Source organism: Cylas formicarius, unplaced genomic scaffold (genome assembly GCF_029955315.1).
Source record: "Cylas formicarius isolate icCylForm1 unplaced genomic scaffold, icCylForm1.1 PGA_scaffold_4__25_contigs__length_36172078, whole genome shotgun sequence".
NCBI classification, from domain to species: domain Eukaryota; kingdom Metazoa; phylum Arthropoda; class Insecta; order Coleoptera; family Brentidae; genus Cylas; species Cylas formicarius.
In genome coordinates this window covers 31638300-31752500 of record NW_026844334.1, presented here as the reverse complement: position 1 = coordinate 31752500, position 114201 = coordinate 31638300, and the positions used below count along the sequence as shown (strand labels likewise).

Sequence of the window (114201 nt, the reverse complement as noted above, 5' to 3'; positions counted from 1 at the left end):
AGTGTGGCGAACAAAGGACTTGCATAAGTATACTTTTTCTACTACCATTAGTTTTTGGGTACATTTTTGTAAAGCAAAACGAATACATTCATTGACATGACTGTCAGAATTGACAAACGTCAAAATTCAAACCGTGCGGTAATATATCCGAACACATCCGATTACACCCAAACCCGTGCGGCAATTGGCAAATTCGTTGGAAACGAAACTCCCGTAGTAAAGTGACGCTTCGTCAAATGACTATTTTCGCAGCTATATCCGTGTATGTTTTAGAGAAGAGAGTAGAAAAATATGCTTTATCGGTCGAAACAGGTTCTCTTTTCAAATATTGAAATGTAAAACTTTTTACATATCTTTACCAAAAAATTCAACTTCGAAGTAATCTACACAAACACCTGCACTTTTGAATTAATTTTGGCCATTGAAGGAAATTTTCAAGGTGGTATTTTGGCCATTAAAACAATACATACACATTGTCAAATACCCATTTAATCATTTAGTTTTTGAAACAGTTGAAAAAATCCAGAAGGCCATGCGTGGCATGGGGCTAAACTCAACGTTACCTGTCAAAGAATGCAATTGTTTTTTGAGTGACAATGTAGTGTCATTTTAATTAAACGGAGTGATTAAATAGTTTTTAAAGTGAAGCCTTTTTGTTATGGATAACAATACTCAGGGTAAATTACAAAAAATACACTTAGTTCAAAATAATTAGGTATCTACACATTTAAAGTTAAAAATGCTAAACAGAGTTTAAAGTTGTTTAAAATATTCGATACTTCTTTTCAGTTAGAGCTACAAAAAACTGATTGCAATTCATTGATATTTAAGTAACATTTTAATGTGTATTAGAGCATTACCCTAAATAGCATGTAGTATATTTTTTCATAAACTTGCATAAACACGTTTTAGGCGTATTTTTACTACCGATGCCGAGTGGACCATAAAAAAAATATATAACTTTTTTATTTTTTGACTGATTTTTATAAATCAAACACTGCAGGATAGCAAAAGACTAAGCCCCTCCATTTGGTCAAAATAACCATTATGAATTTCAAGATGGCGTCGGTTTTGGGAATGAAATGATTTTTAGCTAACCTAATGTATATGCTTTTAAGAAAAATGTCAGGTTATTTGTAAATTTTAATAAACCACGGTTAGTTGTTAAAAAGATATTTCAATTTATTCAAATACTGTTTTGCCATCCAGTTCCACGAATTTGCCGATCCAAATTAAATTCTTTTAAATTTTATAACCAAAAATAAATCAAGGCCGGTGAATAATATTGAAACAAGTTTAAAAAGTAGCCGCGATTTAAGACCGACTTTGAAATCCTGACTTTTAGCAAGTCCTATATTTCTGACATGTGGTATTGGTCCAGTATAACGTGGTATAAACCATGAACCGTTTATTTACTAAGCTTCATAGGTCAGCTAATTTAAGTCATTTTTAAAAGGACAAACCTTGTTAAAAATCAATATTTCAAAATCTGCCTCGACCTTGCGAATACAAAGTGGTTTGTTTTATGCGAGTGTCGACTGAAAAATTAAGAACTTTTCAAAGTATGGTTCTCTGAAAAAAATATTAAACCTACTAAAATTATGAATTTTATTTTAAGTAAATTTGACATTCCTGATGTGTCAAAGTCGTACTTGAGAAAAAAGTATGAGTATTTTGTGCAAATGTACTATTTATCTTTTGAAAAAAAATCTAAGCGTTCTCAAAGAAGAGATGCTCTAAACTTAGCAAAATCGAACAAACACGTCTCCAAGCCAATTGTTCATGCAGTTGCTATTGCTACAAACCTCTCAGTCCCCAAGAAGCCTTATCTTTTTTACGGGAAAACAAGTTCACAAAACAACAATATTTGGCTATACGTCATTGCACTGAAATTAGGAGCCATGATACTTAGCCACAATAAGAGTACGTTAATCAAGCAAAATTTGAATGCAGAGCACCAGATATAATTGTAAGTGAAAGAATAGCTAGGGTGCCCCTAGAAAATCTTCTTAATCCTACGACTAAGAGAATACTTTTTGGTTCAAGAAGATGTTCTTAGAAACTATTTGGAAATGGACAATTATGATAATAACTTTACGTTAATTGCTAGTTACGGGTTTGATGGGAGTTCAGGGTTCAGTCAATATAAATAAAAATTTCTTGATGAAAATCTGACAGATCCAAATATGTTTGCAACTACCCTGATACCCCTACGGGTTGTAAGTTCTAAAGGATTAATTATTTGGAATAATCCTATTCCGCATTCAGTTAGTTTTGCAGACCAATAAAATTGCAATACGTCAAGGAGACAAAAGGACACGTGCTCACCGAATAGAAAAACCTCGATAAAGAAATTAAAAACTTGACATCTTTTAAAACAACTGTAGATAACACTCATATATTAGTAAGTTTTCAACTTTGCCTAACTAATCGACGGAAAACTACTGCTTGTTGTAACAGCAACTTCATCTAGTTTTTAACAGTTACCAATTTTAAATCAGATGTGTTTAAACCAAACCCGAATACAGTAAAATATGGTACGGTTGGATACGATTTTTCAAATGCATCTTACATATTTTTTACAGCGTCCATCTAAAAGTTTGGCAAGTTAGAGGCATTGAAAATAAAAATCTTTTCCCTATGCTAGCAAGTGTCCATAAGGTACTTATAGTACTTACTAGGTGAGGAAGCAGCAGAGTCATGCAATAAAATTTACAAATTAAACCTGGAAATCCATGCACGAAAAAACAGCAGGACGAGCCATGGATACATCTGACCCATTAATTTCAAGTAGTCCGTAGGATCGTGAAAATTGAAATTAAAACTAAAAGAATTACCTGCTGAAGTGAAAAATCTTTTAGACTCACACAATTATGATCATCATATAGAGAAAACCGATGATGGCGATAGTTTAGAAACTTTTTTTGACGATTTAGGCTTAGATAACATTAAACTAGATACAGAAATGTAAAATATTTAATAGTTAGTTAATGTTTAGATTTCCTTTTAAAGTTATTGTTATATATTATATGCATTGTTCGATTTGCCTGTTTCTTGGGTAAAAAATAATAAAAAGTTTGTAAACTTACATGGGGTTTATTGAAAAAATTAGAAAATTGACATTTGTCTTTCTACAAGCATCTATAAATACTGTTTATTTTTATTCCTTGAAAAATTATCTGGATTCTACATATATTATTTTAGTTTTAATAGAAATGTAAGAAAATTAATACCGCATTGTTTTTAAAGCATAACACATAAAGTGGTTTAAAAAAACTGCGCTAGATACATCCTCGGTTTTGTTCTCTGTTCATGGCCAAAATAACTCAATTCTATCCCATAGTACGGTGGTCTGACAGTATCACAACACGTATAAAAGATCCTTTTCTCATAATTGTAATATTGCTTATTTGTAATTGTTGTAATAATAATCAAACTTCGATAGCATAATTTAAAATAATATGCAATTAAAGCTCCTTGCAATATTTGCTCTCATTACAATTTGAGTGTGTCTATTCAAGTTAACGCGGATCACCAGATGTCTGCATTTTTATAAAGCCTATTGTTAGTGATATGGTTTTCATTTGTATTTTACATACATTTTTTAAGTGCAAACTTGTATCAGTAAAGAATAAAATTCTATTATAAGCTTTTTAGGAAACGTTTTAGATACAATATTATGGAACTTGAAGTACTTTGGTATTTATTAGACGTCTTACAAAACTTGTAACCACCAGCAGTAAATTATAAAACGGTAAAAACTATTATAAAAATTAGGGTTCCTTATAACACCCTTATTAAAATCAGTAACCTGTTAATAAAACCTTGAGCTGTGAAATCTTTTAGGTGGAGTCTTTATTACTCTGTACCTTTCTGAAATAGACTATAACTGCCCTCCATACAATATTGTGGAACGAAGTCAAGCGAAAACATAACAAAGGTTGCATCCTGTTTCTCCTCACTGGCTATGAAAGTTGTATCTTATAAAGTCTGTTCATAGATATAAGAAAGTGACTAACTGATATGAATTAAGGAAAGTCCCGGGCAAGCTATAAGAACGAAATATGGACGATCAGGTTAGAATTTAATTATTTGGGGTTTTTGTTAGGAAAAATACTAAACAATATTTATTTATTTATGCATGTATTTATTTTTAAATCTAAAATAGAATTACAAATTATTTTTATTACCTACTTAAATTACTTAAAATTATTCACATAATATATCAGTATCACTATCGCTATCATCGCGTGTTCTAATTATTATTTGTTCTATATTATTTGCAATACGGATATACCATTGTTCTGCTCTTTCTATATGTTTAACAGAATTTGCCCAACTTTGTGAAGGGATGTTAAAAACTTCGGTTTCTATAAGTTTGAGGACACTGGAGTTAACACGGGGAAAAACATTGTTACGATGAATGGCAAATCTCAGTTGGGTCATGTTCAATGGGATTAAATATACAGTGGTAAGGTGGAAGCCTTAAAACTGTATGGCCTAGACTTTTTGCATAATTATCACACACGTATTCCTTTTGTAGGTTCAAGCTTTGTAGAACCTCAATTAATTGCTTTTTGGTATAATCTTCGTGAAAATAAATGTCGTTATTTTACATGTAGTTTTGAATTGTTGCTTCTGTGTCACATCCAATCATCCCACCATCTTTAGAATCCAACCATCTTTAGAGCCAGCATGCGCGTTTGTTTTACACTTATCAGTTGAGTTGGTATCATGAGGGGTATCATAAGTGACGAACCAGGCTTCATCCAAGTAAATAATTGGCTTTTGTTGTTCTCTGCAAATCCTTATTTTTTCTAGATATTCCAGTCGCCATTTCCGAATTCTAAAAGATTGCATTAAAACTTGCCTTTTTGTCAATGTTTTTAAATCTAAAACCCATGTGTTGAACCGGTTTCATCTTTTTCAAGCTTCCTAAAGATATCTAATGTAGGCACGCTTTGTTCCTCGTATAACTGGTAAATTTTACGCCGTATTATATCTTGGTCACTTTCATCTACACTCGAGAAAATGTCAGTTGATGTTGGAATTTTCGTCAATGTGGTCGTTTCTTCTAAAGATGCTTGCTTGCTGGCACCACGTTCAATGAGAGTCAAATAAACATTGTTTATAACTTCCTTAGTCTCAATAAAATAGTGTTTTCTACATTTGGGCGGGAGCATTTCCTGAGTTACACTAGACTCGCACATATTTTTCATAATTCGCACACGATTCAACACACGCTGAATGATTACTAATAAACTTAAACTAAGTAGTATACAAAACCAAAGAATATTAAACACAGGTAGGTATAAAATTATTTTCTATTACGGACCACAATTTTACCTGAATTTAAATTAAGAAACTTTAGGTAATAATCTTGTTGCATTGTATGTTAATGACCACCCTTGGATAATTCCATTCAAAGTAATTGGTCACTTTCTTATATCTATGAACAGATGATAACTCGCAAATAGCGTAATATAATTTTTGTAATCTTTATTAAAGCGCACATAAAAACGAGGTCCCGAAACGCTTAGTTTAGGAAATATATAATACAAACTTCGCCTAAGAAATGGTCGCTCGTTAAGTTTTTCTTTTCAGTTACGAGCCCAGGGAGCGTCAACTTCTATTAGCTCAGAACGTTTTTCAGCACGTTATCGTTATCTTTACCATGTCATTGCATCTTTTCTGTCATTGGCTGTGTCCCTCGTTCGACACGATCGCGATAGCCGACTTTCAGGTATCGAAGTTGTCTTCTCTGCTTGCACCGGGGGGATCAAAACATTTTTAATGTCCATTACCTTATAGTCCCAATCGATATCTCGTTTAGGGAGAGCGATGCAGGCGAATTACTTTCTAAATTATATTTTACGCCGACGAACGTTAATTATAAAGTTCACGGACCGTTTTTTTTTTGTGTATTTACAACTAAAAATTTTGATTTTAATAATATGGGTTTTAAAGCAAAACTTCAAATTTGTAAACTGTGTGGGTGTACACCGATAAAAGAGATACTTTGCCGCAAATGCGTACGATATTCAATCACATATGATATATGGCAAATGAAAGGACGCTTTGCTGAAACGCCACAGTTTCTTTGTCATCACTCTTTACACATTATTTTACACTAAGCCCATAATTTTTTGATTTTATGACGAGAGCATGCGCCAATTGTCAAAATTCGCATTATGTCAAAGGGAATATCACACATAGGACAGAATTTATAAAAAACGGTTAAATTAACGTGTTTGAGCAACATCAAGGAAAATTACTCCCAACAACAATAAAACAAAAACAGTACACCGATTTATTTATATAGGTTGTCAAATTTTTTTATTCTTGTTTTAGTCATTGCAATATTTATTCAAAACAGAAATGTTTTAAAAATATTTTTTTAAGTTAATAAAATAGAAAAATAATGAAAACGAACATTTTCAAAACTTTTGTAATTATTTAAACACAAATAAGTCAACAAGTTTTTATATTTAATTGAGCATCAGCGATGTAATAAATATTGTAACAATTTCTATTTTTTAGACTTTGGTATGAATAAACTAATTCTTTAAATGTAGTTTGGAATTAGCAAAAATATAATCCTACGTACTATTGCCACATTGAAAGAAGTAGTTTATTTATACTAAAGTCTAAAAAATAGAAATTGTTACAATATTTACTACATCGTTGATGGTAAGACTGTAATTTGCTCAACTAAATAGAAAAATTGCTGACTTATTTGTATTTAAATAATTACAAGAAGTTTTGAGAATGTTTGTTCTATTTTTTTATTTGTTAGTAATGAAAGGTATTTTTCATTATTTTATTATATATACACGTCTGCAGGATTCCAGTCGGAGTGCAACAAGCGAACGGATGATATCCCGGAATATAGTGTCATCACATTTTTCCATCCGTGAATCAATACGTGAAAAAAAAAAAATATATATATATATATATATATATATATATATATATATATATATATATATATATATATATATATATATATATATATATATATATATATATATATATATATATATATATATATATATATATATATATATGCTTAAAGTCGTCGTGTAAAACAATTTTTTGAGGAGTTCTGTATATATTTACTACCCACAATTAATTGATCTTAGTTAGTTGTTAGAACCCGCACTACTGTACTTCTATTGAAAGTAGCTTAAGTATTATTTGGGTCTCTGTAGTTCCTTGGCACTCCTAATGATGTTTTATTACTCTACACCTTTCTGAAACATACTATAACGGTAGGTTAACCGTTACTGTTCATCTAATTGTACTTGTCCACATTATAGCACTCAGCAACTTATTTATCAATTATTTTAATTAATTTGCTTTACATTTTTAAACCCATTGTGAATGGAACTATGAAAAAAAATCTTTTTTATATTTTCAATTCCCAGATTAAATATCGCGCATTTTAATAGCCAGCGCTAAGCATTTTTTAATTGGACTACTCTCGTTCACCTGTCGATATTATCCGTATAACGCGCCTCCGCCGCCAACGAAGCCGTCATTTGTAGTCCGCGGAGATGTTTATTGGTGGCGGCGTAGAAATGCGAGGAATTCGACGTTAGGCGCCATCGAATTCAATAAAAGCTCATCATAGTCTGCATACCCTTCGGAGCGACCTCCTTCTTCGTCGGCAATAAGTACGCCGAAGTATTTCACCCCGTAATAAAGTAATTTCATTTTGAAGCTCCACTCTAGGCGGGCAAAAATTATATCTCTCTAATATTGGTGCACCCGTTTTTTTTTTCGCTTGGGATATCGTCCACTTTGTGGATTTCGTTCTAATCCGGTCGAAACGGACATTCAATTTACGATAAATGCTAAAGCTACAGTATATTTCATAAAGGTATGGAGTGATAAAAGTTCAGGCTGACCATACTTCGACCAGAAATATAGTGCTTTTACAACCGACCCCGTGATTAACTTTGCATACTGTTTATTACTCCAATCCGCAGCCCCTTATAGAATACCTTGTCGAGCAGACCCTTACCAGTAACCATTCCAGAACCGTCCTAGGAATTTATCTACCTACCCTAATAAGCGGGATATAAGTATGTTTTCAATCTTTATCGCCGAGCAATTCTCGAAACATGTACATAAAAAATTAGTACAAAGTAACTCTATCTATTACTCGTATTACTATTTTATTACTCGTTTTTCACAGTTAAACCAGCTGTGTACTTATATTTTAGCCACCTTTCTTCTTAACTGAGACCAAATCATCTCAATCGGGTTAAATATACAATAATACGGGAGTAATGTCAAGATTTCATGTCCGTTTTGTTGTGCTATAGAATCGATTTTGTAGTCCTTATTATCCAGAAGTTCTTATGAAATTGTAAACATTCAAAATAATTTGTTTGGCATCCGAAGACAAGTGGATCCGTTTTTTTATTTGCTAAGGTAGTTCGTCTTTTAAATTGTAATTAGGTTCGACTACCACTTCGTCCTCAAATTCTGCGTTGTTTTCGATGTCTTCTTCAGGAGAACATCTGCCTCATTCTACGGTCACCACATTTTAAAGTGTCAAAAATAGGATCCTTCGAAAAATGTTTAATTATAAGATTCTAATAAATATTTATCTATGTTCTTATGACATACCTTTATCTACCGCGAATATAATCTATAATCTTAGAAAAGACTATTGTTGTTTACAATTCGAAGAACTATGTAGAAGAATAAAATACAGGAAGAAGAATGTTGTTAAACGACAGGCACACAAGACACAAATTACCTGCAAGATAAACAGAGTACAGGTACTTACCCTTACCTTCTGAACTATCCAGTGAAAACAGCCTCCCAGGCTCAAAGCTAGAGGATCTCTCTCTCTCTTTCTCTCCCTCTCTCCTGTATCAGCTTCTCCTTTAGAGGTTGCTGATTATAATTTAACTGACGATAGACCAAACTATTCTCGAAGATTGGGCAACCAAGAGATTCTTTGACGCCCTACACTTCGTCAACCTACAATTTTGAACTCCATAATAAGTAAATAAATATTTACTTATCGGAAAGATCACAGTCAAATACCACCGTAATATTTACGCAATTTAGATTAAACTCTTAAGAACGATACCTAGCACCAGATGTTCAAATAAACGCTTCTACTCATTCGATAATACCCCGCAGAATTAATGCTTAATGAAATTTAAAACGGTCCATTCACGTTTTAAATAAAAATGTTAAGTTTCTACAAATATTCATTATGGTCCATCTCAACCAAGACCTACTTAATGCAGAATAAAAAAATAAAAATAAATAATGGGTTTTACCACGGTCCTGCGAAGGTCTGCGGTTAAAGTACTGTGAAATACTTAAAACGTCAAAGCAATAAATACACTATATTTTTGGTCTTATTATACATACCGAACCAACGGATCCTTAAGACCCTTTCATTATTTGGCCTTGATTTCATTCTTTCTTTTCATCAAGTACCGGTGTATAGTCCAACACACGATAAATTATCATGAGTTGTCTGGTCTTGAAAATCAAAAGTTGGTATTCTTGACCATTGGTTTTAGTAAACAAATACATAAAGTTAGTTTATCAAAATTAGAAGTTAGTATTTTGTGAATTATTTAAAATTAAAATAATCGAAGAAAGCTGATCAAGAAGAGAAGTGTATTAAAAATGGATGATTTTCAATATTTCGCAAATCCTGTTGGCTTCTTGAGAGCTTAACTGAAACTGGCTCGCATTCTACTGACCTGAGTGTCCGTTAAGATTGTTTGCTTACATGTTTCTAGATTCTCGAATTTTTCCTTAGTAGAAGAATTGATTACATGCAAAAATTTTAGTTTTATCGAATAGGATTTTGTGTTCGGTTTCGTGATTGTTGTTCGGCAACTGCTAATGAGTTCATTTGTTTAAGTCTTAAGGCTCTTTTTGCTGTTCATTGGGTCTAGTTAATGTTTTTCGTCCTGTCTCTCCAATCTATTCTTTGCCACATATGCTGTAAGCGACTACGTAAGATTTTCCACACTGGCATTATTAAACTTCTTATAAGAAACATAAGGAATGGGCACATTAGTTGGTTTTGACTGGACTCTGATTTATGTGCCGCTTGTTATTGACACTTAGTAATGACGTCTTCAATCTGTCTTTTCGAAGATAATCCCCGTATTTACTAATTATTTTGTGAATTCTCGGTTGGTTCCTAAACCATATTTACCATCTCTAAATCCTTTGTCCATTTTGTCACCGTAATCAGTGGTATTTAAAAAATTAAAATTACGGTAGAATTAACTGTATCAGCCGGATGTACGTTAATAGTTTTGTCTTGTTACTATAATCGATTTACTAGCAGGCGTCAAACTTTGCCTAGTTTTGCACAAAATCGGATTTAGCAGGATCTTGATTTTGAAAATACTTCAAAAACTTTTTTCGTAGACGAGGTCATATAAAAATAGGGTACTATAACCCTTAGATAGCGTCCTGCGAGACAACGGGATCGAGCTTGTCGGTCCCTCTGGGTCAGTACTGCACTGTGTTTCAGGCGCAAATTTTCGCTTTATTGATGGCGGCCAGAGAGGTGCTTCGGCGCAACCACGGAAGCAGGAGAGTCTTCTTCTGCTCGGATAGTAGGGCTGCAATCATGGCGCTGAAGCCAGTGAACACGCGCTCCTTGTTGATAAAGGAGTGCAAAGGGGTACTGAGGAGGGTGGCTGAGGAGAGGAAGGTCACGTTGGTCTGGGTCCCGGGTAACACCGGTATCCGGGGCAATGAGGCAGCGGACGCCTTAGCCAGAGAAAGGCTCCTCGCATAGGCATATAGGGCCAGAGCCCCGCTTGGGGATCGCCCCGTGTTTGACGCGGGGAGCTCTCGAAGCCTGGGCGAGAGACTGGGCAGCGGGGGGCTGGAGAGTTGCTCCGGGAATGAGGCAGGCGAGGCTTATGATGGATGGGCCCGCCTTTCCTCGGACCAGGCAGCTGCTTAGACTGACCAGAAGGGAGTGTAGAACACTAACAGGGGCCTACACAGGACATTGCAGGCTTAGGAGGCATCTTTGCTTGCTAGGCATTGGAGACGACCCGGAGTGTAGGTGGTGCATGGAAGGGGAGGAGACCCCGTATCATCTGCTCACCGAGTGCCCTACCTTGACAGGGGCAAGATTGGGAGTCTTCGGAACGGCCCTGATCGATCCGGACTCAGTGCACGGTATTGGGCTAAAGGAGTTGCTGACCTTCTATAGGAGGGGCGGCATTCTGGACGCCCTCTAGAGCGGCCTGGGGGCACAACGGGCCCATCTGGTGGCCTAAGTGCTTGGACGCCCGCGAGGGCGCCCCCCTTTAATACCAATACCAATACCAATAACCCTTAGATTACCACCTTATCACTGTGATTCGAATCCTGTCGGACCAATTAAAGAACCAAACTAAACGCAATAACATAAATCCACTTACCAACAGATAATAGTATATTATGCAATGAGTGCGGTAAACGGCATTTAAGTCACGAGTTTATTTGACACGAGCGGAGCGCAGCAGAGCGCAGAGGAGCGAGTGTTTAATAAACAATCGTTAGTTTTTTGGAACATTTTCGCAAAACAACAAGAATACATTCACTGACATGACCGTCAGAATTGACAAACGTCAAAATTCAAGTCGTGGGAAATATCTCCGAAATCATCAATCAATCGGACTCCCTAACCCGTGTGGTAAAATCACGGAATTGTCCGAAGTGACTCGGATCCGTGGGAAACAAAACTAACGCTGGCATCTTACAGAGGGAGTAGAAAAAAACATTAACAGCACTATTACAATAACGATCATTTATCGTGTGTCGGACTATATTAGAGAATATGTTCAAAGCCGCTTGTTAAGGGTTGAATAACATTTTTCGGTAACTTCATAATTTTTTTGTTTTGGGTTAACTTTTTATTTTCGCGCTGTGTATACAACACCCCCACCATACCCAACCTTGGTTAAGCCGCTCGAAAAGACAGACTTGCGTGAGCGTCCGTAGTGTGAACCACGAAAAAACAAGCTCTCTTTTGTGACCGGTTCGCGAGAACCCCGCACTGTGTTGTGGTAAATACCACCCCCAACCCTCCAGAAAATACCCCTAAGAAGACCCGGCCGGGCAGACGACGACGCGGGAAACCATCAAGGTGGGTGACTAACCGTTTCGGGCGTTGTATGTCCTACCGTTTTCTTGCCGCTCTTTTTCGTTTAAATTTTGAGGGTGATTTACAACCACCTTCCCCCAACCCTTTACATATTGGTCCTTCTCCCCAAATCAGAATCAGTCTTTTGGATTTTTATAGTCATTCACAAACTTTATTAATTTTAAATACATGTTCGATATCGTGAACAGGTTAGCAAAAAACGTGTAAAGTTCGGAGCGCAAAAAAGCGGTTTCATAAAAAGTGTTTACCGTCGTTTCGAATTGCGGCCGTCTTTTTATTTGATTCGTTCTAAGCATATTTTCTGCGTGCTCAAATTCTTCTTCCTTTTAATTTACGTGGGTACTTTGTTTCGAGACTTAGGTGTGCATTTGTTTACAAAACGATTTACAATGTCGGAAATAGATAAATTTATTGCTAAGCGGGATTTAACACTTAGACGCTTTAACGATATATTGTCAGCGGGTCAGAAAGCTCGCGTTGAACCCGATGATGATGAAATTTTATGCAAATTCCAGTGCATGGTGGAGGATTTGCCGAGTTTAGTTAGCACTTTTGAGTCCTTGCAATTGGAAGTAATCTCCTTAGCGAATGATTCGGAAAGAGATCGACAGTTTGCGGTTCAAGATCACTTTGATCAGTTGCATTATTCAATTCGATCTATTGCCAAGCGATTATTTGAGAAAGTGGAACCTAAGGCAGGCTCTCCGGTACCATCTGTAGTTGGTCGAGAGTCGCAAAGAAATAGTAATCTCCGACTCCCCCGTATTATCATTCCGAAATTTGATGGCGATTTGAAAAATTGGCCTACATTTTTTGATATGTTTAACACGTTGATCCATAATAATTCTTCCCTTTCAAACATTGAAAAATTTCAATTTTTAGTGTCTTATTTGGAAAAGGATGCTCTCAGTGTCGTGAAGAATTTGCCAATTAAGGATGCCAATTATAGTATAGCTTACAATGCCCTCGTGAAGCGTTATCAAAACGATCGATTGTTGTTAACCGATTATTGGCTGTCGATCTTTCGGGCTCCGACTATGAAGAGTGACTCGGTTGTTGAACTGAGGAGATTGCTTTCAACATTTTCAGAGAATCTTGCAGCTATCGATAAATTCGATATCGACTTGTGGGATTTTACAAAATTCAATTTGCTTTTAGAGAAACTCGACTCGACTCTCAAGACGAGGTTCGAACTCAAATTTTGTGATAAAGATATCCCAACTTTTCAAGATTTATGTGATTTTTTGGAACAGAATTGTAAAGCTTTAGAAAACTCTTTAGTTACCTCAAAAGGTATTACCCCTACCAAGGAGGCTTGAGGTTTCGAAGCGAGTTTCAACCGATACACGTAGACCCACATCTATGATAGCGACGTCTACCCCTCCGAGTGCTGATGTGAGTTGCACGAGTAAGTGTTTATACTGCCCTATGGACTACCATCCTCTGACAAAGTGTGATTCCTTCCTATCTCTTGAGTCCCCTCAAAGGCATGTGTTCATCAAGCAACATCGTTTGTGCTTTAATTGCTTCGCGCGATCCCATGGTGTTGGAAGATGCCCCTCCAAGATTAATTGTCGTGTATGTGGCAAGCGCCACCATACTTTAGTGCATTTTAGAAATGCTACTACCCCCTCCCCGTCGAATGAAGCTACCCCCTGCTTCCCGCAACCAGGAAGGTACTATCCCTAGTCCGGTGACCATGATGACCAATCTCTCCTCTCAAAAGTTCGTGCTCTTTGCCACTTGCTTGGTGTCCGTTTCGGATAAATCTGGCAGACTTGTTACTTGTCGTGCACTGTTGGATTCAGCTAGTCAAGCCAGTTTTGTGACAGATTCCTTTGCGAAGAAATTGGAGCTTCCAAGGTCTCTCTCTCCGACACCAATTCAAGCCCTCAACCAAATGTCGACGTCTGCGTTAGGGAAGGTTGTCCTGAACGTGAACCCCTCCCAAAGAAAATCCCCTGCTCTCCATATAGAGGCTTTAGTTATTCCATCTATTTGTGATAAGGTACCCTACCAGGTGATTGATAAGTAGAATCTAAAACATCTCAGATCCCTACCCTTGGCTGATCCCCACTTCTGTGAACCCAACGAAATAGACGTGCTTTTAGGGGCAGAGGTTTACGGAGATATTTGTTTGCCTGGATTTAGAAAAGGACAGAACGGTGGCCCATGCGCTTTTCGGACCATCTTCGGATGGGTTGTCCTAGGAAAAGTGAATTCTTTAGAACCATCTTCTCCCTTTAGTTTTTATACCACTGTGAGTACTGCTGTGGATGTTTCTTTGAAGAGATTTTGGGAACTCGAGTCCGTCCCTTCAAAGACCTTTATGTCTCCTGAAGACAAATTGTGTGAGGAGATCTTTCTCTCTACCCATTCCCGTGCCCCTTCAGGTAGATACGTCGTATCCTTACCCTTTAAGGATAAACACTCTTCACTTGGTGAATCTTACCCTCAAGCCCTTAGGCGATTCCAGTTGTTAGAGGCGCATTTGGCCAAGAACCCAACTTTGCGATTAGCCTACAACGAGTTCTTGAGAGACTATTGGGAACAAGGTCACATGGCACTCGTTAGCGACCTGCCCCCCTCACCCCAAGGTTACTACATTCCTCATCACGCCGTCTGGAAGCCACATAGCGAACCCCTTAAATTGCGTGTTGTGTTTGATGCTTCAGCTAAAACTTCCAACGGACGGTCTCTGAACGATCTTCTATTTACGGGTCCCAAGCTCCAACCCGACATTGGAGCCATTTTGCTCATCTTTCGACTGTACGGTGTGGTTTTCACCACCGATATTCGTCAGATGTATCGTCAAATCCTAGTAAGTGACGCCGACCACCTCTTCCAGCTGATTCTGTGGCGTTTCGATCCCCGCGAAGCAGTGCGAGAGTACGTCTTGTCAACGGTGGTCTATGGACTAAGTTGTAGCCCATACCTGGCTATTCGCGTGTTGCGTCAGCTTGCTCGGGACGAAGGAGCGCGTTACCCGTTAGCAGTCCGTCTCCTAGATTGCCAAACCTACATCGACGACATTATCGGAGGAACAGACTCGTTGGAGGAAGCCCGTGAGTTGAGGGATCAATTAGTATCGCTGCTAAAATTGGGTGGTTTCGAGTTGCGCAAATGGGCGAGCAACTCCCCCGAGTTATTGAGTTCACTCCCCGCTTCACATCATCAACCCGTTTCCCTATGCGGAGACGACAATCCCAGTTTAAAGGTGTTGGGATTACAGTGGTGTCCCTTACGGGATGTGTTCTCCTACCGCATCCAAGTAGCGGATAGGACGTGCACAAAAAAGAATATTTTGTCGCAAGTAGCCCAAATATACGATCCCCTAGGTTTTTTATCCCCGGTCGTGTTGACTGCCAAAATTCTCCTACAGAGGCTTTGGTCCCAGGGCGTCGATTGGGATGCACCTCCCCCCCGCGACATATTCGAAGATTGGAGTTCGTTTTCGTCTCAGCTGGGTAGTCTTTCTGGGCTGACAATCCCTCGTCGGGTACTGCCTAGCAATGGCGTCCAGGTGGAGACGCACGGATTTTGTGACGCTTCGGAATGCGGATACGGTGCAGCCGTGTATCTGCGAAGCGTCAGAGAGGACCATATCTCTGTCACCCTTCTGTGTGCAAAGAATCGGGTAGCGCCTTTGAAGCGAGTGTCGATCCCCCGTCTGGAGTTGTGCTCAGCGTTGCTGCTCGCCCAACTCGTAGATTTCGTCCGATCCGCTATAGCCTCTGAGTTGACTATCACGAGAGTATTCGCCTGGAGTGACTCCAAAATTGCGTTGTCTTGGATAAAGTCCTCCCCCCACAGATGGAAAACTTTTGTGGCCAATCGCGTGTCCCTCATTCAGGACATCATTTCCCCCAGTTCCTGGCATCACGTGGCCGGTTCATCCAGCCCTGCTGACTGCGCATCCCGAGGGCTCTTCCCCGAGCAAATATTAATTCACCCCTCTTGGTTCTGTGGTCCCCCCTGGTTGCGTCTTCCGGTGGAAGAGTGGCCCACCTCCGACTTCACCCCCGGAGACGATCTGGAACTGGAACGTAAACCAGTGTTGACTTGTGTGTCCCTTTAGTTGACTCGCTCGGAGAACTGTTAACCCGTTTCTCGTCGTTACGAAAAATTGAGAGGATCCTGGCTTATTGTTGTAGGTTTCTAAATAATTGTCGTACCCCCATTCCCAAGCGAGTGCTTGATAATTTGTCTTTTGCGGACACGTACCACGCCCGCACGTTGCTGACAGGATACGTCCAACGTGAGGTGTTCGCCGGTTTGCTGAAGTGTCTTCGAAACGGTAAACTGTGCCCCAAACCTTTACGCTCCCTAGCGCCCTTTATCGACGAGCACGGTCTCATTCGAGTCGGTGGCAGACTCCGAGGTTCTGCGTTGGCTTTCGACGCAAAACATCCTCTTCTACTACCTCGAGACCATCGCTTTACCGAACTCGTGATCGAAAAGTTCCATAAGGAAAATTGCCACCCGGGCCCCCAATCGTTGTTGTACCAGATTTCACAACAATTCTGGATTTTGTCCGCCCGCAGAGCAATTCGTCACACCCTATCGCAGTGTTACCGATGCTTCCGTGTCCAACCTTCTTGTGTACAGCCATTCATGGCTGATTTACCTCCCGTTCGTGTATCGCAAGTCAAGCCATTCGCGCATACCGGTGTCGATTTCGCCTGTCCAATTTCCATTACCCTTGCGCGAAGGCGCGGCGCTAAGACTCAGAGGGCTTACATTTGCCTATTCGTTTGCATGGCTACCAAAGCCATCCATTTGGAATTGGCTTCTGAACTCAGCTCCGACGCATTCTTGGCCGCTTTTCGGCGCTTTGTCACTCGCCGCGGGCGTTGCACTGACATGTATAGTGATCAGGGTAGAAATTTTGTCGGTGCTAACCGGTTGTTGGTACAGTATTGCCAGCAGTCCGTCGACCAGTGTGAGGTGCGCTGGCACTTCAACCCACCCTCCAGTCCTCACTTTGGAGGTCTTTGGGAGGCCGGCGTCAAGTCGGTAAAGAAACATTTGTTTCGTGTGATAGGCTCTCAAATCCTGACTTTCGAGGAAATGTCGACAGTGTTAACTCAGGTGGAATCCATAATGAATTCCCCCCCATTATGTAGTTTGAGTTCCAAACCAAACGATTTGCATAGCCTTACTCCTGGGCATTCTCTGACCCTGGAGCCCCTATCTGCCCCTCCCGACGACCCTTTAGCTAATCTGAACACTAACAGACTCACTCGTTGGCAGCTCATGCAGCAGTTGCATCAGCACTTCTGGGACAGATGGCATCGGGAATACCTCCCCCAGCTACAGCAACGGCACAAGTGGAACACCACGACTAACCCCCCAAAAGTTGGTCAGTGGGTTTTAATTAAAGACGAGAACCTCCTCCCGTTAAAGTGGCTTCTGGGCCGCATCACGCGCTTGTACCCCAGTTCCGACAAGGAAATTCGCGTTGTGCAAGTGCACACGGCCAAAGGCACTTTCGATCGACCTTTGGTCAAATTATCTTTTGTCCCTAACTGTTAACCTGTTCAAGGGGCAACCGTGTATATAGTATAGGATAAGTTTATGGGAAAAATTGGGTATTTTTGGGAGGCCGGAATGTTAAGGGTTGAATAACATTTTTCGGTAACTTCATAATTTTTTATGTTTTGGGTTAACTTTTTATTTTCGCGCTGTGTATACAACACCCCCACCATACCCAACCTTGGTTAAGCCGCGCGAAAAGACAGACGTGCGTGAGCGTCCGTAGTGTGAACCACGAAAAAACAAGCTCTCTTTTGTGACCGGTTCGCGAGAACCCCGCACTGTGTTGTGGTAAATACCACCCCCAACCCTCCAGAAAATACCCCTAAGAAGACCCGGCCGGGCAGACGACGACGCGGGAAACCATCAAGGTGGGTGATTAACCGTTTCGGGTGTTGTATGTCCTACCGTTTTCTTGGCGCTCTTTTTCGTTTAAATTTTGAGGGTGATTTACAACCACCTTCCCCCAACCCTTTACACCGCTTTATCTCAATTCATTTCAAATACACAAATTACGTCTCAGAACTATGCGTTGTCGCTGTTTAAATGGTACCCTTTACCCAAAAATTCTATAGATTCTCTTATTAGGGGATGTATTTTACTTATCTAGTAATAGGACACTTAAATCAGCAAATGGCCTTTCCAATCCGTACATTGAATCCTATTCACCAACTCAAAAATATACCCGATTCGCTGAACTAACGTTCCAAAAGGAAGATTGTCTCTGCATTGGAGATAGCCAATGCATTTTCGGAATGCAAAAATAAATTTCAATGAGTATTAACGCACGATGAACTGAGCAAAATGATTCTGGGATAAATTTTATAATAATGTTGCCAACAATGCTTACTGAATATATGATATTGATTATAAGATGTAACCAATGTCACGACTGGAGATTTCAACTTGCAATTAGTTCTAGGAGTACTTTTTAAAGTGCTGTAGCCATTTCAAGGTATTTTAATTAAGACATTTAAATATAACGAAATTAATGTTGCATTGTCAAAGGTTATATTATTAATTTTAAAAAAACGCAATAAACTCATCATTGATATTTTATAACATTCTTACAAACTTAACTAATCTCTTTTGAATCTTTTCTATAATCTGTGTATAACTTAGTATAGAAAGGAGAATAAATTATGCTACCGCATCAAGCTTCGACTGCATTTGAATTGAACCCAATATTTCTTTATCCTAGAATAACTATTTGAAAAAATGTTCTTCGAACGTTAATTTCGTATCAACCTTAGTTCAATTGATGTTCAAGGAGAAGTGGTCTTTCTTCATATGCAAATGACATAGAATTAAGCTTTTTGGTGTTAAAATCTAACAGATTATCTTTAAAAAGTATTGGAAGTATTTTTTGACTCAAACGTTTTAAGCATAGTCGGTATATCGTACAGAAGTTTTAGTTTTGTCTTAGAACACAACAGATCTGCAGTGAAAATACAAAATACATTTAAATGCGAGGAAAAATTAAAAATTTGACCACCTCATCAATATCATACTAAAAAGAAACATTTGGACCCTTTACAACAGAAGAATTAGCCTACTTTCCCTATACCTATGGCCAAGAAATAATTGTAAGAACTTGGTGTGAAAAAACTTCTGACTAAATCGACCAAGACAAACTGCTGAAAATTATTTATAAGTTGCTAAAATGTCCGCCAAAGGGCAAATCGCATTCTTGAATGCGAAATCTCGATTTCGGAAAAATAATTGTAGATGGCAGAAAAGTAAAACGAACACCATTCTAAGTTTGGGATAAATTAGGTTAGTTTTATTTTTTGTAAAACAGTTTTTGCTCAATCACTTAATCGAAGGGGGGAGGGAGGAAGAAGAAGATTTTGTTTATTAACCACATATTGTACAATAATAATACAATTAGAATCTGTCAATATAAGGTAAAATACAAAAACAAAATGTAAAAAGTATAAAGGTTTAAAAAAAAAAGTATTTTATAAATAACACAGTAGTGAACAATAGCAAATGTAAGGGTCAACAACAGTAACACGAAGTATAAAAATCGTACAGAAAGTGCAAGATAGTATGCTATGGTCTTCACACATTTCAGTAAGCCAAGGATTTTAATTTAGATTTTTTATTTTGATGGAATACTCGTGCACACTATAGAAACAGTTTTCAATAAACAACACTTTAATATTTGTTTTGAACACCTCAAAAGCCATATGTCTATACACATCTGGCAGCATCTTGTACAAGTTAATGCTTAAAGAATTTTCGTCTGATGTAACAAGTCTGTGCTTTGGAACTCATAAGATTTTTTGCACGTGTTGGATAACTATGAGACACACCTTCAAATATATTAGTATGTTTGTGAATTTCTAAAAGATATGGACAATATAGATACAGGGCAGTGTCATTATCTTAGGTTTTTAAAATATGGAGCACAGTGTTCATTGTGCTTTTTAAAATATGGAGCACAGTGTTCATTGTGCTTAGCCCCAGCAAGAATTCTTATAGCCCTTTTCTGTATCCTGAATATTTGACAATTGACTTCATTGGTCCAAGACATTTGAGATAAATAAAATTTTGAAAATTATCTTCTATCAAAATAAGTTTCACAAGCCTATATGATAAGGGTATAGATAGTGGGTCTTTTAAAATACGGTGTACCGATGTTTTAGTAATATCCAAGTTCAGACTTATTCTTCTTAAACTTTAATGGGGATATTGTGGACATACCTAGGCTAAATCATGATGACGTTCTCTTAGTTCCCAAAGCGTCACAAAATGTAAGCCACTGGATTAGGATGAACATTTACTTCTATGACCAACTAACATTTTTGCTGCTGCATACGAGGTGTGTTCAAAAAGTAAGTTTTTTTTTGGTTGGTACACATGTCCCTAATATGCTCGGCGATGCAACAATAAATATGCATTAAAAAATTATGTAAAAAATGGAGCACAGTGTTGAAAAACACTTGAAATGTTGACAACAGCATATGGTAAATCTACTTTGAGCAAAAAAAGGTTTCTAAGTGGTACAAGCTGTTCCAAAATGGCGGAGAAGACGTCGATGACGAACCTCGCACTGAAGGCCCTATCACTTCAATAACTGATGAAAGCGTTGAAGAAGTGAAACAAATGGTGTTGAAAAATCGTTGAATCACTATTAAAGAATTGACTGAAGACGTCGGTATTTTCATTGGCTGCTTAACGAAAGGACCGTTGAAAGAGCATCGCCCAATAGCTATTAAACGACGTCAATAATGATTCTGATGTTCTTAAAAAGGTCATAACTGATGACGAATCATGGCTATATGGTTATGACGTCAAAACCAAAGCCCAGTCGTCCCCAACGGAAGAACCCAGAATCGCCAAGGTCGAAAAAAGTGCGTCAAGTTCGATCAAATGTCAAGGCTTCCCTTACTATTTTCTTTAATTATCGTGGCATAGAACAATCATCAAGTACCACAAGTTCGTATGGTCAATAGAGTTGAAGTTATGCGCCGTTTGCGAGAAGCAATACGAAGAAAATGTCCAGAATTGTGTGAAAACAATTCATGGATTTTGCATCACGATAACGCACCTGCTCACTCATCGTTTGGCCAAAAATAAAACCACAATCATGATTCAGTCATTATATTCACCGGAGATGGCTCCATGCGACTTTTTCCTATTCTCAAAACTCAAGAAACCCATGAAAGTAAGGAGTTTTGGAACGATTGAGGAGATACAGAAAAAATCGCTGGAGGAACTCAAGTTTATATCAGAAAGTGCTTACCAGAAGTGCTTCGATTATTGGAAAAAACGTTGACACAAGTGGATTATATCTGGAGGGAACTACATTAATTTTGATGAATAAATAAATATTTTTTGATAAAACTTAAAAGTCACATTACTTTTTGAACACACCTCGTATACTCGCTCAGTCACGCATGCATTTTGATGACAGTCGACTAACCGAAAATTAGAGGTTTTTAAAAAGGTACATAATTAAGAGATTTTGACAAACATCAAATGACGCCATAAAAGATGCGTATAGCGTTTTGACAAATAGACGTATTTTTTCGATTTGTCAAATTTGATAGCCTGCGATAAAACCAAACTATTATAATAATATCTCGATACTTAAAAATAATAATAATAATAATTTCTGTCAAAGGAGATGCTTTATTTCTTTTATGGTTTTCTTTTTGCTGTTCAAAGCGTCAGTAGTTAATAAACTTAGTGTTGAACTTACTAAAGCTAAATTTTTATTAAAAAACAAAGTAACAATACCCAATATTTGAAAACAGATAACAATATTGTAAGAAAACTAATATTAACTAAGATAAACCATGAACTTTTAATTCCATAACGCCCCGTGAAGTGGAGATGCTTATCAAAATTCAACTTCTTGTGAGATTAAAATTCTTTGGTTCTTTCAAAATTCAAAATGGCAATTGCGTCCTCTGATGGCCATTTCAAAATATCAAAAATAATTAACAGCATTCTAATGTGTAAGCAAGTTTTATTTTTCATTCGCACCTTTCAACTTCTCCTTTCTCCATCGACCTGCTCGTGGCGGTTAATTTAAGCGATCAATTAAAATCGCACAGAAGGCTTGTTTTCCACCGACGGACTTGTTGTCTTGAACGTTGCGATTTTAGTGGTTTTTCGTGTAACGGTCGGTTCTCGTGACACCGGATATCATCCAGGTTTCCACCACTCGGTCATGTACCGACGGACTTATACGAAGTCTCTCGCGGCCATTGTGCTTCCTTCGATCCAATTGCTTCAATTGTTTTTAAAACAAAGAAATTATATTTACGAATTCTAAAGGCTGTATCACAATTTCTTGTGAGTATTGACCAAAGTGTTCTTATATGCTCTCGTGTTAAATAAATAAAATCCCCTCTATTTTAAACCTTTACCATAAATGGAACGCCCGTTTTTTACCTAAATTACCCAAAAAGAATCAAACTGGTGTTCTAAAAATAAGCAATGAACCTATGCAATTGTGGAACATTTGAGGCATGTAATTTCATATATTTTTTTTATTTTAGTAGTTTTACTTATCATATGTGGAACTGCATGCATGCATTCATAATTATCTCTTAGATGCTACACTGAGATTCCATCGGATAAAAATCGGATAAAAAGGTGGTATTTACCAATATTTTTTCCTCTTTTTTTCCACTGGTTGGTTGCTGTGGAGGCGCAGCCAAAAGAAATTTGAGCCTCCAATGAAAATTTTCAAAATAGCGGTGGCAATGCAAATAAGCCTTTTTAAAAAAAAAAAGTAGACCATCCTACAATCAGTTACATACTTTGTATGATATAAAGAGAAAGAGATTCCCCAGCAAGAAATTCGACTTTATGGCATTGATCATTGGCCGAAATAGCGTGATGATTTAAGACCAAGATGCAAAATATATAAGATTCTTTTGTTGCTGGTTTGTTGCAACAAAGACAGAAATTGCTTTTTAAGATTCTATTCTAGATAATATTTTGTATAATTTTTACTTTTTCAAATATCGTTTCATAATGTTCCATATATTTCATAATGTTAAAATGGTTAATGTTTAAAAAATTATAATTATTACTTAATTATCCGAGCATGTAACAGGACATTTGACTCAATTTGGTCGACATTTGAAGAAGCGAATGATATTTCCAATTTTTAATAGTGAAGCATACCAGGATTAAAAGGATTAAATTTAAAGGACCCAATAAAATATTTTAATTTAAAGCATCAGGCATCAACGCATTTCCAAAAACTTTGCAAATGGCAACAAAAATTTGACGCTTGATTGAAATTTAAGGCCCCAAATATTGTCACCTTGACACTTAGTTGTCAATTAATGTTATACCTTTATTAATAAGTGACTACAAACTAAACTTGCGTACTCGTATATACACTCGGTCATAAAAGTCTCCCTACACACAGCATTTTTTCAATTTTCTTTTAGTTTCTTCTTTCATTTGGGTTTAATGAGAAATATATTTCCTGTAAATATCGGCAATCTCATTACGAGTAATTAAAATAAAATAAAAATCATTTGAAACCCTTACACGATAAAAAATAAGGCAGTTTTAGAAGCAAGAAACTATGTGAAATAAGTCTCCGTACACTAATATTTTGTACAATTGCCATTTGCTTTAATAATGGCATTAAGTCTTTCTGGAGGACTTAAAATAAACTTTTCTGTAACTATTTTCCCACTATTATCCTATTTTTGAGGTCTTCTTTACTCGTAACTTGATGTTTTTTCACTCGTCGCTTTAATTCTTCCCACAGGTGCTCTATGGGGGTTAACATCCGGAGATTGAGGTGATATATGAAGTTGTTGGCGGACATTATGTCTCATCCAGTAACGTATAAGCGTAGCAGTGTGTTTAGCATCGTTATCCTGTTGGAATAAATAACGCAACTCAAGGTTAAATTTTTCAACACTTTGGTTTAAAGTATTCTTTATTATGTTCAAATAGTTGACCCATGATGCAGTCAATAAAAGCTAATAACAATAATAATAACAATATAAAAAAGCTAATAAAAGCTTATAACAATAATATATTACTTTTTCAAAGAAACTTGCACAGGCTACTGTAATGCTTTTTACAAAACTTCTGGATTCCTCCTGCGTCGGTTTTTGCTTAGTCAAAGCAACTAATCAAAAACCGACGCAGGAGGAATCCAAAAGTTTTGTAAAACCACCATGATTCACCATAGGACTTACATTTTCGATTTTCAGAGCTGTATTTTTTCCTCCAAACTTTATCCCGACCATGTGAGGCAGAAAGGTTAATTTTTGTTTCTCCTTGGTTTTGTTAATGTGTTCTCGGGCAAATTCCAAACATTTTTTTCGATTTTTTTCCGAAATTAATGTTTTCCTTCCAGCAACGCGGCCGTTATAACCTGTTCAATGCAAGCAGTTTCTAATCGTTTGAGGGCTAACATTTTTTGAGAACTCTTCCCTGATTTCCGCTGCAAGTTTTGGAGCGCTTGTTTTAGAATTAATTCCATTTTTTTTCACAGCAGAAGACTCTTCTCGTGCAGTTAACTTCCTTTGACGACCATAGCGTGGCCACACTTTATAAGATGCGGTGGATTTGTATTGATTTATTACATACTGTACCACTGAATGTGATTTTTAATTATTTTACCAATATCGAAGGATTTTTTCTCTTTCCATAAATCTACTATAATTTTTGGAAGCGCAATTGGAATTTTGCGTTTCTTAGCGCTTATTTTGCCTTTATTTTAAAACCACTGAATTAAAAGTGGCGTCAAATATAAACAAGTATAACTCATTTGTTTAAGCGAAATTTGATACAAGCCGACTTGACAAAATATTGATAATTAACCTGAAGCTCTGTGTAGTAATTTATTAAAGTAAATGGAGAATAATTTGATATAGTTTCTTGCTTCTACAACTGTCTTATTTTTTATGGTTCAAATCAAGTATCTCAAATGATTTTTATTTTATTTTTATTATTCTTAATGAGATTTCCGATATCTACTTGAAATGTATTTCTCATTAAATGTAAATAAAACAAGAAAATAAAAGAAAACTGTGTTCGAAGACTTTTTTTACCGACTGTAAATTCATTAAACTAAATTATTATAATATTACAATCACCAGACCTTCTATTATCGCCACTCGATATCAATATTAGGATCCACAGAAAAACTAACAAATTCTTCTGAAAGAACATCAATTAAGAGCATTGACGACAAGTAAATTTTCTTTTTGTCATCTTTATTAATATTAGGAACTACAAATTAAAGTTAAGAAATTTGTATGAAAATACCAATAACAGTGTAACAAGTAAACCTTTGTCGTTTGGTGAGGCGTAAACATGCTTCACATAGATATTTAGAAGAAACTATGCACATGTTCTTCCTTGCTGGTGTTCCAAAAAAAAGCGAACCACGATTGTTTATGTTGTCTTTACTTCTCTGTCAATTTTTGTTAAATCCAATTTCGGTAATACGGTGCTTCTTTTCTTCAAACTTATAAATTGTTCATTTTCATGAGACATATCATCAAGTGAATGATTGTTAAAATTAAAATTCTTGCTTTTTTTGAAGCGGCTTTTAATGAAGAATGAAGAAACAATGTTTGATGGAGTCATCGCTTTTAACCAAACGGGAGTAAAAATTTCTCCAAACCTGATTTCTGTAATTGCTTTGCTAGAGGTTATTGTCAAAAACTGCAGGACTTCGTGATCCCAAAACTTTTAAATGCGACGTCTTGTTTGAAAAACAAAATTAAGTTATCCACTTGCGCTTAGCTGGATCAACTATGGAAATATTTAGGTGATTTTCGCACTATCAAATATTGGTAGTGTAGAGCCGAGATTTTTGAATGGAGACAAATGATTAAGTCACTTAATAAATACTCACAGATGGATGGCATGGTTTTATTCTTTGGCCTTTAAAAAGTACAAAAGGTGGTACTGATTGCCCCGGTTCAGTTTCACAAACCACAACTGATATATTTTCTCCAATTGTCAATATGCACCCTTTCTCGTCCATGTTATAAGTGTTACCTGGTTTGTCAAATAACTTTAGCTTCTGGAGAGTTTGTCTGAACTTGAAAGTACTCATCAACGATTAGCTTATTCATTTTTAGGCCTCTCGTCGTATTGATGTTTTGAGTTCTTCCACGCGATAAGTCAGGATGCTTGACCAAGAATAACTTAAGAAATTTTCTACTAGCCCTAGTCGAGACTTTAAAAAACGAATTTGAAATATGAATCTCTGAATTTTTCCGGGAAAGTCATTTTCTTGTTAGGCAGATCATACCTTCCGAGCTTTCTTTTGGGATTTTGCGTTCGTTGATGACGGAGGAATATTGTATTGCTTGGCAGCAGCTTTGATTCACTATGTCATCCAATGGCGAGCGTAGGTCTTTTTCTGACCTCTGAACTCTATTTCTTGGCATTCTGCAAAAGAGTTGCGATTGGCATTCCCAATATTACCAGTGGCAGTGGTGGCAATATTAGAAGCAAATGACGTAAACAAAAAATCATTTCCTAACCTAAAAACGCATTTGAAACCATTTAGGCAATTCAGAAATTAGGAACCATTGCTTATTGCTTGTGCATATTGAAAAAATACAGAAAATATAGTATATACTACATCTGACGTTGGGCATAGACTAAACCTTCCGATGCACTCATGGCTATATCTCGTTTTACACAAACGAAAGCAAAGAAGCGGTCTTTTGTCGGAAAAATTCAAAGATTTATATTTCAAATTCGTTTTTTAAAACCTCGAAAATGGCTAAAGTCATTTTTGTCCAGGCATCCGGACGTATCGAGTTTAATAAGCCAATCGTTGATGACTATGTAACACTTATGACATGGGGCAATCAGTACCACCTTTTGTACTTTTTAAAGGTGAAAGGTTAAAACATGAATGGTGTGATCAATTCTCCCCTGACTTAAAAGCAATTGTCACAAAAAAGGTAGCATGACAGGTGTGAGCAAGAATGTATAAACTTCGGAACCATATACCGTTTTTACAACCTTTTAAGGTTTTGACTTTGGAATGAGTTTAAGACCCGCCTGTTGTAAAGCGTAAGGGGCCATTCTTTTCAGGGCATGTACCACTAGACAGGGCCGTATTTAAAATATTAGCCGACAAGAACTGTGCCGTGCGGACTGTTGTACTTTAAGAGTAGGGAAATTTTCTTTTATTAAACAGTTATTTTAATTCGTATTATTCTCCTTTTTATAAACCTTTCTAAAGCAGTCCCCACATGAGGTATAAACACATTAAAAAGCTTAAACCGATTTATATTTTAAGAGTTTCAGATAATGACTCTAAAATATTTTCCTAGGAAAGCTATACATAAATAATTGATTTACAATGGATATTTTCCCAATTTGCTATTGGTTGATCAGTGGGGGCTGGTGAAATCGGAGTATGCTGTCAGTCTTATGCCGCGGAAGCTTTGGAGTTATTTCTATTCCATCTTGTGTTTGTAATTAGTAATTACCAACTTATTGTTAGTCAGTTGTTTTTCAAGACTCTGCACAAACGGAAAAAATTCATCATCGACTAAAGAATTCATTCAATTTTGTTTTTCAATGATATGTATTTTGAAAATCCCTTTCTATAAGTTTTTAAGGGAACGTTTGATAAGAAGTATAATGTGGACAAGTTTTCCATGGAACGGGGATTCAAAGTTGTCCGTATTCCACCATATCACTGCACTTTAAGAAGAATCAACACCTCGCCGAAATTTAGCTCTGGGGCAATAGAATTAATTAGAAATGAAGTAGAAAACATAGCTGCTTCTAGCTAGAAAAAATGTGTAGAACATGTCATCGAAGAAGAAAAGGTTTAGTCGACTAGTGCCAGAATCAATTATTAATGTGGGGGACGAGTCCAGTGGCGATAGTGATTATTATTAAGTAAGAATGGGATTTTTCGCTGCATGGACCAATAATAATCAAGGATCTCACCGATGAAATTTGCATGCACGAAGTACCTAAGTACGGTTCTGGAATTTCATTGTGGAATTGCGAATTTATTTATTGACGCTTACAAAGAGAAACCCAAACGGGGTAGGCCTGCATTTAGACCTTAATAAAAATTTACCAAAGTTAAATACCGGATTATGTCGTCAAAACGGTATATCGTTTTTTTTTTCGACTTCCAATTCATCAAAGTCTTTTAAACATCCAAAGTAATGAGATTTGGAGAGTAGTAAGTCGTATTTAAGGCTTTGCTAAAATCTATTAAACTGAGGTGTCTTTAAATTATTTAGGATAAGGAATTTTCGGTAATCGTTTATTATACTTCGACCAGAACAGGGCGTTTCTCAAATTTCGTCGATTTCTAATATGTTCCACAACTTTTTTATTAATTGAGATAATTAATTTTGGCACAATCCTTCTTTAGGCACTTTGCAGTTTTGCAGTTTTTTACAGGGTGTTTAGATTTCGTCCACCACCACAAACTCGTTTCTTTTATGTGGACCACCCTGTCTATTATAAGATTTTTGAAGAGATTGTAAAATGTCCTAAATTTCGATGTATAATTTGTAATATTTTTCTTATAAACTGTAGGTAATATTAAGCTTTAAAGTATAAACGATGTTGTGTCTACAAAAAAATCAAGATTGCGATGACCAATGATATGTCATATTATGCTATAATATTTAATGTCCATATAAAAAAACGAGATGGGGTGCTACAAAAGTGCAAAATGAAATAGGTACATTGCATGTTTAATTAATTTCAGAACTGGGTAGCCGAGCTTATGAATATGTCTAAGGTAACATGGACAATTACAAGAACTATTAGAACGCCACCTGAGAAAGCCAAAAAAAATATTTTTAAACGAATATACCACTGTCACTTCAATACAGATTATCGCCCTCCATCTGCGACGCGGACGTCTGGTTCTCAAAAAAGAAAACATGCTTCACGGAATAAATCTTGTCCTGCAACATTGACAATTTTTTTGGTTCACATACCCAAAAGAAAATCAAGAGCCAAATCTCTCTCTCTCTATATATATATATATATATATATATATATATATATATATATATATATATATATATATATATATATATATATATATATATATATATATATATATATATATATATATATATATATATATATATATATATATATATATATATAATAAAGTATCAGTCACTTAAAAAATCGTCACTATTGCTACTGTCAACCCCCATTTTCTTCAAAAAAGTACACAACGACTCTTTGGCACAATTAATGTTTAAGTCTGTCAGTACCTTTTTATGCAGTTCTTCTAGGGTTAAAACAGTATACACTTTATAAACATCGTATATTATACGCCCAATCAGATCTGCGTGTTGGTCTTTGAAAACTCGCGAAGTACCAGCATCTTCTCTCACTTTCCTCTTGACTATCAAATTTGCAACATTTTTTCTTACAGTTGACATCGGGACCTTGTTCGTGTCACTTGTTTTTATTGTTACTCTTACTTCCCCTTCCGAATTTCTTATAAAATTGTAAATATTCAAAACAATTTGTTTAGCATCAGAAGACATATTGTCATTAGGTTAGACTACCATTTCCACTTCGTCTTCAAATTCTGCGCTGTTTTCAACTTAAAACAGGGGAACATCTGCTTCATTTCACGGTTTCTACATTTTAATGTTATAAAAAACAGGAACCTTGAAATAATATTTATTTGTATAATTCTAATAAATATTTATCTTATGACGTACTTTTATCTGCCGCGAATGTAATCTATAGTTTTCAAAAATACTGTTGTTTACAACTCGAAGAACTATCGAGAGGCCCATAAGACAAAAATGATTATTTTCATATTTATCTGTAACATAAATAGAGTACAGGCACTTACCCTTACCCTTTGAACTTGACTTAAGGGACTTATTTATATTTGTTAGTTTTTTTTTCTTGTTAAATTCTCAATATATTACTACATTGTATCTATGGTTAGGTGGAGTAGCGCTGCTACACCTCGCCACCTGTTCAACTCTATTGTAGTATATTCTTTTTGTTCTACTTTAATAAAGGCTATTTATTATTATTATGATTTGGAAATACAAAATTATACCATAATAATAAATAATGTTTGTGATCCTGTTAAAATATCCTTCGTTATGTAGTAAATGGATATTGGCTCCCAAGTCCGACACGAAATAAGAGCAATGAGTTTTAGAATTTATGTTTTTAGCTATGAATATTCCAAGAAACTTTACATCAGGTACCGATCTCAAATCTTATACTGGGTGTTTTTTTCGATGTATAGAACTTTAAGTTGGCATTACTGTTCAAGATAGCGACCGATTTAACAGCTGTCAAGTGATTTATTCTCAGTTTGGTTTGGCAATTCATCATTAATAGACTCACGCCTGAAGAACACTTGCGAATAGTGCAATTTTATTTCGAAAATAATGGTTCTGTGCGGAAGACGTTTCGAGCACTACGTTCATTTTATCGTCGACAAAATCGTCGATCAGAGCAGTTAATTCGATTAACCATGGAACGTTTTCGCGCCACGTTTACTCTTATTGATAACTCGCATCCCCAGAGACGCCGTACGGTGCGTACAGAAGAAGCTATTGCTGCTGTAGAGCGTAGCATTGAGGAAGACCCGAATAAGTCCATCCGTCATCGAGCATAGGAATTAGATCTGTGTCCATCCACTTTATGGAAGATTTTGTGGAAGGATCTTGGTTTATGCTTATAAAATCCAACTCGTGCAAGAATTGAAGCCAAACGATCATCAAGTAAGGCGTAGATTCGTCGAATGGGCCCAAAACGAGATTGCCGTTGTTCCCGATTTTCAATAGCGAATTTTGTTTAGCGATGAAGCGCACTTCTGGTTGAATGGCTACGTCAACAAACAAAACTGCCGCATTTGGAGCGAAGCTAATCCTCAAGTGTATGTCGAAACACCGTTACAACCAGAAAAACTGACTGTTTGGTGCGCTTTATGGGCTGGTGGAATCGGTGGTCCGTACTTCAAAAACGATGATGGCTAGAACGTTACAGTAAATGGTGATCGATATAGAGCTATGATTACTACTCTTTCATTCCTGAATTGAATAACCATGATGTCCAGGAGATGTAGTTTCAACAAGACGGCGCAACATGTCACACAGCTCGTGCCACAATCGATTTATTGAAAGACACGTTTGGTGACCGCCTAATTTCACGTTTTGAACCTGTGAATTGGCCTCGAAGATCTTGTGATTTAACACCGCTAGACTACTTTCTGTGGGTCTATGTAAAGTCATTGATCTATGTGGATAAGCCACAAATGCTTGACCATTTGGAAGACAACATTCTCCGTGTATATTGCCGATATACGGCCACAAATGTTGGAAAAAGGCAGCGAAAACTGGACATCCAGATTGGATTACATCCGCGCCAGTCGTGGCGGTCATATGCCAGAAATCATATTTAAAATATAATGCCACAAGATTATTTTTCGAATAAATAAAATTCATGTCAATCGAATAATCCATCGTTGTTTTATTGCATCTTAAAGTTCTATACACATATATATATTTAATATCCACAGGAGACCCGCAAAGCCGTCAGGTGATGAAGGCAACCAGATGTTGGTTAAATAAAATACGATTTATTGTATTGTATTGTATAGGGTTGACTCCTATACGTTATCTCAATAAGGAAAAAAGTTAAAGACAAAAGGTGTTTCACTCTGAGTATATATTTTGCATATAGCATTTTTATGTATACAGAGTGTGAACTTGAACTGACGTGGCTTTGATTTGATGAAAATCCATTTAACAAAATAAATAAGAACTCAAACTTCAGATTTTCAGGAGATTATATATTTTACCGTGTCTTTATCAAATATAATATTTACAAACTACCTGCTAATAATGGAGAGGTATTTAAATCTAATTGATCGTTAAGCATACATTTGAATATCTCATTTTGTTAATCTCCATGGCTTCCAATAAATTTAATTTTCTACTTTTTGTGGCTGTATGTAACATATGAAAATTATCGTCAAAAATGTGTTTTTCTGTGTTTAAGTGTGTAGCATAATTGGAATCTAGACTATTGTTTTTAAACGCTTTTTTATGTTCGTTAATGCGTTTCTTGGAGGATCTACCTGTTTGTCCAATATAAATTTTAGGACAAGATCCGCATTTCAACCTGTAGACACCTGATTTTTGAGATTATGGACATTTCGTTTTATTGTTTTTTTTTTTTTAATTTCACTATTGTTTTGTTAGTTCTGAAAGCTATTTTTAACCCACATTTATACAAATGTTTCGAAACTTTTTCACTGCGTTCTCCTATGTACTTAATTGTTTTAAATTGTACTTGTTCTGTATTAGGTTTCGGACAAATAGAGTTTACTGTTGTCTGGACTTTTTTATTTATAATTTTATCGATAATGGACGGATTGTAGCCGTTGTTCAGTGCAGTTTGTTTAATGATATTAACTTTTTTCTTGTAATTTTCTGTTGAGAGTGGAATATTAAGAAGTCTGTAGGCGCATAAGAGAAAAATGATTATTTTCAAACTTATCTGTAAGAGAAATAGAGTACTTACCCTTACCCTTTGAACCGTCCAGTGAAAACAGCCCGTAGGGTGAAAGCTCGAGAATCAGGTATATAAATACTTACTTGCTGGAAGGATCGCAGTGAAATACCTCCGTAATATATACCAACAAATTACAATTTAGATTAAACTCTTAAGAACGTTACATATCGCCCGATATTAAAATAAACGCTTCTACTTATTCGAAAATACCCCGCTTGATCAAATTTAAAGCGGTCCATTTACGTTTCAAATAAAAGGTCTGCAGTTAAGGTGACCTCAAAGCAATAAATGCACTATAGTTTTGGTCGTATTATAATAGATTCTTTCCAGATCTCTGGGATTTTGCTATAAGGATTGAAGCATTTATTATATTTGTTGGTGGTTTTATCGAAACTTGATTCTCTCCTGCAACAGAAGTTTTGATCTCCCTGATATATTTTTTTAGGGCATCTTCATCTATAAGATTTACGTAAAATTCATACTTTGCCACTCTGTTGGAGTTATACGAGCCGGTAACGTTTTTGAAGCCGTTGCATGACATACAATTATAGCTAAAATCGATATGGTCAGTTACTCCAAATTACGTCCTTTAGCAGCAACCCTTCGAAGCAGCACGTGGATCTTCCCACGCATTCAGACGGGTTTCATCTTTGCGTAAAATCAAAAACAAGTCCATCCCGTAACGCCAGCGAGCAGCTATCCCGAGTTAATTGATGTTATTGATTTGCAGGCGTCAACGAGATAGAGCCCGAAGTGAGGACTTTTACATTTCAATTTGTGCAGAGTCCTTCTGGCAAATTGCTCTGGATAAATTCAGCGAGAGCGCGGCGTGCGGAGCGGCTCTATGAAGGGCCACTCCAGAGTCAGGTGGTTGTGTCTGCTCTCTTGACATCTAAATTGCACCAATTTGAACTACAATGATTTAGGCCACAACGACGGCATCGGCACATCTCTTTCTTCGGTAATTTTGCAAATTGCGCGGTTCCGATTGATTTCTTAAGAATGGGATGGGGTTTACGACGACGGCGACGCAGCGCCGCCCGCTTTATTTTCAGCGATTCTTAATGTACTATTTTCCTTCAGAACTTTTGAAACGGTTCTCGTTTATTTTTTACTAGACGTCGCGTTATTCTCTTAAAACTAAATTAATTAATTAATTATTAAATCTGTATTAATCTCCGAAGAAATTGAACATATAGCTGAATATCAATTGATTCGTGACAACAGCGAAGCAGGACTCGTCTTGGTCTTGGTTAAAATATAATAACATACGAACTAGTACGTTCAATGACATCTACAACACACATAGAGCGTGTGCAGCGTAAGTTCCTCAGAGGGATAGGTTTTAAATTGGGAATGTCATTTGAGGTAATAAACTACGAGGAGATTATGAAGCTTTTGAATCTGACATCTTTGGAGAGTAGGCGCATATTTTTTGACATCTCTAATTGTACAAAATCCTTAACAACTTGATGGATGCACCAGATCTCCTGGCATCTGTTGGTTTTCATATTTCTCTTTTTGACATTGATTTTCATAGATAGATAGATATATAGAACTATGGCGTTAACTTGACTTTGAATCGAATGTGCAAGCTGACAAATATTTTACTCTCAAATAACAGGCATATGCATTTATTTTCTGACTGTCTCAGTAGTTTTAATTGTAAAGTTTAGAAAACTGTTTTCAATCAACCCGCCGCCTTGAAAACTTGGTAGTTTAGCAATTGTAAGTGTTGTTTGGATTAAGTATTATTACTCGACTGACATGTGTGGGTACTACAGGGTGCGGCAAAATGATAGGTACTATCTGGGATGTTAGTAAAAACCAAACTACATAAAGCAAACATTTTTTGAAATGTACATTTTATGCCATTTAGGAACGTTATTTTTTAAAAATGATGTCTTTTAAATGGCAGCCATTATTGTCGATGCACTCTTGTAGGTTCTCGCGGAAGCGCATCATTACCCGATGGATCATTTCTTGGGGAATTGAGGCAATTTTTTGTCTTATGGCTGCCTTTAATTCTTCCAAAGTCCGTGGACGATGTGTGAAAACTATCGCTTTCAGGTAATTCCAAAGAAAAAAGTCTCCAGGCGACAAATCAGGCGAACGTGGCGGCCAGCCAAGATCACCCCGTAAAGACACCACTTTGTTTAGGAACATTTCTTGAAGAAAATTTAGTGAACGACGCGTTGTGTGCGATGTAGCACCATACTGCTGTAACCAAAGATGTTCTCTTTGATCGATGTTCAACTCGTTCACTTTTGGACGCAGGAAATTGTTAAGCATATCAAAATATCGATCTCTGTTGACCCTTATTCCATCTTCTTGGAAAAAGTAAGGACCCCACACGCCGAACTCCGAGATTGCGCACACTAAACGGCGACTTTTGGACTGTGAAGAGGTCGCTCATGAAGTTCCTCTGGAGTATTTGCTGACCAATAACGGAAATTTTGCTTTTTCACGGTACCCGAGAGGTGAAAGTGAGCTTCATCGCTAGACATGAATACAGCGCCTCTGGGAATATTTTGAAGAATATCCCGGCACAAATTTGTACGGGTTTCAAAATATCTTGCGCTTAAGTCCTGCACTACCATCATTTTGTACGGATGCATTTGGAGTGAGTTGTGTAAAATTCTTCGAACACTTCTATCGGGAATTCCCAAAGTAGCTGCATGCTTACGGGCTGAACGCCTTGGAGACTGTTGTACGGAAACTCTTACTGCATTCACATTTTCCGGTGTTCTTACTGTCCTTGGTCGGCCAGTAGATTTTGAGTTAAGCGCAGAACCTGTTTTCCTGAAGTGTAAAACCCACCGACGAAGTGTTCTTCCATCCGGAACCGCTCCATGCCGACCAACATCCAACTGGTTACGAAAGGCGCACTGCGTAGCTATTACAGAGTCCCAATTTCTAATAAACTCCTCGACAACGAAAGCACGATGCACTTTGCTCCAAGTCATGTCGATAACTGAAAATTGCATACTTTTGTCTGTCTAACGCGAGTGCGTACACAGTGTTGCCGGTTTTACAAACCGAACAACCACTATTTGAAATCCTGCCTACCTTCTTGTCGCACCCTGTATTTTTCTTATTTTTCTTAGGTTAAACTATATTGTAAATACTAAATGCGTCAATAAAAATTTCAATTTTAATTTTTTATCACTGCGAACATTCCAAAAAAATAGCTCATCTCAGAATTTATAGTACTACGAAAGAAGCGTCGAGCCAAAACATGTGGTGACTATCGAACTATCCGTGCTATGAGCCACATAACACGGATAACAGGTGTTGCTTAAAATCATCCTTCTGGGAATGAAATAGACGAGAAAAGAATAACTAACACCCAGTTTGGATTTACGAAGGGTTTGGGCACAAGGGATGCGCTATTCTATATGCATCTATTGTTTCAACATTGCAGTTATACAACTTGTGAAATGTTTTACCAAAAAACATTCGACAAAATAAAACATGAAAAGATGATGGAGGTTTTGAGAAACACGAGAATGGATGATAAAGGTCTGAAAATTATCAGGAACCTCTATTGGAATCGGTCAGCCCATATTAAGATTAGTTTGGGTGAGCAAACTGACGCAATCAACATACTTCGTAGAGCATCCTTTTGAAACGTATTTGTACTCAGAAGAAATCTTCATTGAAGCCCTTGAGCATCCCGACATAAGAATCCTTCTAAATGCAGAAAGATTGAACAACATTCGATATGCAGATGATTTTGAAATTTGAATTCATTTGAGCCGAGCGCTCAGCTTGTTGATACTTATGAACAGATAAACAGCTTAGAAGAAGTAATCAAATCCATCAAAATAAAGACATCAGCCGTCAATAGGGCTTAGAAATCAAATTACTAAAACCAAATTTATGGTAATAAGTAAAGAAATAGGGGCGTCGTACGACCTTATAGTTTACAACATGCATATAGAAAGGATTTTACAGTTCATCAACTTGGGAACCATATCTAATGAGGATTGGAATCACCCATAGGAAATTAGGATTAGAATAGTAAAGGCAAGGGCCGCCTTCAATCAAATGGCTAAATTGTTTAAAAGTGACAGCTCAACACAGACATCAAATCATGTATCTAGTGGAGTCATGGAAATTAAACGAGGAAACCTACGAAAGACTGGAATCCTTCGAAATGTGGCGCTGAGCAACAAAAAAGCACTGAAACGAATGCAAAAACATTTAGAAAGACACGGTTTCAGAGAACCACAACTAATAGTATTATGATTTTGATTTTGCTTTTTCTTAAAAATGGTTTTGGCATTGATGCCGCTGCATAGTAGACAGGTTGTCTCAAATATTCAAATTTGGAAACCGTAAGAGATGAGATAAGTCTAAGAGATTAAATTGCGTATATGGGTGCTTAATTAAAAACGGGTTTGAAATTGAGCAAATTCTGATTAGTTTCCGGAAAAACCGAGAATCAACAATTTAATTTAAATTTTTTCCTGATCTTAATTCCCATTGCAACTTTTTCGCCCCTAAAAATTGGCATTATTCAGTTTTAAGTATAATATTTCAGTTTTGTGTGCCTATCATCAACTTAATAGGTTTAAATGTTAAATAAAAAAGATTGCACTTCTGAAACAATACATGTCCCACTCCAAAAAGACAATAAAGCTAAATTTACACAAAGAATATGGTGGCCATGAAACAACAACATTATTATGTTGAACCGTCTCGACGTATTTATTAAATATTATAGATTTTATTACATAATACTTTGGCAAGTAATTATTACAGTGGCAAAAAAGGTGTTTTTAAAATATTAAGATATTCTATTGCCGCAAATCATCAAGGAAATAACCCAGACCCTGAGAAGAACACACTTATTAAATTGATATTGAAGATATGAAATTTCTTTGATCCCGTAAAGTAGGTAATAACATCTGCTTCAATGCATTTTGCGCAGTTCATTTTTGTCATTCGGGCTCTCACGATATAAACGATTTTTTAAATAGACCATTGTATAGGTCCACGATTTTAAGGTGTTTATTATTTGCCGTCAATTCTGATAAGGTATGCGTGGATCGCACAATGTTTAATAGTTCGTCATCAAGCTGATCGAAAATATTATTTAGTATCAATTTTTGATATTTTTCGAACGTTAAGCTACTTCCATATATTATTGGACTAAAAATTTTACTATTCCACATGCCTATACCCAAACCTCTTGATGTTGCCGTGGATTGTCTGTGGACCAGTAATGTTCATTTTGCCTATTAAATAAACAGTAAATTGTACAAATTATTTTTAATAAAAAGTCATCATCTGCTTCAAGCTGATTTTAAAGCCAATTACAGAATTCAACCCGCCTAATTTCATCCCCAGGTCTAAGTTTTTGACTTAAGTGGATTTTGTAGGGATGATAGTGGAATGTAATGTGCTCCATAGTCACATCCTCGGAGTTTTGCGGGTTATTTTCAAATTCTCTGTTAACATAATTAAAGAAACAAACTCAATTTGAGATCTAAAATCTTACTATACTTATAATACAAGGGCTGCCTTTTAATTTCGGGATTTTCTTAAACTAGTCCTGCCATCTGGCGACTAACGTTTTTATAGAGAAGTTTGACATTTTGAGGTTAGGTTTACTCAGTTAGGTTTTGGCGAAAGAGAGTTGTTTGTGTTTTTTGTGAAAAATTTATAAAATTGTAACGGTTAAAAATGGAACTTAATCGGGAACATTTCCGTGCAATAATTTTTTAGAATTGTGGAATATTTGGCAACACCGCGGGCCGTCCAAAAAGTTAGTCTCAGCCGGTGTGTCCAAGAGGCAACAACGTTTTCACGTACGATACCGTGGTCAAATAAAGATCCTTTATTTTTGTGATATTAAAGTGGAAGTAATTAACTTTACTGTTTTCTTTCGAAAACCCAGTCCGCCGACATATCAAGAATATTGGACGTGGACTGACTCAATATGCATCGATGAACTTAATTCGACTTTTGGAATTAAAGCACCGTTTAGGACTACTGTTTATCGCTGGTTTTCGGACTTGTAGCCTGTTTTTTCAGGAAAACTGGCCACGTCGCAACTGTTTCTTTGGTGAAAGGTAAAACAGTTAATCCTGAATGGTACACGACCATTTGTTTTGCCGAAAGTCTTCGAAGAAATTAGAAAAACCAACCACTGAAGACGATTCACTCTCCACGACGACAAGGCTAGCTCTCACCGATCAGTACAAAGAATGAACTTTTTGAGCATTGAAAACGTTGATTTGATGAGCCATCCACCATATAGTCCTGATTTAGCACATAATGGCTTATTTTTATTCCCATATATTAAAAATAAATTACGTGGTCAACGATTTTTGTCACCAGAAGCAGCGATTGATGCGTTTAAAAAGTATGTTTTGGAGGTGCCCGACTCGATGTGGGAAAAGTGCTTTGATGATTGGTTTTATCGAATGCAAAAGTGAATGCAGGGTTAATATTTTGAGAAACAATAAAATCATATTGGTTAGTAATATATCCCCCGTATAATCTTCCTCATTAGGATCGATTCGGTCACCATACTCATTTCTCGGATTGCCAAAACTACCGAATTCCAACAAATTTCTATCCAATTTGCAAACAAATTTGAATGCGTTTTTATGCATATGAAATAATATATTATGCGACAAGTGCGGTAAAGGACATTTGAGTCATGAGTTTATTTGGAAATTATTTTTTTTGTGTAAATTACAAATTCAAAATATTAAATAAAAAGGGACGTCTGCGTTTGAAAAGAAAACGAAACGTTATCCTTAAAACTTAATAATGCCAACTGGAAGGGTAGAAAACGTAATGGGAAGGTGTCATTATTTTTTTCAAAAAAATCAGGAAAAAATGCAAATAAAATGGTTGTCTTTTGGTTTTCCGGAACTAATCGGATGACTAGTGTTTCTGAATTTGTTGCTGAGAAAACTGTTATTTCTAAAAAGGAGATAATTGTTATTCTCAGTGGGCTCAAAGCTCTTCGCCACCAGATCTCAAAATTCGGAGTTGAAATATTAATTCATTCCCATATGATTGAAATAAATATTACGTAGCTCCATCGGTTCACCAAAGAGAAATCCAAGAAGAAAGGAAACTATAACAAATAAGGATGAAAAGACTGCCAATTAATACATAACTTGGACAATTATAGCTGAAATGAACAAAACTATATATATATATATATATATATATATATATATATATATATATATATATATATATATATATATATATATATATATATATATATATATATATATATATATATATATAGAGAGAGAGAGAGAGAGAGAGAGAGAGACAAAATTACCTACAGGAATTTTAAATAGATTTTTAAAAAAAAATTTCATATATTATCAAATTGTTCTTACTTCTGTATAAGCTTTAATTTTCTTGATCTTAGAATAATTGACATCTGAATTATCTGCCTATCTCTATAATTATAATCAAGTTGTCCTCCCGATTTACGTTTTATTATTCTCTCGCATTCAGGAACAAGCTATGGTCGTATTTTGGAGCCAATTTCAAGGCGCGTACAGTGATATAAATTTTTTTGAAATGTCGCCTCGTTTTCGAAATACACGGTCTTGATGCGTTTTCTTTTTATTGTTAATTAGTCGGAAACGATTTTCGAGTGATATTCGCTACTTGGTGTTTAGTTATAAAAAAAATAACTTCGTACACATTTTAAAATTTTCAGCGGTGAATATTGTGGAATACTTTTTAAAAATTTTCTATTTAGCAAGTTTGATATATCAAAAACCGACGCAGGATGAATCCAGAAAATTTGTAAAAAATATTACAGTAGCGTGTGCAAGTTTCTTCGAAAATTTATTTTTAAGCTAATTACGTTTTCTGCATTTTTCCTGAATCTCTTGCGGTTTTAGAGCAATCCGCTTAATAAAAAACAGTTCAATATAATACGAAAATTTGAAATATTGAATCGAAAATACGTGAAGACCCACACTTTCAGGCAGAACTGATTTAATTTCAAAAACTTCGATAGATTGTGAACTGAACACTTAACTGCAGTATCAGTAAGTATATCTGAATGTGTTTTTATTGCTAAATAATGAAGAAAGAGCAGTACAGCATTAAACATTTCCTAATTTAAATTACTTTTGAGGCATTTGCAGTCGACCAACAAGTATGTAGCAAAACAACAAACTACTTTATCAAATGCTTTCACATTCCTTGATCCCTATGTCAACGGTTATCATAATTCACTTTATTAATAACTCGACGTAATAAAAGAGTAATTAGTGGAGTCCTCTAATCACCCAGGAAACAACGATAGGAGTAAAATGCCGACTTCATTAATCAAGTTTATGCATTAGCCTTTTTTAATGTATTCGCACAGGGTGAGTTTTTAAGCTATCACTCAAATAAGCAATGCTTGATTATCCCTATTCGACTTTCAAAATATTTGTCTGGATTTTCTGTAGACCAATAGTGTAAATTTTGTCTGTTGGGTACTCCGCTGTTGTAAAAGAAGATTCGTCAATCCATAAAATTTTACGAAAAACTAGAGCATCGATTTCAAATCATTCGAAAATAAACCTGCAAATTATAAATATTTGTGTCTTATTTGCCTCTGTGAGGTGCAGCGCTTTCATGATTTTGAAAGGAGGCCACTTGTTTTTCTTTAAAACTATACAGATTTTTTCCAAAGCTTTTATGCAAAATCGCTCTATCACGTATAGAATTTACAGAGTTGTCTGAAAAATATATTATAATTATCATCACGAAAAATCCGGCAAAGGCGTAAAATCTGAAAAATATTATTTAGTATTTTAAACACTTCATCTTGGTCCTCAATAAACTTTTTGAAACACTGATTCGTTGCTAACATCAGGAAACAACAAAAAGGGATAATCCAAGTATTTATAACGTAATGAATTATAAGTCTATTCTGTATTTTGCTAGTGGACGGATTATGATTCAGGGACGAAGTTAAAAAATTCAAAATATGTCTTACCAGAATAAAATATGCAGACTAATTAGAATGGTTTGCATCTTTCTCCTCTTTAAATATTTATTTCTGATAAATGATAGTGATAGATAAATACGTTTAAATTAGTATCTAGATGGTATGGGATTACTATTTCCGCCATCATCACTGTGAATTTCCATATATTCGCGTCTGGCCGCAGCTGAATAAAAAGTTTAATACGACCGAATACCAAGGAAAAAAAGTTATTATATTTATATTTTACATTTATATTATGACGATGACTTATTAACAACAAAAGAACAGCAAAGGCAAGCTTATGTTGTGTCCTCGGATCTATAATAATATATTATGAAACAAGTGTGGTAATAGTATATTGTTCAACAAGTGCGGTAAACAGCATTTGAGTCACGAGCGGAGCGAGTGTTTAATAAACGAGTAACTTAAAAAGTCTACCAAACCTGTTGCATACTTTTTCTAGGACCTTTAGTTTTTGGGTACATTTTTGCAAAATAACACAAATACATTCATCGACATGACAGACAGAATTAACAAACTTCAAAATTAAGTAATATACCGGAAATGTCCGAAGTGGCTATGTGGGAAACGAAAATGGTGTCGTAAAATGACACTTTCCGCACGCTTAATCGGTGTATAATTGAGCATTTTAGAGAAGGAAATAGAAAAATATAATATAACTATTAAAATATTTTACATATTGTACATAACATACAACTCAATCGTGCAGTGAAATTTAATATATAAAAAATTTAAAATAGAAGCTCCTAATAATTTAAATTTTATATAAGCAAATAATTACAAGAAAATACAATGACAGTAATATCAATTTATAATTAAATATAATGCGGATCTTAATAAACATTAACATGAGTCAGAGCTGTAAATTCATAAATAAGCAAGCACTTGATCTTACTACATCAAGCCAAACTAAGAAGGTAAATTTTAAAATTACAGAATGAAAATTCTAGAACCAAGTTAAAAGGTTTTACAAGATAATTTTTTTGACTAATGGTTTATTATACTTGTTTAAGTTTAAAATATCGCGCGCGATTGACGCTAACGCCTTCATGTGGCAACCTCGCTGCGCATCAACGTCGCACCCGCGCGCCAGCCTGCACAGTCGCCGTCTTTCTATGACAACGTGGAGAAGCTATTTCAAAAACCTCCCGAATTATGACCCAAATTTGTTCGCGTTTGTACAAGTGTGCAAACAAAATCGTTCAAAAAGAAAAGCAGTTCATTTTATTCGAAGGATTCTCCCAATTGCGTTCCCGCACGCACACCTATCAAGATATATAGGATGGTATCATTTCCGCGAATGCAATAACCGTCACCAATTTTTTTTTTCAGATTTATCTGTCTATCCACAAACTTGAGAGATGCGTGCACATACACACCTTTTAAAGTTAGGAGCTTTTTAACAAATTAAAACAGCACGTAAACTATCACTATATTGTTTTCACCTATTTCTAGTTTTATTTAACAACCTATGTAAGCAAATCTCCCATTGAAATCACAATTGAAAGACTCTACCAAACTTGCATAAAGTATTAATAAGATATCATTATTGACAATATTCCGCAAGACATACAACTTACAAAATACATCACATTATTACGGCTAACATTTACATGGTTAGCCGAAGAAGGTCTTTATTAAAAATCAAAAAAATATTGCCCAGAATAGTTCCCTGCGGATCACCTCATTTGGCTACTTTTGCAGAACTACTTATAGATGTTATAAATCTTTTGTTTTAATATGTTTTCATTTCGTCATCCTCTTCTGACTTTTTCGTATTAAAATTGAATAATTGTTATTTTCCAAGTCCTGTTAGCTGTGCAAATAATAGTTGGGCATAATACTTTGCGCTGTGATATTAACAAGTAATTTAAGAAACATTATGTCGTTATTGTATGAAATTCCTTCGTAACTAGACCATTCTTTAACTTTCAATTTCTGTGAAAATAAATCCATACTTTTAATAAAAATTTGCGGACGGTATTTGCGGAAACCATACATCAACTGTCGTAAAAAATCTCAGAAATGTGTAAAGAATCATAATACTTTTTCAATTTTGTTACTTTGCGAAAAAAATAGATTCGAGCAATAAAAATAGAAGATTCTTTTGTTGTTTGTTTGACTGTTATTGTAATACAACATGGATAATTAAGTTAAAATTTTCCATGAGTAGATAATTTTCTGGTAATTTTAAGGTAAGTGAGCTTCATTTTTAAACTCCTGAAATTAAAAGAGTTACATCTTACACGGTTGAATCAACCGGGGAAGTACCTATACCTAGTTTAATCAAAGCTAATTATTATTTATATTTTTCATCTAGAGTGGCAAGTAGAACCCTTCCCTTTAAGCGTAAATAAATAGTACTCAATTGTGGTCATTTAATCACTATTACTGACTAAGATACCATCTCTGTATGAATGTTTAGAATATTTTTACCTATTTTTACATATTTTAGCAAATGACATAAGGTAGAACAATCCTAGATTTTTATCCTCCTTCCCCTTTACTTGCTACTATAAATGTCGCCTAAGCACTATGCAACCAGATATGCCACTCCCTTATGCACAAACTGTTACTGTGGCCTAGTCTTGTAATGTCGGAGTAATAACCATGCTGGGATTCTGTGGTTTAACCTCCGCTAGTGTTGTGCCAATCGTTCATTTTACGAGAACCGAATCAATCAGTGACCGTTTTCGTAAAGGATCGAATCTTTTGTTCCCAACTGCAAGCTATAAACCATAAGAGGCAATAGTCACTAAATCTGAACAGTCCGAACGACCGATTGAGATTCATTTCAATTTGAATTATTGTTGTGTCTATATGTTCCATTTTCTGCTTTAGTTCGTATAATATTTAGCTATGGTCTGCTGTTTATTGTACGATTTTTTCAAAATAGGTGCTAGTATTGGGTTGTACGAGTAATACATTAATTTGTTTAAATTCAATACCTGCGTAGGAATAGATATTTCAATCAATATTCAATTCAACACATCAGCAAATCTATAAATCGATATCGCAACTCAATGCTCTACAATAATTATAACAATACCCCCATTCCATTTCCGTGGTCTGTCTGTCATGCATTTCAATTTTAAAGCCTTCAAATGAATCGTATTCCGCAAGGCGAATTCGATTTGTTTAGGTACGGCCGGTAGATCGGTAGTCCTGTAATCGGTCTCCGTGTCACTTCACCAGTCAGGGTGGCAGCGAGAACGAAAAGGTGATCGAATCGTTAACAAGCACGATTCGGTTCAACAATCCAGTATGTCAGTTTGGTAACTCTTCTTAATTTCCATGGAAAAAGCCATAGCCTAACATATCAACTAATAGCAACTTAACTTATTACATATTTGTTAAAAAGCACCACCAATAACTTAACAGTGAGAGAACAATTTATACCGTCTCGAATGCCATCTATTATTTGTGTCCAAGTACTACAGTACTGCCATGGCGGTTTACGTCACACTGAAAATACTACAGTAGCTTGTAACGGGAAACAACACTTTATTTATATTTTAATTAAAAAAAATAAAACTATTTCGACATAAATTATATTTTTTTACATTTTACCTTTCAAACTTTAAATTGAATTGTACGTACGTACGTCCCGCGCGTTTTCTGTTTCATGACTGGACACAATCACTAAAGGCGTTGAAACTCATGTACGCTTTTTAACATTGCCACTAATGGGAGCTTTCCCATCTATCTTATGCTCTTTGATTTTAGATATGTACCTGATATTGAGAAAATTGTTAGTACTTAGTCCGATAATTACATTCTGTAAAATGATTTAATTCGGTACTCGAAAATCTCTCAAATGTATGTCTTGTGTTATTGTCTTTTAATGAAAAGAAACTCTAAACAGTTTCTATGTTTTATGAAATCTTCCTAACTGTGGTAGCTATTCTGTGGCAATATATGGTTTTGTAGTCAGGTGAATTTTAAAAATATATTATTGTTAGTTGAAGCAAGGTTTTATATTTATGTTGAATTTTCGCCAAGGTGGTTAAAAAATTTCAAATGTTTTAAATTTTATGGTGCAAATGTTGCAGTTACCCAACAAAAGTTAAGAATTTTAGAGGTTAGGAAAAAACCGCTAAAATGATGAACTCGACTAATATAACCAATACAACATTGCAAAACTCCCAATTGCCTGTTCAAAAAATGGAATTGGCGGCCAGAAATGTGGACAAATCACTAGCGATGGATAATAATGCACCTAGATTAATAGATTTCATGAATGTAACAGCTCAAAGTGGATCTACCAACAGTGGACTAACGGATTTTGATTATCCCACGATTAATGGCTTACCTTTGGCATTAAATAATATGACCCAAATAAGGAACGTTAGCAATGTACCACTGCCACCAGAAATTATTGACCATTTTAGTCGTATCCTTTTCTTCTTGACTTTTTGCTAGAGTTTGAAAAAGTTCCAATGAAAGACCCTTAACCATTTTATGCAGATGTGCAATGTCACTGTATGATGGGACTATTTCCAGAAATAAATCGTGCTTGGCTTACTGTAGATAGTGACATCTATATATGGACTTACGAGGAAAATACAGATTTGGCTTATTTTGATGGCATTAATGAGACAATTTTATGTGTCGGTTTAGTGAAACCTAAACCAGGAGTGTTTCACGCGTTTATAAAGTACTTACTAGTGTTAACCACCGCTGTAGATATTATAGTTCTGGGTGTTACTTTCACTGCAGGTGCCTTAAACATTTCAGATGAAATTCAATTAATCCCGGATCCGGTGTTTACTTTACCAACAGATGGGAATACAATTACAACAATAACAGCTACACAGAGTGGGAGATTGTTTTTAGGAAGCAAAGAGGGTAGCCTTTTTGAAATATCATATCAGGTATATTTAATTTTTTGGTTTGGTGTTGTAATAACAGTAAAACTTTCATAGGCTGCTAGTGGTTGGTTTGGAAAGCGGTGTAAGATGGTTAATTTATCAACAAGTGCCCTGTCATTTTTGGTGCCCTCCTTTTTGAATGCCGCTCTTAGTGAGGAAGACGGTATTATTCAAGTAGCTATTGACGATAGCAGGAACATCTTGTATTCTTTAACTGAGAAAGGTTCAATAGAAGTTTGTGATTTAGGAGAGAATGGCAGTTCATTTTCTAGAGTAACAAAAGTTAGTCAAAATGCATTGGTTAGTCAAGCAGTCAGTACTGTCAAGTAAGTAGTGTGTAAGTGTGAATGTTGTATAAATATATCTCAGCTCTATTTTAGAACTATTGATAGCCAAAATTTTCGGCCAATAATAAGCATTTCACCAATAGAAGCTAGTGAATCTGGTAACATTAATTTGGTGGCTGTCACACAAAGTGGTATGCGGTTCTATCTGTCAGTAGTGGGCTTATCCAATCAACAGCCAAATCAAAGACCTTATACTTTAACGTTGATCCATGTGCGTTTGCCTCCTGGTTATTCCGCCAATGTGACTGTAAGGCCAAGAGCTGTCCACATGTCTCACTACCGAGATAGGAATTTAGTATTAATTTCAAATGTTAAAGACAAGGATGTTTTATGGTGCATGAGCTCAGATTTATTTCCATTCACACAAAGTTTAATGGAGGCCCACACAAGTGTAAATTTAGATGGAAACGCTCTAGCACTAGCGGAAGTAATTAATGAGTACAATAATTTTATTTGGCCCATTGTTACTGTGAGTTTTTGTAGGTGAGGCATGATACCCCTATTTCTAGTAATATGTACGAAGAACTGCCTCTGATCGTAAGACAACACGCTGAACCTCCCAAAAAATATGTAGTTTTAACTTCACACAGTGTGCAGATATTTATAAAACTCCGTCCAGTTGATTTGTTAAGACAAATCTTAATAGATAGCCGCGGTCGGGATACTGAACCCTTGAAAATATTTTTCGCGGTGCTTAGGGAGTCTCAAGCCTGTGCAACGAGTTTAATCTTGGCCTCTCTGGAAAATGATGTAAACGCCGAAGTCGCCGATCTGGCTACTAGAGCTTTCTTCATGTTTGGCGGGGAGCCAAAAATGATACCTATAAGTCAAACAGTTGCCACCTGTAAGTTAATATATTTTTTTAAACATTAACCATTATGTACAATCCAAATTTATTATTTTCTTTAGAAAAATTATATGACTCATTTTTCACTAGATAAAAAGTATAATGGTAACTACAATTCACACTCTTTATAAATAATGGTTTTTGTTCTAAAAGATTACCTAATGAGCTATTTGTTTAAAATCATTAATTTTGCTGGGATGAGCATAAATTTTGAATTGGTATAGTTATTTTATATGAAGTATATAATTTAAGTACCTAGTTTGATAGTTTAACGGCGTGGCAAATATACTTTTCCCAGTGAGTGAGTGAGTCATGATTTTTCTAGATTTGTCAAGGGCGGCACTTAAACATCACTTAGAATGGCATATACTCTGGTGTTTTTATCATAATTATTTATGGTTTATTATCCCAAAGTTTTTTAAATATATATTAATTAAAAAAATGAAAAGATGCTTGCAGAAATCCCATAACATCTCACAAATATTCGAAGCCCCAAAACTGATTATAACATGTTTGTATGTTTAAGTAAATTTTAGTTTGAATATTAGCTGAAAAATCTTAAATTTACTTATGTTTAGCACAATTAAAAGTTGGTCCTAAGAATGTATATTATTTTTGAAAAACATATTTGGTAAAATAATGGTATAATGTAAGCGTAGAACCCACAATTTATTAATAGAGATATGAATAATGGAAATAGGGAAATGTTTGATTTTTAAAAGTTATTTGTATGCTTGCATAACGCAAATATTTATTAATATATAAGATACATTTATGCATAAATGGTAAGAGTATTATAAGAAGAGCTTACCTTCAGAGAATCAAGAATACTTCAAACAACTGACTGACTGACTGCAGAAATTGAAGCTGCTCAGTAACCAAATCACCAACACAAAAATTCTCAATTTTTTTGTTAAAATTCCCAAAAATTCCATCACATTTGCCGTCCATAATAACCAAAAATTGCAAACTAACTAAAACTAACATAGTAGTATGATATTGAGACAACTGGAGAAGATTAAGATTGGGAGATGTTCTTATTCAAACAGGTCCCATTCAGGTTTCTAATTTATTCAGCTATTTTTAAATCTCAAACTAACACTTAAGCCCTAAGGTCTTTTTGGTTGAAACCATATGGCTATTAGATAATATAGTAAAACCTACTATAATAAAAATTGATGCGCCTCAGGCGGCATTGCTATTCTCGTAGAGAAGAGAATCATTTTCCTTCTACATTTCACCCTCTAACCCATACTTTGTGCAATTTTCTTTCAAACAAGCGATTTCCGCACACCTAAAATTTCATAAAAAATTGATTGTTGAATATCGCAAGGTCATTGTTTAAAAACAAGATTATAAATTTCGCGCATGCACACATAGAATGGATTTTTGGAAATATTTTTCATGGTTGTTTCTTAATTTCCCATATTATCAGCATATGGCAGGCCTCTATAATCACTAGTAGCCATTTGGGTGAAAGCTAGGTTTGGTTAGTTGACTGTGGGACGCGCATATTGAATATCGACATACATTCAAATAAAAATGAAGTTTGAAAAGCAAGCAAAATTTTAAAATAAAATAATAATTAGCTTGAATCAATCCCATCGCTCTTCACACACGCGATTTCTAAAAGTATTGATTGTCACTATTTAGTGAATATTAAACTTTTGAAATCGACGGCAGGTTCACTGAGTTATTTCAAGGCTTCCTTGCAGTTTAGAACGAAAAAATGTTTGAAGGCTTTCCAAAGAGATGGGTTAGCTAACCATAGCATAAGTTATGGATGGATTGTATAATTTTAGGTTCAGTAAATTAACATTTCATTTATTCTGTCTACTTTCATGTCAATATGAAGGTGTTCAAATACCATCTCAATGCGACTGGGGTTTGAATTCTGCGACTAGATCTTTTTAATGTTATTTTTATTTGTGCTATATAGACGTCCCCATAAGAACAACTGCTACTTTTATTTTATTATTATTATTATTATATTAATTTTCATTTTTCTTTCATTTTCAAACCCAACTTAAGGCCTCTAGTAAAGTATATGTATATTACAATTGAGGAGGTGTTTTCGAAACTGCGTTAATTTCCGGTATATTTAATATATTAGTATATTTAAATCCGCAATTTTTAACTGCATCAATACATACCTGGGATCAATTTCATGGGATGAGCTATTCGCAGGGGATTGTTAAGGAGATGACAACTCTTTTCTATGACATACCATATAAAACTTGTGACATGTTCCTGCCAATGAAAAAGATCGCTAGTGAAAAGTTTCCCAAATGGTTTTCACAGAATCTGAAAGCACTTATATTCAAAAAAAGATTGTCCATAAAAAAATTCAAACAAAGTATGACTACCTCTGTTTCTCCAAATTGCGTTCCCCTTACACTCACATATCAAAACAACGTTTTCAAGCCTATGTCACAGATGTCGAAGCCTCCCTTGACTTTTAACAACAACTCAGCTCCTATGGGACCTCAGGCTGCCGAACTCTTTGAGGAATACTTCAGCTTAGCCTTTGTCAATAATTAATTCTCTTGATATGCCAGATGAGCCCTCGTTGAGTCCGCACAACTTATGTAACTTTATAATCCCGATTTCTGATATTTATTCATAGTTGAATAATATTAACCCTGATGAAGGGCCGGGACCAGATAAGGTTTACCCTCTACTTCTCAAAAACGATTGCTTTATCTTATCAAGACCTCTACATGTCATCTTTAACAAGTCACTTCAGGAGGGCATATTTCCCGGCGTCTGGAAGTCTAGTTTTGTGTTTTGCGTTCTCCAGAACTCTCTCCTAGCCCCCCCACCCCCCTATTCATTAACTGCATCAGTTACACGATGTTTTAATCATAGCCTTTTCTCTCTTTTTGCTGAAGATCTGAAACTGTTCTCAAGAATAGCAACTAATAATGACTGTCTAGCAATGACTGTCGCAATATTGCCACACCAATGTACTTAATGTACTTAAGTGTCGGGCAATAAGTCTAGAGATTTCGTGAATTTGCCTGTTGCATTAATGATAGTCCATTGGGTTCCATGGATCAGGTCAGGGATGTGCTGTTATATTGCAATTTAGATTTTTTAGTCCACATCGATAATGCAATCAAAAGGACACTGTGCATGCTGGAATTTGTTAGGCGCAGTACAAGGGACTTCTCAAATATTTATCCACTGTATTATTCTCACATCTAGCTGCTTTAGGATGGAATCCCAATTACACCTGTCATATACAGCGGGTAGAAAGTAGTCAGCGTACATGAACTATCTCTGCCCAGCATTACATTTAACAACTATCGCCTGTCAAAGGAAACAGACTGCCCTTTGTTTAGCATCAAGGATTTGTCAATCCCAAAACACTCAAGCTACACTAACATTTCCCCCGGAGTTCATTGGAGCTAACTATACTTATAACTAGAGTTAGGATTTTGTGTAAAAAACATATTTTTTATTATTAGGAATATCAACCCAATATTTTGGATATACCCGTTTTAGAATGAAATAATTAGATTAACGATATAAAAAAATTTCATATTTCGCATAAAATGAAACTTTAGTACATATTTTTAGTTGTTGTCCATAAAGTGAATATCTTCTATTTTTGGAGCATGAAATCGAATATTGTTGACCCATTCATTAGTTTATTTATTATTAGATTTTCCAAACGGATAAGATTAAAACTGAAGTGCATCTGCAATGTTGTGGACTTTCTATTTATAGCCTTCAAATCCCGTTACCTAAGGATTAAGCCCTCGTCCCTTTTCTTGTTTGACGCTTTTATCTAATGTGATTTGAACAACCTCTTCTGAAAATCATTGAATTCAAAATACCGAAAGTGAATTATCATTTGGTGGAAAAAGAAGAAGTATACTGCAAGGCTTGTGGAAAAGTGGTAAGTTCTCATTCATTTGAAATATGTAATATTTTAAACATTGCGATAAAAACTTATTATATTATAAATTTTTATATCGAGCTGATTTATTATTAGATATACATTATGTTATAATGAATATTTATCCATAAGGTTACATGTCAGAAAAAATCACGAATAGACCAGCACGTCGCCACTGGAAAACATAAAAGTGGATGCGAGAAAATAAAGAAGAATAAAATTATTCTTTGCAACAGTGCATTTCAGCGGCATCTTCAAGAACAACTGATGAAGACAATTTTAATTTATATTTATGTGGAGCGCTGTTAATTGCAAATATTCCCCTTAATAATTTTGCAACAAAAATGTACCTCATGAAAGTACCTTAATAAAAAATGTAAGTTCCATTTACAAAAAATCAATCAAAAATGTTTTAACAAAATATTTTTTAAATAGTACAAAACAGTTGAAAAAAAATAGCAGTATATACAAACAATATGTAAAAGAAGATAACTGATAGTAGCACCAATGTTTAAGACTATTTATATCAAATCTGTTTAAATATAATACATAATTGAGACCTCTAGGTGGATATGCACCATCAGCTTTGAACAGAAGGTATTTAAATTTTTGAATCAAATTCAGATCGAACAAAGCTAAAGTAAAGGGTTTTCAAACCAAAGGTTTACAATTACGCATAATAAACTCATAATTACGATAAGTCTCAGATACAGTGCTCTCTATGTCATTTAGACTGATAATCAGAAGGTTGTTCGATTTGTAAATGAAAGCTTAATGGCCTCTTTTGCTCCAGATATACTACCAACTGATAAAATACTTCTCTTAGTCATGATCAAAGCAGGGTTAAATTTAATTTTTTTTTATAAAAATTTAATCCACATGACTTGCTTAGCGCATGGAATAAATAGAGTTACCGAGGAAATTAAATGTCAGTTTCCATTAGTTAATTCTTTAATTTCGATCGTAAAAAAATATTTGTTAATGCTCCTCTTCGAGTTCAAGTTTATAAAGAAACATTGCCAAATGTTCCTTTATCTCCTGAACCCGTAATTACTCGATGGAGAACGTGGTTAGACGCTAATAACTTTAATCAAATAAAAAACATTGCATTAGACTTTTCAGATTCAGCTGATTTAATTAAAAAAATTAAAAATTCATATGAAAAATGTGAACTTATACATCAGTTGACATAAATTAAAACTAATCTTAGTTTTTAAAAAAATTAGAGACCGAAGTCTTTGTTAGAGCCAATTTCAATAGTGGAAGAGTGCAAACATTTGTTGAAAAAAATTCCAAGCAGAATAGGGAAAATTATTCTTGATAAATTTAATAGTATAACAACGAAAAGTGAAGGGTTTGAAAAGTTACTTGAAATTTCAAAAGTTTTATCATTAGATGCGATGATTTACATTATTTGGAACCAGAACATCTTGCATCATTTAAATTCGCGCCAAGTACAAAAGCATGCGATAAAAGACAAAAATTAACCATAGAAAATTTAGAACAGCATTTAATTGTCAATTGGTACAATAATAATAATAGGTCTGATTGTAAAACTAAATAGTTTTTACCATAATGCTTTAATATAGGTTGGGTATAAGTATATAAATATAAATCACTAATTTATTATTAGCTAATGTTAGTAAATACTCCTAATTAAATATTATTATTTTGATGTGTAAAAACTGTAAATATAATGTTGTATTTTTTTGTTGTTGTTTGACTATTCTTTCCTTGATTTTCAGTAAAAAATGTATGTAAAATACGTAGGTTGTAGAAAAAAGCTTATTATTATTGCTGATCTCTTTTGTATTGTTTTTTCATAACTTTTTATAATTTTATATTATGTGGAGTTGTAATTGTTATCGCTCTTTTAATAATGTGTAAATGGGCTTGACCCGTCGGTAAATAAATAAATTATAGTTGCAGGAACAAATCTCATAACATCAACTCCAGCTGGTCCACAGTACCAACCAAATTTACAGCAAACGTTCCAGTCGCCGCAGTCGCCGAGTTATCAATCTCATAGTTTACAATCGCAAAATTTTTCGCAAACCATGTCGCCTCAAGCAACTTTCGATCCAACTAGTACCGTTAACTTTTCCGCTAAGCATAACGGATTATATCTGTACCTGTGTCGAATTCTAAGACCCATCTGGAATAGAAGATGCGCCGACAAGGTTCACATTGATGGGAAAACCATATCTGTAAGATGATCTCATCTAGCTAGGAAATAGTTTTGTGCATTTTTGGTATTTATTGCAGAATCAGAGTACCATAACGTCCGCGGAGTGCATGCAAATCCTGGCCAACCTGTCCGCGCTTCATAATTTTCTAAACTTGAACACTCAATTGTCAAATCCCGGTATGCCGCAGCAGAGTACTTCGATGAATGTAACGAGAATCAAGTCAACCGAACACGATGCCCAGCTAGAAGAGAGGCAGTCCCTTGATGCCGTGAAGACTTTCGTCTGCCATTGTTGCCAGATTTTAGGGTTGTGGCGTATATTGTGTGACCATCAGTTTCACAGCTTGGTTGGTAAGTACTAATACAGTTAGCATCATATAATTAGTGAGTGCATCTAGCCCAATTTTAAACTTATTTTCAACCAAAAATATCTTTTAATCAGTAATACTTAGACTTTTTCTGGCGGACCCCCAGCTGCTAGTTTTTTACCATACTGTATACGGTCCTTGTCTTCTGGAGACAGGACGTATCCAGCTTATATGAATTGTTGTGTACATTGATTGACGGTATGACCGGGGGATAAGGAAAAGGAATGTATTGTATTGTCTTGAATTTACACTTCAGGCATAAACACATCATTATATCATCTCCCCATCATAAAACATCACTCTTTATAAGATAAGAATAAAATTTTAAAAAGCTGCCCGCAAATGGCTGCGCAACTTATATTCTTTATATGCACATATGGATGTAAATAATGATAGGTTTCTTTTTTTTCTATTTATTCTTCTTCTTTTGTATTGCTTCAACTAAAACTTCGCCTTTTGTTCTTTTAATATATTTACAAATCTGAGAAACTATATCCTTACGATGCGTCTACCTTCCACTTTTGTTATATACTTTTATTTATATAAATAAATTGATGTAAATCATAGTTCATAGTAATCATGTTCTCTTTTTTTTGTATTGCTTGCTTTTTAGGTTGTATATTGTACAGTTTTAACTAACAATTAACAAATAATTAATATACAGCAAGTGCAAGTTAAGTGAAATGGAGAGGGCTATTTTTTATAATCTTAACCTGCTCAACAGTAAGGCTGTGGTCGCCATTGAAAAATTCACGCACTTAAGCGACAGTCCAATTTTTCTATGTTAATTCCTGTAACAAATTTGTTATGATTAAAACAAATATTCATATACTTCATATAGTATTTTTCGAATACTCAAAAATAAATTCACAGAGTGTAAAAAAAATATCAATTTTCTTTTTTATTTCTATGCCTAATTTGACTTCAAAACCTTAATGCTAACGCCCATCGATGCTACATCGATTATTCAATAATATCTATTAAAAGTTCATCCACATTTTTTGGTTTTATTTACGGAGGTACGAGACTGGAACTCACCACTTAGATCACCTGATTTGAAGCCCTTGGAGTTTCGCCTCTGGAGCCATAAATTTTTTAATGATGTGACATTATTCACAATACAACAGCCCTTTATTATTTTTAATTATTGGGAAAGGCTTATGCTGTGCACAGAAACACAAAAATGTCAGCTAATTGTTTGACAAGAGATTTATTTCATATGGGGTGTCCAATTTTTGGTAAGAAATTGCATTGCTTTACTTTGCTTTTTTCAATGTCACATCTTGGATGACCAGATGCAAAATAATTCTGCATTCATACCTATTTAAAACGACTTTTATGTTATTTCATATTTTCAATTTTAATGTCGTTCCAGAAATAAAATATAATTGACAAGAGGCAAAAATTCTAGTGTTAACTATTAGTTAGTCAATGAAAGAAACGACACAAAACATGGAACGCAAGAAACAAAAAATACAACATGAAGGTGAACAAAATATGACAATAATATATCATAAATTTTTTGTTCTGAGTAAGCTCTAACATTCTTCCCGTAATGAACCTGTGTTATTCGTCTGAATTTAAATTAGTAAAGACGAGGCAAGAGTACATTAGCTCTTTTATACCACCACCAAACTTAGAATCCAAGGGCTACAAAAAATAAGTTCAGGATTTCATATACTATTGACTGAAGACTATTGTGAAACAATTTACCGGACGTTCCATTTAAAATAAGGATGTTAGGTGCTGTGAAATATTTAAGAAACAACATGCATAATAGCAACTATTTTCATTGCATGCAGCACGTTTCTACAAAGAAATTGTGTGACATTTTTTTCGCTAAGTCTAATCGAGTCTGGTCCTACAATAAAGATAACTAAAATAAAACGTTTTATATTTCTAAACTAGTGCTTTCTTCTGAAGTTTATCTTCGATATTGGAAGGATTCAGAGTTTGTCCTATTTTTGAGAGTGGTGAAAAAAGTTACGTAAGCAATGCTTCAATCACAATCTTGTCTCTATCTCACAAACTCGGCACGGCTTTTATAACTCCCGGTCTACGGTTACTAAAATAGTACAGTTTACAGAATATGTAAGACCAAAACTACATAATCATATACATAATATGGGCGTTAGAGGTGCAGCAAACTCAGGGGTTAAATCTTACCTCTCCGAGAGAGTACAGCAGGTTGTGATCGGCGGTTCAAAATCTAGCTGTCAATATGTAGGCAGAGGTACCCCGCAAGGATCCTGCTTATCACCGCTCCTCTTTAATTGTTTTATTAACGATCTTCCTCAGGATAATATAGATGCATTATTTGTACTGTAGCCAGATGACACAAGCATTTTAGTTACAGCTAAAAGCAGAGCTATTATAAAAGGGGCCGCAGAACCAAGGGTCACGCGATACCGGACTACAATTAAATAAATCTGATTCAATGGCTATGGAAATAGTCACAAAAAATAATCGCGTTGATTCCAGTATTCCTCTCCAATTAGAAGGACGTTCTATACAAAACGTGGAGGCTACTAAGTTTCTCGGTCTGCACATTGACAACAAACTGACATGGAATCATCACATCAACAACATATTGCCCAAATTAACCTCCTGCTCATACTTAAACCAAAATATTAGAGATACGATATCCATTGACGTTTTAAAGCTGGTGTACTATGGGCTGTTCCAATCAGTGATAGGTTACGGTATAATCTATTGGGGTCTAGCCACTGGTGCACATTGGGTCTTCTTAGCACAAAAACGTGCTATTCGTTACACGAAGCGTGTAACTAGTAAACATTCATGTAGGGATTTAGTTAGGGAACTTCAGATCATGACATTTCCGTCATTATATATTTATTCCGTTTTGATTTACGTCAAAAGTAACATGATAAGATGGAATAGGAGATGTGACTTGCACGAACATGACACACGGCAGAGAGATTACTTGGACGTTCCATTCTCTAGACTGCATATCGGGCAACAAAACCTGAGGTATTTTGGTTTGAAAGTATATAACAGAGCTTTAAATTTCTATAAATGCTTCGAAGAAACTGATAGTTTATCTGTGTTTAAGAAAAGAATTAAGACCTTTTTAACTGATAGGTGTGTCTACTCAGTAGATGATTTTTTTAAATGTATTTTTTAAATGTATTGTTTAAACACTGTATTTTAATGTGATGTGACGTGCTTAATATACTCATATATGTGTTATATGTAATATCGAAAATCGAAATAAATATCTAGCTATCTATCTATCAAGGACAAATAGATTTTTATATACCGATTTCCGTGTAAGTGACCGCAATGCTTTGCGGAGCTGATTTTCAGTCTAAATAACATAGAGAGCACTGTATCTGAGACTTATTGTAATTATGAGTTTATTATGCGTAATTGTAAACCTTTGGTTTGAAAACCCTTTACTTTAGCTTTGTTCGATCTAAATTTGAGTACATAAAAAATTTAAATACCTGCTGTTCAAAGCTGACGGTGCATATCCACCTAGAGGTCTCAATTATGTATTGTATTTAGACAGATTTGATATAAATAGTCTTAAACGTTGGTGCTACTGTCAGTTATCTTCTTTTATATATTGGTATGTAACGTTACAAACTGTCCGAATTTGTTAGCGTATTTGAATATTAACCATTTTTCACTGGTAATTGTTCAAAGAAATAGAACAGGCTACTGTAATACTATTTGCAGTTCTTCGGGATTCTTGCTGCGTCAGTTGTTAACGTTTCCTCAATTATCCAGTCAGCTTCTTCAGAGCGTAGAGGAAATTGGTTTGCATTGCATGCACCTACTTATATATGGTTTTATCCTTTCGGCCTATTGTTAGCGCCATTGTTCTCCAACCTATTCTCTAGCAAAAGTTCTTGATTCTATATTAAAATCCTTTTCAGGGAATACTGACAGTTTCGTACTTAATTCCTTTCACTTCATTGATCAATTAAAAAATTAGTTTTGATTTAGAGTTCCTCTTTACTAAAGTTCCTATTCCTGAAACTCTCAACAATATTTGAGATACACTAAAATCTGGAATCAAACCTTCTCATCTTAATTGAGGAGCGATTGTCTAGAACATATTTTTCTTATAAATGTGAAATTTATAAACATGCCGGGTGACACAAGAAAGTGGGCACACTATAACTTTTAAACGGCTTAAAATTGCGACTTGAAATTTGGTGAATGTCCAATTTTTGGACAATATGTAGTCAATGGTTGCACTTCCGGTCTGAGCGGAAATCACTTTAACTTACAGTAACTTTCGAATTGCAAATGGCACAACCTATATTTTTTTCATTTTTTGGATTCAGGAGGATAGTACGTAGGATAGGACGGTTTTTATCTTTTTTTGTTTTTTTTTTATTTACTTTTTCAAAATTGTGTCTAGAATGCTGTGACCATTATAAATACTATTTGCCTTGTCACCTGATTAGCAGTGGGAACAAAAACTTTTTAAAACCGGTACTTTTTTTGCAATATAGGAAGGAAAAAACAGATAAGTAAACACATTTTATAAAAACAAAATATTTCTTAGGTGGCTTTGCTTCTATTCATTCATTCATTAATTGTCAAGTCGGTAAGATTAGAAATGCAGAAGAAACTCTCGACAGGCTCATGCAGTGGAAAAAAAACAGATTAGTATATAAAAAAAAATGAATAAAATTCAAGGGAGAGTTTCTTCTGAGATTCAAAGATTAGAATTTTTTTGTTTAAAGTGTTTTATTATGGTAAAAAGTTAATATGTTTTTGGAATACGGGGATACAGTCAAAAATTAACGTAAGTATTGTACGTATACGTACGTCATAAGCTACAAGCACTTTTTACCGGAAACTCAGAAGAATAAGAGAATATAATTTTTTTTTCTTTTCAAATCTGTGACTTTTTGGGATAAATGCAACAATGTCGGTAGAATCGATTTGAAAGTGCTAAATCAACTTGTGTTACTGTAAGACAAGTTTTAAATTTATTTTGGAACTGGAGCTTTGTATTTATTTGAATTAAATAAGTTCGATAGATATTTACTTAATAACCAATTTATTTTACGGTAAAGCTTTCATAGAATATGGTCAAAATGTCCCCCTTCTTGTATACGACGCTCCCTGGCTCTAGAACTTACATTCGCTGTAACCCTTCCTAACATTTCTGGAGTTATACTATCAAATGCAACCGATATTCTCCACTGTAATTCTTGTAGGTCGAACACTGGAGTTACATAAACACCGTCTTTCACGTAGCCCCAAACAAAAAAATCTATGCGTGTCAAGTCCGGTGACCGTGGGGGCCAATTGACTGGACCGTGTGTTGAGATTAGGCTATCCCCATAAACGAGTCTTCAATTTCATTTCTTACGAAACATCGTGCACCAGTTAAGGCACCCTAAAAAAAATGCAATAATTCGCCTTCCTGTCACTCCAGTATCTGTTGTTCTATCGGTTAAACATAGCCTTATTTGAGAATCGTGACTCATCGGTGAACAAAATTAAGTTAACGAAATTATTATTTTCGTCACGTTTATCTTACAGCCAATTACAATATCGAATTCTTCTGTCAAAGTCAGCTATATAAAGATGTTGATGAACGGTATAGCCGTGTTTTATTTTAATTCTCCTCGCAAAGTCCCTTGATATGTCTAGTTCTAATGCCACTTCTCTCAGCGTCGCAGCTGGATTTACGTTACGTTTCCACTTCTTCACTTATAATAAAATTATCATGTCGATTACTTTATGCATTTCTCATTTTCAATTCCAGTTTTCTAAAGAAAGAATGTGCAGGAAGGCGACGTCCCGGATAGCGAGCTGCATACAATGCACGGGCTTGTCGATAGTTTTTTCTACATTCCCCGTATATCACAATCATATCAACTTTTTCTCCATTTGTAAATTGGTTATTGTTTTCCATGATAATTCAAATCGATAACGCGACAAAATCGATAATCAGATAAAAATGGACAAACTGTCAGAATTTTCATGATGATGAATAGAAGCAAAGCCACCAAACTAATATTTTGTTTTTATAAAAATTTATTTACTTTTTCCTTCCTGTGAACTTATTTTTTAACGGATTTTGAAAATTTTGGTGTCAAAATGTTGCAAAAAAAGTATGTGTTTTAAGAAGTTTCTGTTCCCACTAGGGTGCTATTCGAAAAAACTATGTTATCCTAAAAAATTATTAGTTCATTACATTACTTTTTGCCATTAGATAAGCAAAGAAAAGTTTCATTTACAATTTTTCCCATGATCAGTTGACCCGGTAAATATTATTTATGATGGTCACAGCCTCCTGGACACAATTTTCAAAAATTAAATAAAAATTTAGAAAAAAAAAGAGAAAACCGTACTATCCTACATAGAATGATCACCGGAATCCAAAAATGCAAAAAAATATCTGGTGTGCTATTTAAAATTTGAAACTTACTGTCGTTTCCGCTCGAACCGGAAGTGCAACCATTGACTACATATTGTCAAAAAATTAAACATTCAGCCTATATCAACCCTTCTAAATTTAAAATCACTTTCTCAAGCCGTTTAAAAGTTTTAGAGTGTTCCCACTTTCTTGTGTCACCCGGTATATCATATGCCTTATCACCAGCCATTGCACATATGTAAGTTTTTGGGAAGAAAGACTTCAACACCTTCTTTTTCTTTTCTTAGCCGTTTAAAATCTATACACGTTAACTCACTTTTTACCATTGAATTAGAAACTAATAATCTCTCATTCATAGATATTCTTATTAATAGAGCATCAGAAATAACATTGTCCCCTACCCAAACAGACCTATACCTCACGATTCGTCCTCTATGGTCCACCCTTCCTTACAGTCTAAACAGCACAGTCGAAAAGTCCATTGGGAAAAAGAACGAAAAATATCCATTATGCTAAAAGAACATTACAGAGCCTTAATACCACGACAAATAAACTCAGCAGTTGTAGAACATAATGATGAAATCTTATTCGACCAAACGAAAATTCCTGCAAGCAATCAATTATTCTACCAAAGAAAAATCCGAGAATTCATAGATAAATCAACCAACCAATCTTAACCGTGACTTAGGTCTTTTCCTTTCACCAATATAGGAATCAGTGAATCCAGACAATATTCATTCCTCACTTTTTAGCTTCGCCCCCCCTCAAGCGAAACCCTGTATGCTATGTATTAATCCACTCTGGATAACGAATTTCTCACTCTCTATACCGAAAGAAAAAAGGGCACATCAGGTAACAAAGTAAGGAATGTAGGCTGACTTGTAATTAATAGAGTCTCTTACCTTCTCAGAATTCCTTTCCCTAATAATCTAATTACCGAGAATCTGGTCGTCGTAAGTGTTTTTCTCCTAATAAGCGATTATGTTAATGCCTCTATGGGTATGTATAAAAGCACACCATTGTTTCAATCAGTTCTAATTTGAATTAGTGAATACGGCGTGCAGGGCGAGTTAGCCAAAAATTTTATCTCGAGATGATAAAGTTTCTTTGATTCGGGAGATAGAATGGGTAGAAAAGAAAGTGGGACGTCGATACAGACTTACACCGTCGACTGCAGCCACAGTTTGGAAGTGCAAAGAAAAAAGGCATTCAGGCTAAAGCGGCAGGCAGTTCTAGTAAAAAACTAACCAAGTCAAAATTTTAAGATTTGGATCAGGCAATGTTGACGAAACTGGTATTTTTTACAAAATTACGCCAGATAAAACTCTTAAATTTCGAAGCGAAAAGTGTGTGGGTGGAAAACTTTCTAAAGAACGTATAACAGTGTTAGTAGCTGCCAATATGAGTGGGAGAGAAAAAAGAAACCTAGTCGTGATTGAAAAATCAACTAACCCACGATGTTTTAAGAACATTTGCCGGTCACTTACAAGGCAAACAAGTCTGCATGGATGACATCGCAAATTTTTGAAGAGGAGATACGGAAATGGGAGGCAGAATATTAGTTCTCTTAGATAACTGCTCTGCACATCCCCATTTTCCAAATTTACGGAATATTGAATAGGCATTTCTTCCAGCCAAAACAACAAGTCTTAAGAGTCGATACAGGAAAAAGATTTTAATGGAAATAATCGAGTCCGAAGACAAATTTTCCATTAATATGCCAAGCCAAAGTACGAGATGCGTATTGGCATACTAAAAAAATTCTAAAGAAAATGACCGATTATTTGAAACATTAAATGTAGTTCTTAAATATGTATATGAAATGTGCCTAAGTAGATGGTAAAATATGTATATAAAATAATTAAATATTACAGAACACATATGCGTATTGTTATTTTTCGAGTGCCTATAACGAAAAATAAGCAGTCCCTTCAATTTCGCTATATAGAGTTTCGACATATAGATGCTGGTAAATTTAGTCAATTACTATGATAATGATTACTAAATGCTTTTTTTGTTTTCTATTATTATGTCTTGGTCTGTGAGTAAATAGTTTTTTGTTAAGCAATAAATCTATTATTTTAATATTATTTTAGGAGCCTTGCCAGAAAATCACCAACAGATCCTGCAGAGCATAACGTTTAAGGAATTATTCTTGTATAGGCAAGACATCTGCTCGGTTTTAATTAGCACATTGGTCAATAGCTATTTAGGCGATAACGCATCCGTGGATTCTATAAGCAACAGGTTGATGGAAGTGTGTCCCCACTTGTACAAGCCGGAAGATGCCGCGTATTCCAAAGTAATTCCGTCATTCCGCTTAGTTTTTCTTTGACTTGTGATGTTTTTTTTTTAGGCCAGTGAATTACTGAAATCGACGCGGACCGTCCAAAACGTCGACGAGAAAGAAGAGATGGTTTTGTCGGCTTTGCAGCTTTGCAAAAATATTGTGCCCAACATTAACTTACCCGAAGTCTACAAACAGTTCACAGCGCTAAAAGCTTACAAAGCGGTCGTCGAGCTCTGTGCTCATTTCGCGAAAAAGATCGATCCGGATAAAGTGGCGGAAAATTTTTATGGAAACGAAGACAATGCCGCCGATAAGGAGGGTTTCGCTTATTATCAAAAAAGGTGCGTTCGATGAACGTACAGGGTGTTATTGAAATAACTTCATATAATTTAGTTAGCAAATGTGGACCAAAAAAATTGTTAAAATGTGGAAAAAGATAGGTATTGAATTACCATGCACTTTCAAAGCATTTTCTTCATAATGTTTTCACACACTGTTACTCTGAAAAATCATAAAATTAACCTATTACTTTTCACTGGCACAGTAGTTTTAAACCTGTTTCCAATAGTCTGCCAGTGAGAAGAGGTTATGAAACAATAGCTTTTTTATCTGATTCGGACCTAACAAAATATCGATTCGGCATCGGGGTGGGGTCCAGGTTCATGCTGCCACTTCAATAATACCCAGTATATTAACATTATCCTTTATATGATCTATTTGTTAGGATGGAGATATACAGGGAGGTTATAAATATGCTAGAAGTGCTTTATAATGAGCAAAGCGATCAACCCTCGGCGGCTTCCTTTAGTTTAGATTACACAGATCAGAAGTCAATTTTACTTAACGATACAGAACCTTCAAGGCTTGGAAATGTGGTGAGTATATTTGAACTAGAAATTAATGTCCTCAGTTTCTTAACAAGAGAAACACACCTCCACTTAACTTCCAACGTTAAATAAAAATTTGTGTAATTAATTAAAGAATAGTGTGCCTACATTACGAATTCATGTAAAAAAAATATATTTGGCGTAATTGTTTTATCAGTTGAAAGGATTTTTGTTATTCCAAATATAACCTCTATCTCGGTGTAAAGTGCAATAATTAACACATAATCCATTTGAATGAATATAATTAAGAAAATTTCAAAATAAAAGGTTAGATATATTAAACCAACCAATTAACCAAAACCAAATACTAACAGGAAATTAACGGAGACATTTTAAAAATTAAAGTGTTTGGAGCAAATGTTTTACGAATTGAAAGACATATTTAAATGTTTTGCCAAATGTAATAACCCATATCCGCACCCACAAAAAGTGCTAAAGTGAACATTTAAACATAGGAAAAAGGTGATTTAGAATGCACAATTTAGTGATTTTGAAATCTGTTATTTAGAAAAAAAAAAAAACAAAAGAAAATTACTATGTTGAACAATTGAATAGTCCAACTAAAACAAACTTTCTTACACATATCAAGTTTCAAATAACATAATTTTGCTGCTAACTTTACATATATTAAATGTGTTTGCCGAACATGATTCATTCATCCAGAAAAAAAAAAGATACAAGAACAAAAATTACAAAAATATCTATGACCACAAAGATTCCTACTGATACGGACCTTTTGCACCAATTGCACAAATTTCACTTTATTGGTTATTAAAGGGTTATAATCCAGTTTTTCGGACGTTATGTCAAATCCAGCATATTTAATTTTTGCTCGTTCTTTGTTGTTAAAGTTACTTTTAAAGGTTGTTTTATGTATATGTTTATCACGATGTAAAATGTGTCCGATTTGTTTAAGGTGCAGAAGAGCACTTACACGAATCGTGATCACAACCTTAAAAGAATTAGTATATTATGCAACAAGTACGGTAAGCGGCAGTTGAGTCACGAGCAGAGCGAGTGTTTAATAAACGAGTGACTTAAGAAGTTTACCGAACGTTGCATACTATACTTTTTCAACGACGGTTAGTTTTTGGCTACATTTTCGCAAAACAACACTAATACATCCACTGGCATGACCGTCAGAATTGACAAACGTCAAAATTCAAGCCGCGCGGTAAAATCTCCGAAAACATCCGATTGCTCCCAAACCCGTGCGGTAAAATCCCGGAAATGTCCAAAGTGACTCGGATCTGGGGGAAAGGAAACTGACGTGGTAAAATTAGCCATTTTGCAAACGGGAGTAGAAAAATATTATTTTGTGCCATATTTTTTATGACCTATAATTGACCTTTTAATTTAGAAATAATGTTAGGGATATGTTCCTAAATCCCGCACAATGCGATTAAAAAAAAGCAATAGTACTAAGTCGTCATTATCGCCAATCTGCATTCGTTTTCCAATAGTTTTCATTTTCTAAAAAATTGTAAATGTTTTAAAACGCTACAAAAATTGACCCTCAAACCATTGACTCAAATATGTAACGATCATAGAAACGACTTCTTTGGTCTGACGAAATTAGATTTCTATGCATTAGATATTTTCTTGAATAAATAAGAAAGGAACTAATGAAATGAAAATATTTTTCTTCTCCCGTCTGTAAAATACCTAAATACCATCGATCTAGCCATCGAAGCGTCACTTTACCACGTCAGTTTCGTTTAACATGAATCCAAGCCACTTCGGACATTTCCGGGATTTTACCGCACGGATTTGGGAGCAATCGGATGTTTTCGGAGATATTTCCCACGCTTTGAATTTTGACATTTGTCAATTCTGACGGTCATGTCAGTGAATGTATTCGGTCGTAGAAAAAGTATAGTATGCAACACGTTCGGTAAACTTTTTAACTCACTCGTTTATTAAACACTCGCTCCGCTCGTGTCAAATAAACTCGTGAGTAAAATGCCGTTTACCGCACTTGTTGCATAATATACTATTAAAAGGTAACAGTTAAAAGTTATTTTTTTTTAAATTCATCACCCACAACATTTGCTATTTTGGAAACTTACCGTATTACTAGCGGCAACACCGTCTACGCTTTTAGCTTTAGTAACGGGTTGAACATTATTTCTCATCAAGTGCGTATGAAATAAATGCACGAAAATAATTGGCAAGTAAATATGAAGAAGGCGAAGTTCATAGCATAATAATCACCCTCTATGATTTCAAGTAAAGACTCCCATACTGCTGTCAACAATGGAGAATGTTTGGGAGAATGGCGCTATTAGTAGTTTTATATGACGTACCCATTTACCCGGATTTTAACCCATATGACAGCTTCAAAATTTTTAAAATAGTTAAGTCTCAAGTTACTTAGGGATTTCTTTCGAACTAGATATCTCTCCAATAAATCAAAAAATATATTTTATATTCCCTTCATGGGAAAACTGTAGCAAAGGAGCAAAAATTTGAAATTTTCTTAAAATATTTTCAAGATCTAGATATACCAGAGATGACTATCAGCTTTCTTATTTTAAAAGGAACAGCCTATATATTATTGCTTTCTTGGATTTTCGAGGAAATTCTAAATATATTTCATGCATAATATATTCCTAAATTTCAGATTTTTAATATTTTATGACAAGAATTACGATTTCAGGCCGAACTATATCGGGCAATTTTTCAGGTACAGAATTCTTTAAAATTTTACTCTATTAACTTATCCTGTCGAAAATTTCGAAAGTTGTGGAAACCTCCTATTTTTTAACTTAACTTTCGAGATATTGTGGTTTATTTTTCTTATCTTGGCCTGTCCAGCGAAAGCGAAAAATAAATGCAAAAAAGTCAAATTAAAGATACTTATAAAATAACAACGAAATTTTAAAAATAGCACAACTAAAAAAAACAGCAAATATTCAAACTGGCATTTAAGACATTTTCGTATCGGAAAACCAATCGGGTTTAGGGGTTGATTTTTTTAATGAATTTTGATTTGGGATATTCTTTGCTTATAGTTGGAGAGAATGTTTATTATAGTCTGTTCATAGATATAAGAAAGTGACTAACAGATACGAATTAAGGAAAGACCCGGGCAAGCTGTAAGAATGAAATATGGCCGAACAGGTCAGCACTTTACTTAGAATTTAATTATTTGGGGTGTTGTTAGGAAAGATACTAAACAATATTTATTTATTTATGTATGTATTTATGTTTAAGTCTAAAATAAAATTACAAATTATTTTTATTACCTACTTAAACTACATAAAATTATTCACATAATATATCAGTATCACTGTCGCTATCATCGCCTGTTCTAATTATTATTTGTTCTATATTATTTGCAATATGGATATACAATTGTTCTACTTTTTCTATATGTTTAACAGAATTTGAACAACTTTGTGGAGGGATATTAAAAACTTCGGTTTCTATACGTTTGAGGACATTGGAGTTAATACGGCGAAAAGCATTGTTACGACGAATGGCAGATTTCAGTTGGTGCCAAACATGTTCAATGCCTTAAAACTGTATGCCCTAGATATTTTGCATAATTATCACAGACGTATTCCTTTTGTAGATTCAAGCTTTTTAGAACCTCAATTAATTGTTTTTTGGTATAATCTTCGTGAAAATAAATGTGCCTATCCTACATGTAGTTTTGGATTGTTGCTTTTGTGTCACATGAGGAAGGGGTTTTAGTCAACTGCGATAACTTGCATTGTCCATTACAATTACGCTATTAGGATGAATGTTTGGAACTAGTTTGTTTTTAAACCAACTTTCAAATAAATCAGCGGTGGTGTTTTCATGGTAATCCAGAGAATTTTTAATATTTTTCGCAGGCAGAGAAAGTCCATTTGGAATCCAACCATCTTTAGAGCCAGCATGCAAAATAGTTATTCTTTTACCTCTTTTTGATGGCGCGTTTGTTTTACACTTATCAATTGAGTCAACCTAACCCTTTTCCGTAAGTGTTGAACCAGGTAAAAACCAAGTTCTCTGTAAATACCATTTTTTTCTAGATATTCCAGTCGCCATTTCCGAATTCTAAAAGATTTCATTCAAACTTGCCTTTTGTCAATTTTTTTAAATCTAAAACCCATGTGTTGAATACACTTCCATAAGGTAGTTCTGCCACATTTAACGCCGGTTTCATCTTTTTCAAGCCTCCTAATTAAAATATGTAATGGCACGCTTTGTTCCTCGTACGACTAGTAAATTTTACGCCGTATTATATCTTGATCACTTTCATCTACACTCGAGAAAATGTCAGCGTCGCTTCTTTTTTTCCTCGCTGAAATGGGATTATTCACAATTTTCCATACAGTTGATGTTGGAATTTTCGTCAATGTGGTCGTTTCTTCTAAAGATACTTGCTGGCTGGCACCATGTTCAATGAGAGTCAAATAAACATTGTTTATAACTTCCTTAGTCTCAATAGAATAGTGTATTCTACATTTGGGCGGGAGCATCTCCTGAGATACCTAGACTCGCACATATTTTGCATAATTCGTACTCGATTCAACACACGAAATAAGAATGATTACTAATAAACTTAAACTAAGTAGTATACCAAACCAAAGAATATTAAACACTTACTTAATATTAAGAACTTACGAGTCAGGCGATCGGAGCGGTTCAAAGGAACGGACGTATCTATCTATATTTAATCTCTAGTAATTTCCGCGTGTATAGTATTTAAGCGTGGTTACTGACAATATTTTTTATACAAGTGACAATTACACACAAGTATCTCTGACATTTTTGCGGTTAGTTAATTAAACGTTAGGAGCTGGCAATTAAAAAATTAAAATTAACGCACCACGTTTTTAATTAATTTTGGAAATTCATATAAAAAGGAGAATATATGTTTTTATTGTAAGCTGTTATAGTACATACTTTCCAAATTTATACAGTTATTTTTTTTTATCTTAAGTTTGTTTATTTTCTTGGAATTCAGATAAATAACATACTTCGTTTTTGTAAGTTTTATTGCTTGACTCCGGAGCATCATTAAGCAAGGTTAAATTTTGCTGGAGAACACATCTATTGGGCCTATGAAGTCTGTGCAAAGAAAAAATCATTCAGGCTGAAGCGGCAGGCAGTTCTAGTAAAAAACTAAGAAAGTCAAAATTTGGAGGTTTGGATCCGGCAATGTTGCAGTGGTTCCAACAGCAACGTCTTAAAAATGTTTCACTTTCTGGACCTATCGTAATACTAAAAGTAGAAAAGTTTGCTGAACAACTTGGCATTATCGATTTTATGGACAGACAAGTGGCGAAGTTCGTGATGTCGACAGAAAAGTCACTAACGACTGGCTGGAGAAGACGTGGCCAAAACTAGCAGAAAAGTACCCTACTGACAACATTTTTAATGCTGACGAAACTGGTATTTTTTACAAAATGAGGCCAGATAAAACTCTTAAATTTCGAACCGAAAAGTGTGTGGGTGGAAAACTTTCTAACGAACGTATAACAGTGTTATTGGCTGCCAATGTGAGTGGGAGAGAAAAACGAAACCTAGTCGTGCTTGGAAAATCAACTAACCCACGATGTTGTAAGAACATCAAGCATTTGCCGGTCACTGACAAGTCAAACAAGTCTGCATGGGTCACATCGCAAATTTTTGAAGAGGAGATACGGAAATGGGATGCCGAATTAAAGGTGAGGAAAATATTACTGCCCTGCCCTGCACATCTCCATATTCCAAATTTATGGAATATTGAATTGGCATTTCTTCCAGCCAAAACAACAAGTGTATTACAGCCGCCGTAATAAAAAGTCTTAAGAGTCGATACAGGAAAAACATTACAATGGAAATAATTGAGTCCGAAGACAAATTTTCAGTCAACTTTATTAGTAAAGCTTGGAGAGAGGTGACAACAGAAACAATTCAACACTCCTATCGTCATGCAGGACCTATTACCGAAACAGAATGCGAACGGGACTTGGAAGATGATCAGCCACTAAGCAAGTGGATAAAGCAGTTTCAAACAACAATTACGTTTACAAGTGAGGAGTTGCAAGATTTTATGGTGATAGATCAAAATTTGCCTACAACAGCAGACTTAACAGAGGAAGCCATATTACAACAAGCAAGAAAGGGTGAGGAAGAGCGCCAAGAGGACGAAGAAGATGTAGAAGTTGATCTGGGACCACCAACAAGCCCTATATTCAGTTGAGCTGTTAGAGAAATTTTTTATGTATCATGGGGAAGATACCCCTCTCGAAGAAATGGTGAAAATACAAGCCAAAGTACGAGATGCGTATTGGCATACTAAAAAAATTCAAAAGAAAATGACCGATTATTTGAAACATTAAATGTAGTTAAATATTTATATAAAACGTAAGTAGATGTTAAAATATGTGTATACAATAATTAAATATTACAGAACACATATGCTTATTGTTATTTTTCAAGTGCCTATAACTCTTTATAACGAAAGAAAAGCAGTCCTTTCAATTTCGCTATATAGAGTTTCCACTCTAATTTGGGTAAAAATAGAGGAAGAAATTATTATATATTTTAAACCCACGTTATTTTTTATCTTTGTTTGTTTTTTTTTTCTTAATACTCTTATTAAGGTAGAATAAGAATGTATTTAATTAAAACATAAAAATATTTGATGAGTATTAATAAAAAATATTTTGCGAAATATAGTAGTGGTGCAAAAAATCCAAATATGGAATAATATATAGGGGGTTCCATTTAAAATAAATATTTTAACCGGATTGGTATCACCAACATTAGTTTAATTTTAAATTTCCATAATTTTGCTACTTATGGTTTTTCCGCAACAGATCAAGTTCCCGGTGCATATTTGTTGAAAATGTTGGTTGCAATGGAAATAATGTCTGTTTGAGTAAAAATGAGCCTATTTTTTTATGTCGGCATTGTTTAATTTTCCGATGTACTTGGTAATTTTTTATAGATTCGAGAGATCGTCAATGATATTCTGGATTCCGATGATGAGATAATGCACATAGCTCTCTATGAGTGGATGATTTCCAAACAGATGACCAATGACATTATAAGGATCAATAAGTCCTCCCTTGAACAGTATCTCAAAAAATCTTCTGCGCAGACTTCGGACAACTTACCCGTAATGGATCTGCTATGGAAGTTTTATGAGAGTAACAATAATCATGCAGCCGCTGCTAAAATATTGAACAATTTGGCCACGAAATCGGGGTAATCTAATTCTGGTTCCGCAGTTAGAAGGTTTTTTTTGTTTTCATATTGTAGGAGCAGCATTACTTTGAAAGAAAGGCTCACCTACCTTGCGAGAGCTATCATGTGTATGAGAAGCGACAAAGTAGGCTACGCTCCATATTTGGGCGTGTTTTTACGAGATTTGGAAGATAAAATGGAAGTCGCTAAAGTACAGGATCTCATTCTTGATGACATAACAAACCTTCGTAACGAAACTCCTAGTGCCGGCGAAGCTATAGCTGCCTTGAACTCGGGATTGTACGAAATTTCTCAGCTCTATGAGAATTTTGCCGAACCGTTTCAGCTGCTGGAATGTCAGCTGGCTATTATCGATTGCGCCGGCTATACGGACAGCGATAACTCTTTAGTTAAGTCTATTTGGCAGAAAATTATAGCCAATGAGCTGAGGAAATCATCTGGTAGCGGTACGGACAGAATGACTCAGGTGATGGGCAAAGTTAAGCACTTAGCGAGGCAGTACGTCCGCTCCTCCAACTGTTTTCCCTTGGGTGAGTCGAAGGCGAAGTTTTTTTTGTCTCATTTTTAATTTTTTCATTTATTCATTCTTCCTGCGTCGGTTGTTGGTAAATCTATCTTGCTGACGTTTCGTCAATCATCACCATCTGTAGCTGCTTATATATTGTTTGAGAAGGCGGAGCTAAAGGAGGAGCATGAACATTATCTCGCATGACGTTATTATTCTTTTTTTTTTTAAAGGCTGGGCTCTCGTATGTACTTCTATTTGAAATATAAATGTTAATAACATTATACAGTGAGCCGCTAAAATACCACACAAATTCATTTAAAAGTCAAGCATTGGGTTCCAATAAAAATGCATACTTCCATCATAATTTTTTTGTGCACTCGACAGAAAATGTCGACACTATGGGTCCAAAAGTAAATATCGATACCCAGTTCCTTTTTTAAAATGGAACACCATTTTTTTAAATTCATTTTCGTGTAGCATATCCTATAAATACCTCTTACTTTTTATAAGAAAAAAAACAAAAAAAAAATAAATTTTCAATTGAACAGGTAAGTAGCTAGTACAAGTAAATTGTAACAATTTAACATTTTTGTCAGTAAAGAATGACGCCCACAGAATTGAAATTTTTATTTTTATTGGACATGGACGCATAACGAGAATTCAGGAAGTTTGTAATTTTTTAACGCAAGATATCTAGAAAGACCAATTACAAGATTCACAGTGTGTAAAATTGAGGGAAAATGTATATAAATAGAGCATGATCGACTACGGCCAGATCATCCAAAAATTAATGAGAACACAAGATTAAATAGTTTATTAGAATTGAACTAAGGTGGCTTTTACTTGATGAAAATCCATTTAACAAAATAAATAAGAACTAAAATTTCATATTTTCACAAAATTATATATTTTCACATGACAATTGTTTCGACAACACCGTGTCTTTATCAAATGTAATATTTACAAACTACATGCTACTATATATACCGAAAAATGACCATAAAACCATAATTAATATTGTTGTGAGAATTTAAGTTTAATAATGGAGAGGTATTTAAATCTAATTGATCGTTAAGTAATACATTTGAATGTCTCATTTTGTTAATCTCTATGGCTTCCAATGAATTTAATTTTCTAGTTTTTGTTTGCTATATGTAAAATACCAAAATTCTGGTCAAAAATGTGTTTTTCTGTGTTTAAGTGTGTAGCGTAATTAGAATCTAGACTATTGTTTTTAAACGCTCTTTTATGTTCGTTAATGCGTTTCTTGAAGGATCTACCTTTTTGTCCAATACAAATTTTAGGACAAGATCCACATTTCAACCTGTAGACACCTGATTTTTGGGATTTTGAACATTTCGTTTTATTGTTTTTTAAAAAATTTCTTATTGTGTTGTTAGTTCTGAAAGATATTTTTAAACCACATTTTGACAAATGTTTTGAAACTTTTTCACTGTGTTATCCTATGTATGTAATTGCTTTAAATTGTTCTTGTTCTGTATTAGATTTCGGTTAAACAGAGTTTATCATTAGAGAAATTATTAGACAAATTAATTTCTAATACAAAATATCTAACAGCAAGCCAGTTATTAAAAAATATACCGACCACCAATTTTACAACAGGTTCATAAACTTAACAGACACAACATTTTCTAAAAATGAAGTTGAATTTCTGGAAAAAGGTTTCAACTTACAGCACTCAAACATTAATAGAGAATTAGACTGTTTACGGATTGACTGTGAATTAGCAATTAAGGACATTAACGATTCTAATTCAAACAAACAAGTATTAGCGAATATAATAAACTCTCAATTAATAGATAACAACAAACACCAAGAAATTTCTCAAATGTCACTAGTAAAAACTATCAAAAACAAAGCTTGTGAAAATAACATAATATTTACACGTGCAGATAAAGGAAAGACAGTCATAGCTATCGATTTCCCAGAATATATTTCAAGAACCAACAATTTTCTTAAACCAGAACTTTTCCAATGTATCAAACACTATCCTACCGAGTTATATCAAAGACAAGTCAAGGAAGTAATTACTGACTCCACACTATTTAGTGACAAAGACAAGTATTTTTTCACACAATTATGAATCCACAACCGCCGAAATTAAATTCTTTAGTTAAATTACATAAACAAGATATGGCCATTAGACCAGTCGTGTCTTATGTAACAGCTCCTGCAGTTAAACTCTCAACAAAATTAGTGAATAATTTAAAGTCCCGCACAGATTTTAAACCAAAATTTGCAAAAAAAAATCTTTTCAATTAATCGACAAAATTAAAGATATCAAAATCCCTTCTAATGCAACACCATTGTTTTTTGATGTACAAAACTTATTTCCCAGTATTCCACCCGTGGATGTTATAGATTTAGTAGATTTCATCCTCACTCGGAAACAGGTTGGTGAAACAAGATCTATTAGATTGCTTAATAGTATCTTTAGGCCAAAATTATTTTGAATTTAATGGACAGATTTACATCTCTAAGGAAGGTTTGATTATGCTAAACTCACTTAGTATTTTGTTAACCGAGATTTTTATGGATAATTTGGAAAATATTATACTAGAACATCCTTTAAATAAAAGTTTTCTATGGTGGTCGAGATACGTGGATGATGCCTTAGCTTGCTTTGTTGTAACGGACGGACAATTGAATTCTTTTTTAAATTACATTAACTCATTACATAATCCTATAAAATTCACTATCCAGATTGAACAGAATAACTCTATTAATTTCTCAGACTGAACTATTACGAAAACGCAAAACAAATCAGATTTTTCCATTTACCATAAACCTTCACAAACGGACACAGTCATACATAACAGCACAAATCACCCTTATACACATAAAATGGCTGCATTTCACTCTTTTATACACAGGCAGAAAATTACAACAAAGAACTCAATATCATTAAACAAATTGCACCGAACAACCGCTACAATCCGTCCGTTATCGATAAAATTATAAATAAAAAACAAGTCCAGACAACAGTAAACCCTATACGAAAACTAATACAGAACACGAACAATTGAAAACAACTATATACATAGAAGAACGCAGTGAAAAAGTTTCAAAACATTTGTCAAAATGTGGTTTAAAAATAGCTTTCAGAACTAACAACACAATCGGAAAATTTTGTCCTAAAATTTATATTGGACAAACAGGTAGATCCTTCAAGAAACGCATTAACGTACATAAAAAAGCGTTTAAAAACAATAGTCTAGATTCTAATTATGCTACACACTTAAACACAGAAAAACACAGTTTTGACGACATTTTTGATGTTTTACGTACAGCCACAAAAAGTGGAAAATTAAATTTATGAAATCCATGGAGATTAACAAAATGAGACATTGAAATGTATTGCTTAACGATTAATTCGATTTAAATACCTCTCCATTATTAAACTTAAATTTTCACAACAACAATTAAGGTTAAATTGTCATTTTTCGGTATATATAGTAGCAAATAGTTTGTAAATATTACATTTGATAAAGACACGGTGTTGTCGAAACAATTGTCATGTGAAAATATACAATTTAATGAAAATCTGAACTTTTAGTTTTTATTTATTTAGTTTATTAGAAGTTTGAGTTGAATATAAGTTTTGTTCAAATGGTACCATAAATAAAGAAAATTGTGGGTATTGGGCTACAAATAATCACTGACGGAAAGTAATCTAAATGTTTGCTCAGAGATTTTAAGTAACAAATTTATTGGACCTTATTTCTTCAAAATGATTGAATTCCGACTCTCGCTAAGCCAAACATAAACAGATTTGATTTCAACAGAATGGTGTTCCGCTTTTTGATCAAGAGTGAAGTGGATTTGTCGAAGGGGATGAATAGAATGACCTGTAAAATTTTCAGGTATTAATCCAGTGAATTTAAAAATCAAAAGTGTATAACCATAAAATTTGGATCATTTAAATTTCAGAATTAGATATGAAATAAGGCAAATTATGATATAGGTGTGTTATATGAATTCTGCATGAAATTTGACGCTGAATTCGTAAATGGATTAAAAAAAAAAGTTAAATTTAAAAAAACTACTTGGTATGTTTTCTGTTTACTTCAATTACTACACAATTATGGTGGACGTGTGCGAGAATTTTTCTTGTAATACAATACCTGGTTTTTAATTTTTTTCATATTTTAGTTGTCCAATTTATTTGCAACTAAGATGCCAAAAAAACTGATAAAATAAAAGATACTTGGATGAAATTTAAAAAAGGATAGACCTAAATCACATTTGCTACACATTGTATGGAAACTCAATGAACTTTGCCTACGCAACCATTTCTTTTATTATCATGAGTTTCAACAACCAATTAATGCAGTCCATCATATCTTAAATCATCCGACATTCTGTGCTATGGCAGGCTAGTTTTTGCAGTTTTAGGTTATTTTCCAGACTTATAGGTTACTTTGTACTTTCCCTTCGAAATTCTAATTGCGATTGCCTTCTGCCAGACTGTATATTTGATAGCCGTTCCTTGTTGTGACATCCACAAACCATGTGAAAATAAGCACACCCCTTTTAGAGGGTTTTACTTGAAATGTGGGTGAGATAGCATGATATTTCTCTTTCACTCATCCCTTAATATGTTCCCTTTTAATTTTTTCTGAGGGTTTCTCTGTACACATTGGTACTGTCAACACACAATATGCCCGCCCACAAAAAAGAAATTCTAGAAAAATGGAATCTCCTTATGGTGCGTCGTCAGATCTGTTTTCAGCCACTATGCCTGTCGATTCCTATTGCATTCTGAGCATTCGTTTATATAACCACATTTTCAAATACTTCTAGACGGTTGAATGTGGCAGCTTTTAGTATGCAGCGATCAGTACAATAGCACAATCCAAATTTAAAATTCAATTGTTCTTTGTCTTAGCTTTAAGTTCAGACTGTCGTTACAAAACAGTGACTTCATCTTCTGCAATGTTGGCTGATTCAATCCTACATCTAATTTCGTTATGATGTAGATGACGTAGATGAGATATTTAAAATTGGATCCTCTCTCAACATTCTGTCAATTTATCTGTAGTGACGGTTAAGTTACGTCCGGCGGCTAAAAATAATCTTTGTCTTTGCAACCTTTATATTCAGTCCCATTTGCTGTCTCACTAACACAAAATGATCATATCATCAACAAAGCGAATGGTATTAATCAGTTCACCATTGATTTTCACTAGAAATTCGTAATATAGGTTGAACAACAGTGGAAACAGGACACGTCCTTGTAGAACGCCTTGCTAGATTTGTGTAAATCTTCCATTGACTCAAACAACTAAATTCTGGTGTCAGTATAATTTCTTCATAGTATACAGAGCAAACATTGATTCTATGGTACCAAGGGCATTTTAAAACCGAACTGCGTCTCAGCTAAATCCTTTTGGCATATGCGTCTAATATCTTAGTGTATGGCTCATCAGGCTTATCAATATGTGATCATTACACCAATTGTTCTTTTTTGGGAATTTCTCCCGTGTCGTATTTATCATTAAAAAGTGTTCATTGATAATTTGATAGGATGCAATGACTAATATTTACTACATGTTTTTACGAGGGAACCAACTATTTCTACTTTTGAAGGCGCTCCGGTATTGACGAAATAAATTTTGAAATTACACACACATATTTTCTAGAAAGTTCGCAATGAACCTAAAATGTACTTTCTGAAAAGACTATGTTTTCCGTTTCCATGTGGTATCGTCAATTTTTGATGGGTTGAGCACTCTCTACCTGTTTATTTATTTAAATCTCTTAGATTACATTGTTGGTGAACTGGAAATGATTAACGCAAGATTAAGGGGTGACAAAGGTTTAGTTCCCAATTCTCTCGTTTCCATGATGATTCCATTCGACAACATAATCGAAGTCTACAACAAGTAAGTTTTGTCCCATTGACCTTGCCTTGGTGTGTATATAATTTGTTTCTAGTTTGATCACCACGGCTACAAATCTAGATTTTTGGCAAGTGGAAGAAAATGAATTTCACCTTGCTGAATCAACAGCGTGCTTAATTACAAGTTTCCTCAACACACACGATACATTTAACAGTGTGGATAAGTACGTAATAAGCAAATCGAATCTTTAATAGGATTAAAAAAGCACTAGTTTTTTTTTAGGAGAAAAATTACGTCATTGTGTCAGGATACAGTTGCAACTCTACTGTCAAATCTATACAGTAAACCTAACAGTGATCACCTAGTGAACCAACTCAGGAGTATACAAGCGAGGCTCTCGCGAATTTGAAAAACCTAATCATCCCATTTCTTAACTATTGTTATAATAGTACTGATTAGGTTTACAATGTCCTTTTTTATTTACAAATTTTTTAAAAATATTGTTCGTGTGACTTCAACTTTACTTGTTTTTCAATAAAATGGTATTTTTAGTATTATCTTAACTTTTCTTGAATTATGGTATTGATGGTTGTCTTTACAAAATTATACCGTCCTGCGTGACAAAAGAAAGTGAAGTTTAAGTGTCAGCTAGCTAATAATAAATGCAATACGAGAAAACAATGATTTTTTAAATGTCATTAATATTCAAAAAAATGGTGAAATTGTAAAAACAAGTTAGATAATGAATACCCATACACTTTGAAAGATTTATTTTTAAAAAAATTTTCACTTTTATATCACTCGATAATGTAGAATAGCAACTAAAAAATACGGCAAATTGTGAAAAAAGGCGCATGAATAAATTGAACATTTGAAACGTCAACGAATTAAAAAGTGATCCCATATAGCTACACCAATAATACAAGAACTTATGCAACTAATATTTTTTGAAAATGCCTATTGAAAAATCTCGTTTTTGCGATATTCAACAACCAACATGGACGCTGACAAATCGTCAATAAATTTGGGTGCGGCATTTTTACGGCAATATTTTCTTAAAAAATGCCTAGATTTCGTTAATTATTCTGGAAAAATGAACTGGGCGTGTGGATATTGCTCTTTAGGAAGAAAATAGTGTAGGTTAGTGGGTGAAATGCAGAAGCATGTGCGATAATTTATCCCGTTTTCTACGGAAATATTTACGCATCAGTTTTTACCTTAGTAGAGTCACCATATCGTCAATGAAATACAACTGATGTAAACAAATTCTACATTGCCAATTCTTATAATAATTTTATTTCATTTTCTTAGTCGCTATGATGCGAATCACCTGGCTTCCTTCACGTACAGAATAATATATGGTGACTAATAAAACATTCCATTTTTTCTGGAGATTAAACACAGAAACGTGCGTTCCTAAGACGTTTCACCGTGCAACTTAATTTTCATTGGCAACACTGCCCTGGTAACGGCATGCACGCATTGTATATTTATTGCAAATCGAACTTATCATGCACATATATTTTATTCTAGACACATTTTATATAAATAACATTCTTTATTAAGACTAATAAACAAAACCCGACTGACCGCACATGGGGTTCTGTGGCGCCTCTAAATCCAAAAAACGTATTGGTTGGTAGATATTTACCTTTCAAGCTCTTTGCTAAAGCTAAACCTCTTCATACAGTTTGAGGCTAATTTAACAAAGCTTACAAAAGAAGTAGAAACTTCAAGAGGCATAAAGTCGCATTATGCGAGTTCCCATGACCAAGGGCCCATTGCCCGTGAGCAAGCCCACTCTAGAAAAAGAAGAAGAAAGGTGATTTCGCGAGGAAAGGTTATGTTTCACATTTAAGAGAAATGAACAGCAAAATAAAGACTAGGAAGGAAAAAAGGCTAAGAAAACTTATTAACAAGTCAGATTCTGATGAAAACGAAAGTGAACACGAATTATCGTTTTACGTTAAAGATAGAGTTAAACTCATGAAGCAGGTGCTAAGCATAATAAAGCCAAAGAAAATAAAAAGTATGGCTCCTGATTGTATTAAAGTACATATATAATAAACTCACCATAAAGGGTCCTTTAATTAATTGACTTCTAGGATATGGAAATTGGAGAAATCAATTCCATGCTCCTGGAAGAGTTGCTAGGGATATCAAACAAAAGGCTCAAGTATATATTTGAGGGGAAAAATTTAGAGGAGGATAGCAGTAGTACTGAAGATGATAAATCACCAGATGTTATATCTTTGGATGATATTAGCGATGATGATTTTGTTATTGAAATAAACTCTGGTACATTTCCATTATTGAATAATCTTGCAAATTATACTGTCGTTTTTAGATGAGGAACCAAAGACAAAGAAAAGTCAAAAACATACATTTAAAAGGGAACCTAGATCAAAAAAAATAAAGAAGGAAAGGTCAGAAAAAGTTGTGTCAAAGCCTAAGCAAAATGAACCAATTGGGGAAGAGAATTTAATGAGTGTGTTGGAGTTGCTTGAACTACAAGCCAGAGCTCGAGCTATTCGATCACAGCTGGCATTGGAAGCAAATAGAAAAGAACAGGATGAAGAAAAGAAAACACAAACGGATTTTGAAAAAAATGATGATGAAGAAGATGCAGTTATTGTAGAAGTACCTAAGGAGGAAATTGTTATTACATCTAGTGAATCTGAAAATGAAGATAGGATAGAAAAACCAGATGAAGACCTACAAAACAAAGTTGAGGGCAACTCTAACACTATAGGTGACAAAAATGAACAAAATGAACCAAATTTTGGAGATATACCAATTCCTTCAACTGCAAATGAGGCTGAAGACAAAAATGTTGTTGATGGTGCCTCAAGTAAAAGCGACAAAAGTGAAAAACATATTACATCATTGGAAGGTAGTGAAAACTCTGGCAAGATTAAAAGTACTAGAGGCAATGTGCAAAACCAAGATGATCATAAACTGAACACAGAAAATTCAAAAGAAATTAAGTTGCGTCGCTTTAAGAGTAAACTAGAAAGTTTTAAGAAAGATATCCTTGATGAAGATAAATCTGTGAAAATTATAGACAGCATTGTGATTAAGCCACTGGATTCATCTGGCCAAAAGTCTAGAGACGACAATGATGGTCTTGTCATTAATGTGGATCAAGATGATATTGACTGTATTATTAGTGATTAAAATTTGTTTGGGAATGAACATGATAAAATATAATATTCTATACATAATAATTTATTAAGTATTTTAATCATAACACAGAACTACCTAAGAATGAAGGTAGGCAGTACGGAAAGTGTGATTAAAAAAGCCCAAAATTATAACTTAATGACAAACATTAATATTATTTAACACAATTGTTTATTTTAACAAAAAAGCTTTTTTTCAGATACTCTTAACATCCCAGAGGTTGTGAAGCAACACATCTAAAAACTTCCTAAACCTTACAAAAGAAAAGTATATGGGAACAAACTTTGGACAAACTCAAAAACCATTCTTGTCTATTCAAGGACACAATTGAAAGAAGCACAGTGACGTGAATTGTTTTGAATTTAGTAAATTTTTAGCTGGCAAACTAATCGATAAAGCTTTGTTCCACGCATGCTTTGACTCTCTTTTCATATTCTCTTCGGTTTTCTTTGTAAAGCTGTGCGGCCATTGAATTCGCAGGAGAATTTGGATTTGGGTCGCTAAGTAAAGACTAAAATATAAAATATTACATTAGATATAGAAATATGATTTGACTCAGAAGTTTTATTTGACACTTCCCTGGTTAAAAAAAAATATGTTTTTATTGCTACATGAAGCACTAAACTTTCAAATTTTTCGCTAACTTAAGAACAGAATATTTAAAAACAAGAAAGTATACAGTATAATTCCTTTTAACAGTTCTTTTACACACTTAACTGAATTTATTTAATGAGTTTTTCAAATTGTTGATTTTACTAGAATATCCATAACAATGAGCAAATATTAATGTTAGTAGTTAAGAAGAATACTGTACCTCATTTTAAATTAAACTTTCACTTTTAAAGATGTTTTCCTATAGTGTTTACATTAACAAATGTAGCATGTATTAAGGAAATAATCACAATTGCTAAATATTTTAACTTAAGCCTTGATAATGTTCATATCTGGCTTCTAAACAAAAAAGACATTGAAGGCTTTTCTTTACCAAGGTTACTGGGCAGATAATGACCTACTTATTATGATTAGATACAAAACTTACTTGGATAGACGTTAATATAGCTGAAACATCATATGTTGGGCTCCATCTATTTTGTAAAATATCTAGGCAGATACCTCCATCCGCATATACATTTGGATGAAACATATGACTAACAAAACGAACCGTTGGTGGTTTATTTGGATACTCTTCAGTAAATTCAATAGTTAACTTAAAGGTTCCATCTTCAAAAGGGGTATCGTGTGGACCAAATATAACGGCGTTCCATATCATTATGTTATTGTCAGTCGGTGCTCCACTGACACCAGTAGGTGGATCTTCTTGTAAACTAAAAGCAGGGATTTTTGAGCGCATTGTGCTATTAATGAAATCACTATGTAAATGGAGAAAATCAATGCGATATTAACACAAGCCCATATCATGATATACACACCGTTTGAAATCTCTCATAAGGCGTCGTCTGGCTGGTGTTGACATTGTATAATGCAATAAAATAAATTTAAAGTCTAGCTAAAATCGCAAATCACTGACTAAATTTTATGATCACGGCGAATTTTTTTATTTATATAAAATAAGAAATGACTGAATCACACGATACTTTTCACGAACTTGCATGACATGACAGACGACAAAGGACGATTATAAACAAAAATAGCACTAAAATTGGGAATTTTAGATGACGGTCACCTATATGGTGGAATTTCTGAGAGGTACGCACTGCGTTGTTAGAACTGCGTTTATACACCACAGAATAAATCTTTATGTTACATAACTGTGCATAAAACGCAATACTTAAGGATGTAAACTTGATGAATGGCTCCTCTCTGTGGTAAGTCAATGCAAATGATATTGTTTCCATTAAAAATTAACGTAATGTCGTCCTTCGAGTTCAGTTCGGGACGAGCCGCGAATATGAATAGAATGCAAATTCTACGGAAAACTTGGCTTTTAATATCAAAAACATTAAACCATGTGTGGACTAAGAGCGATGGATCTGTTAGAAAGAAGAAGAGCCTCTGTGGTTGACCTTGAGTGGCTGGCATGAAAAATTTTTGATTACAAGGTAAGCAGTCTTAAAGTTTCTAATTAATTATAGGTATTGCAAAAATTTATGATTAAAATGCGATCTATTCGCAGCATTTTTCGCAATTTTTGGCGGACTTCACCGAGTAGGTTATTCGCAATGGATATGGAAGTTGACGAAAACTATTTGTATTATTCACATGAAAAACTGTTACGTTTTATTGATATTCATGGAGATCAGGAGGGAATTACTGAATATTTAAGGACCGTAAAATATGCTTCTGTTAAGGACTTTAAGCCAGGTGCGTATTTGATTTAATGAAACTATATAACTAGTCCGATGTGATAATTTTTTAGGATTGGAGTGGTTTAATGTTTCTGAACCTTTGTCGTTTAGTAAACATTTAAAGGGAAAAATAGTGATACTAGATTTTTTTACATATTGTTGCATTAACTGTATGCACATTATCCCTGATTTAAAGGAAATTGAAAATGAGTTTTCTGTGGAGGATGGGTTAGTTGTTGTAAGTAATATTGAATGTTTAAATATGTGAAATTATAATGTCGCTCTGGTTTTCAGATTGGTGTGCATAGTGCTAAATTTGAGAATGAAAAAAATTCTGAAAATATTTTAGCTGCTGTACAGAGATATAATATTACTCATCCAGTTGTAAATGATTCTGATTCAGATATGTGGCAAAATTGTGATGTACATTGCTGGCCAACCTTGTTGATTTTGGGACCTAACGGAAACCCAATTGTGATGTTGACGGGGGAAGGACACAAGGAAGATCTGCAGTCTTATGTAAAAGGGGCTTTAGAATACTATAAGTAAGTTTTTTTTCCTGTTATCCCTTGCATAGTTATAAATATAATTTAAACTCAGAAAATATGTTTTTATTGGCAACATATTTTTAGCAAAGAGAAATTAATATCAAATCACAAGCTGCCTTTCAAATCAGCATATCATTTACTACCTGATCTGAAAGGTCCATTACTTTTCCCAGGAAAAATCACTAATTATATAGATGAAAATGGGCATGAAACTTTAGCAATATCAGATACGGGTAATAATAGAATTTTAATAGTAGATAGTGATGGAAACATAACAAAAGTGATTGGTGGTATGAGACTAGGATTTAAAGATGGTAATCTAGAAGATGCGGAATTTAATAATCCACAAGGTTTAACGTTTCAGAGTAAAGATGTCTTATATGTGGCTGATACTGAAAATCACTCTATTAGGAGAATTGATTTAGCTACAGGCACAGTAGATACTGTTGCAGGTAAAATAGGTTTGAAATGTGTAAAAGCCCTTATGCATTCGACTATTTTGTAAAGGAACTGGTAGACAGGGTCATGACAAAACAGGTGGAAAACCAGGAAAACAGCAAGCAATTTCTTCACCATGGGACCTTGTACTTTACCGTACACCAGATATGGACCTTACTTTTCACCCAGATGGCAAACCCCCGGTACGAGATGTACTCATTATCGCAATGGCAGGCACACACCAAATATGGGCCTTATTTTTAGATGATACTGTCTGGTGGAAATGCAAGAAATACCTCGCAGGTATATAAAATGTGAACAATGGACTGTTGCAGAGCTTATCAATAACATACAGAATGTGTTTAGCTCAAAAACTTATTTTCAGGCACTTGCATAAATATAGCAGGATCAGGCAGAGAAGAAAATCGCAACAATAACTATCCACACGCCGCTGCTTTTGCTCAACCCTCTGGGTTAGCATTATGTGAAAAAAAAAGGGAACTTTACATTGCTGATAGTGAAAGCTCTAGTATACGACGGTTGTCTCTAGTTGATGGTAAAGTGACACCTGTGGTTGGAGGTGACAGAAACCCAAATGTAATGAGGTATTAACTTCTAAAATATTTATGTACATGTTTTTGCATTGCAGAATCTGTTTGCCTTTGGCGATAAAGACGGAATCTTGCATGAAGCAAAACTGCAGCATGCTCTTGGAGTGGCTGTCACCCCTGATGAAAGAAATCTTTTTATTGCTGACACCTATAACCACAAACTTAAGAAAGTAGATTTGTCGGAGAATAAAATTGTTACTTTGAAGTCTGCAGCTTCGGATATGACTGACAGTGCTACATCACAGTTTAGAGAGCCAGCTGGTCTGTGTGTGAGCAGTAATGGTAAAAAACTTTATGTGGCGGACACGAATGCTCATCAAATTAAACTAGTCACCATTGGAAAAAATTCAATCAATAATGTTGAAATGTTTTCTCTAAAACTAAAAGAAAAGTTTGTCAACACTGTATCTAGCATTTCAACAGCTTCTGTTCTGACAGCAAGAGAATTGAAAATTAACACCAGTGGAGGAAAGTTAGTACTGAAATGTAATCTCAAATTTGAGAATGGACTTGGTTTGAACTCGGAAGGAGTTCAAAGGTGGGTTATCAATTTGCCTGAGCCCACGTGGTCTTGCGTCCCTAAAAATGGCCAAGATGTTAAAATGATGGACACAGTGATAAGTGTGCCACCCCACAAGAATAACAATAATATTGACGTGTCCTTTAATTTGGTCACTTGTACTACCAATGCATGTTTGCCAAAGAATTTTATAGTCAGAATACCTGTCTTTTTTGAAAATTCAGCTAGCATTAATGTTGAACGTGTAGTGGATGTCGTTTTGGACACAAATAATATACGAATTGGATGAACGAACTATCAAAGTGTTTAGAAATTGATTGACCAATTTGGTGCTTACATAAAATTTTTACAAAGCCTGGTTTGGCATGGGATGTTGTGGTTTTATAATGCAACGGTTGAAATATGTAATTTTTCATGAATTTATAAATAACATATGACAAAATAAATAAAATCGCATTTTCTTTTCTCTTCGGACATTAACTGGGGCAAAACTGGAACTGGCGCTGTTTGTCAACAATTTTCGATTACGTCCAAATATGCAAAAGGTTGAAGGCCATGATCATCTGGTGGGATTCAAAGTTAATCACTGAACTCTGATAACGGTTATGTTATCAAAGCTTTAAGCACTTTTTCCTTATTTAAGTAGACTTTAAATTAGGCATTTTTCAATTATTGTGGATATTTTAACAAAATACCTTTAAAAAATGATACTAACCTACCTTCAGGAAGGATGAGGAGTTCGTGAGTCTCCAAAACAACTTTAAATTTTTAAAATTTCGTAGATAAATGATTTTTTCGCACATGCACTTGAACTTCACACACTAACCTAAACATTTCTTTCTAAACAGCGATATGCACACTTAACTCGTTCTCCCAGAACAATTAACAAAATCGTCTCAAATTTTGAGAAAATACTGCCGTAAAAATGCTACATCTAAACTAAAAAATCGAATTGACCAAGCGTCAACGGCCATGTTAGTTGCTGATCGCGGCTAGTTCTTATTGGTTGGTTTGAAATGACAGATGTTATTGAAGGGATGGTTACCTGTATAACCAGAATAGGTAGGGCATTTCATATAGCTATTAGCCGTACTAGGGCAAAAACTGATGCGCCGCAGCCGGCATTGATTTTTTCGTAGAGGTTTTTCGCGCATTGTACAATTACCCACTAACCTGCATTTGCGCCGTTTTCTCTCTAAACGACGATTTCCACAAACTTAACTCGTTTTCTCAAAACATTTAACGAAATCAAGACATCTTTTGAGAAAAGTCTACCTGCTATTGTCAACATAACTAAAAACATCTATGCTTAATCCATTATTAAATTTAAATCTTATTTGAAAGGAAAGTTTTAGGGCGAGTGTTCGAACATTTTCGGAAATAAATGTCGCAAACTCAAATTATCTTGCTCATGTACCTAAATGGAAAAATGTGGTGTTTCCGTTTTGAATTACATATTTACCAAAATCATGAAAGACTACTATAGAGATATCATTGCTAATAATATTTATACTTATATAACGTCTATTTATATCAGTTAATTATTTATATATTCGCGCGCCCAACGACTTCGCTTTTCGACTGATCGACCTTAAACCCTTTGCGTCACCTTTAGAGAATGCAAGGCTTTCTCGTGTTGGAAGTTGAATATTCCATTGACATGGAGCACGCGAAAATCGAAGAATCTCCTGTGACGTCACGATGCACAGAGGGTAAATTTTTAATTGAAGTCCATTTTACCTTCTCTAAAAATAACAGAAACTAATCAAAAGAGCCGCAAACCATTGAACCACGGTTAGACAATTATCTCCATTTTCAAGTAATGTTAATCCATAGATAAAAGAGTTTGAGTAAGTTTTAAAATTGCAACGGACAGATATTTCTGATATTTAATGTGTCGTGGTTGTGGGTGAACTTTATGTCCATAATTCTAACAGAGAAATGTTTTTCTAAAAATAATAATTATCACGTGGACTTTAGCAAAAAAGGATATATGATGTTTTGCCCCATATTTAAAATTCATGCAAGGGACCTATTCACTCTGATTAGTCAATACCCAACGTTCTATGCCTTCTTCTAACCATCCCTTTAAACAGAAAAAGAGGGAAACAAAGACATAAATCGTACCTCAATTTGTTGAATTTTGAGTCAGCCTGCATTCACAGTATAAACGATGTGGCGATTATTTTAATTTAGTCCGTCAGCGTTTTTTTATTAGTTTTCTCTATGGGAGAATCTCATGCAGCTAACCTTAGTAGGCTGTTCATGTAAGAAATTGTAAAGCTAGAAAAATAGAAAAGGCAGCAAGTCACAGTGTCAAATTGCAACGTTAAGATCGGGCTCACTGGGTTTTAGTCGGTAAGTAAGTCGAATTTATGATTTACATAGCTTTCAGCTGTGTGTTTTGATTTGCAGGTAGAGAATTGAACAGAAAGAAATGACCAGCGAAGAAGAAAATCTTACTTATGCGGGTACTGAACTTCAGCCAGCTGTTGCCGACCCTACAGCAACTTTATTGCCGCCAATATCGTCTGGTCAGTATGAGCGTGCCTATGATAATCTTTATTGCCGCCAATATCGTCTGGTCAGTATGAGCGTGCCTATGATAATTTTGAAAAGTGGAGAAGAGAAAACTCAATAAATTCTTTTTCCGAACAAGTAATGCTAACCTATTTCCAAAAACTTTCAAGTTCCTTAAAGCCTTCGTCGTTGTGGTCTCTTTATTCAATGTTACGGTCCACTATTAACCTCAAGAACAATATCAACATCAGTGAGTACCTACGATTACGCACTTTCCTGAAAGGGCAGTCGGATGGCTACAGGCCGAAAAAGTCAAAACTCCTAACTCCCCAACAAATTAAAGAATTTCTTGTGACAGCACCTGATGAAAAATACTTGTTCACAAAGGTATATAGGATCCAGGTGAAAATATAAGGTTATGTAAAATTTTTTGCTTCAGGTTGGATTAATCTTTGGTATAATGGGAGGCTGTCGTAGGGAAGAATTGATGAAAATCCAAATTACTCACATTCAAGATCTTCACGGTGCATTGTTAGTCACAATTCCAGAATCTAAAACAAAGACTGAGCGTCAGTTTGTAATTACGGGTAATAAATAATTGAAATTTTGCATAGAAAAAATTAATATCGATTTGTAGGGAATTCATATAATACATGTAAAAAGTACATCGCTCTCCGGCCTCAAAACATGCAAAATATGACGAGATTCTTTTTGAACTATCGACTGGGAAAATGCACCAAACAGCCCATTGGAATTAACAAGTTTGGGAATTTGGCCAAAGAAGTAGCAAAGTTTTTAAAATTACCTGACGCAATGAACTATTCAGGACATTACTTACGAAAGACATCAGCATCCATTTTATTTGACTCTGGCGCCAACGTTGGAACTCTAAAGCGCAATAGGGGTTGGCATTCGACCAGTGTGGGTGAAGCTTATACTGATGATTCTTTGAATAAGGTAGACACGGAGAAGAAGATTTTGCATTCAGTTGAAAATATAGGTACGACTCTTGAATGTCATGATACTCAAGATATTAGTGCTGGTACAAGCACTTTTAATAGTAATTACACTGCAACGCAAACGCTGTTTGAATTAGGTGAGTATATCTATATATTTAGTTTATTTACTTTATTAGCATAGTGAATAAAAAGATACAGGGTGTCCCAAAAGTGACCCTCCCCCCTCTAACAACTTAACAGTTTAAAAACGAGATAAACAATACGAATGTTGGAAAAGGTTTTAAAAGCGTCAAGCAAACCAAAAGCGGCGTTATAATTGTGGAAAGTTTTGACAAAAATCAGCAAAATAAATTAAAAGTTGCCATACAAGAAAAAGAACATCTGAAAATTAAGGAGTCTCAAACCAATGACCCTATGTTTATGGTAACTGGAATTCAAAAGTGTTTTTCAAATGAAGAGTTTCTTGAGGAATTAGAAAGACTGAACAACGAAATTGTACAGGAACTTAGTGATAATATATGTGACAAAATTCAAGTAATAGAGAAAAAGCAGTGTCGCAACCCGACTAAGGAAAACTGGATTCTTCAAGCCCCGCCACCCATCTAAAAATGGTTTTTGAAAAAAGGGAAAATATTTTTTGATCTGGTAATGGTTTACGTACAAGAACACTATAATTTAGCACAATGTTTCAAATGCTGTGGATTTGGTCATGTAAGTAAATATTGCTCTGAGAAAGAATGTTGTCAGAAATGTGGAAAGGAACACAAAACGGCGGATGAAAATGTTTTAAAATGTCCAAACTGCATAAAGTTAAAGCTAGATGATTTCAACCACTCTGCCAGAGACAAAAGTTGCTCGGCATATAAAGAAGGTGAAAAGTATTTAGAAATAATATTAATTATAATGATTTTTTATAAAAGGGACCCCAATATTGAGTACAGATTGTCGGTTAAAGGAGTATGTTAAAAATACTTTAGTTGATAAAGGTAGACACTCTGCAGATGAATGCTCCATAATTCATCAAAACGTCCAATCGTTAGAGAACGCGGTGGACAGCATAAATAATATGCTTCAAAACAACTTTTCATGTAAATTGTTGTGCATAACAGAACACTGGAAAACTCAGGAAGAATTAAAAACGTTAGGGATAAAACACTTAGACCTAGTAATTGCCTTTTGTTGAGAACATGGAGGAGGCGCTATTTATGTGCATAAATCTGTGAGGTGTAAACCGAGAAATAACCTAAGCGAATTATCAATAAAAAAAGTTTTTGGGTGCGCAGCAGTAGAATGCATATTTAAGAAAGATCAGTTAATAGTTTTGTCAATTTACAGACCTCCATCAGGAACTATAGATGTCTTCCTATATTGCTTAGAAAAGGTACTCTTAAATATTTTTAAGGAAAATAAAAAAATTGTTATAGCGGGGGATTTTAACATAGACATGCTTAGAGAAAATGAACACAAATTAAACTTAATTTTACTAATTTCTTCATTTAACTTTTTGCCAGCAAGCTGTATTGACAACATCTTCTGAATACGGAAACACTCTAGTATTTGACGCTTTTATTTCTGATCATACTGCTCAGAAAATTACATTACCTTTAGAGAATTTTAGACAACATATGACTCATTTTAAAAGAATCTTTTCAGAAAAAAATAAGCAAACCTTTATAAACTGCCTACAAGAACAAAAGTGGGAGGATGTAATTATGACAGAAATGGATGACGTCAATCAAGAGTGGAACTCTTGTATGAATCTTTTCTCTACACTGTTTGATCAATGCTTTCCTAAAAAAACAATATGAAACACTAATGGTGTAAAATCATATAAATATAATGATGAGATTAGAGAATGTAAATGAAAACTAGATATCTTGTTAGTTTTGGCTAGACAAAGTGCTCGATATAAACAGCAATACAGATTTGTTAAGCGAAAATATGATAATCTTTTGAAAACTGAACAATCTCAGGCATATGACATTAAGCTAAAGCTTTCTGATAATAAAACCAAATGCATGTGGTCAATATGCAATGAGATTTCAAATTAAATGTCAAATGATTTTAATGAACATATGGTCAAAGTTGTACCTGAATTATTGGAAAACCTAGAAAAAAGGCAATTTTCCAATAAAATACCCCTAAATTCACAGTCCACCGGTAACACCAGATGAAATCTGTCATTTTGCTGGACAAACTAAAAATAAACATAATAGTGGAATAGACGAGATTCCAACCAGTATAATAAAAAATTCTGTCCCGTATGTTAGTAAAGTGTTGTGTTTTTTGAATAATGAATCCTTTGAAAATGGCGTTTTCCTAGACCAACTTAAGACAGCTTTAATAAAACCGCTCTATAAAAAGGGAGCTCCAGAAATAATTACCAACTATATACCAATTTTGACCGGGTTTTCTAAAATATTTGAGATGGCTATTTGCAAAAGACTCTTAGAGTTTTTTAATAAATATAAAATGTTCAACAATCATCAGCATGGTTATGTAGCTAATAAATCAATAGAAACCGCTATATTTCAGTTTATAAAAACAATTTTGGAGAATAGCTTTAGGTACGTGCTTAGATCTTTCTAGAGCATACGACTGTATAGACAGGGAGTTATTGCTCAAAAAATTGTATCTATACGGTGTAAGAGGTAATGTTCTAAAATTATTTGAATCATACTTAATAAGAAGGAAACAACAAATGTGGCCAAAATGGCACTAGTTATTTTTCAGATATTAAGGAAAATAGTCTGAGCATAGCACAAGGTAGTATTCTTGGTCCAATTTTATTTACCATTTTTGTGAATGACTTGTATTTCGTAACACACAAGAGAGCATAATATGCTATGCGGATGATACCAACCTGCTTGTAGGGGGAAATAATCTCACTGAGGTGAGTGATAAAGGCAACGATATTTTTACAAGGGTTTCTAGGAAATAAATTGATATTAAACAAAGAGAAAACGAATTTAATTATGTTTAGAACTAAATTATGTAGAGATGAAATACCATTAGGAATAGGGATAGGTAAAGAAAATATTAGTATTGTAAATAGCACTAAATTCTTAGGTTTACAAATTGACGAATTTCTTGATTGGTCTGAACATATTGATTATCTGCTAAATAAATTAAATTCAATTTGTTATGGAATTAGAGTCGTTGCAAATTATATGAATAAGAAACCTTTAAAAATAATGTACTTTGCAAACTTTCAGTCACGCATGAGGTATGGAATTTTCTTTTGGTGAGGTAGTGGTCAACTACAGAAAATTTTCGTGGTTCAAAAGGGGACTCTTCGCACTGTTAAAAAAATGCAATTTAGAGAGAGCTGTAGAGGGGTGTTCAAGGCGAAGGTATTTTTACTGTATATGCTTTATATATTTATGAAGCATTGATATTCTTTTTTAAAAATCGAAAGGACTTCGAACTACAGATATTTCATAGGTATAATACCAGAACCCTAAATGTAAATTACCCTATTCACCGTTTAACCTTAACTGAAAGGAGTCCTTATTATATGTACCTGAGATTGTATAATAAATTAGCAAATGAGGTAAAAACAATTGCAAATCTAAAAATCTTTAAATACACAATAAAAAAGTTATTGATAGAGTTAGAACCTTACTCCATAGAATATTTTTTCTGTAATATTTAAATAATTGTTTAATTAATACGATGTAATTGAAATTTAAAAGAATATCTAGTGCTTTTTTATTTTTTGACGCCGATTTCCTTTGTATTTGGTATATTATTTTTAGGTAATGTATTTATGACACATTGTGAAATAAAGTTGATTATTATTATAATCAAAGTAACAAATTTGAATCAATAAACTTATAAAAAAAAAGTAAATTAAAAAGGGTTCCTTAATTCGGCCCATAAAGTTTAGTTAAAAATGTTCCTCTTGAAGTTGTATTTTCAATAAGTTATCGTTTTTTAGTTAATCAAGCTAGATAATTAACTACTAAGTGTTTCTTTAAATATGAGTTCTGAAGTTTTATTAATTCTGTTGAAGTGTGTACTATAGAGTCTATTTTTTTCAAAATTTCCACTATTAATGGACACCCTGTATTGTTAGCAATAGGTTTTATTCGTATATCTGGAGTATTATATCTTTAGGAAGTAGTATCATGTCTTTCCTAATTAAAAAATACCTAATAATGCTAACAAGTGACCTAATCTTGGTAGATTTAAATTCAACATGAATTTATACGGGTGTTATATCAAACCTCCAATTTCTCAAAAAGTAAGTAAAATTTAAATATAAGGTAAATGACAAACTTACTTTTTTTTGTCCTAGAATCTGTGTTCCATTCGAAAATCTTGAGATTTTGTTAATTGAATTCGCCAAAACGGCACCACCTATTTGGCACAACCTGTATAAGCTGAGACGGATCTGTCAAATTGATTGAGTAGTGAGTGCATCATCCCCTTAGCCTGTGATTAAATTTTCGTTGCAATATCTGGATTTTATATGGGGCAATCAAAATATGAAAAAAAAACTTATAGCCTCAATTTCTGCCTAAACTGTGTAAAATTCGAATAGGAATTTCTTAAGAAAGTGACCTTTATTTTAACTAAGGAATCAAAATATGTCGTATTATACAGGGTATTCCATTTAAAATAACAGATGATGTTGGGGGGACACTTTTGAGACAGCCTGTATCAACAATATTATAATATTTTAAATCTTCAAGAGAGTCCAAAAAACTTTTATACGAAACTTTTTTCTTTTCTCCCATGGGTTTCCAAATCGTATAGTGGATCGTTTTATTCGGCACACGGTGTACACTGTGTCCCAAATTGTCTGGGTGTCCAACAAAGATAGAACTTTACAGTTTTCACGACTTTGCGTTAGTTTTCCGCGAAACTTTTTTGGCCCCAAAATTTTTGGGTATTTTGGAGATACAAAAATTTACGCACATTTCTGCATCTTCATGATACAATTGTAGCGCAGTATATTTACTTTATAAGGCGTATATTGAAAATTTCTTAGTATGCTTTGCATTTTACACAGATCCCGCATTATTCCTACATAAATTGGAGTGATTGGCCTCAACATAACTCAACACATGTTTTTTATTATACGTTTTAGCTCTTTGCTTTGAAAATTAAATAAATAAACCGCAAAGTTCTATCTGTGCTGTGTTCAGGCAAATACTGCCTTCTGCTTTAGAAATGCAAAAATGCAAGTTTGAAGCAATATTCGTTTACATAACAATATTAATGTTTTCATTTTAGTGTGTTTCGTCATTTCATCAATATTTATTTAAGTAAGAACAATAACGTAAATTTGTATTAAGCGTTCCGTTAAGCGTATTTATAAATTTTTCTCTCTTCGCTCTGCTGTGCTCCGCTTTTGCCTAAAAAACTTGTGACTAAAGTGTCATTTTTGAAACTTGTTGACTAATATGCTACTCAGTTTTTTAAAATACCCTGATCCTGCAATAGCTTGGATACAGTTTTGTGATTTAAATTTATTTGTTTTTTATTTATTAGTCGAAGCAGTAACGTTACCAAATATACAAAAAATAATTGATATATATATATATATATATATATATATATATATATATATATATATATATATATATATATAATGTAATCCAATTAATAGTAAAATATATAATTTTCAAAAGCCCTAACAGAAGACTGCCAACATTACAAAAAAAAAACAGAAAAAGAAAACACTCATATACATAAATATCAAATTAAAAGCTTCAAAATTCTAGACACTATAAGTAAAAACCATTCATTGCGTTCTTTCCTACATAAGGAATATAGTTTTCTTGTAATATTGTTAGGACGACTATTTTTGGGTTCTAAATAATAAATATTTATTTGACACGTTGAGTGTCTTAGGTCAACACTGTTTAGAGATATACGAGTGAGAATATTTCTTAATTTTAATATTAATTTTCAGACTTTGCCCTTAAAACAAGTAATATGTTCTTTCCATGTAAAGTTTTCACTTAAAATTATCCTTAAATATTCTAAGAATTTTTTTTTACTATTTACCATTCTTTGAGTTCGTTCCTCAGGAATATAGTTTTGTTATAATATTGTTAGGACGAATATTTTTGGTTCTAAATAATAAATATTGATTTGACTCGTTGAGTGTCTTAGATCAACATTGTTTTGGAGATATAAGAGTGAGAATATTTCTATATTGAATTTAAATATTAATTTTCAGACTTTGCCCTTAAAATAAGCAATATGTTCTTTCAATGTAAAGTTTTCACCTAAAATTATCCCTAAATATTGTAAGAATTTTTGTTCACTATATACCATTCTTCGAGTTATTTCCTACATCAGAAATATAGTTTTATTGTAATATTGTTGGGACGAATATTTTTGGGTTCTAAATAATAAATATTTCTTTGACATGTTGAGTATCTTAGGTAACATTGTTTAGCGATATAAGAGTGAGGATATTTCTTAATAAATTGAATTTAAATATTAATTTTCAGACTTTGCCTTTAAAATAAGCAATATGTTCTTTCCGTGTAAAGTTTTGATCTAAAATTATCCTTAAATATTGTAAGAATTTTTTTTTTCAATCAGCTTGGGATCGGGAAGAAAATGATAGGGTCACAAATTTTATTTTTACAACACTCAATCATCTTCTAATTTTTTGTAGAGCAATGTCTGTTAGTATTTTTTGGTTCTCCCAATTATATCCCCAAACAATCACACCTCCATCGTCTGCGAAACAATACACTACTTGCTCATCAGCCAAGACACTGTACTCTAACTAAACCTTAAAACTGTAGTTGTAATTGTGGTATTACTATTTGTTTTTTGGTTTTTAAGTACTACTTATAAGTGGCCTCTAGCAATATGTCTATAAAACATTTAATATTTCAGAACCAAAAGCAGGAACTAGCAATTGTGATTTATTACTTTTTCCAAAGATTGAGCCCACTGACTTCCTAGGTAACGAACATTGAGCTTTTTGATGTTGTAGTGATCTCTGCAATAAATTCATATATTTTAGATGAAGAAGAAACTGACATGTCCACTTTGCTTGTTCCAAAAGTCGAGATGAACTACTTAGGTCAGTGTGCAGTATCTTCCCTTGGATATGTTGAAATTAATTACAAGTAATTTTAGATTTCGAAGGAGGCCAATTTGTACAAGATCCAATTGAATTACCGGAACCAATCAAAAACAGTCAACAGACACCCAATAAAGGAAGAGTCTCAAAACCTAAATATGTAAGGGATATTAAGATCAGTGATCTTTCTACCCCCGAGAGTGCGAAACGGTGTTTCTTGATGGCAAAAGCAAAAATTAATCGACAGTGTTCAAAAATTAAAATGCTAAGACAAGCAAATAGACGCTTGTTAAGGGAAATCAAAACTATGAAGGATTTGGTGAATCGTCTTCGAAAAAAAATTTGATTTGTTAAATTTATCAGGATGATTTGGTGGTACAGCCGTTGTAAGTTCTTTTTAATTTCCTCAATCTTCGTTCAATGGGTGGGGTTTTGCGAGTTCAAATTAAAATACCAAAAGCGATAATTTTTGGTACAAAGAAAAAATTTAGAGAAGGGGCAAAACTGAAATATTGGTAATCCAAATCTTTTGGCCTGGTTTCGTAAGATTTTTCGAAAAATATTTTGATGGACAGCTAATTCAATGTAATATAAAAAGAAAAACATCAAAAGATCCGTTATTACTGATACGGAGATGCCGGGCATTTTTATATCACATGCTATCGCGAATCGTGCGAGCCGAATGCAGTTCCTATCTATCACATGTTATGCCAAAAACGCCTTCATATCCAGGACATGTAATCGCGATATTATTTGAAGCAAGTTGTTACCCAATTAGATAAAAAAATAGTAAGTACAGGGTGTTACAATATGTGTTTTGTAAAAATTGAAAATATTCCTTGCATACATCTATAATACCTAAATAAATAATTTCTACAAATTTAAAAAAAATTATTTAGTGAAACAAAAAATGCTACAAATATTTATTTAAATAATTTTACATTGAGACATTATTTTCCTATTTTTCTACTCCGAGGGCTTGATTTTGCGTGACACAAGTTTGAAGGCTGTGACGAGCTAGGTTCTCTTTTTTGTTTGAATTGTTCGGTTTCCTTCCAGACTGAAAACGTCTTGTTCCAGTAAATTTCGTTTTTCTTCTTGCTACACTCATTGGTTGGACAGAGATTTTAGTACCTTTTCTTGTCGTGTGCACCATTTTCCTATATAATGGTGAAGGTTTGAAGGCTGTGTGAAGTGCACTCAGACGTGACGACGAACTGTTGATATTTTTCTTGTAATTTTGCATAAATGACTTTACACCACCTACAAAATTCTCAGGATCATCTAGAATATTTTGTTGTATTTTAATATCAAACTGTTGTAAAAAAGTTTTCCATTCAGCTAAAATGTCTGTGGCCTCAGTTATCTCATGATCTTGCTGTCCTAGGTCTCCAAGTTGGTCTTTCATATCAGCAAAAATTATTCCTGGTATCTACACTTCGGATTTCTATTGTCGGTGAAGGTCTATTCTGTTTTACATCAGTCATATTTTTGGCTAAAAGAAGCGGTTTGAGCAAATGGGGAGGGGTTTGGTTGCCATTCGCTATTTCGTATATTATGTGTTTCTGTTGGTCGGATAGAACATTGCAAGCGTTAATAATATCAAATTTTTTAATAACAGCAGCTTGGTGCTTACAAATTTTTCCTGTACAACCCTGATGACAAGAACACGTACAAATTTCCATATTTACAAAGTAGGTTTGTTCCGCAGAGGAGCTCAACACAGTATATTGAAGACTCCCTATTTCTACAGTTTTATCGGGATCCTTGTCGTCGGCGGTGTATCTCCTGATGTTGACTCTGTTCATGACTACGTCCAGTAATCTTTGTTTGTAGTAACAGTTGAAATTAACCACAATGAAGTCTACGAGTTGTACAAGCGGTATGTCCTTAAATAACCTAAAAATTACTTCTATCATGTTGTTAGTATTCGATCCTCGGGTAACAAATGTTTTTCTGTACCACAAACACCATTCTTCTTTTCTATCCAACAGTTTTCCAACATAACTATTATATTTGGGATATTGAGCACAGCTTTTAATTAATATAGAAATATTTTCTTGCACTTCTTTCTCACTATTGGCACTTTTCAGGATGTGTCTAAAGTAGATGTAAAGCTTCTGCCTGTCCTGAATTTGCACATTGTTGTTGGATGTACAGATCCCCTTCCAAACTGCCTTCAAAACGTGAAACGTCCATAGCAGTAATGTAGCATTTGGCTAATGTTCTTTAAGTACCTTTTTCTCTTTGAGGTCGTCGTCGGTTATAATAACTGCAGGGCATATTTTTTTAGGCGTTATGTCTATTAAATTTTTTACCGCAATATTAAAAACATCGCTTTTTTCACTTGTTGTGATCACACATCCAATTGGAATTCCCCCAATAGAAGACTGGGTAACAAAAAAAAACAATTTATGGTTTTCAACGTCACAATTCCCAGTTGCATCAACAAATAATATTTCGGATGATTGAAGCAATAAATCTGCCGTTCTCTGCATCATTGGAGTACATAAGGAAATGGCGTAATGCTCCAAAATTTTTGCATCAACAAATAATATTTCCGATGATTGAATCAATAAATCTGCCGCTCTCTGCATCATTGGAGTACATAAGGAAATGGCGTAATGCTCCAAAATTTTTTCAATGTGGAACAAAGTGTCCTTATCAGATAAATTTGTTTCCAATGTCTCTAAGGCATCCTTTCCCGATCTAGAACCAAAGGATTCTTGGAAATGTTTATGTCATATATTTGAAAAGTCAGTTTCTGTGGGAAACAAATGTCGATCAGCCATCATTTCTTCATATTGGTCGCCCAGCTCTTCCTGTTTTGAAAAACAAAAACTGTGGTACGCTGATGAAACCGAATGACCTCTATTAAAATATTCAAGTCCTTCTTTTATTGTTTGATCGCTTATAGGATGCTTACGTAAGGCTGCAGCGCTGTCAGTCGTGTGGTTGTGATGATTTTGGAATGAAATTATACATGACCAAGTTTTTACTAAATCATCTGATTGCTGTTTGGACTTGGATGCACGTGACTATTTGGTGGGAATCCGATTTATTACGAGAACTAGTTTCGCTGGACAGTCAATATTTCGAGATGCGTGCTTTCTTTTAATACAGCGAAAGGAGTTTGTGTTGTCGCTGCCATAATTCACACTTGCCAAGAATAAAAAAAAACAAACTTTAGTGTGTTGTTATACTACATACTTGAAATTTGGTAACAGGTGTATAATAGTATTCCACCTTGTGTCGAACAAAAGTGGACACTCCTTAAGAATTAGCATGTTATTAAGAAACACCCTGCATGTTAAACAAATAAATGGCGCCAGAAAAGCACTTATAATAAATCAGTTCAATTTTAACCACCCTGACAATGTAAATTTGAAAACCGCATTTTCCTAACTGTTACGGTTCGTGTGCTATCTACCATTTTTTCAAAAACTACGGCTCAGACAAACTTTCACATTATAACATTTTGCAAAATATTATTACTAAATCTAACTTTGAAAACAGTTTTTTTTTAATATTGTGAAAAATTCATTTCCCCGATTGACATCCTTACCACCCACCAAACACCAATGGCCATTTTATAACCAAAATAACACATTTTGAGGGAAAATAAAAAAAAACTAATTTAAGTCTATAATTCTAACTTATAATATGAACTTCTAAAAACACCCAGTACACAAAATCATATTTTATTTAATACAAATTTAAGACAGACAAAACAATTCCCAGGGTATTTTATTTTGGTTCAGAGGCTTCTTACAGTCAGTCTAGATACTTCAGTAAAAATACTTAGTTGTGGCAACATTGCACCTCACACGCTTGACCTATTGGTGCATTTTTAGGTTGTGTTATTTAAGTAGTGGTACATTTTTTATAATTTTCTATCTACATTACTTTTTAAAAAATAGATTTTTAATGGAAAGCTAAGCCAGATAATAAAGGTATTTTCATTTAACACGAATTACAATACGCACACAACGTGGTATATGATTAATCTTGAATTTTTGATGAGGTTTTACTTCGGACGAAAAATTATTATTTTAAACAATGAGCAAATAATTTACCTCCGTTTCTTCTTTGGTTGACAAACTAACCCTGAAGGAGCAATCATCAATGTGATGGTAACTATAATTAGTGAGTAAGGATAAGTTCACCATTTTTATTTTGCCAAACAAGGAAACATATAAAGCTACGAATACAACTGGGTAGTGTAAGGTGAAAGTAAACCAAAAAAAATATTTTCGGGATAACATGTGATAGATAAGAACTAAGTTCGGGCGTCGCCCGATTTGGCTCGATTCGTGATAGCATGTGATAGATATAAAAATGCATGCCGGACCTTTTCTTAAGCACAAATCGACTCTCCCACCACTCAAAACTAATTTTTTCAGAAATTCATATTTAAAAACTTGTAATTTTAATTTTCCAAAGAAACTTGCGCAGGTTACTGTAATACTTTTTATAAAACTTCCGGATTCCTCCTGCGTCAGTTTTTGTCGACTGGAACTAGTTAACGTTTAGCCAATCATCCTGTTGGCTTCTTCAGAGCTTGACTGAAAGTGGCTCGCATTTTGCTCTCGACCTGCTGCTTTTATATTGTTTGAGGGGGCGGAGTTAAAAGAGGGCCATAAACACCGTCTCGGATGACTCATTCCCATATTGGTGACAGGTAAAGACCTGAGTCGCAGTTAAGATTTTTAGGTTGCTTATAGATTTCTATAGACTCTCGGATTTTTCGTTGGTAGAAAAATTGATGCAAGAATTTTAGTTTTATCTAATAAAATGTTATGTCCGGTTTCGTGATTGTGTGAGTTTTGTTGATGAGTTTATTTGTCTTAGTCTTAAGGCTGTTTCATGTTCTTTGAATCTAGTTGATATTTTACGTCCCGTCTCTCCAATGTATTCTTTTTCCGCATATGCATGGAATGCTGAAACTCCTGGCATCTTAAATGGAATTTTATCTTTGACGGATCGAAGATGTTGACAGATTTTTGGACAAGTGGTAAATCTGCTTTTGACGTTGTATTTCTTTAGAATGTTTGATATGAGGTCAGTGATGTTTTTTTTGTATATAAGGAAGGACAACAGTGGCAAGTGTGGGATTGCTTTCGTTTTCATTGCTATTGGAAGGTTGTGGTGAAGTGTATTTTGTGATGGTATGCCTAATATCTTTAATGTGGAAATTATTAGAGAGAAGAGCAGAGGTAGGGTATTTTAATTCCGGGTTTAATGACTCGGATGGAGATAGTTTTACGACTCTGCAAACAAGAGAGTTGATAACCGATGATTTTTGGCCCGGTTGGTGATGTGACAATGTGTACGTGGGTTTTCTGTAAATCCAGGACCCAATGTTAGGTCTGATTTTCTATTGATAAGAATATCTAAGAATGGGAGGTTGTTATTAGTTTCTAATTCAATTGTAAAACGTATGTTAGGGTGTATAGAATTTAAATGTCTAAGAAAATCTACTAGAGATTCCTGATCTTGAGGCCAAATAACAAAAGTTGTCATCGACGTCGCGTTTCTATAATTTTCGTTTTAGATGGAAGGTGTCGAGAGCTTTCTTCTCAAAAGGCTTCCATAAATATATCCGCGATGACTGGTGATAGTGGAGAACCCATAGCTTTTCCCGAAGTTTGTTAAAAAAATCTGACCGTTATAAGTAAAATATGTTCCAGACAAGCATTTTTCAATTAAGGTGTGAAGGTTTGGTTCCAAATGAACTTATTAGCTAGTTCGAGTCAACAAAAACTGACGCAGGAAGAATCCAAAAGTTTTATAAAAAGTAACTTGTAATTTTATATGATAATTTTTTATATAATATTTTTAAGATATATAAAATATTCTCTCAACAAGGCTTCTCCATGCAAAGATCTAGAGTTAAAAATTTACCATGCTGCATCCAATTCGTTCGCTGCAACTGAAATAACAGACCGCAATTTTTTTTTACTGGTTTATTCCAGACTTTAATTCTGTACAAATACCGCCATCAAGGCCTTATGACGAAAAAGAACATTTAGTACAATTTTAGTACGTTGTAGATCATGGTTATAAATAATTATATTAAGTTATTTCTTAAGTGTTTCTGTAATTTATTGTATCTTTTTGGTACACCACGAAGTACAATCTGTGGGACACTGTCAAAACTCTGGATACTGAGAATCAGAGAGTCCTGTCCTTTTCTGGTATTTTTCAATATGGTTTTATTTCTAGTATTGTAGTTATGGAATTGTCCATTTGTTAGACATGACCATACCAAATCAGTTGTTTTCATTCAATGGCTGAACTTCTTTGATGACTGTGTGTAATTCGCGATGTCTCTGCTCCATGCAATAAAGGACTTTTAATTGACATCTCGTGGACCTTGTATTTTCTTTTTTTCGCTATCTTGTGACACCAAGTGATTTGATTTAAACAACAAGTTAATCTTCTGGCCTGAGTTACACGTCTTTTAATTTGTCGTTGTATTAAATTCAACTGCTAGGTAAGCGTTGATTTGATCTTAATCGACTTGAATGTTGGATGATGACTTGGGCAAATTATAACTTATATAAGCAGGTTTTATCTAATTCAATACCTATAACCCTGCGTTCCCTTTCCTGTCGATTTAGAGCTTCTACGACATATATTTCAAGCAGTGTGGGAGACACAGAATAACCTTGACGCAAACCCTTGTTCCCATGAAAATTTCGAGATCGTTTATTACCAATTTTTATTCCTGCTATTGAACCGTTATATAAATTTTGAAGAGCTTTTGTTAAGATGTAATTAATGTTTGATTCTTGTGACACTTTTTTTTTAGCTTTTTTACAGGTACTGTGTCATACACCTTCTTGAGATCTATAAACATACGATGAGTCTCTTGGTTGGTGCTAGATCTTTTTTCTATTATTTGTTTTAAGCAAACCATGTTGGAGGTGTAAGTTCTACCAGCTCTGAAATCTGTTCTTCTTGACGTTTAGAAATTTATTTAGGCCAAAGCTTCAAAAAGTTTTGTTGTTTTCTATTTAATTAGGTCGGCTGATATTCCTTCTGGGTGTATTGCTCCGCAATTTTTAAATTTACTTACAACACTTTCAAATATGATTAGATCAATGTCTATTTGTTCTTCCTCAATTGGAGTAATATGTATGATGAGACCAAGGTACTTTGTATTCAGTCACTTCTCTAAACAATATGGTATACAACTTTTTCCATTTTTTAAAAATTTGTTATAACTTAGCCAGTCATAATATTTTTCAAAGAAACTTCCACAAGCTACTGTAATACTATTTACAAAACTTCTCGATTCCTCCTGCGTGAAGTTGTTGTTGAGTCGAACTTGCTAACGTTTCGCCAATCATACTGTTGGCTTCTTCAGAGCTTAACTGAAATTTTCGTAATACTTTATAAGATTTGATGAATCAAACTTGCGGACGTTTGGCCGATCATCCTTTTGGTTTCTTCAAAACTTAACTGAAACTGAATCCAGAACATTTGTTAATAGTAATAGTAAATGTGCTTTTTATTAGAAGCCGCCCTATGCTTGCGAACTGCTGATTAGACAAAGCAGTAATTTTATCTTGTCGTTCCATCTTGGTTTAAATTTTAATTTATTTTACTGGGATTTTGGTCTACTTTTGAACTGAACTTCTGTAGTTTTTCCCTTAGGTTCATTAACTTCATTTTTTAAATTCTTTTTGTCCACTCATTCTGTATAATTGATGACCATATTAAGAGTGTGATTTAGAGACCACCTACTCACTCTTTTTAGAACATATCTGTCTGAGCGGAGACTATACAATATTGTTTTTACTCACCCATTAGTGACACGCATCAGGGCAGTACTCTACCATCATCGTTAGTTTACATTTTTATCAATTGTGTATCAAACGACCGCAGAGCTTTTCAAAATAATATCACTCGCCGTCACAATGGTACACGATTAATGACATGTTGCAAATATTTAAAAGCTATTAAATTATAACCTTCTCAGAATGTTACATTGACAACTCGCTGTTATCTGATTACGTAATTTATGCCTCTATCGTCTGATGCTCCATATACTTCGTGCATGTCAGTAAAAATGAGAAAATTCAGAGAAAGATTATCAAGTATTTACCATCCCCTCTCAAAGATGATAGTTGTTGGGCAGATTTAACTTTGTATCCTAGCAGTCTGATCGATCGGGGCTTTAGCTTTATTTATTTCAGCATTTTCAATTTCATATCTCCTTGAATATCATGTTGTCTTGTCATAGTGTTAGTAGTTTCAAACCAGTTATTTTGATGTTTTTCTTATTTACACACGATCTGTGTGTTATACAATAAAACGTAATTATAATTATCACACGTTGAAATATTGCTTAAAAACATCAAGTGCCGCAGACCCCGCCCATACAACTTTTTACTTGTTGAAAGGAGATGAACCACATTAAAGTTTTGTTCTTGTAGGCAGGGCTGACTGACATGTCATCAAAATTAGTAAATTCATGAAGGCAAAGACTAGAATTTTCATTTAAATTGTAGGTAAGCTACAGCGTATTATAATTATGTGTGTAAGGTATGGAAAATTTTATAACAAGTCATTAATGACAACCCAGACATTACCAGGAGAATACTTGATTTTATTGCCATTAAGCAATAAAAAGCACCCTATTATTTTTAATTTAATATTAGATAAAATGTAAATAAAGCATTGATCTCAGTACTGCGTTGAATCATTTAAGGAAATTCCCCATCCAATATGTGCTGCCAAATGGTTTGGTTGGATTGCAAGGTTATGTTAATTACTCCAATCTTAACTATTTGCAAGAAACAGGCGGACTTGGGAATCAGCAGGGAGATTTTAGCAAATCGATGAAGCAACTGGCTTTAAAAAATCACTAATTCAAAAATGTGAGATATTTGAAACTTATTCGGCATTTGTAAGTACTCTTTGGATATGTTTCAAAAACTGCATTATTACTCTTTGAATAAGGAACATACTTTATGACAATTAAAGCATAAAGAGTGTTGCCAAGGCACACTAGAGCACTGAAAAATATTAACACATCAATGATTGTACACTTAATGTTTCTATACTTTTCCAAGTTTGATTCTTAAAGCTATTTTAAATTGTATAAATCTGTGTGTATAAACATTGTTATAATTATTGTTAGACAGGGTGTCCAAATAGTGGGTCATAGTAATGCAGTAATACGGTTATAAATTGGCCTCTAGGGTCCAGAAAATGAATATTCTATAAGCGGAAGTACGCTATAATAAAAAACAAAAAAAAATATGTGGGTACGTACATATTTTTATTTTATATAAAAATAGAAAACTAATAAACATTAATATCGGTTTTAAAAATCTACTAAACTAAACCAAAAACTGATCTATATAAAATTTACAACATACAAGTACAAATACATACTTTATTCTTTTTGGGTAAAAAAAATCGTTACAAATTTCATATTCTCGACCTTCCAGGACGTTTGCATAATATCATCCGTTACATTATCAGTAGATTGTAAAAAAATGGTAACAATATTAGCGGTATAAAGCGCTTCAGAATAACTTTGTACTTAGTCCTGTTGAACATCATGGTCGCTTTCGTTACCAGACCTTTGAGGATCATTTGTCTGTAAAACTTCAGTAATAAAATCATTACCCGTTCAAAACTCCCTTGTTATTAAATTGTCATAAACAGTTGGGAAGCTATCCAACTCAAGAAGATACATTTCAATGTTAGTTAGATCTGTGAATCTCCCAGACATCGTCGTCGTTATTTTTGTACTTCTCGAACCACTGAACCAGAGGTAAGTCATCGTCTGAATCAAATTCATCTTCTGATTTTATCAGACGTGCATGTCGAAAGCAGTTTGAATTAGTGGTTGAAGCAACACGAATCCAACTTTGTGCAAGTAATTTTATGGAGTCTAGGATGGTGATGTTGAAAAGTTCCTTATTTTCAAATGATAACCAAAAATATCTGCGGTAATATGTCTTAAGGAAATTTCTTATGCCCTGATCCATTGGTTGGATGAATGAAATGATATTTGGGGGCAAAAACTCTAATCTGATATTTGCATTTTTCGCTTCCAGTCATATTTGCACAAACCCATACGGCGTTACTCAAATTCGACTGCTTCCCACCCAAGCACTTTTCTGCTCTAAATGGGAAACTGTCGGCCAGACACGCACGTTTCAGAGAAAACCTCGCAAATGATTACTGAAAAATCCCCGATTTTTTGGGGGAACCACCGCTCGATAATCCGGTTTTAACGTACACTCGTACTTTATAATCACAACAATAGTGAAAATATTGTACTCTATAACCGTAGTAGAAGTTATATATGGTACGTTATATCCCATGTACGTTATAAACGGAGTTTACTGTATGTTTCATTCATTTGTTTTGGAGAAAAATGTTAAATACAAAAGTTCTAGATAAAACTAAAAGAAACATATACAAGGTCACGGATAAATATGTGGAAAACAAAATATATTTTTTGAAATAGTTAGTATTATTGGATTAGTAGATACTCCTTTTTATAGTCAATCACCCAATATAGGGTTGTTATGGTATTTTTTCGTCAAAAACGCCCTGTGTTTAATAATACCCTATAATTTTATTATGTCAACAATTCAACAAGTCATTTATCTTGAAGTTATTTCGAATCGTTTATACAGGGTAAGTTAAAATGAAAAATATTAATTTTCGGGAATAAATCAAATGTGTGTATTGTACTTCCATTAGTTACTAGTATTAATGCTCTTTCTATTTTGCTAAGCATTCCCTATAGTTCAAATTAGTATGTTCGGAATCATACACATTTTTACGAACAAAACTCCCAAAATTTGTCAAATTATGAGAAAATGTCGCAATACGCCAAGAAAATAGAAATAAATCCGCAAATTTTTAATTTTAAATTCTGCCTTTCTTAAATCCCAAAATATTGTTTTCAGATCGCGTCTTTTGATGCAAATGTATGTTGGTAATGGAAATGCTTATTATTATTATTAACAATTTCTAATTTTTTACTGTGATATTCTGACATATCAGGTTCTAATCAACACTTTATTACCTCGCACTCAGTTTATGAATTTTCGAACTAGATGGCAGGTTCGCAGTAAGACTGCTTTTTGTCCGTACGAAGCGATATAGTGCTCATTCGGCTCGTTGCAATCGACAGTAGAGCAATGCTGTGGGAGCCTCCAACACGGGGAGGTATTTATAATAAGGGGGCAGAAGTCGATTATGGTATCAAGATATGCATTATTTGCAAGGATTTGACAACCCGCCATGATATGTTTGATCGACTCTCCGGACTCACTACATTTCCTACATCTGCCGTCGTCATTGAGCCCTAGTCAATATTTTTCATAGTTTCTTGTTCTGATGAGTTTTCAGTCTTGAATAGCAACAAATCCTTCGGTCTGAGAGTTTTTGGTGTCTAAACTTCTCGGATATATCCCGGTAGTGGCTGCTCTTGACCAATCGGCGTGTTTTGTTTGTGCTATTCTGTTCTTGCAAATGAGAGGTTGTAAATATTAACCAACCCTCTTCCTCCTTGCCTTCGTGGTAGATATAAGCGTCTTACTGACGCGCGGGGGTGCAAACAAGCAGACTTATAAGTTACAGTACAACTATCGTTCATAATTTTTGTTATCCTGTGACTATATTTTCCTCTAAATATTTTCTTCAAGTGGGTGTGATCTATCTTTTGATTCTGATTAGCACCTAAATTTTTATACGTTTTTTCTGGAGACAGGTTTTTAAGTAGATATTTGCTGTTGCTCCACTACTTCTCCTTTTTTGATGTTAATGATGAAGCATTATTATTATTATACTGCCCAATCGTTGAAAGATATTGTTATAGTGAAAATTAATTAAGCTGTTCTTTCTTGTTTTGCAGTTTTGTTTTTAGTTTTTAATTGGTTTTTTGGAGTCATTAGCAAATTAACATTGTATTTTTAATATTAATCCTGGCGTAAAATACTGTTTAAATTGTTTTTCCAAAGTTGCACAGTTCATAATTTTATTACTATAAATATTTCCTCATAACATCTTGTATTAACATAAAGCAAATGCTATTATCTAAAAGAATTATACTTAATTCATATCTGTCGACTTTTCACGGTAAGGTAATATTTATTTTGGTCTCAATCTTTGGTGATATTTTAGCACGGTTTGAAAATCTTCAGCATTTTGTTCGTAAAAATGTGTATTCCACAAAAAATAATAAGTTTAGGCAGGTATAGGGAATTCTTAATAAAACTAAAAGAGCATTAATAGGAATAATTATATACAGGGTGTGACATTTATTTTTTCCACGAAAATTAATATTAATTTTGACTCGCGCTGTATAGATGATTCAAACTAACTCTAAGACAAGTGTAGGCATAATAAAATTATAGCTGTCCGAAATGGTGTTAAAATTAGGGCATTAAACACAGGTCATTTTTGACAAAAAAAAATCCGAAAACACTCATATTCGGTGATTTAGTATAAAAGGGAGTGTCTATTAAAGTCATAGGGTGTTCCATTCAAAAATATATATATTATTCTAATTTAACTTTTGTATTTAACATTTTTCTCTAAAACAAGTAAACAAGATATATTACTTTGACGCACTATTTGGACACCCTGGACAATATATTACCAAGTAAACGCTGAATCCGTTTTTATGCCTTATGGTTTTTCCGTCCGTGCGAAAAACACATGCTGTGAATGAACAAAATAAAAGTGTGTTAAATTACAGCATTTATTGAAATAAAATATTTGCTTTGATCGCAAAGATCAGCCCCAAAGTATCTCGACACTTGCTTGAACGTAAACTGGATTGCTCCCCTTTTCTCGTTTCCAATACTTCAATTTGTTCTTTTATCCTCGCATCCCTCAAAGATTGACATTTAAAATGTTCCAATGGAAAATACACATGGCTACTAGATGTTGCAGGGCGATAAGCACAAGCGGAATTCGCTACTTGTATCAACGATTGTCAATAAAATAAATACGTACAAAATAACCGGTCGTTTATTATACAGAAGTTACAACACACATTTTTACATGACGCGCACACGACAGACAAAAAAGTAGGTGTTTTGTTTAGACAAAGTCACACAGGTTTGTCAGCATTTGTCGATTCTGATTGGGCCAACGATAGTCTAGATCGGTTGGTTATGTATTTTCTTTAGCCAGTGGCCCAATATCGTGGGAAAGCAGAAAACAAAAGACCGTAGCTCTTGGCTACGGTCTTTTGTTGGTGTATAGAGGTTCTATACATTTTTTGGTCCATTCGATCGGATTTTTGGACAGAAACAGGAATTTTTTGGCTATTCATTCGGATTCACGGTTCATTGAATGGATTTGGTTAGTCAATTGGTTTTTTCAAGAGTCTTCACATCCAGCAGCGTATCCTGGACAAGCATTTGAAGTTGTATTCAGTCGGGTGAGAGATTGTTGTCGCAACGATAAAAACAAACTCGCCGTCGGACAGCAAAATCAAGGTAACCTCGTTGCATGCAGAAAACTGTTGCCGTCGGAACTGTTTCATTGCGTTGTGCGTTCGCGTTACGGACAATCGGAAAAAGTGCCAAAGGTTTCCGTTTTCTAAAACAAATTTACGATCGACTGCGTATAGTTATTTGCCTCCATTCATTTATTGTTCATCAACGTTTTCCAAACAAAATTGTACATTTCATCCAATGATCGTTGAATTTTTTTGTAAAAAGGAGTTCCAATCGTAAAGAAATTTGCCAATTTACATTTGGAAAAACTGCAATTTTGGTGTAAATTTAATTCAAAGAGTTATTTACGTTGCATTAGGATCGAGATTTCAGTGCATCTCAGTGATATCGAGTTCGCGCAAAACTCTGAAAATAATTCACTGTTGATTTGATTTTAAAAATTTCAAAAAATGCCAGCAAAAAGAAAATCAAAAAGCGACTTCCCAGATACCGAAAATGGTGAAGTAAATGCTCGAATTCAAATTTTGGTAAGAAAACGGGCTAGCATAAAAAGCAGGTTAACGCGTTTTTCAAATGATTTTCATGCCGCGAACACTGAAAATCCTAATCGAGCGACAATACTCGAAATTGAATTACGCTTGAAAGAAATTGAATTGAATTTACTTTCGGAATTTTCTGAAATTCAGTTTGCACTTGAGGGCTTAAATTCGAATGATTTCACGGAATCTGAGTTGGAAAAACTTGAGTTTTCGTATTTTGCTTTAATTTCGGAAGCAAAACAGTTCATTTCATCGCACAATGATTTCAACAGAAATTCAACGGAAGATGAAACTCATTCGAGCACATCCATCATTGCCAATGTTCCTCAAAATTCAAATTTTCACCGGAAACCACATGCGAAATTTCCTACCATTGAACTGCCAAAGTTTTCGGGTCAATATGAACGATGGCAAGAATTTCGAGATACTTTCGTCTCACTTGTACACAAAAGTGAATATCTTGATTCTATCGAAAAATTCCATTACCTGAAAGCTTCACTAGAAGGGCCAGCAGTTCAGTGTATCCAATCCATTGATATTTCCTCCGAAAATTATGATGTAGCGTGGGACATTTTATGTCAGCGTTTCGAGAACAAGCCTTTGTTGGTTCACAATCACATTAAGGCTCTTTTCAACATTCATGATATTAAATCTGATTCGTCAAATTCTTTTAGAAATTTAGTCTATATCATTTCAAAAAACATGCGTTCACTTGAAAAGTTAGGAATAAAAATTCAGTTTTGGGATCCTTTGATCATATTTTGATAACAAGCAAATTAGATGTCGATACGATAAGAGAATGGGAACAGCTAGAGTTCAATGAGGAACTGCCCACCTTATCAGAATTAAAATCATTTCTTTCAAATCGCGCTGTTTTTCTTGACAAAGTTTCAATGCACAAAGGAAAACCAAAGAAAGCATTTTATTCCTCTCATGAAAAGAAGACATTTGCATGTTATCATTGCAAAGAACAGCATTCCATTTTTCAATGTCCGAAGTTTCTAGTACTGTCTATTGACCAACGGTATAAAACAGTTCAATCTTTAAAATTGTGCCCCAATTGCTTACACAGTGGGCATCCTGTTGAAAAGTGTCGTTCAGGTCACTGCAGGCAGTGTAATCGAAAACATAACTCGCTATTGCATCAAGCTGAATCGGAAAAGGAATCGATTACTTGTTCTGATTCAAAACCCGAATCATCGAAAACTCCCATTCAAGGTAAGGTAACATTACACAATTCCTACCCCGAAAGCCAAGTTTTGCTTGCCACCGCGGTAGTTGAAGTATTTGATTCTGATGGTGAAAAACATTTATGCCGAGCACTTCTTGACAGTGCTTCAATATCCAACTTTATTACTTCAGAATTTGTTAACAAATTAGGTGTCGAAAAACACAAATTCAATTCCTCAATTTTAGGCATTGGTCAAAGCAATTCCAGCATAAAACATTCATGCATTGTCAAATTCAAATCCTGTTATTCCCAGTTTTGGTTAGTTTTGGTTAGTTTTCAAGACAACTAACTTGTTTAGTTATCCCACAAATTACGGGTGAATTACCGAATTGCTATTTCGATCCCATCCAGTTGTAAATACCATCCCACTGTCAGTTAGCCGATCCTAAATTCCATGAACCGGGTCAAGTGGATCTTCTAATTGGCGCAGATACATTTTGGGATTTACTTGATAATGAAAAGATATCTCTCGGGTCACACAACCCTATTCTACATAACAGTAGAATTGGATGGTTCATTTCTGGTCCGTTAGGCATTTCCACCCCAAATCATTCTTTCTGTCAGCCCTCCACTTTAGATGTTCAAAAACAGTTAGCCAAGTTTTGGGAAATCGAAGAGTTGTCAAGTGAGCCGATCCTGTCGGATGAGGAATTTCAAGCCGAAAAACACTTCTCTGATAATTTTAAGCGTGGTTCAAATGGTAGATTCACTGTAGCCATTCCACTTAAGAAATCATCACAAGTTTTAGGGGATTCCAAGTTACAGGCAACAAACCAATTCTTGCAGCTGGAACGCAAACTTTCGAAAAATCCCAAATTAAAGGCGATGTACACAGATTTTATGACCGAATACCACGATCTAGGTCACATGTCAATTTTTGCTTCATCCAATTCCAAACCTACATACTATTCACCACACCATGGCGTTCTAAAGGAGGATAGCTCTACTACGAAACTTAGAGTAGTCTTTAACAGCTTAGCTCCCTCTTCATCAGGTGTATTCTACAATTCTATCCAGATGGTTGGGCCTGTGGTACAAGATGATCTGATTTCCATCATGCTAAGATTTCGGCAACACCAGTATGTCATTTCTGCAGACATCTGTAAAATGTACCGACAAATATTAGTCCAAGAGGAGTATCATCCTTTGCAGCTTATTCTATGGAGAGCAGATCCCATGGATGAACTTCAAACTTTATCTCTTAATACTGTGACTTATGGCACGGCAAGTGCTCCTTTTCTAGCCACACGCTGCTTAAAACAGTTAGCTATCGAATACGAATCATTGAATCCTCATGCATCTCGAGTCATCAGTAAGGATTTCTACGTCGATGATCTGCTATTTGGAGCTGACAGTTTCGAAGAGGCGGTACGTTTGTGTCAGAACGTTTCATCAATCTTAAAATCAACATGTTTCGAACTAAGGAAATGGAAATCCAATTCTATCTGAGGTTTCGAAAATCTATGATCCTCTCGGTCTTGTAAGTTATTAAGGCCAAAGTAATTATTCAACTTCTTTGGACTTTAAAACTTGCGTGGGATGAGCCGGTACCTTCAGACTTGTGTCGAAAATGGCTTAACTTTCGATCACAATTGCAGGAATTAAATTCGTTGCAAATTTCCAGAAACATTTCCTGCCAAAATCCTATTTCAATTCAACTTCATGGTTTCTCGGATGCTTCGAACATCGTTTACGGTGCTTGCATTTATATACGTACGAGTGATGCAATGGGCAATGTTCGCGTTAGACTTTTAACCTCAAAATCGCGAGTTGCCCCTCTCAAAGTTCTCAGCATCCCACGACTAGAACTATGCGATGCTTTACTTTTGTCACAACTATATGAAAAAGTTAAAAGGTCAATCACATTAAAAATTGACAACGTTTTTTTATGGTGTGATTCCACAGTTGCGCTTGCTTGGTTAAGATGCTCACCGCACAGTCTTCAATTTTTTGTTGGAAACCGTGTATCTATCATTCAGAGTTTAACATCAATTGAGGATTCGAGATACGTTCCAACTGAGCACAATCCAGCAGATATTTTGTCACGTGGAATGTCACCACAAGACATCTTATCAGCATCCTTCTGGTTTCATGGTCTAGTTGGCTTCGAGAGTCAGGAAATAAATGGCCAAAGGATATTACCTGCGGAAGCTCAGTTCCATTCGCGGAACTTCCAGAAATTCGAAAGATAGCTCAATTCTTTGTTCATCCTTCATGCGGCTAATTAGAGTTGCAGCTTATTGTCTACGCTTTATTAAATCATGCAAAATAAAGTCTTCCAAGGGACATCACAAACCTTTGACAATCTTTGGACTCCTTTATGCAAAGGAAGTTTTAAGCAAGTTGTCTCAACGCGAAAGCTTTTCAAGGAAAATACATGAACTTTCAAAGTCAAATCAGGTTTCCTCAAAAAGCAGACTTCTTAGTTTGACCCCTTTTCTTGACGATGGTCTAATTCGTGTAGGAGGTAGACTTAAACATTCATTCTACCCATTTCATAAAAGGCACCCAGCACTTTTATGTTCAAAACATCATTTTACCTACTTGTTATTTAGGTACGAACACAAAGTCCTTCTGCATTGCGGCCCACAATTACTTCTCTCCCATATCAGGGAAACTTTCTGGCCAGTCGCAGGTAGAAATCTTGCCAAGCGCATTGTAAGAGAATGCATTGTGTGCTTTCGATTCAATCCCAGTATTCCGACTCCAATAATGGGTAATCTTCCAGAGACGCGAATTTCACCAAGGCTACCTTTTTCAGACACAAGCATTGATTACTCCGGCCCTTTCCAAATAAAAGATCGCAAGGGACGCGGATGTAAAATACAAAAATGCTATCTCGCACTTTTTATTTGTTTGACTAGCAAGGCAGTTCATCTCGACCTTGTCACTGAATTGTCAACACAAGCCTTTCTAGAGACATTTCAACGGTTCATAGCTCGCAGGGGTAGGCCAACCAACGTATATACTGACAATGGTACCAACTTTAAGGGGGCTAGTAATCAGTTGAAAGAATTGGGCGATTTTTTAAGAAACAACTCAGATTCTGTAAAAATTCAGTGCGGATTGGACTTAAATATACAGTGGCATTTTATAGCAGCCTACTCGCCTCACCACGGAGGTCTCTGGGAGGCAGGAGTGAAATCAGCGAAGCATCACATCAAAAGAATACTATCTAATGTCCTTTTAACATTTGAAAGTTTTTACACAGTTCTTACGCAGATAGAGGCCGTAATGAATTCTCGACCTCTAACGCCACTCTCTTCTGACCCAAACGACCTAGGGGTGTTAACTCCAGCTCATCTATTAATTGGTCGTTCACTTCAATCAATTTCCTATCCAAATGTACAGGATATTCCTTTGAATCGTCTTTCTCACTTTGAACAATTGGAAGTCCTTAAACAACACTTTTGGAAAAGATGGACGAAGGAATATATTGGTCAATTACAAGAAAGAGTTAAATGGAAAAAGAACCAGCATAATCTTGTAGTTGGTACAATG

At 34.6% G+C, this 114201-nt stretch overlaps 6 protein-coding genes and 1 long non-coding RNA gene across 12 annotated transcripts; 5 read left to right on the top strand and 2 right to left on the bottom strand.

Annotated features, from left to right (window-relative positions):
- Positions 1–13778: 13778 nt before the first annotated feature.
- LOC132701432 (uncharacterized) lies at positions 13779–17695 on the top strand. Its single transcript, XM_060669313.1, has 5 exons — positions 13779–14180; positions 14272–14360; positions 14408–14511; positions 14554–16206; positions 16407–17695. Exons 1-5 carry the CDS (start codon positions 13779–13781, stop codon positions 17693–17695), a joined length of 3537 nt encoding a protein of 1178 aa, XP_060525296.1.
- A 27912-nt stretch (positions 17696–45607) lies between these two features.
- LOC132701494 (nuclear pore complex protein Nup155) lies at positions 45608–78381 on the top strand. Of its 3 annotated transcripts, XM_060669451.1 has the most exons (16): positions 45608–45707; positions 45758–46098; positions 46173–46579; positions 46631–46902; positions 46957–47350; positions 47407–47767; positions 53598–53881; positions 53940–54213; positions 62697–62902; positions 62957–63231; positions 63615–63765; positions 70709–70968; positions 71023–71498; positions 77262–77382; positions 77435–77563; positions 77623–78033. In XM_060669451.1, the coding sequence occupies exons 2-16, from the start codon at positions 45807–45809 to the stop codon at positions 77747–77749; spliced, it is 4029 nt and encodes a 1342-aa protein (XP_060525434.1). In that variant the 5' UTR covers positions 45608–45707; positions 45758–45806; the 3' UTR covers positions 77750–78033. The 3 variants fall into 3 exon arrangements, with proteins under 3 accessions (XP_060525434.1, XP_060525433.1, XP_060525435.1); XM_060669450.1 differs by having other exon boundaries at positions 45618–46098; XM_060669452.1 differs by having other exon boundaries at positions 45630–46098; positions 77612–78381.
- On the bottom strand, positions 55446–78922 carry LOC132701499 (uncharacterized). Of its 2 annotated transcripts, none has more exons than XR_009618783.1 (3): positions 78558–78922; positions 56397–56586; positions 55446–56295 (listed from the first exon to the last, which is right to left on the bottom strand). It is a non-coding gene; the product is annotated as an uncharacterized LOC132701499 (long non-coding RNA). The 2 variants fall into 2 exon arrangements; XR_009618782.1 differs by lacking the exon at positions 78558–78922 and adding an exon at positions 57698–59216.
- A 155-nt stretch (positions 78923–79077) lies between these two features.
- LOC132701497 (putative sodium-coupled neutral amino acid transporter 10) lies at positions 79078–80519 on the top strand. 2 transcript variants are annotated; one of them, XM_060669455.1, is made up of 3 exons: positions 79078–79392; positions 79446–79638; positions 79688–80519. In XM_060669455.1, the coding sequence occupies exons 1-3, from the start codon at positions 79204–79206 to the stop codon at positions 80515–80517; spliced, it is 1212 nt and encodes a 403-aa protein (XP_060525438.1). In that variant the 5' UTR covers positions 79078–79203; the 3' UTR covers positions 80518–80519. The 2 variants fall into 2 exon arrangements, with proteins under 2 accessions (XP_060525438.1, XP_060525439.1); XM_060669456.1 differs by having other exon boundaries at positions 79232–79369.
- A 33-nt stretch (positions 80520–80552) lies between these two features.
- On the bottom strand, positions 80553–82152 carry LOC132701498 (ubiquitin-conjugating enzyme E2-17 kDa). Its single transcript, XM_060669457.1, has 3 exons — positions 81954–82152; positions 81563–81848; positions 80553–81034 (listed from the first exon to the last, which is right to left on the bottom strand). Exons 1-3 carry the CDS (start codon positions 81995–81997, stop codon positions 80909–80911), a joined length of 456 nt encoding a protein of 151 aa, XP_060525440.1. The 5' UTR covers positions 81998–82152; the 3' UTR covers positions 80553–80908.
- A 273-nt stretch (positions 82153–82425) lies between these two features.
- Positions 82426–85420, top strand: LOC132701495 (NHL repeat-containing protein 2). Of its 2 annotated transcripts, XM_060669454.1 has the most exons (8): positions 82426–82583; positions 82658–82845; positions 82901–83067; positions 83124–83374; positions 83462–83829; positions 83885–84118; positions 84201–84412; positions 84465–85420. In XM_060669454.1, the coding sequence occupies exons 2-8, from the start codon at positions 82704–82706 to the stop codon at positions 85233–85235; spliced, it is 2145 nt and encodes a 714-aa protein (XP_060525437.1). In that variant the 5' UTR covers positions 82426–82583; positions 82658–82703; the 3' UTR covers positions 85236–85420. The 2 variants fall into 2 exon arrangements, with proteins under 2 accessions (XP_060525437.1, XP_060525436.1); XM_060669453.1 differs by lacking the exon at positions 82426–82583 and having other exon boundaries at positions 82593–82845.
- A 2092-nt stretch (positions 85421–87512) lies between these two features.
- On the top strand, positions 87513–104173 carry LOC132700708 (uncharacterized). Its single transcript, XM_060668201.1, has 7 exons — positions 87513–87853; positions 87906–88053; positions 88104–88562; positions 95293–95361; positions 95423–95482; positions 95539–95868; positions 103927–104173. Exons 1-6 carry the CDS (start codon positions 87608–87610, stop codon positions 95826–95828), a joined length of 1272 nt encoding a protein of 423 aa, XP_060524184.1. The 5' UTR covers positions 87513–87607; the 3' UTR covers positions 95829–95868; positions 103927–104173.
- Positions 104174–114201: the final 10028 nt, after the last annotated feature.

Coding starts and splice junctions, on each gene's coding strand:
- LOC132701432 (XM_060669313.1), top strand. CDS start 13,779: ATGCTACTACCCCCTCCCCGTCGAATGAAGCTACCCCCTGCTTCCCGC. Junction 14,361..14,407: donor TTCGGACCATCTTCGGATGG/GTTGTCCTAGGA, acceptor TTCTCCCTTTAG/TTTTTATACCACTGTGAGTA. Junction 14,512..14,553: donor GTCTCCTGAAGACAAATTGT/GTGAGGAGATCT, acceptor GTGCCCCTTCAG/GTAGATACGTCGTATCCTTA.
- LOC132701494 (XM_060669451.1), top strand. CDS start 45,807: ATGATGAACTCGACTAATATAACCAATACAACATTGCAAAACTCCCAA. Junction 46,099..46,172: donor AATTATTGACCATTTTAGTC/GTATCCTTTTCT, acceptor CATTTTATGCAG/ATGTGCAATGTCACTGTATG. Junction 63,766..70,708: donor CTTCAAGGCTTGGAAATGTG/GTGAGTATATTT, acceptor AATTTTTTATAG/ATTCGAGAGATCGTCAATGA.
- LOC132701497 (XM_060669455.1), top strand. CDS start 79,204: ATGAACAGCAAAATAAAGACTAGGAAGGAAAAAAGGCTAAGAAAACTT. Junction 79,393..79,445: donor TGGCTCCTGATTGTATTAAA/GTACATATATAA, acceptor ATTGACTTCTAG/GATATGGAAATTGGAGAAAT. Junction 79,639..79,687: donor TGTTATTGAAATAAACTCTG/GTACATTTCCAT, acceptor TGTCGTTTTTAG/ATGAGGAACCAAAGACAAAG.
- LOC132701498 (XM_060669457.1), bottom strand. CDS start 81,997: ATGTCAACACCAGCCAGACGACGCCTTATGAGAGATTTCAAACG. Junction 81,849..81,953: donor CTTATGAGAGATTTCAAACG/GTGTGTATATCA, acceptor CCCTGCTTTTAG/TTTACAAGAAGATCCACCTA. Junction 81,035..81,562: donor CTATATTAACGTCTATCCAA/GTAAGTTTTGTA, acceptor TTTATATTTTAG/TCTTTACTTAGCGACCCAAA.
- LOC132701495 (XM_060669453.1), top strand. CDS start 82,632: ATGATTAAAATGCGATCTATTCGCAGCATTTTTCGCAATTTTTGGCGG. Junction 83,830..83,884: donor CACAGTAGATACTGTTGCAG/GTAAAATAGGTT, acceptor TATTTTGTAAAG/GAACTGGTAGACAGGGTCAT. Junction 84,413..84,464: donor GAGGTGACAGAAACCCAAAT/GTAATGAGGTAT, acceptor TTTGCATTGCAG/AATCTGTTTGCCTTTGGCGA.
- LOC132700708 (XM_060668201.1), top strand. CDS start 87,608: ATGCTAACCTATTTCCAAAAACTTTCAAGTTCCTTAAAGCCTTCGTCG. Junction 87,854..87,905: donor AAAAATACTTGTTCACAAAG/GTATATAGGATC, acceptor TTTTTGCTTCAG/GTTGGATTAATCTTTGGTAT. Junction 88,054..88,103: donor GCGTCAGTTTGTAATTACGG/GTAATAAATAAT, acceptor ATCGATTTGTAG/GGAATTCATATAATACATGT.